This window comes from Myotis lucifugus, unplaced genomic scaffold (genome assembly GCF_000147115.1).
Source record: "Myotis lucifugus unplaced genomic scaffold, Myoluc2.0 scaffold_688, whole genome shotgun sequence".
NCBI lineage: Eukaryota > Metazoa > Chordata > Mammalia > Chiroptera > Vespertilionidae > Myotis > Myotis lucifugus.
In genome coordinates, this window is record NW_005871736.1 from 1,198 (window position 1) to 128,421 (window position 127,224).

At 38.0% G+C, this 127,224-nt stretch overlaps 1 protein-coding gene across 1 annotated transcript; it reads left to right on the forward strand.

Annotated features, from left to right (window-relative positions):
- Positions 1 to 15,030: 15,030 nt before the first annotated feature.
- LOC102417571 (thyrotropin-releasing hormone-degrading ectoenzyme-like) lies at positions 15,031 to 61,220 on the forward strand. Its single transcript, XM_023746519.1, has 7 exons — positions 15,031 to 15,199; positions 17,342 to 17,439; positions 17,901 to 18,008; positions 50,443 to 50,610; positions 51,149 to 51,289; positions 55,209 to 55,290; positions 60,193 to 61,220. Exons 1-7 carry the CDS (start codon positions 15,176 to 15,178, stop codon positions 60,334 to 60,336), a joined length of 765 nt encoding a protein of 254 aa, XP_023602287.1. The 5' UTR covers positions 15,031 to 15,175; the 3' UTR covers positions 60,337 to 61,220.
- The last annotated feature ends 66,004 nt before the right edge of the window (positions 61,221 to 127,224 follow it).

A 127,224-nucleotide genomic window follows, 5' to 3' on the forward strand; every position in this document is an offset into this window, starting at 1 on the left:
TGTTTGTTTTATTCTGCTTTGTTTTTTAAGGATATTCAGTTGAAGGAAATGAAATATATATATTTCCACTGTCCTGCTTTCTCAACATCAACTGCCAATAAAAAAAAAAAAGGAAAAGAAATATAAATAATGGCTGACACACACAATGAATTATGGACCCACATACAGAAGGATTCTGAAAATAGATGAAAGTATTTGCAAATCACCTATGGGGCCCAGAAATCTACAAAAATGGAAAACACAGCCATGAAGGGATAGCCTCATTTACAGTAATGAGATCTGGAGGCATGACGGGTTACATTGCTGAATCTTTCTCCACATGGAAGAGCTGAAAACAAATTGAGGCCTGAGTGAGAAGACATGCAAACTCCCAGTTTTCTTCAGAAAGCAGGGTAGAGAAATGGTAAGATGGGAAAGAAGTATATATAGCAATTGGCTTGGCAACCATTAATTGAGACAGCTGGAGAGAAACGATTAAATGCTAAATCACCTCAATGATAACTTGCCGTATACAAGGTTGAACTATGAATCACACTGCTCTCCAGCATATCCTGAAATGGGACTACGGAGCAGAAATATGCTCCTAAACAGATGGAACTACAGATTTGTTTAGAGCCAAGTCTGAAATAAAAATCCTAAATATAAACTTATACTATTCTAACTTATTCACCATGATTGCTCTTTAGCACAACCTATCAGCAGCTACCTGTGCTAGATAGGACTACTCCCTTTAAATCTGAGTGATATTTAAACATAAACCCTCCCAAAAGCTGTAGAACTTTGGGAAGATACCATAAGGAAGATAATTAAGAATCATAATAACAACAGAGGAACAATAACATCAAACAAAAAATTTTAAATACACTCATCTATGTGATTTCAAGGAATTAAAACAAAGAAATGTGGTTTCTTTTAAGGCAAGAATTTAAAGAAAGCATGCAAAAGAGTAAAAAAAATAAGGCAATGAAAAGAATAAAATAAGCCCTAGCCAGTTTGACTCAGTGGATAGAGCGTTGGTTTATGGACCCAAGGGTCCTGGATTCAATTCTGATCAGGAGCACATAACAGGGTTGTGGGCTCGATCCCCAGTAGGAGGCGTGCAGGAGGCAGCCAATCAATGATTCCCTCTCATCATTGAATTTTCTATCTCTCCCTTTCCCTTCCTCTCTGAAAGCAATAAAAAATATTTTTAAAAAAGAATAAAGTGATCTGACAGTACAAGAAATAAAGCAAGTCTTATTAGAAGCAATAAAAACTCCATAGACATAGGGAAAGACAGAGTTAGGGACATAGAGAATAGCTTGAGATAGTTGAAACAAGTGAAATGGAAAAAACAACAACAATGAAAATCATAATATAAAGGAGAGATTCAGTACGTTTGTGTGTGCATATACTTAATATTTGAAGAAAACAAATAAAAAATAAATTTAAAGACACAGGAGGAGTAAATTTTTTTTTTACAATGTTAACAAGAATATGGCTCAGATTCCTATAAACCAAAAATATTTCAGTAGATAGACAACAAAATCTTTATGTAATCAAGTTATACTTTGACTACAAAGGAGTAATGGTAAGTCTTGAATATACTTGCACATGGCATCAACAATAAAGGAAAAAGGAAATTAAGGTTATAAAATAGAAGGTAAATCTCTAGCCTCCCCCCCCAAAAAAATAGAAATAATTTAACAAATGAAAATTCAGAGAGGACAAAAGAATTGTTAGAAAGTATAAATTTGATGATGTCCTCCTCTTTTTTTTTTATCACGGACTCAATGAATAAAAATTTAACTATAAATAAATTCATAGGAAAAAATTCAGTTTGATTTAATGTAAATGAAGTCTTTTTGAAAGAAAAGAATATCAGTATAAGTTTTTAAAGAGTATTTTAATTACACGGAGTACCCTTAATTATCATTCATTTTTCTAAAACTATAAATTTTACAAAATATTTTATCATTTTATCTTTTTTGTATGTTTCTGCTTTTTACTTTTAAGCATGTGATTCTTGTGAAAATTACCATTATACTAATATTGTACATTAAATAATAATGATAATGACATTACATTTTCAGAAATTTCATCTCATAGAAGTGATTATCTTACTTGAGAGAAATTTCTAATTTTTACAATTTTATATCACTTTTGATTTCAATAATATTGTTTAGCTACATGTGGTCATTTTAGCTAAATAGAAAACATTTTCAACTAATGTTATTACTGTAAGAAAGCATATTTTAATTTTACACTTATATTTTGGATTAATATAAATATATATCCTTGTTCTGAATTAACTAGAACATTTTTTGTTATTTTATTTTTTTCATTGATGCTTTAACTTGTAAAAAAAATACTCCCTACAAGTGGTAATTGAGTAAATTTTCAGACAAAAAGAAATGACAACTATAGGACTGATATTAAAATTAATGGTGTCATTGTTAGAACACAGTAAATCTATATCATCAATGTCCTCTAATTGTTAATCGTTATTAAGGAGTTAGAAGATCATTAACATTACTTTTTCTAAGTTTTATTTGAACATCATCACCATTAAAGAAAATCAAGGAAAGGGTAAGGTCTTATATTTTTGAGCTGGGGATCCAGGATGAATTAAATATTTCTGTACAAATAGTACATCCTCAGAATTTTGTGACACTGGAAGTTGAAGCTAAAATTGAGAGATGTGAGAGCTAGGTAGCTATTAGTGGGAGCTACTTCCCTCCCCAACCTGTCCCGGAGGTTTTATAAATTATCTACAAGTTAGTGTCCCAAAGGACAGAAATTATCTGCTATTTAAATACATAATCTTAAGCTGATATTAAAAGGGCTTCAATGTATTTTTATTCCAAGAATTTTGAAGTTTTTCTTAACTAAATCCAAAACTCTTTGCAGGTACAAATTATCGAATATGTTGATAGCATCATTTTGATGTCACTATTTATATTCTTTTTTTAAAAAAATATATGTTATTGATTTTTTACAGAGAAGAAGGGAGAGGGATAGAGAGTTAGAAACATCGATGGGAGAGAAACATCGATCAGCTGCCTCCTGCACACTCCCCATTAACCAAGGTACATGCCCTTGACCGGAATCAAACCTGGGACCCTTGAGTCTGAAGGCTGACACTCTATCCACTGAGCCAAACCACTTAGGGCGATATTCTTTGTGGCTCAGCAAATTTGTCTAGCTTTGTCCTTTATGTCATCAGTTAGCACCCTTATGAGGGAGAACAAAGTATCAAAAGCCTAACTAATAAGCCTGTTTCCCTAAAGGTGATTTCAAGTGGTCACAGCTACCTTGTTCAAATACTAATTTTTGTTCTATGCAATGGATTATATAGCTGAAGTCCTTTTTCTATCTCACTGGTAATAAAAAGTATTTTTACCTTCCACATTTTATCTGCAATGGCATTGAGTGGCTTTTAACTTTAATTTAGAATAGAATATAATACTCTGAGAGGCAGGAAAATACCACATTAAATCATAAAGAAGTAGATTAGATATTTCATTTCTCCACAAGTAAAGATGAATATTTTACTAAGATTAGAGAAGGAGAAAATGCATGACTCACACAGAGGTGTGCCTCTCTTTCCCTTTTCTAGCATCCATTCACTGTTGTTGCTTGAAAATGTTTTCTGGACATGCTAATAGCGACTATGATGGAATTCAAGAGAAATGTAGATGATGGTTATCATTCCTCTAGGAAAAGGACTTTTTTCCCCCTTCGATACAATAGAAAATGTGTAAAACCAAACAAAATGCTTATCACGTGTTGTACAATCTACATAAGACAGATGATGGCATATTTCTCTAACTGATGGCCGACTGCATCACCTCATTTTCATTGTTTTCAGTGTTGACCAACATGCTGCCAGCCTGGCTTTTCTCTTCTGATTTAAGCACATGACTCGGAATGACTTTGGAGGGTTGTGATACTCGCCGATTTATGGGGCATTTGTGTGTGGGATTCTCATCACTGTATAGCCACCCTGTCGTTTTTGTGACAGAGCCTGTTTGACTGGTTTTGGATTTATGATGGAAATAATTCAGAACAGAGTAATAATTTTCCCTTGGCAATTACACTACCATTTGGTACTTTGTCCCTAAGGGAAAAATGAATGTGCTGGGATCTATCCATGAGCTTAGTAGCTCAGTGTAAGGAACAAATCAAGGTCAGAATACAAATGCGGAGCATGTGGTTGCTGAATTCTACTTCTGGTTCTTCAGCCTTCAGAAACTCCGCATTTGTGTGGCTCCTTACAGTGTATCAGATGCCTTCTGTTTCTTGTCTCTTGACGCTCACAGTGACCCTGGCAGGTAAATACCATTTCTTCCATTTTATAAAGAAACAGATACAGGAAATGTTGTTATGCAGCAAATATTTTAAAGCACATACAGTATGAAGGCTTTATGAGGCACACTGGGAATACACAGATAAATAAGCAGTCCCTGCTTTGGTTTTTAAACTATTTATTATGAAAATTTCAAATACATAAAAAAATTGACAGAACTGTGTAATGAAGCCCCTGTATCCATTGCTAGGCGTCAACAATTATTAACTCGTGGTCAGTCTTGTTTCATCCATGTCCCTGTCCAATCAGATCATTTCATAAAAATAATTTTCACTGTCTATCTCTAAAATTGAAGACAGTATTAAACATGATGACCTAGAATTAACATTTCTTCAATCATATCAAATATCCAGGAAGTATTCAATTTCCACTTACTCCTAAATGCCATATGTTTAAAACAGTTTTGTGATTGGGGATCCGAATGATATTATTGCTCTGTGACTGGTTGACATGTCTTTTCAATCTCTTCTAATCTATTGATTTTCCCCTTCACCTTTAAAAAATTTACTTTCCAAATGATTTGGTGAAGAATGAGGTTGTTTGTCCTAATGATTCCCCACAGTCTGGATTTTGCTGGCTACATCCCCACTCCACACTTTTCTATGTTTCTCTGCTCTCTCTATCACCTGCAAATTGGTAATCATAGCTAGAGGCTTGAGCCATTACAAGTTTAAATTTTTAGCACGTTTACTCTATAGGAACACATAACATAAATAGCTGTCTCTGTTTATATTTGCAGCTATTGCTGTTCAATGTCTAAACCTAGTCATTCACTAGAGGTTGCAAAATGGTGATTCCTTTTCCGTTTGTAAGAGGACTAGCTGTGTAAAGAGAAACTTGTTCTCATTTGCTATCTGGTGACCCAGTGATACAGTTTTTTAGGAAAGGCAGGATAAATACTTGATTGTTTCCTGGAATTTTTCAGTTTCAAAAGTAATGAACCAGTTCTCCGGCGTGTTTCATAGCAGCCAATTATTTTGTTTTATTCTGTTTTTATTTAAGTATCATTTTGACTTATGGATTTAATTACATTGGACAAGTTTAAATTCATTGCAGTTATTCTTATTGATACTCAAAATACTCTAACTGGCCGGAGCTTCTTCCAGTTGGCCGTGGAGCCCAGAATAAATGGGATGCTGTCACTCTGGTTTTGTTAGATTCCCTTTCTCACTCCTGGAAGCTCTTCTGAAACGTTTCCCACTGGGTCTTCATTGTCTTTTGCGTGGCGAGATTACACTCTCAAATGTGTTTGTTTGTGTTTCAAAATTGCATCCACTTTTTGGACTCTATCTTCCTGTTATCACTAACTTTTGTATTAGCCTAAATTTTAGACGTGAGGTGTACATTTACAAAATTACATGGGAAATGATAATGGCCACATATATGCAGCAATACCGCTGTGGATAAACGAGAGGTGGGATTGACTTGGTTATGGAATTTCTTGTTGAGATTTTTCATTGAGGTAGACTGTGCACCAGGCAATTTCCCCCATGCTCCCTATGCCATTATTTGAGTGCTTCATCCGTTCCTTCTCAGGCTGAGTATAGGACCCCCCAAACCACTCTCGATAACCTTCATTCTTCCCTCTACTATAAGACGTTGAGATAGAGAATATCTTCTGTTTGAAGCAATTCCTCTTATTTAAATTAAAGATCATAACTTAATATGCTTACCTCTCACTTTCTTTTTTAGATCACATAATAGTACTCTATCTACTGTTCTTTCCTGTGTTGACAGTATTTCTAAAAGTAATGTGTTGCTGTAATGCATGTTCTCCATGGTAGGTATATGGCTGCTAACTGGAATCAGTATCTCCAGGTGAGAGTCTGGGCTGAGGCTATTCCTTGACTTATGGAAATTAAACCAGATATTGAAGGAACCCAGGGGGTGGGGGAGTGCTGGAGAAAGTGGTTTTGGTATAAGTGGCCCCAAATGACCCAAATCTAGAAGCTGTATCTACAGTGAGTACACTAAGCCCCCATTTCAAAGTCACAGCCATGGACCAAAACACGTTCTTCCTCTCCATATGTTCTATTATACTGTTTCCCTCATAAAGCCTCTATAGAGTACTCCCACTTGATATACCCCTTACTTCTCTCACTGTTTTTGCTTTTACTGGAAGATGGCAGAGGGAATGCAAAACTGCTTGCCAGGCTCTTTTGGAAGTGATAAGATTATCACGGGCTTGGTGCAGGAGGACTGGCTTGGATTTCCAGCACCAACCTTATTTGCTGTATGACCCTGGAGAGGTCAGTAGACTTTGTGAGCCTCAGGTTTTATCTGTGAAGTGAGGATAGTAATATTGCTAACTTGAGAAGATTGTCATAAAGATTTAATAACATAATTGCCTGTATAGAACTTGGCACAGGGACAGGCTCGCAGGGAGTGCTAAACCAGTGTTGGCCACCACAGTGACTACCTGTTTTCCATGTCTGGGACCCCTTGCTGATTGACAAAGCCTAAAAACGTGACCTCAGATTTGCCAAGAACCACCATATGTTATGACCTTTAGCATGATATTCTAATTTGGGCATTCCATCCAAAGAAAATCATTCAGAAAATGTAAAGCACTGTGCACAGAGATGCCCATCGCTTTGCTACTTATCATGTGAAAAGTATATACACCCCAAAGCAAAATGCTCAACAGTAGTGAACTGCATTTCTCTTCCCAACAGGATGTTGTCATAACTCATCCAAAGGTAATTATGAGGAATTCCTAAAACATGAAAAATTATTATATGTTAAATATAAAACCTCATGTATAGTATAACAAAATCTATATAAAATGCAAAACTTTAGCATAAATATTAGACAAAAGAAGATATACCAAGTTATTTTTAAGTGGTTTCATTTGAGTGATTTTTTTTGAGTTTTCTATTATTCACACATTTTTCTAAAAAGCAGCCAGATAGGATGTTAGAAGCTGCACTGATTTATAGATCTTTAGATTAATGATTTGATATCCTGATGTCAGTGAACTCAAACTCTGCAAAGTACTGCTGGAATTTCTTATTCTTTTACTCCCTTGTGTTCTGTAGAGCACTGGAAAATGTCATGGCCCAGTATGCAGAATTCCACAACAATTTTAAGCATTGTATTTTCCATGGAAATCATAAGCTATGTGGATAATTTTCCTGGTGGCCTTTCACGCTATTGTCTGTATATCAATTCTGGAATAACTCTGCTAATTTACCTTAAGTCAGTGGTTCTCAACCTGTGGGTCACGACCCCTTTGGGGGTTGAACGACCCTTTCACAGGGGTCGCCTAAGACCATCGGAAAACACATATATAATTACATATTGTTTTTGTGATTAATCACTATGCTTTAATTATGTTCAATTTGTAACAATGAAATTGGGGGTCACCACAACATGAGGAACTGTATTAAAGGGTTGTGGCATTAGGAAGCCTGAGAACCACTGCTAAGTGGAATATACAGCTTCCTATATAGAAAGTATATAAAAATATGTTCATTGCTTAAGCTATTTCTCAGTGACCTCCCCATATAATCTGACACTATTTGTTAGCAATTGAGCAATAATAAATAATCTGTGGATAAGCTTTTGAAGTATATATATTTTTAAATAAATATATTTTTTTATTTCAGAGAAGAAGGGGGGAAAGAGAGATAGAAACATCAATAATGAGAGAGAATCACTTGGCTGTGATTGAGCCCACCACCCCGGCATGTGCCCTGACTGGGAATCAAACCGTGGCCTCTTGGTTCATAGGTCGACGCTCAACCACTAAGCACACTCATCAAGCTAGAATACTTTTGAATACTTGCATAACAAACTTTTTTTAAGCAAATCTTATTTATAGCCTCTTAAAAATAATTATGTCTTTTATTCATGTCATCCGTTTCACTCACTAGGTATATATTTTCCTCATAAGCCTAGTGCGTATAGTGAGAGAGGGTCACCTAGGAAATCATATTTCAATTTATTTTCATCTTGGAAGACCATGTTGCATATTTGAGGTTTCTCTCTACTGAAGCCAGAGTCACCCTTTAAGAGCATAGATCACATCATCATTTTTCAGCTTAAAAACTTGCAGTGGCTTCTATCACCCATAGAAAAATAATCTGAAGCCCTTGCTATTTAAGGTCGTGCATGATCTAGCACCACCAACCTCTTCTCCCCTAGCTCACTTTACTCCAACCACAAAGGCTTCTTTCTATTATTCTTTCAACATCTCAAGTTTGTTCCTGTCTCAGGACCATTGAACTCCCTGTTTCCTCAGTCAGTCAGAACTCCCCTCCCACCTGTCATTTTACTCCACTCAACCTGTCATCTTACTCCATGCAGGTATCTGCATGAAGGCCTTTCCTAAGCACCTTTTTCTCAACCATTCCCCTAAAGTTCTCCCTTCCCTACTACTGCTTACTTTCCCTTCATAGCACCTGGGGTTACATTATGTATTTACTTGTGTATTAGTAGATTTAATGTGATGAATGTTATGATAGTGACATGTGAACAGATGTGAAGGGAAGGGAGAAAGAAAGCATTTAACCCAAGTTCGTTGTGGCATTTGGGGGGAAGCCTTATGTGGTGGAACCAGGGGGAGCTTTCTGTCAGTTACAGCTTTCAATTTCAGTTCTGTCACTTATTAGTCAAATGAACTTGGCAAAGTGCTCAGCTTCTCTAAACTTTAGCTTTTTTATCTTAAGAAAAATGGACACAATAATACTGACCTTGAAGTTACTAAACTGTAACAAACAACATCTATATATGTAAAAGCCTAAGCAACTGAACAACCTTTGACCGTTCGACCAGTAACTATGACACGCACTGACCACCAGGGGGCAGATGCTCAGTGCACAGGCATGGAAACATGGAACAGACTGATGAATCTCAGAGGGAAGGGGGAGAGGAAGGGCAGGAAGAAATTAACCAAAGATCTTATATGCATACTAGAGGCCGAGTGCACGAATCCATCGGCCTGGCCTGCGGGGATCGGGCCGAAGCTAGCAGTCCAACATCCCCCGAGGGGTCCCAGATTGTGAGAGGGTGCAGGCCAGGCCGAGGGACTCTTCCGGTACGCAAATCCATGCACCAGGCCTCTAGTCTTTCTATAACACCATAGCATATTGTATATGGTAAATCCTCATATAAAATAGTTGATAATGCCCTGACTGGTTTGGCTCAGTGGATAGAGCGTCGGCCTGCGGACTGAAGGGTCCCGGGTTCGATTCCGGTCAGGGGCATGTACCTTGGTTGCGGGCACATCCCCAGTAGGGGGTGTGCAGGAGGCAGCTGATCGGTGTTTCTCTGTCATCGATGTTTCTAACTCTCTATCCCTTTCCCTTCCTCTCTGTAAAAAATCAATAAAAATATATTTTTTAAAAAAATAGTTGATAATAATGAAGTTGATAGTTTTCTAAAAAAATAATTAGTTCACTTTGGCTATAAAGCTAATGACTTTTTTCTTTTTGGGCAAATAGCTAACATCTATTAACTCTTCCAATTAGTGGCCAAAGATTGATTCTGCTTCTTAACATTATTGCTTGCCCAAGGACTCTGTGTTTCAATGGGGGCTGATTTCCTAGGAAATTGTGCTTGGAAATAAAGAAGCAAGTGGAGAGGAAAGGTGGTTATGGTGGTGATAGTGGGACTATACAAGAACAAAAGTTATTTCTGAATGTTTTATTATTAATTATTAAATGTCGACTGAAAAGGGGAACTTAGAGATTGTGTAATTCACCCCTGTCAATTTACTGACTAGGGAAAAGAGATTTTCAAGTCCTCCATCAATTTATTTAGATGCATGGTATAAAATAACACTGGTGCTTCTGGGAGAGTAGGAAAGTACTTTGTTAATTAAGCAAAAGAACAGAAATGTTTATATAATGCCTCTGTTTCCTCATTGGCCAGAAAGTTATTTTGTTTTGGTATAGCCTAGCTTATTCAAAACTATTGGCTAGATAGCAATGGCCTTCTCATCTTTTATCATGTGTATCATTAATAAACAAGATTTGCAAAAATACTACAAATATCACTCTCACAGAGTTTTTACATTCTGCTGGTGTCTTTTAACCTTAGAAAATTGTGGTTATGTTTACGTTTCAGTATACTTGTAAAGTGCTCCTGTTTTCAAGGACTATTACATTATTGCCATAATTTAATTTAGTTCAAGAACTATTTATTGATTACTAGATTCTGTATTAGGCTATGTGGATGAAAAGATGGGTAAAGCATGCTTTATTTCCTTAAAGTCCAGGGAGTGAGAAAGATTATATTGTAGTGAATTATAATTATTATAATGATCATTATTATGAGTACAGATGTTTTTAACATGTTATGTGAGCCCAGAAAATAGACACCCAAGTCAGTATTGGGAGAAGGCTTCCTGGAAGAGAAGGAGAAGGAGGAGGAGGGCTGTGAGAACTGTATATGTGCAACTTTTCATGATTCCAGTTTTATGGGGCTACAAATAAGGAACTTCCTCTTCATCCCTGCAGACATCAGTTCACGAATGCTTGAATCACATCTTTGTTTTCTCTAGGAATTGGCAAACGGACAGTTGGTTGACAAAGATATGTCCCCTATGTATTTCCCTTTTTATTCTCTGGTACTCAAAGGGCTAGTGGAGTTTCCCATCTCCACCAAGGTGTCTTTGCACAAAGATCACACAAAAGTCTTTTAACAGTGAATAACAAAAAAATAATACAATAGTACACTTTTTAATTAAGCATTTCAGCAATTGCTTGAAAAACCTCTGCCCTAAGCAACAGTTATGGTGTCTTCTGCAGATATTGGGAAATATGTAGTAGGCTGTTTATTGGTTTTAAATGAATATTCAATGAATGAAGACTAGAGTATGATGTTTGGAAGAGTCTGCGGATTGTGCTTTTTATTTTTTCCCAAGTTTCAAGCACTCAGAAACCAACTACTTTTAAAGAAAACAGCCAAGCAGGTTGCTGTTTTACAAGCTACCCATCTCAGTAGATTCAAGAGTTAACATTAACAGGAATTCAGAAGGTTTTAAAAAGTAGTTTTTATCTTAGCTGAAAACAAATCAGTTAATATCAGTGCACTGAAACATCAGTTAATATAGTAGGGTTTTAATTTCCTTCTTATAAAAAGTAATCTCTTGTATGCCTAGAGATATATTTCATTGCAAGCTCCTATAAATTGGAGATGGAGGAAGGGAGGGTATGTGTGTGTTTGGTGGGGGTCGAGGGATGGAAAAAGGAACTCTATAACTGCATAAAGACAATCTTTTATTTAAATATCCTCATAACTCTCTTATCCATTGTCTTTTCTTTGATTCCTAAATCAGTTCTTATGCCAACAGGAAAAAATATAGATATTATCTATAACTTTTTCCTAAAATATTAATAAAACACATTTGGTTATACATGGTATATTCTTTAAATTTGCTATTTTTCTTCCCTTTTTTTTAGTGCCATTTCCCTGTGATGATGCAAATTTAGGGAAACTACATTTCAGTGTGAGGACCCTAAGTGTATTTCCGACTGAGCTGATTACTTTGAGCTAATGTAGTGTTCCATTCACTGGATTCCACACACTTCCCCTATATTGATTGCATTATCAGTAGTAGTAATCCCAGATATCATTACTAGCCAATTACACAAATGCATATATAATAACTTATTCACCAAGATTATCTAAGTCTTAATTTTGTAATGAACCTAGTCATCCTCTTGTCCAATTGAGTGTAGCTATATATTTTGATCTAGTAAGCTAAATGCAAATATATTGAATAATTGTAGTAGGTAATTACCTATAGATGTTTGTAACAGCACAAAATGAAGGCAATTTGAGTGTAATTTGTTTCTTATTCTATCTGAAGACTGCATTAGAGAAGGTTAACTGCTGTGAAAAATAGACCCAGACTTGTATTAAGATCAAACACAATAGAAATGTATTTCCTGGTCACCTAATGGAATTTGGTGTGAGAACTGGTACTTGGGCCTGCAGTTATCCTAGGTGGGTGTGTGGCATATTCAATGTAAGACTTTCAAGCCCACCTGGAAGATTCATTTCATGGAAAAAGAACATGGAGGAGCGAATGAGAGATGCCTATGAACTAATCCTGGCAGTGAAGAACCTTCATATTCTATTGGCTAAGGTCACATGACATTTAACAACCTAGGGAATGGGGATGCTCTATCCTAGGAAGCAAAGGAGAGCACGGATTTTGGTGAGCAGTTAGCAGTTTTTGCCATAAGGAATCAAAACAGAACTTGCTCCCGATCTCTATCTAATGAATACTTTACATGCCTTGCCATTATTTGGAATTCCTATCAAGCTTTCTTTACTTTTATTTTTTTACACCATGTCAGTGTCTTATAAAAACTAGATCCACGCCCTCTTAGACTTGTACATATTAAACAATTAAAGAATGAAAAATATAAAAATTACAAAGTACTTTTTCAATATTTTAAACAAATAAATTATGCCCATGTTACTGTAATTATTTCTCAGCAGGTTAAATTTTAGATAAGTAGATTTGAATAAAAGGTTTTTGAGCTAAAACAAAATGCCTCTCAGTTCAACCCTCTTATTTCGCAGATAAGGAATGTGAAGCTGGAAGAGATGAATTTATTTGCTTAATTGTGCAGGAAGTGTTAGTTGTTTCAGGCTCTTTCTCAAGGAGAGTCTCCTTCTGTAACATTTGTTGTCGTGGTTTCTATTTGTAGACATATTGCCCACAAATCACACATCATTGAATAATGTCCATCCATTTATAGAAATGAAGTCAAACACAACAAATTGTAACTGATGTAACCTAGTATGTTTAAATCCTGAGAAAAATAGACCCAGGCAACATTCCAGATTTTTTAAATTTATTTGAAGATGCATAATAATTAGTTACTTAACTAAATTTTCTTTTTTAATAAAGTAATTTTCTGACTTATTTTTAAAAAAGAATAATGACTTCTAGATAAATCTTCATTTCTAAAGTTATATTGTCCATGGCATGTGGATTATAAAATTTTAGAGGAGGCAAATTTCTGATTGCTATGCTATTTAATATTTAGAATGAAAAGTTAAGGGGAAACAAACTACAAAATCTGAAATATTAAAACCTATGTTTCTTTTAAGGAAAAGAAGCAAATAATTATTTTTTATTAAACAACTGTATTGCTTTTTCAGTGGATGAGAACCCCTTAAAAGTAAAATTTAACAGTATTATTGAAATGCTACACTAGCAAAAAAGATAGTTTCTTATTTAACTGTTGCCATAGCCTAATTTCATTGAAGATGTATAAAATGGAAACTGTGTAAGAAAAGTGGCACAAGTCTAGATGTACTCCAGATCATACAAACTTGAGAAAATTTTGAAATGATGTGGAATTTTGGAGTTATTCTCACCATTCTTATTGACATCAGACATTAACTGGGGTTGATATTACTAGTATACCATGAACGAACCCAAATCATGAGTGACACACTTTTTTTTAATTCAAAGAAAACTGAAGCACAATCTTGAGAATTGGTTTTTATTAGAAACATTCTAAACAGTGCTTCATGTTAATATTCATCTGGAGAGTAATTTTTGCTTTTCATATTGAGTAGGGATTACATAATCTGGCAAATTTATCTTAAGTGAAGATAAGCAAAGGCTTTGCTCCTTCCCTGTCCACCTCCTACCAAACGCACATAAAAAGGTCCATCTAATCTTGTGATGCTACAAAAGAGCCATAGTGTGAAAGGTAGGTAAAGGCGATACCTGGGTATTGGTTACTTTCATATTTACCTGTTGCCTGTGCTAAAAGTCTGCATTCAGTTGATTATTAATGTAAAAAAAAACACAGCAAAATATACAGTGTCACTATATGTATGCATCAGGGACATCAAGGATAAGGCCATCTTTTAATGCACTGTGGATTGTCATTTATATTGCTTTGATTTGCAAGGATTTTATATGTACTCTACTAGGGAGTAGAGATATATGCTGCTTTTGGCTCCTTTTTTGGATAAACTCTCTTTAAAAGCAGACAACAAGTATTCAGATAATTTAAAAAAGCTTCAGTTTCATATTTTCCAAGGTATCTAACATTAGTTCACAAGATGACATGACATTTATTTTGAAAGAAAAGTAATAAATGATGAGTCTATTTTCTTAATAGTTTTGTAATTTGGAGCCTATTAAAATCTAACTGCTTTTCATAGGTGCTGTGGAAAGCATTTTTTAAAAAATAACTGGCAGTTTTGAAAAATGCTTATATGGTAAAGTAACACAGATATAGTCAGAACCCCAAGCTGCTACTTTAATTTTGATGATCATTTTGAATGCAATCTATATTAAATATTACACAGAGCTACATGAAACGTAAAGAGAACGCCAGAGGAATGGAAATTTTATTTCCGCAATCAATTATTTTCCATGACTTGTGACCTCTGAAGAGTTTCTCTAAAGAAATACACCTAGAGTTGATTTTTATTCAAATTTCGCAATCCTTTCTTTCTAAAACCATGCATGTTGGTGTTTATATGTTCACATAAATCTTTAACTGTCCCACTCTGTACATATTTAGGGGCATTGGCATCCTAAGTAGAACTATATTTATGTAAAAAGTGAGTAATTTTGTTTTAAAACACTGAGTATGTCTTCTTTATACCATGATGAATCTTGCGTTCTGCCTTTTATTTGCATAAGTAAAATCTTCATTTTTGCATCATCGTGTACCTCTTTTGCATATAATTAACATTGACGTTTTCTGACTATGCAGAGCGGGCTATTTGCCTCAGAGCATTCCCCTGGAGATTATCAGATACCTGTCTGAGGAGAAGGATTTCCTTCCTTGGCACGCTGCCAGCCGGGCTCTTTATCCTCTCGATAAATTACTGGACCGCATGGAGAAATACAATGTCTTCAATGTTAGAAGATATATTTTCTTCTTTCTATTTTCAGATGATAAAGTATTTTCTCATTATCTACTCTAGCCAACTGACCCTGAGTGATTTTGATTCCTTCTAATTCATATCATTTTTACCCTGATTTTCTGTGCAACAGTGATGACAATTACTTGAAGAAGTTTGATACAAGCTACTTTTTGTTCTGGCCTAAAAGTATCAATGAAGCTTACATGCCTCAGAATTTAAGAACAAATATACATGGCAAATTCTTAAAGTTCAAACTTACTTTCCAAGAGTTAAAGGGTTCTATGTTCACAAAGGACTTAACCTAGGTAGAAGGATTGCACAGATCTTAACAGAGTATAGACAGTTTCAGTAGAGGCTCTCAGTCATTATTTTTATCCGAGAGGGCATAGTGAATTCAATTCACTTCCTTAATTAACAAGGATAAGATCAACATTGAGGCAAAAACCCTTTCATAATTGGGTCCAAGGGGACACAAGAAAGCAAACAACAGATAATCCAAATAGACATGAAGACATGACAAACATTTCAAAATGTTACCTGACCAGATTTCCTAAATTGCAAGCCTGGTAAACCGAAATTGCACTGCTGATACCATCTAATCTAATGTAATAATCATTTTGAATAAGATTAAGTAGTGCTAATGAGCTTTTGATTCCTAAATGTCTTATCACCAGTGAGACTTTTGCAGATGAGAATATACCTCTGTGCTTTTTATCACCTTTGAGCACTATTTATTTGCATTTAGTTATTTTAAGAGTCTTCCTTATGTTTTACAAAATTATTCTATTTCTTATTCTATTTCTGTTAATTAACCTACACATTTGGAATTACCATGACCATAGCTATAAAAATCTATTTATTAGAACCATCTAAATTGTCTGATGTCTATCAGAATTGTTTCTTTTTATCTTATCCTAAACCTACATGAAAACACCTCTGTTTTAAATTATTTTTAAACTAGAGGCCTGATGCACAGAATTTGTGCACTTGGCGGGGGACTCAGCCAGGCCTGCACCCTCTCTCAGTCTGGGAGCCCTCAGGAGATGTTTGACTGAAGGCTTAGGTCCTTAGCTCTGCCACAGAAGTGGGAGAGGCTCCCGCGACCGCCCTGCACTCACCAGCCGTGAGCCCTGCTTCTGTCTGAGCAGCGCTCCCCCTGTGGGAGCACACTGACCACCAGGGGGCAGCTCCTGTGTTGAGCATCTGCCCCTTGGTGGTCAGTGCAGGTCATAGCAACTGGTCATTCCACCATTTGGTCAATTTGCATATTAGCCTTTTTTATTATATAGGATGGGAATAATTCTGGCTTGACTGTTAGTTTTGTCCAAACCCTTAAAACAGTCATACAAAGAAATGTGTCACTACAGTTATGGCATAATTTTTCTGTGCTGGAGAAAGACTTATTAAACTTCCCTTTTCTCAACACAGAAACACTACAATATTAAACTTTTGTAAAAGTAAAATACATTTTAATATATATTTGTACTTTTGTATATCACATCAGACACCTCAATTTCAGTAAAAGTTAAGAACTGCTTTTACTGTAATTTTAGTGCTTTCATTCCTTGATGAAATTCAGGACTACATTAAAGTGAGGAGAGCATACCTTACATTGCTATTAATATTTAAATATATTATGAGCTGAATGAGTTATTGACTTTGAAATACCGTGTCATTTTACTAAAGATTGTTCTGTGCATGTCAGATTCAACAATGGTAGGCTATTGGCTGGGTCTACATAAAAGCTTACATTAAATATGCTCTATTAATATAAAATGCATAAATATTAGGTACTCATTTTAATAAACTATATCCACATACATTTGTATATAAGTATGCATGACTATCATTATTTCTATTTCTTTGTTTTGCTATAAAAATTGACATAAAAATAATAGTGCAAATCATTCAATAAGAAGTAAATAGTGGACTTCTACCATAGCAGTTGTATTTTATTCTTATTATCCATATTTGAAATACTAAGTTGAATAAAATTATAATAGATTATTACCATGCCTAAATTTTACATGTATTTCAAAGTATTTAGAAAATATTTTAATTTCAGTATATATTTTAGTTGAAATCATGGAGAGGTTTGAAACTGACATTATCTTTATTTCCTCTATCCCTGTTTAGGAATATATTTTAAAGCAAGTTGCGACAACATACATCAAGCTTGGATGGCCAAAAAACAGTTTTAATGGATCTCTTGTTCAAGCGTCCTACCAACATGAGTACTGTTTTATTTTATTACTTGCTTCTTTTCCGCTGACTGAACTGTACAATAACATACTACTAGTACCATTGTCACTTTAGCAGCTTGAAAAGATCTTGCTCTCATTTTTCATTTTTTATTTCCCTTTCCTGGGAAGTCTGCTGGTGGGGAATATAGTTACCACCTCCTGGTACTGAGATCATAGGCCTTTCCTTGCTATGTTTTAATTTAAAATCTGCTTTTTTTTTGTGAGGTTGAGTTCTGAGTCCACGCCTCTCAGTGTAGACCTGTTTCCAGAGCAGATTTTAATATGATTAACTTCTACTTTGCCCAACTCACTCAGGAAATCAGGATTTCCGTATCTGAAAACTACTTGTCTGCTAATTATTCACTTATCTACTATAGTGTAATGTAACAAGTTACTCTTTCTCCTCATATATTAACACTACTTTCATTTTTTTTTCTTTAATGATATATAAGAGAACTCCGTCGGGAAGTTATAATGCTGGCCTGCAGCTTTGGCAACAAGCATTGTCACCAACAGGCATCGACACTTATTTCAGATTGGATTTCCAGCAACAGGAACAGGTAAATGCAACCAAATCCTGAAATTTCGATATAACCTAATAATGCTTTCAGATTCTCAGTGGATGCATTCCACTTTATCTCCTGGAGAAAATCAGGACAAGAAAAAAAGACACTGCAAAACTTGGTTTCAGGTCCACAGCTTACTAGGCAACAGCAGGAAACCCACAATGCATTTATCTTTGCAAGGTTTGATTGAGTTTTGAAATAACTCTAGAAAATCAGACCCTTATTCATCATCTATAGGTGTCAATTTATTTTGAATTTTGATGGCGTAGCTATCTCATGAGGACAAAATAATTAAATGTAGGCCAAACTCTAAGGTTGTTTATAAAGGTTGTGGTATTTATTCATTAAACAACTGCAAGCATATGATATAAGAGAGCATAGTGTTAATATTAAAAACTAAACACAAAAAGGTTATAAAAAAGATCTTTACTCTTTCAGTGACCCTTGACAAAGACCTTAAACTTATATCTTATCTTGGAATTTCACAGTCAGTATTTTAATAAATTATGGAGCTTAAAATTATTTAATATAATTACTTTCAATAAGAATATTACACTAAATGTCACTCATTAATGTTAATGCAAAGAATATTCAACATAAAAAAATAGAGGTCAATGATCTTCTTATTGCAGTTTTTTAAACCTTCTTAGGTGGCTTTATATTTCCAAAGATCATTATTTTTTATTGCTTTTTGCATTTTGGGTAATTTATAATCAGTCCTCTCCAGCCTTTGGCCACTGCATTAAGGTGAGTCTGATCAGAAGGCTGAGGAACTAGGGGATAATTTGTTCAGATGATTCTATTCTACATGCCACAATAAACTGGCCCCTGATCTGAGTGGCTGGGGTGACCACATGGGCAATGGATTTGTTCTAGATGAGCATAGAGAACCACAGAGAGTATAATGTACTTATGAAACAAATTGGTATTGGCCTTGTTGAGATTCATTTAGATTTATTTGTCATATCTGACTCCAGGTCAAAAGATAGTTATCCTGCTTTAAAACTCTGAGGGAAACCTTTTACTGAATTACTTAGTAATCTGTCATAATATTTCACCTTCTCTAGCATTTTCCTGTTTGCCCTTTAAGTTAATCATTTCTGGTCTTATACTGAGCCAAGAAGGAAAATATTTTATCATTATTATCTCCCAATTGATCCATCAAATACTTGAAGACAGTGATTAAATCTGTCATTAGTCTTCTCTAGAACTAAAGCATCTTCATCATTCAACTTTACTAATGATTATCTTTTTTGCTAAGTCTTCTGAAAACTATTATTCAGACTTAAAATGTTATAAAAACTTTATTCCTATTTTTACCACCTCCTTTAATTCCACCACATTGACGTAAGCTATGAAAACATAAGTATTTATTCAAAATGAAATCATACAAAATTTTATTAAGATACATAATCATGTGTGCATATGAGAAAAAAGGTGAAATGTATTATTTAAAAATTGTGGTTTCTCTTCCTCTGTTTTTTGTTTGATTATTTTTTGTTTGTTTATTTTCTTTTTTGCTATTAACACATACATGCCTTTTCTTAGAGCTGATGTTTTTTAACACTTTAATGAATTTACCCTTAACATATATTCTTACCATTTATTAAAATTGGATTCGTACCATTGCATTACCATAATTTCTCTAGAGTATTCAAGCCCGATATCTCTTCCTACATTTAAACATATAACTTTAGGAAAATGCTATTTTTTAAATAATACACCTAACACAATTTTATTGAGTGATTCTCAATATCAGCTGGTAGCTGGAAAGCAGAGAAGAAGCAGAGCTCAAATAGCGGTACTTTGAAGCAAGAACAGGGTTAAAACACAAGGAAGGGAGGGATGGCGACCTTGGAGGAGTGAATCTGCCTCATGAAGGATGGGTAGGACTGTTACATGGACAAGGTCAGACTGAAGGCAGGGGTAGGTGTGTCTGATGAGTATGTAGAGTGCAGAGATGGGCATTCCCAGATGAAGGCAGGCACGCAGATTGATGTTTTCTTTGATTGTTGTCATTCTATGACTTTCAAGTTGGAAGAACCCATCATTCCCATAATCCCTTATCAATGAAAGCTCATGAAGAAGGTGTCAGCTCATTTTGGTTTTGATAACTCTGCCATTTCTTCATGATAAAACAATTAAAATTAGGCCTAATACTTTAAGGTGCTTTTGTTATTTTCATCATCATTTTTATACTTTCCTGCCTTGTGTTCCTTCGTAACAGGGCAAGTAAACATGCTAAGTGAAACTAGCTCTGTGTTGACTAACATTTGCTCAACCAACCATATGACATGCCCCAGCACATACAAGTGACCTCCTGTGCGAGGGTACATGATACTCACTGAGCAACCTATGTGTGAAGATCAGAGGTTTAATTTGTATTTTTAGGATGACACCTTAATAATAAAACAATAATGCAGTCCTGTAGTTGGTGCTGAGTTTAACTTTTTTCTTTTCTGAGATTAACTTTCTTATACTGAGTCAATAAAGGGGACTGCAAGTTTTCTTCTTAAATGAGCCTGGAACAACAGACCAGTCAATTTTGTCTGTTTGCTTGTTTTTATTTAAGTGGAACCTTAAAAATAATCTTTAAAAAACCTCCAAGGTACTGTAATAGTATACTTATAAAATATTTTGGGAGATGCTCTGGATTTATGTTAATAAATCTAAAAGAAAGCGGGGCATGGAAGTAACAGAGATTACAACTATTTGGGGTGTTGTGCTGCTATATAGCCTAATCTTATACACTGGGGAGATAGGTTACATCAGTGACATTGGGTTCAGAAAAATGAAATGGATGTGAAAGTTGATGCAGAGCAAGACAACAGAACCAAAAAGTGTGATAAAAAGCTAGAGATGGTAGCAGCAGAGAGAAAAAAAAAATTCAAGAATTACAGTGGGTGATGAATTGAATGAGTAAACGTTCTGATCCCTGTTAAAATATTCAAATGCCACAGTGCTTTGAATTGTAATGGTGATGTCATGCATAAAAACATATTGAGCTACATTCAGGTCTTGTTAGGCTGTGAATTGGGGACGAAGTTCAGCAGACACCACATTTCAGAAAAGAGACAAATTGCTGAGCATTCGGTAGAGAACAATGCAAGAGATAAAAAGATCTTGACAACACAGATACAAAGGGAGGTTGGAGACTTGAAAATTTCACTCTAAAAAAAAGACATAGAAAGATGTTAGCCTTTTTGTCTGGATAAAAAGCATAAGAAAGGGGACAGCTAGTGGTTTCTTTCACTGGTTGGTGCAAATAAACAAGAAATAATTGGCCTGAGCTTCACTGAGTAATATATAGGGAATCTATCAGTATTGCTGGTGAATTGTCATTTGAAAACCTCTGTATCAAAACACTGTTGAGCCTGGCCTGTGTGGCTCAGTGATTGAGCATCGACCCATGAACCAGGAGGTCACAGTTAGATTCTGGGTCAGGGCATATGCCCAGGTTTCTGGCTTAATCCCCAGTAGGGGTGTGCAGGAGGCAGCCAATCAATGATTCTCTCTCTCATCATTGAAGTTTCTATCTTTCCCTTATTCTCTGAAATCAATAAAAACATAAACAAACAACCAAAAAAACTGTTGAGATTTACAGTTAAGGATACAGAGATCACAATATAGCAATGTGAAGTTTTCTTTGAATAAAAATTTAACCTGAAATTAAATGTGTCCACAATAACACAGTCCATTAATTTTGTAGTAATGTATTATTTTTCAAATAATGTTAAAATGTACAATTTAAAGCTTTAAGCCAATACAGATGAAGATTTAAAGTATTTAATTAAAAATACACTTAATAGATAGATATCTACTCCCTAACATATAAATTGGTAGCTGTATCATCACTGTACTTAAAAAAAAATAACGTGAAACAACAGAATACCTTGTACATTCTGGGTCATGCAAAATGTTTATTGAATTGAAACAAATTAGAAATTTTTGTTGAATTTGGAAAAATCAAGTCCATTTCATGATAAAAATTATAAGAAGAGGAGCATCTCTGGAGTTTTAAAGCATACATAATACATAAACCTCACTACTCATGCAATTAACTATAATGTTACTAATATTAGTAGTAGCCCAGTGCATGAAATTTGTGCACATTAAAAGGGAATTAATTGCCCTAACCGGTTTGGCTCAGTGGATAGAGCGTCGGCCTGCGGACTGAAAGGTCTCAGGTTCGATTCCGGTCAAGGGCATGTACCTGGGTTGCGGGCACATCCCCAGTGGGGAGTGTGCAGGAGGCAGCTGATCGATGTTTCTCTCTCATCGATGTTTCTAACTCTCTATCTCTCTCCCTTCCTCTCTGTAAAAAATCAATAAAATATATTTAAAAAAAAATATATATATATTTTTTTAAAAAGGGAATTAATTAGCAGAGATATTTTAATATTGCTATTTGCCCTTTATCTATAATAGAAGTGTGAGAGATGAAAGGAAATTAGTAAAATATATATGAAAATAATATATAAATTTATTAATAAATAAACAGTAACAAAAGGATATAACAATAACAGAGGCATGATATAAAAACAACAAAAACATGATATGAAAACAACAAAAACATGATATAAAAGCAACAGTGATGCAAACAATGACTGATAAAGTGATTAAACTTATTCTAATATCTCCCTGTACACCACATTAAGAGTGAAAACACTTTCAGAGTGCTTGACTAATTTCCCTTGTGAAGAAGTACTTAGAACTTTAACTGTAACATCACATGCTCTTCAAATTCGAGAGAAAGCAACATATAACTGACCATGTGCAAAAACGGGTTCAGGTAGGAACATGCCTACTCTCTCTAGAGTTTGTCCTTGTGATTTATCAATAGTCATCACAAATGCTGGCATCACGGGAAACCGTCGTCGAATCAATTTAAATGGGGGGCCAGAGTCAGATGGGGACAAATTAATTCTTGGAATCAGAACAGTCTCTCCCTCTGCAGATCCTGTTAATACTTCAGCTTCGATAATGATAGGTCGTAATATTTTGATAATAAATCTGGTACCATTACAAAGACCCCATTTACTATTGAGATTCCTGAATAGCATGATGATTGCACCCACTTTCAATTTTAATTTATGACACAGCATTCCCGAAGGAGTAATGCTATTCAGAAATACGATGGGGAAATTTTCCTTTGTTTCTTTGTTATGGGGTGGGGCCACAACATTAGTAACAAAGAAACAGAATTAAAACTTTATTGTGGGGAGCCGCTACAGTGTTTTGCACAGGTTCAAGCCTTGGACTGATGAGCGGGCACAGTCCTCTCATTGCCACATGCAAGTCCCAGCTTGGAGGGCAGAGCCCTCCCAGCACAATTATAGCCAACAGCTGTAGTTGTAAGCTTGAACCTATGGTCCGAACACGTGGCCCACGTGCCTGAATGATGTGGGCTTGATAGAGTTCAGGTGCATGTAGTTGAGTAGGATTGAAACCCAGGAGAATGTTTGTAAACATCTTGGTCACGCCCTTACTTTGCCTCATAGCATCTACTATAAACTAAAGGCATGGCTGTGGGTATGGTCACTGTCTCTCAGAGAAGCAGCATCCCACTGAGACCCGGCTTTCATTCTCTTGTCTGTCTTTTCTAAGCCTTTCAGTCGCCCCACTCAGGTTCACCCCTGGCCGTGCTGGCATGGCACACTTTAGAAAGATCTGCCTCCAGGCTCCCAGGGCGGGTTCCTGCCTCAAACTCTGCCCTTACAGGAAACAGCTCCAGGAAACAGCTTGGGGAGGGTGCAGCCATTGCCAAGACAACCCCTGTAGGACTGACTTCCTTCTGCTTGGTTGCTGTTCCTTTCTCTGTATGTGACGAATACCACCCATGGTTTTTATATAAGTAGATTGTCTTTAACAATGATAATCACAATGAAAACTACATTTACTTTGTTGAGTATTTATTACATTTTAGACATTGGGCTAAAGTGCTTTCTGAGTATGAGCTCTTCGTTTTTATTTTCATTTTTACAGAAGACAAATCCCAAACTCACACAGTTATATGACAAGATTATATAACATTAGGTGGTGGACCTGGGCTTCCCCCCTCAGCCTGCCTGCTCTCTCACCCTTACTGCAAGTGATTTTGTGGTGGTGTGTCAAATTACCATATATCAGTAATATATGTTTACTCCAAAAATGACAAAACAATAAAGACAGCCAACAGATCTCAGGTACTCTCTGTGCTGAGTATAAGCAGTAATTTTATGCAGGTTGTGCTACATGGCATAAGTCTCTGGTACTTAATTCTGATCCTGCATGAAAATCATTGAAGGGTTTCTAGCCCCCACCTCCAGAATCCTGATTCAGTCAGTGGACTGGAGCCCAATAATTTATATTTACAACAAGTTCCCTGGTGTTGCTGCTGCTGATGATCTGGGACCACAGTTTGGGTACAGTGTGGGGAAAGGTTACTGTCTTCAGAATCAGAGACACCAGTGATCAAATTGCACATGTTATACTAAATGACCTTAGGAAAATCACTGGGTTTTATCATCTGAAAAATGGCGACAATTGTTACTAACTACACAAGTCATGAGAGATATATAAAGGAATGCCAAATGGTATCTGGGTCTTATAAAAAATCATAAAACATTAATCATCTTTGGAATTACCTTGTAACTTTTTGACCACTCCTCCATCATGGGCAATGTGCCTTTTAAATGAGGAAATGAGGAACAGTAGAGAATAGAACATTATAGAACATTTATAAAGTGCCTTCAAAATTGGACCACTTTCTGTGAGTTGAGCATATAAGAATGTAACATATAACATCCTATCTAATAATAGAGAAACATGGTAATTAACCGTAACTTCGCTACCCTTCCCATTGGCTAATCAGCGAGATATGCAAATTAACTGCTAGCCAAGATGGTGGCCGGCAGCCAGGCAACTGAAGTGAACATGAGGCTTGCTTGCTGTAGTGACAGAGGAAGCCAACGTTCCCTGCTTGCCTCAGCCCAGCTCTGAGCCTGCTCTCTAAGAAACAATGTTGCAAATATAGAAGCTAAATGAAACCCAGAAACCTGCTTTCAGTCAGCCGGGATCTCAGAGCTGGAGTCGCAACAAAGTTTCAAATACAGAAGGTAAACAAAGCCCAGAAACCTGCTTTCAGCAGCTGAGGTCTCAGAGTTGGAGCCGAGCCTTAGAGCTAAAGCCGGTTCTCAGCTCCAGTGACAGCCATAGAAGGTAAATAAATCCCAGAATAAAAAAAAAAAGAACAAAAGGAGAGGTTGGGAGCTTCAGTCACCCGCCAGCCTGAAAATGGCCCTCAGCCCCTCACCTAGACTGGCCAGGCACTCCAGTGGGGACTGCCACCCTGAAGGGGGTGTGACCAGCTGCAAACAGCCATCATCCCCTCATCCAGGCTGGCCAGGCACCCCAATGGGGACCCACACCCTGAAGGGGGTGTGACCAGCTGCAAACAGCCATCATCCCCTCACCCAGGCTGGCCAGGCAACCAAACGAGACCCCCACCCTGATCCAGGACACCCTTCAGGGCAAACCAGCCAGCCCCCACCCATGCACCAGGCCTCTATCCTATATAGTAAAAGGGTAATATGCCTCCCAAACCTGGGATCAGCGGAGCCACGAGGCCTCCCAAACCTGGGATCAGCAGAGCCGCGAGGCCTCCTGGCCCCTGGAGCAGCGTGACAAGGGGCAGCGCCCAAACCCCCTGATCGCCCTGCAGCTCTGCGCCCAAACCCCCTGATCGCCCTGCAGCTCTGTGTGTGACAGGGGGCAGGGCTACACCCTCCCTATCCACCCTGCTCTGTTCGTGCTCTGTGCTTGATAGGGGGGAGGTCCCCAACCCCCTGATCGGCCCTGCTCTGTGGGTGACAGGGTGTGGCGCCCCAACCCCCTAATCTGCCCTGCTCTGTGTGTGACAGGGGGTGGTGCCCCAACTCTCCTATCGACCCTACTCTGTGCATGACAGGGGGGAGCTCCCCAACGCCCTGATTGGCCCTGCTCTGTGTGTGACAGGGTACGGAGCCCCAACCCCCTGATTGGCCCTGCTCTGTGCATGACGGGGTGGTGCCGCAACCTCCCCATTGACCCTGCCTTGAGTGTGACAGGGGGGCAGCGCCCCAACCCCCCAATCGGCCCTTCCCTGAGTGTGACTGGGGGTGGCATTGCAACCTCCTGATCCGCCCTGTTCTGTGCATGACAGGGGGCGGCGCCCAACTCCTCAATCGGCCCTGCTCTGAGCCTGACCAGGGGCTGCACCTAGGGATTGGGCCTGCCCTCTGCCACCCGGGAGCGGGCCTAAGCCAGCAGGTCATTATCTCCCGAGGGGTCCCAGACTGTGAGAGGGCACAAGTGGGGCTGAGGGACACCCCCCTGCCAGTGCACAAATTTTTGTGCACCGGGCCTCTAGTAAAAGATAAAAGAAAATATCATGATAGAGATTCTTAATTAGAAGTATGGGGACATTTGCCCTTTCTTCCTCCCTTGCTTTAAGAAATACTGCCTTTTATGGCTTCGATATAAATATTACTTTTTCTTTCCTCCCCTTAACAGCTGATATTTATGGCACAAATCCCTCCACCAGCCATCATACGTCATTTTATCTCACAGGGTACAGACCTCCAGCTAAGCTCCTTTCCTTGGTTTCTGCTCTCTGTCCATTAACGTTTGCTTTTCTTATGTGAGAACATAAACATGGAAGCAGGAAGGGCTCTTTCCATCATGGTCCAGAATCCTCATGTTTTCTTCCCCTAAAACATAGATCCTAACTTATTGTCCGTGTTTCTGAGTTATTGTGGTCCTCTGTTCTTTATATCACTTTTTGTATTCTTCTTACTGTATGTTAGCCTACTACAAATCAATCATGTAAATAATAACTTAAAGTTATACCAGCCAGACCTGGCATTTTAGGGCTCAGTTACCAGCATCGGTGTTTTCCAGACAAGTGAACACAGCGGAAAGGACAGGGCTGTCTAAACCCCAGTGAGCCAGGGTGAGGAATGAGCTTTGCTCCAGGTTTGTCATTAGACAGCTATGACTTTAGACAACACAGTCAGCTTCTCCAAATCTCGGCCTTGTTTCTAAAGCAGGGGTGTGACCTCCAAATATTCGGTACTTGCATGAGCTCTCACAGTCCAAAAGTTCATACTCACTGTGCATGAACATAAATCATACCATTTTCTGACATCTTGTCCACTTTGGGTTCTTTTTTTTATTATATAAAGGGTATATGTTTATTTTTATTATATGTTTAAAGGGTATACATATCGAGCAGCTATGATGTGTCAAACACTGTGCTAGACACTTGGAGGGCAACATTCCTTCGTTCAATGCCAGCCCCTGTTACTGGCTTGGCATTGAGAATAGGTGGTTCATGTTCTTATGTTATTGGTGGGGAGAGGTCCTCACCTCCACTGGTCGTTAGTGGGAGTGGGCTTCTTGAGATATCCCAAGAAAATGAATTTTCTAAGACCCTCATGGGAGGATGAGATATTGTAGAAAGTTTTATTTCCATGGAATCAAACCCCTGTGTTCCCAAGGTCCCATTTCCCTCAGTCCTGTCATAGAAGAAGCCCCATTTTGCTTTCAGCAGAGCTAAACCCAAAGCCAGTGGTCAGAGTTTTGGCTACACATCGGAGCAGTGTCCAGTACAGCATCAGGCTAGCTTACTTTGTGTTTCCTGCTGCAGTCCATTAGTCCATTGCGTGTGGGGTCTGCATGGCCGTGGGCCATACGGGCAAATGCAAGGAAGCAGGAACAAGAGAGCCACGAGCCTAGAAAGAGAGCTCCTTTGTTTGGGCCCTGCCCATTCTGGCCAGTGATCTCTGTTCCCAGGTTTGACTGACAGCCACCTTCCCTACTCACCGCAATCCATTATGCATGGGTTCATCTCCCTTTTGTTGGACCCCTTAAGCCATCGTGGTTCCTAGGGAGTGTGAAATTGCAGGTTCCTGGTGAAGCTGCCCAAATGGCATGCCTATAATCTGACCCCCCTTTGGCTCCTGTCCTATTATTAGTAACCAGCTAATTACAATGGTGTCCCTTACAAACCCTAAAGATGAAGTGGCAGGGGCAGGACAAAATGTTGGAGGGAAGCAGAAGGTGCTCAGAATAAAAATAAACACACAAAACTAAAAATGAAACTCAGATCTGAGGAACTGTCATGTGGAAATTGGACAAGATCAGGGAAGACTTCTAGCCTTTAGAGCTGGTGGTGGAAATGAGAAGACATGGACATATCTGAGCACGATTGAGGAAGGAAGAGTGATAGTAGATAATGATTATTTTAATATAAAGGATAAGAGAAAGGTATCAATGACAATTCACTAGAATAATTCAAAAGGCCTCAAATTTTTATGCATGTGAATTTCTTTTAAAAAAATATTTTATTGATTTTTTTACAGAGAGGATGGGAGAGGGATAGAGAGTTAGAAACATCAATGAGAGAGAAACATCGATCAGCTGCCTCCTGCACACCCCCTACTGGGGATGTGCCCGCAACCAAGGTACATGCCCTTGACCGGAATCAAACTTGGGACCCTTCAGTCTGCAGGCCGACGCTCTATCCATTGAGCCAAACCGGTTAGGGTTGAATTTCTTAAAATAACATTTTAGAGTCTAATTCTAAAACTCTCCATAACACCTAAAGATAATTGTAAGGATTTAACTTCTAGCATATTGTAGACATTTTTTCAATAAAATTATTTCAAGATCTCTAAATGTATCTAATGGAATCAAAACACCATATCTATTTTATACCCACCCTTAGTCATTTAAAATAGTCACAAATTTTATAGTTTTCTTTTGTCTTTCATCAAATTGTATTCTAATATAATACATTTTGCTTGAAAATATCTTTTGGATAACCATATCATACTTCTCTCTAATATAAAACACACACAGCATATTACAGACAGACGAACAACTTTTTCATGTCATTATAAAATCTTGTTAAATTATTTTCTTAATTAGGTTTTCATTACAATTGTTATTAGTATATTATTGATAAACATAAATACATTGCAAACTTTGAATATCTAATTTTTTGTTTGATTTACCTTCATCCCATTAATAATCTTGTTTTTTGAAATAAATTACATTGCAAACTTTGATAAATAATTTTCAAGTATAAAAATTATTAAGTACAAAAGTGAAAGTTGGGATTGGCCTTTTCCCTATTGGCTTATATATTCACAAATAAATATTACTCACTGCTAGAATGAGAAAAGTTTCAACATCAATTCCATTCATATTTTTATGCTAAAGTACTGAGAAATCTTGTACATAAAAATAAATAATTTAGAATAGAAGGCATTTTGTTATAGCAATGTAACATAATTCTTCAAAATCTTTCCAAGTTTTGTGTCAGATATCACACAGTAATCTATCACTAAAATTTTTAAATTATCACCTGACAACTTAGCTTTTATGGGAGCAATGAAGTTTTACAAGTTGATAGCTTATTTTTCCAGAGATCAATACCAATATTTAAAATTTTCTCTTTATTTGGTACTGCAGAGTAATGGACCCTCAGAATATATAAGCTAAGCAAATGAGAAATACGCCTTCTCATGGAAAGTGAGAGAAAGTGGGAGAAGGGTTTTTATGAAAAGAGAATTATCCATATAGATTTAGAATGTGGAACTTGATTGCCATAACACTATCCATATATTTAGGTACTCCTTGAAAAGTCTTCCCTTACACCTCAAGAAACAATTGCCTCTTTTTGAAGACCATTGCACCAGGAATGGAAAAGCAGCAGGTAGATGAGATTGCCTAGAAAACAAATATAACATAAGGAGAGGATTCAAGGTTAAGAACTGAAATATCACACCCTTGAGTAGCTGGGTATAATCCAGACGTGAGCATGACACTTGAAGATTAATATTTACAGTGTATTTCAAAAGTTGTTTATTTCCTCTACCAATTATCATATATTTTGTCATTTATCATTAATTCTTTCTACTATAAATGCAAAGAATTTTATCTGTTTATGTAATGACATAGATATGGATGTGTAAAATTAGTAGGTATTCTAAATTTATGTCTAGAATTTATTTTTTACAGATGTCCCCAGGAAACACCATTTTTAATATTACTTTAACTCATTTCCCATTAAAAGTACAACCGCTTGCATTTTATGTTGCATTATAAAACAGGCAGTTTATAACTTAGTTTCAAAATAGTTCTCATAATTTTCTTACATGTATTAAACTATTTTACTCAAACCATTATTTTACTATGTTCATCAATACTGCCTTTACAAGTCATGTATCTCTTTACCTCCTACCAACACTTGGCATAAAAACTGTTTTGTTCCCTATCAGAATATCAAAAAAGATTTAATTATTAATTTTCTAAGAGTTTAGGAAGGATGCTATAAAGGGTATTTATATTCTCAATGGATAATGTTAAATAGCTTAAACCTGATTAACCTGTATTTTTAGTAGCTCACATTTTTACATGCTGTATCACATAAGGTAATGCAGCATCCTGCACAGTGATTTGTTTGTCTAGTTCTTTATTTCACACTGTGCACAGTTGAAACGTTGTTAATAGAGAACTTCATGAACCACCCTGTGTGTGAATTCCATTATAAATGTTCTTATAACAGAACATTTGAGGTGAGAGGAGAAAATATAGTGAATAACCTACTTGAAGGTACATAGTCTTATTTATTTATATCATATGCTGATCTATATTATAAAAGGCCTGTGGCCGTAACACTGTAACGACCAAATGACAGATCACCAGGAGGTGCATGAAGCACCTCTTAGTCCCTCCACCCAGCCCCTGAGCTGCTAGCTATGAGGGGGTGTGGCGGCGAGGCAGGACTGGAGACTGTTGAGCGGTGGTGGCCGGGGGAGGGGGAGCCTCCTGGAGCAGTGGTGGGGTGGGGTGAGCCTCATGGAGTAGTGGCAGGTTGGGGGGAGCCTCATGGAGCAGTGGCGGGGTGAGGTGAGCCTTATGGAGTAGTGGCAGGTTGCGGGCAGCGGGCGCGAGCATCGCAGAACATCCCGGGGCGGGGAGCTTCAGGTAGTGTCACAGGGTGGCAGAGGCCATGCGAGAGAGGCCAGGCTAGGCCTAGGGACCCTACTTGCACATGAGTTTTTCACTGGGCCTCTAGTAGTATGTAATAAGGATTGTCACCTTCTTTCTGTCAGCTCTCTGTCCTAGGAATTTTATATTTCAACTAGAGGCCCAGTGCATGGATTTGTGCACTGGTGGGGTCCCTCGGCATAGCCTGTGGGGATCGGGCCAAAACCAGCAGCCCAACACCACCTGCCACTCCTGCCTGCCGCTCCTGCTCATCCTGGCCCTGCTGCACCTGCTGCCTCTGTCACTCGGTAGGCTCGCTGCCCCTCCGCTGTGGTCTCTGGGATGCGGGGGCCAGCCATGAGCCCTGCGCCTGGTTACTGTTGATCAATTGAGTGGCGCTCCCACTGTGGGAGCGCACTGACTACCAGGGGGCAGCTCCTGCATTAAGCGTCTGCCCCCTGGTGGTCAGTGCGTGTCATAGCGACTGGTCGACTGGTTGTTTGGTCATTCAGTCATTCGATCGTTCAGTCACTTAGGCTTTTATACTTATAGCCGGTCACCTTGTTATGAATTATTGCCTGCATAACCCCAGCCTACAGACTTAGAAATTGTTCACGAGCATCTTTAAAGCAGAAAGTGGTATGGGGACTTCCGGAATGACTCACAATTACCACCAAAGATGTCATCACCATTGACATTTTATTACACTTTATCCTCTTGTTCTTTAAAGCTAAAGAATAAAATTTGTTAAGGTACTGCATTTCTCATCGTGATGGAAGCCACATCACAGGGCCTGGCTCCCCAGTTCACATTTGGACATCTGGTTTTTAAATTTTAGCTCTGTTTCTAAAATAAATTAGTGTTGCTCATTTTCCATAGTAACAAGTCTACTTGATTTACTTAAGTAGTATTCATTCAGATTCTTACAGTACTTGATTTGGGTAGCAAATATATTTTGTTTCTGCCACATGCCTGACAAACTAAAAGGCACCAAGTGGCAATCCAATCCTAAGAAAAAAGAAATAGTTTTTGCCTTCCTGAAGCTTACAGTCCAGTGGTAGACGGAGGCTGATCAGATGAAATACTGTAAGATGTTAACTGCATTGGGACCCAGAGGGAGATTTATGTGAAAAGGACAATTTGACCTGGCAGTGAGATTGACATTCTTGCAGAGTGACAACTGACCTGCAGTCTACAGGAAAGTTACATGTTCACTAGGCAAAGAGGGAAAGGAGATATTAAACAGAAGGAACAGTGTGTTCCTCCCCATCATTTCTTCATATTAAAGTCTTGTTACTTCCAAAGAGTTTAGCTGATTGGGCAGAATCTGCAGTTAACCAAGAACATCTTTTAGAAATTTTGTAAATGTTTTTATTTAATCAGTTTGTTTTGCTTTTCTTTGCTGAGTAGAGCAAAAATCCCAGTTAACTGATTATGCTCCTTCATCAAAGTTTTAGGGGGTCTCTCTTCTGAGATAGAAATGTGGTACCAACAGAAGTGTTTGTGAAAGCTATATAAAAGAAAAATAATATATTAAATGCAATAAGTGTTCTTGCTATTTGAATTAATCTTACTGTGAATTTCTTTGTTAAACTGGAATTTTTTTTTCATAACCAGTAATGACTACCTGATAATATTTGTATAAGTAGAGGTCACAGGTTGCATAAAGTTCTCTATTAACAATGTCTCAACTGTGCACAGTGTGCCAAAAGTAGGTTTACAGATGTTCATATGGAAAATCTATAATAATAAAAGCATACTATGCTAATTAGACCGGACAGCTGAACGACCTTCTGGATGTCATTCCAGACACCCTTCTGGATGAAGATGCCACAGTAGGGGGCGAGGCAAAGATGGTTAGGAGAAATCAGGCAGGCAGGCAGAGTGGTTAAGGGTGATCAGGCAGGCAGGCAGGTGAGCAGTTAGGAGCCAGAGGTCCCGGTTTGCAAGAGGGTGCAGGCCGGGCTGAGGGACACCCCCCCCCCCCCCGTGCACAAATTTCGTGCACTGGGCCTCTAGTAATACAATAATTAATGAGATTACTTGCAAGAATATAGTCAATAATATTGTAATAACTATGTGTGTTGCCAGGTGGTTACTAAAATCATTGGTAAATTTATAATTATCTGACCACTATGTTGTATACCTGCAATAAATATAAAATAAAAAATAAAAAATACTACTTAGGTAATGTCTACACCTGCATATAGAAGAGGACTTTATTATCTCTCTTTTCCCAAAACCTCTCTGGAATCACTCTGAAAGCACTACTTTTCCTTGCATTTGGAGAATTCAATACATGCTAACTCAGTTCAGTCCATTATGGGATAAATATTTGACTGAATGTCCTACTTGAGAGACTAACTAACCTGGATGCATTTTTAATTCACTTTTGGTCTAGCAGGGATTTTAATTGCTTCAAGAGCTAATATAACTCCAATTAGTGCATATTTCTATTCATTTTCTTATAGTCAGATATAGTGTATAATATAAATGCATTAATAACTTTACATTCTAATTTAAAATGCAGAAATAATTATACACTTATTTTCCTTTTCCCAACACTTTTGGCTTTTTCCTGACATTTTACTTTAAAAAAATTATATTACTAGTCATGTATAAAGGCAAATAGTCAATAGTATTTTCTCAAGGTGTTTTAATTTTTATAGAAGGATGCTTTTGAAGGTGACTTGATTTAATTTAAAATTTTCCCCTTTTCACTAAAATTGGCTTTTCTCCCATTTCTGCCAATAGTAATTCTACCATGCTAGTATTATTTGCCTAATGTTACACCAATTTGAGGCTTAACACTATTAAATATTTGTATCATCTATCAAAAAATATGCCCATTAATTGTAGAATAGTTCTATTTTAACCACTGGACTCTTTATCACAGTACAAGAGCTAAGTGAATATAGGTTTACATGGGCAAAGCAGGGAGCAATGCTGATAACTTACAGTAGTAATCATTATTATTCATTAAGCCAGAGCTGAAGCACCAACAAAAATATTTGCAACTTCCAAAACATTTTTATTTACTCACAGATAGTAGATTATACTGATGGATTCAGATCGATGGAGTATAAGGTATATTGCAACTACTACCAACCACTATAAAGAAGAAATTCCCTCCACATTTTCTCAAAATAACATAACCATTGCTCTTAGCGCTGAGATTTGTTCAGACACATCAACATTTCCTTTTTATTTATTTTTCCTCCTATGATTAAGACTTAGGACTGATTCCTTAGATATAATCTCTGTCTCAAAAAGAAAGTGAAAATAATCCATTACTCTTCTTTCTAATGATAGTCTGATAATATTTACTTAACATTGCAATAATGTTGACGAAAAATGTCCCATAAGCATCAAATATTGTTGAGTGATAGACACAGGGTGAGCCAAAAGTAGGTTTACAGTTGTTTGTATGGAAAATAATACAATTATTAATAATTGTAATAATCCTATCTAATAAAAAACAAAAAGGGTAATTAACCATACCTCCACTATGCTTCCCATTGGCTAATCAGCGAGATATGCAAATTAACTGCCAAAAAATATGGCGGCTGGCAGCCACACAGCTGAAGGGAGCAGGAGGCTTGCTTGCTCCAGTGATGGAGGAAGTCAAGGTTCCCCGCCTGCCACAGCCCGGCTCTGAGCTCTGAAAGCAACAATGTTTCAATTATAGAAGCTAAACAAACCCCAGATATCTGCTTTCAGCCAGCTGCGGCCTCAGAGCTGGGAGCACCAGTGACGGCAACAAAGTTTCAATTATAGAAGGTAAATAAATCCCAGAATAAAAAAAAAAAAGCAAAAAAGGAGAGGCTGGGAGCTTCAGTCGCCAGCCAGCCTGAAAACGGCCCTCAGCCCCTCATCCAGACTGGCCAGACACCCCAGTGGGGACCCCCACCCTGAAGGGGGTGTGGCCAGCCTGAAAACAGCCATTAGCCCCTCATCCAGGCTGGCCAGGCACCCCAGTGGGGACCCCCACCCTAAAGGGGGTGTGACCAGCTGCAAACAACCATCAGCCCCTCACCCAGGCTGGCCAGGCACCCAAGCGGGACCCCCACCCTGATCCGGGACACCTTTCAGGGAAAACCAACCGGCCCCCACCCGTGCACCAGGCCTCTATCCTATATAGTAAAAGGGTATTATGCAAACTGACCCTAACAGCAGAACGACTGGGAATGACTGGTCACTATGACACACACTGACCACCAGGGAGCAGATGCTCAATGCAGGAGCTGCCCTCTGGTGGTCAGTGCGCTCCTTCATGGGGAAGCTCTGCTCAGCCACAAGCCAGGATGATGGCTGCCAGTACAATGGTGGTGGTGGGAGCCTCTCCTGCCTCCTCAGCAGCGCTAAGGATGTCCGACTGCAGCTTAGGTCTGCTCCCTGCTGGCAAGTGGACATCCCCCAAGGGCTGCTGGGCTTCCAGAGGGATGTCTGATTGCCAGCTTAGGCCCAATCCCCCAGGGAGCAGGACTAAGCCAGCAGGTGGTCATCCCCTGAGGGGTCCCAGACTGCGAGAGGGCACAGGCCGGGCTGAGGGGACCCCCCCCCCCCCGAGTGCACAAATTTTTGTGCACCAGGCCTCTAGTACAATAATAAACTGTTTTGCATACTCACAACTGCAAACCTACTTTTGCCAACCCCTGTGTATATATATTTAGATATATTAAAACTAGAGACCCGGTGCACAAAATTCGTGCATGGGGGTGGGGCCCTCAGCCAAGCCTGCGCCCTTTCACAGTCCAGGAGCCCACAGGGGATGTCTGATTGTGGCCACGGAGGTGGGCCACTGCACTTGCCCCCTGGTAGTTAGTGCGCATCATAGAGACCTGGTCATTCTCCAGTTCTATAGATTTGCATATTACCCTTTTATTATATAGGATAACTGAAAGTGAGAAAGAACTGATGATTTGTAATTTCTTGGCAATAACAGTATTTGTTTTTCTCAGTTATATCATCTCTCAATGCAAAATATGCCTTTTAAAGCTTATGTTGTAACTTTTATCCACTCTTGCCATTCCCCTTTTCATCAGGACTCAGATTGGTTTTATTTTATTTTTAATTTCCCTTCTATAACAGGGATAGATTCTTCAGCCCTATTTTTAATTATCAAATTAAACTATATCTATCCTTCTTCTTGAAATATAAATAGAGTTTCACTTCTTTTGCACAGGGGAGGAGGCAGTCAAAATATGTTTTAGTGAAACCATAGAAACATTGAGGATTTGATATGAATAAGAATACTTCTCTATTTTTGAAAGGCACAGTATTTTCTTGTGTAGTGAACCTATCAGTTAAAACTATGAAAACCTGCAGAAATGCATGTAGATTAATAAATAGACACAGAAACATACACACAAACACCAGCACACACCAAAAGAGTAAAACTTTGGCCAAAATAAAATCTATTTTTAGATTACTAAAATCTAAATAAAAAATCACATAAATTGTGAACCCAGGCTGGAGGTTCAGCCTCATTAACCTCAGTAATCATTTTATTAATTTTCACTGAATTTATTGGGGTGACCTTGGTTAGTAAGATTATAGAGGTTTCAGGTGTACAATTCTATAAAACATTATCTGTATATTGTATTATATGTTCACCACCCCCAAAGTTCAGTTTCCTTCCATCACCATTTATCTACCCTGTACCCTCCTCTACCCTTCCCCTCTGGTAAACACCACACTGTTGTTGGTGTCGATAAGGTTGTTGTTGTTTTTCACCCCTGCCCTGCCCCTCCCCCCGAACTCCCTTCCTTCTAACAGCTATCAGTCTGCTTTCTATATCTGTGAGTCTGTTTATATTTTGTTCATTAGATTCCATATATTTCACTTAGCATAATAGTCTGCAGGTCCATCCATGCTGTTGCAAAATGTAAGATTTCCTTTCTTTTTCTTTACATCTGAGTAGTATTCCACTGTTTAAATGTACCACGACTTTTTTTTTTTTAATCCACTCATCTACTGATGGGCTCATGGGCTGCTTCTAAATCTTGGCTATGGTAAATAATGCTGCAGTGATTATAGGGGTGCATATATTCTTTTGAATCAGTGTTTCAGGTTTCTTCAGATATATTCCCAGAAGTGGAAACACTGGGTCAAATGGCAGTCCCATTTTTAATTTTTTAAGGAAACTCCATACTGTTCTCCACAGTGGCTGCACCAGTCTGCATTCCCATCAGCAGTGCACCAGGATTCCTTTTCCTCCACATCCTCACCAACACTTATTTTTGTTGTTGTTGCTTTATTAATGATAGCCATTCTGACAGGTGTGAGGTAATATCTCATTGTGGTTTTAATTTGCTTTTCTCTGATGATTAGTGATGTTGAGCAGTTTTTCCTATGTCTATTGGCCATCTATATGTCCTTTTTGGAGAAGTATCTATTCAAGTCCTTTGCCAATTTTTTAATTGGATTGTTTGTCTTCCTGATGTTGAGTTGCATAAGTTCTTAGTATATTTTGGAAACTACCCTTTTATCAGATGCATCATTGGTGAGTATGTTCTCCCACTCAGTGGATTATCTTTTCATTTTGTTGATGGTTTCCTTTGCTGTGCAAAAACTTTTTAGTTTGATGTAGTCCCATTTGTTTATTTTTATTTTTTGCTTTTTTTACCCGAGGAGACATATAAAAAAAAACTATTGCTACTAGACATGTCTAAGATTTTACTGCCTGTGTTTTCTTCTAGAATTTTTATGGTTTATAATCTTTCATTTAAGTCTTTAATCCATTTTGAGTTTATTCTTGGGTGTGGTGTAATAATATGGCCTAATTTCATTTTTTTGCATGTACCTGTCCAATTTTCCCAACACTATTTATTACATAGAATATCTACCCCATTGTATGTTCTTATCTCCTTTGTCAAATATGAATTGATTATAAAGATGTGGATTTATTTTGGGGCTCTCTATTCTGTTCCATTGATCTATATGTCTGTTTTTATGCCAGTATCATACTGTTTTGATTACTATGGCCTTGCAGTATTGTTTGATATCAGGTAGTGTGATTCCTCCAACTTTGTTTCTTCTCAAGATTGCTGTGGCTATTTGGGATCTTTTGTGATTCCATATAAAATTTTGGAATATTTGTTCTAGTTCTGTGAAATATACCATTAATATTTTGATAGGAATCACACTGAATCTATAGATTGCTTTGGGTAGTATGTACTTAAATGTAGTATGTATTTAAATGATGTTAAATCTTCATACCAAGAGTCATGGTAAATCCTTCCACATATTTTTATCTTCTTCACTTTCTTTCTGCAGTGTCTTATAATTTTCTAAATACAGGTCTTCTACATCCTTGGTTAAATTTATTCCAAGTTATTTTTGATGCAATTATAAGTGGGATTTTTTTAGGTTTTCTGGTAGTTCATTATTGTTGCATAAAAGTGTAACTAATTTCTGGATATTATTTTGTATCTTTATTGAATTCATTTATTAGTTTTGGTAGTTTTTGGTGGAATCTTTAGGGTTCTTTATATATGGTATCATGTCATCAGCAAATAATGACAGTTTTACTTCTTCCTTTCCAATTTGGGTGCCTTTTATTTCTTCTTCTTGTCTGATTGCTGTAGCTAGTACTCCCAGTACTATGTTGAGTAAGAGTTGTGAAAGCAAACATCCCTGTGTTGTTCCTGTTCCTAAGGGAAACACTTTTAGTTTTTCCCCATTGAGTATGATGTTGGTTGTAGGTTTGTCATATATAGCCTTTGTTATCTTGAGATATGCTCCCTGTATTCACACTTTGCTGAGAGTTTTTATCATAAGTGGATGCTGGATTCTACCAAAAACTTATTCTGCTTCTATTGATATGATTGTGTGATTTTTATCCTTCATTTTGTTTATGTGATGTATCATGTTTATTGATTTGCAGATATTGTACCAACCTTGCATCCCTGGAATAAATCCCACTTGACCATGGTGTATGATCATTTTATTGTATGGCTGGATCCAGTTTGCTAATATTTTGTTGAGGATTTTAGCAACTATGTTTATCAGGGTTATTAGCCTATAATTTTCTTTCTTTACTAGTGTCTTTAGAATTAGGTTTTGGAATTGGGATAATGCTGGCCTCATAAAATGAGCTTTGGAGTCTTCCCTCCTCTTAATTTTTCTGGAATAGTTTGAGAAGGATAGGTTCTTTGAATCTTTGGTAAAATTTATCAGAGAAGCCATCTAGTCCAGAACGTTTGTTCATTGGGAGGTTTTTTTTTTTCTGCTTCTATTTATTACTTGTAATATAATCAGATTTTCTGACTCTTCATGATTTAGTTTGGAAGATTGTATGTTTCTAGAATTTATCAATTTTGTCTAGATTGTCCAATTTGTTGACATAGAGTGGTTTATATTTTCATACAATTTCTTGTATTTCTGTGAAGTCAGTTGTTACTTCTCTGTCATTTCTGATTTTATTTATTTGGGTCCTTTCTCTTTTTTTTGGTTGAATCTGGTTAAAGGTTGATCAATCTTGTTTATCTCTTCAAAGAATCAACTTTTGATTTCATTGATCTTTTGTATTATTTTTTCTTAGACTCTATTTTGTTTATTTTTGCTCTGATCTTTATTTTCTTTCCTGTATTCACTTTGGGATTTGTTGTTCTTTTTCTAATTCCTATATGTGTAAAGTTCAGTTGTTTATTTGAGATTATTCTTGTTTCTTGAGATAGGAAACTCAGTAATCTTGACAATGCCTTAGAAATTAAGTTAAACCACATTCTCACAGACCCTCACATTTATAGATGTAGTATTTTGATAGATACAATAAACCAATGTAATTTTAAACCTTTCTATAAGAAATAGAAAAGATAATGACTGTTGCTATACATTATCCTGGGCAATAATAGTTATTTTGTTATGGTGGAGCCCAATGTCATCCATTGGAGTTTTTGTGAACATTCAGGGCTGGGCTATGATTTGAATGAGAACAATGCTTCTGGGTTTGCTATTGTAACTCATGTGTCATTCCCATTATTCTCTTTCTTCTTAAATGTTAAAGTACTGATTCCTCATCATTGTTATTCACACACACACACACACACACACACAAATGCACACACACACGTAGTCTTTATATCCCAGCAGGCACTTAGATTTACAGTGCTCTGACCATAGCTGAGTGATGAAGAAATTTAAATATTCATTGATAAGGATTCGTTAAGCCATGGGTAATAGGCAATGATTTATTTAATTTTTTAACACAATCATTTATAAATAGGGCAATTTATCAGCTATTTCACAACCTCTACTACAACTGTATACATATTTAATTTTAAATTAATTATGCTCTTAGAGCTATTTATACTTAATACCCTGCTGTTCACTATTTTAGAGTGAGTCATCATAGATATATAATTAGTTTACTTTTGTGCTAAAGCAGTTAGATTTTTTTTAGAGCTCTTTGAGGTATAATTGATTCTGTATATCATAAGGGTTCTGTGTTTTGAAATCCTATCTAATAAAAGGGTAATATGCAAATTGATCATCACTCTGTCAAAAGATGGTGGCACCAATAGCCACAAGATGGTGGTGCCCAGTCCTTTCAGCCCCGCTGGAGTCCCCCAGTCACAGGGGCAGCCGCTGAGAGCAGGCAGCATGAGTGGCCTGGTGAAATTCTTGCTATGTCGCTGTGGTGACAAGGCAAACGTTCCACCCCGGCCACAGAGGGCCTCTGGGCAGGCCAGGTGCGGAATGCTTTCATTGTTGCAGGCTGGGCTGAGGGACCTACCCCCCCTCTGTGCACGAATTTCATGCACCAGGCCTCTAGTGTTAAGTAGCAATGTTCTTCTAGGCTTTTCAGTTGAATGTGTTTAAAATCCGTCCAAAAATATTTTCAGGTAAGTCAATTCACAAACTCTCCTCTCACTGTTTGCTTTTTCCCCCTTTGCCTTTTTTGTGAGTCTTTGTCATGCCTTCCTGTCATTTTGGCTTCTCTGTACATTTTTCACTTGTGTTTTTTGTGTTCTTTCTGTGTTTCTACCCTTTCTTTTATTTTTGTTGATTTTTTTAAAGAGGGAAGAAGGGAGGGAGGGGAGGGAGGGAGGGAAGGAGCGAGAGAGAGAGAGAGAGAGAGAGAGAGAGAGAGAGAGAGAGAGAGAGAGAGAGAAAGAGGAGATAGATACTTCAATCAGTTGCCTCCCATAAGCATCCTGACTGGGAAATGAACCTGCAACCCAGGTATGTGCCCCAACCAGAAATCGAACTCATGAGCTTTTGATGCATGGGTCAATGCTCCAACCAACAGAGCCATCTGCCAGGGCTCCACCTTTTCTTTGATGTCTCCTTCTTTTTGTCTTCTACTTTTTTAGGTTGTCTGGATTAATTGGTTTTCTATCTTTTTTGTGCTTTAGCAATTATATTTTATAAAGTGGTTTGATAGCCCAGACTCTCAGCCCTCACCATAACTTTCCCTTCCCACCCAGTAGAAATAATACTTTATACATGGAACTTATAAATTATATAAAATATAATTTCATGTAATTTTAGCTTATGTAAAGTGAATGTCCCACTTAAAGGACATTTATTTTAATTATAAAAGCCATTTTAAAGTACTGCAGCTATTTTAAAATATCCACTTTTGATATATTTGGGACATTAAGAGTTAAAATGACTCCCTCTTCCCAGCAGTCCTTTTTTCTTTCATTTAGAGAGAGCAGCATATGCCTCTTTACAAATATGCAAAACTACAATATAAAGAAGTATTGAGCATCATTTCAAAAGAGTAGTTTTAAACATAGTTGGTCTATTCTCCACCAGGTTTCTGCAACTCTGTTTTATGAGCACCAAAGGGCCATGCAGACAGGTTCTTGAACTGCCTTTTCCTTGAAAACTGCCTTTTCCTTTGGTGCTCATAAAATATGTTTAAGCTTTGATGGGATTGAGTAGCTACTGTATGGACCCTGGTGAGAGGACTCCCTGGAAACAGAGCAGCCCTGGCTGCTTCATGTCAGGACCTGGCTCACAGCATCACTGCCCAGTGTTCGTTCCCCTGCTCACTGACTGTACCTTTCACATGGAATTCTGTACTTCCTTTGCCAGGGGCCTTGGAGAGATACCAAATAAACTGATGATCAAAAATAGACCAGAGTCATAGAAGCATGAACAGACTGTTGAACCTTAGGGGAAGGCAGGGGAGGGTGGACGGGGGAAGATATCAACCAATGAACTTGTATGCACATACGCATAACCTGTGGATATGGACAATGGAGTGGTGAGGGCCTGTAAAGGGGGGAGGAGTACAGGAAAGGGCTGGAAGAGGTTAATGGGGGAAAAAGGAGGACCTATGTAATACTTTCAACAATAAAAATTTAAAAAAGGAACAATATTTCTTCTGGTTTCCAGGGTTTGTATACTGATTCAGTGGCATATTTCATTGACAAATATAGCAGTAAAGTTAGGTATAAGTTTACTGGTAAAGAGTATTTTATTGTAATGCCTTAAACTTGAGATGTATTGTCAGTCATGATTTTTGTAATTGCTCATTCACTTTTAGTGAGGTTGTTTAAAAGCTTTATTTTTGGTTTGCTTTTAGTCCAGGACTCATTTAGGAAAGATAGGAGTATCTGTTGCCATCACATCTGAATAATAATAGGAATTAAAATAAAGAGAAGTAGGAATGTCATTACCACATATTGAGGCAATCTTTTATGTCCCTTGCACTTGGCTGTGAACAGCATTTTGGTAAATCCCATACTGAGCTGTTGATGTGAACCAGGCACTGTGCCAAGCCCTGAATAAACATTATCTCATCTCATCATTGTAATAACTTGTAAGGAATTATTATCTCATTTTCCAGATGAGGAAACTGACACTTAGGTACAAAATGTCACATATTCCTTCTAAATAACTTGAAGTTTTATTCTAGATGGTTTGTTTGGCAGCAGTCAAGGGACTAAAGAATGGAGATAGACTAAGAGATGGGGGTAGGAGACATTAAAACAGAGTCAACATTTATAAATGCAGTTTATTTTTTAGTCTGATATTTATTTAATTCTCACTATGTTTCCATTGATTGTGAAAGGGAAAGGAGAGAGAGAGAGAGAGAGAGAGAGAGAGAGAGAGAGAGATTGATTCATCGGTTGCTTCCCACATATGCGCTCTGAGAATTGAAGTGGCAACCTAGGTATGTGCCCTTATTAGGAATCAAACCCACAGCCTTTTTGGTGTACAGGATGATGCTCCAACCAACTGGGCCACTCAGCTGGGCTAGCCACGGGTTGTCTGCCTTGGAAGAAGTTAATATTAGTATTTATAAGGCAAGACAAGATTTGCAGTGTCGGGGAAGAAGCCTCAACCAAAGCTGTCTTTTAATTTCTAGTTAGATTAATGAATTAATGGATTAATTAACTGCAAATTAATTAAAATTAATTAAATGGTAGGCCGTACTTATATCAATAGGATGAATAGTGCCCCTGAAAAAGAGGTGCTCTTAGAGAAGCTAGTGATTTGAGAAAATTTTCTCATTGTCTTTGAAAATAATTAAAACCACATTTCAATGTTAATGCAATTGCTAATAAAAAGAATCTTGTACTATCAGAGCAGGGAGGGACCATAGAACTCATGTACTTTAGCCTTGCCCAATTAGGATGAAAAATTAAGCCCAAAGCAATAACCTTGACTTACCCAGTCCTCCAGGCAGTTACTAGTCAAAATTTATATTTTAAAATAGTGTGATTTTTTTCTTTGACAAATAATAGTTTCCTATGGGAGATATTTTAACTATCATCAGAGTTACTTCTATATCTTATTCAATAGCATTTTTCTATGTCAAAATGTATTTTATTTTAATAGTAACAGAATCTTACCTTTATGAATGGAATTATACATTTACTTATCTTTTTTCCAAAGTAATTATAAAAGTTATTAAATTATTAAATTTGAGATATATGAGTTAAAAAAACAAAGACTAATTATCCACAATCCGCAGAGCCAGAGGCAAATGCTGTGAATGTTACCTTGTTTGCCTTCTTTCCTCCTAACATACACATTATGTTTTTTTAAATATAACACAATTATATTATATTGTCTTTAATAATATATTTTATTATATTAAATAATATGTTATCACATCATTAAATATTCATCTATGTTGTCATCCTTAGTTGCTATTATTATGTTAACTTAAAACAGTCCCTTATTATTTTAGATGAATCCTGATTGTTTTACCTGAAAAAAACAATGCAGTAACAAAAACTTTCATAGCAAAATCTTTGGAAATTTTTCTTATTATTTACCTCAATTTATCAATCTACTTCACAATTTTCTATTTAATAACTAAAGTATGAGTTTACTCTGAGTTAAAATATGAGTTTCATTTCACCAGCATTCTTTAACTCAGTAAAGTTTTTTTCCTAAAAGATGCATGCCTTTACTTTTGTACCTACTTATTTTATTTTTAACTTCTACCCCAAATATTTAGCTTTTAGGCATTTGCTTTTGTCAATGTAAAACAGGTTAAACATGTTAATGAAATACAAAAATAACTTATTTTACAATGATATACTGAACTTGTATGCTTTAAAACTTGTTCATACAAGTGAACTCTGTCATGATCCTATTTAAATAGAGAATGGAATTTAAAATATAGTAGTTACACTAATTAGCTAATAATTTCTGCAATGATAGTACCCTACAAACATTAAGGCACTTCCTTTTGTCTAAAGATGACCCCATTTATCTCCTATGAAGGTAGCTAGAATAGACTCTGCTTGTGTATATGATGTATGCTATGCCTAGAGAAAAACAGGCACATCTTTCCTTCCCAGGTGATAAAATTCCATTAAAGGATTTACTTTTGAGGCGGCAGTTAAATAGAAACGACCATGGGGATATTCACATTTCACAAACAATTTCCGTGCTCACAAGAAGGGGCCCTCTCTCCCTGCAATCCTGACATCAGAAATCTCACAGGACTCATTTGTACCGTTCATAACTATGGGTTCTGTGGGTTTATCAGCTCATGCTTTACAAACAAATGAGGTTTTTCATTTGTTCCTAATGACTTTGGTTTATACAATGAGATCTTAAACTGTCCCCAGAGCAATTATTTTGCTAAAATGTTATTAGAACATCTTTACAAATTTAGCAGCAAAGGGGGGTTTCATTAACAATGAAAATCATTGGGAACCAAGGGCCCTTGGCAAATGCAGTGCCCCCAAATCTTGTTTTATTTTCCATGATAAGTACAATAACCTTGTAAACCATACATTTATTCTTTATCTGGTGGGTGGTGAGGAAGGAGAGGAGTTGGTGCGGTGGGGAAAGGGGAAGGAAAATCAGAGCAGTGTTCTCCCGCCAATCAGCTCTGTTCTTGCTCTTCTCGGGAGCTTTATGAGCCTAAAGCAATATGAATCTTCTAGCATCTGCTAATAGAGCCATTTCTTTCCTGAGAGTTTGGGGATTTGTAGCTGAGACTGAGGTCTGTTTTTCAACGGACCGTCAACAAACAGGCTTTAGATTATACATGTAAACATATGTGTCCCATTTTCATAGTAATCAAATTTGATACACCTGCTATGCACAGAGGAACAGCTGCTGACAAGCCTGAAACTTGACCTGCCGTTTCTTGCAGATCACATCCAAATTATGCAGTCTTTCTCTTGCTTGGTTTTCAAAGGCCTCCTTGTGAGGTTCTTTCAGGGTGCTCACTCAGTCATTTAGTTCACTTAATAATTGTGAGCTTAATGTTTGCTTGTTTATATATGTCATAAATATAACAAAAAAAAAACCAAAACAAAAAGAGTTGTTAAAAAAAACAACAACACTAAGCTCACAATTATGGTGATATCTTGGTTTTCTGATAACAGGCCTCAGATAACAGAACAGGGAACTTTTATGGGATATCTTTAAAAAGCCATCCCACTGTAATTCACCAGACAGTCACAAGCGGTAATCAAAGTGCCCAAATGCCTTTAAGTGTTCTGAGATGGACCCGGGAATGTCATGGAACACGTTCAGAGTTAGCAGAACATTCACTGAGTTTTCGGTTAGGATCGGAACAAAGAATGAATCAGTGGCTTTCGGATTTGAACTCATTTGGAACACTTGATTGCTGGGTTCCCTTTCCATATTTATTTCCCTGCTTTGTGTATGACCAGCTTGTCATGCAGCAGCTCCTTCAATACACAGCTTGCCTATATCCTTTTAGTCATCCCGAGGTGGCATTTTAACGAGGATCACTTCCATGAACAGAGTAGGTACTTATTGTTGAATAAAACAGTCTTGCCAACATTGAATATGTCTCCAAGATGACTAACTAAGCTGTGTATAAAAATAAGAATTTAAAAAGAGGTTAGAGGTGATATCTGTGGCCAGCTCAGCATGAAGAGAAGTATGGATTGGATGACTGGTATTACCCTGCAGCGTTGTGTGGGCCTAGGAGTTGGTGTTAGTACTTTTATAAAGGATGTACTATTTTTTTTAATTAAAAATGTTTTCTTGCTTTATTTTTTATCAGATAGTGTTTTATTAAGCAACACATATCAGAATTCAGTGATAGTAATTTAAATATTGCTACTAATAGAAATCAATAAATCTTATTTTCATTATTGGCCATCTCTAAGCAGATGTAAAGAAGAATGACTTTCATGTACAGATCATTCTGCTTCTCAACTTACTAGATAGTTGCTATCATGAAAAATACCCCCTCTCAAAGCAGGTTCCCTCTCCTGCTAAAGGAAATTTATAATAGAGACCTCATGATGTTATTATATAGACTAAATAAAATAAGATGTGTAACCTGAGACATAGTATTGCACAGAGATTTATTTTCTACCTCTGATGCTCTTTTAGCCAGTGTGCAGGGCTTGGAATGGCCAATCCATCTATACTAATAAAAGGGTAATATGCTAATTAGACCAGGTCAACCAGACATCTTCTGGTCATCCGGTCCTTCTTCCAAACAAAGCCACAGTGGCGTGGGCTGAGGCAGAGTTGGCTAGGGGCGATCAGGCTGGCAGGGGAGGGCAGTTAGGGGCAATCAGGCCAGCAGGGGAGGGCAGTAAGGGGAAATAAGACTGGCAGGCAGGCAGGTAAGCAATTAGGAGCCAGCGGTCCCGGATTATGAGAGGGATGTCTGACTGCCGGTTTAGGCCCGATCCTGCAGGGACATCTGGCAGTCAGACGTCCCCTGAGGGGTGCTAGATAGGAGAGGGTGCAGGCCAGGAAAAGGGACCCCCACCTCCATGCATGAATTTTGTGCACCAGGCCTCTAGTTTACTTATATGCATCTTACACAGTTCAGCAGCAGCCAATAGCAAGTACTGAATAACAACAATATGGACTGTTGCTAGTAACTATAGTGTATGGCATTCAAGTTCTTTCTAAGGAACATAGTTTAATGTTCATTTTTTCTTTTTGCCTTTTTTATATTTCTGTCTGACTTTTCTACTTGAAACCATTGAAATTGAATACTGGTTTCATAGGCAGTAACCCACCTAATTCAGTGGGCTTTGTTCCTGTACTCTCTTTGGTATATTAACCAGCTTAATGAATTTCTGTTAGAAAGTAAACTGTTATCATTAGGTCAAAATTAAGAAAATATGCAAAGATTAATGAGTTGATGATCACAGTAGACATTTTATCATTATTTCTTGCAAATATTTGTATTGATCTCTTGGCCAAAGTCATGAAAATAATACAGTGTTGTGCTCTGTAGCCTATAATTTTTTGAAGAACCAATTCATCTTTCCTGGCTGTTGATTTAGAGAAATACTAGATGTTTTAGCTTTCTTATTACAGTTAGTAAATATGCAGACATCTTTGTAATTTTTTGTTGTATTTACCAGGATTGACACGTTTCTTCAAAAGGTGGTGGCAATGTTTTCCTTAGGGTAGTGGTTCTCAACCTTCCTAATGCTGTGACCCTTTAATACAGTTCCCCATGTTGTGGTGACCCCAACCATACAATTATTTTTGTTGCTAGTTCATAACTGTAATTTTGCTACTGTTATGAATCATAATGTAAATATCTGATATGCAGGATGTATTTTCATTGTTACAAATTGAAAATAATTAAAGCATAGTGATTAATCACAAAAACAATATGTGATTATATATGTGTTTTCCGATGGTCTTAAGCGACCCCTGTGAAAGGGTCGTTCGACTCCCAAAGGGGTCACGACCCACAAGTTGAGAACCGCTGCCTTAGGGCTTTCAGGCATGCTGTGTGGCAGGCAGGTCATATACAGACCTGGGAGAATAAGGTTTCACTACCATTGGGAAGACTATTGTTGGTATTTTCTTCAAGGGAGTCCAGGGTTAAGAGGAAAAACAGGAGGAAATGTGAAGCTGTTTGCTGGTTTCTTCGAAAGTCTGTATTCCTTTTGTTTTGTTTTATTAAAAGAAAACAAATTAATAAAACAAACAAACAGAAAAAATGGCCTTGTTTAGCAAAATTAAAGTAACTTTTCTCCAAATACTTTACTTGCAGGAAGAGATGGAATAATACAGTTTTAGCTATTTCTGGGAACCATGAATTTTATATGATACTAGAGGCCCAGTGTACAAAATTCTTACACTCGGGGGAGTGTTCCCTCAGCCCAGCCTGCGTCCTCTCACAGTCCAGGAGCCCTCGGGGGATGTCCTACTGATGGCTTAGGCCCGCTCCTCGCATGGGCCTAAGCCATCAGTCGGACATCCTTGTGCTTCCGTGGAGGCAGGAGAGGCTCCTGCCACCACCACTACGCTCTCCAGCTGTGGGCCAGATTCAGGGCTTCTGGCTGAGTGGTGCTCCCCTGTGGGAGTGCACTGACCACCAAGGGGCAGCTCCTGCATTGAGCATGTGGCCCCTGCTGGTCAGTTCACATCATACAACTTGTCGTTCTGCCATTCAGTCAATTTGCATATTACCTTTTATTATACAGGATTTCTAACAACTCTGCACATCTGGTATCCTAATACATAATCTTCAATATCCTGAATGTAGCCCTACTTAGCTTCTTAACAGAACAAGATCATCTTACTTAGTCATAAGGACACTTTTTCCTTTTTTTCCAAATACTCTTTTAATTATATCAGTATTTTAACCATCAAAGTTATAAATCTTTAGAAGGGATTGTTCGCTTTGTTATCTAGAGAAAGCACATTATTATTAGCTATATTTAAATCATAAATAAAAAGTGTAATAACAAATTACTGAATATTACACAAAGCAGTAATACATTTTAACTTTTTTAAATATTGAAGCGTTCATTTAGAGGACTGAGTTTTTTAAATAGAGGGTATATATTGGATCTTGAAAGAACAATATTTAGTAAAAAATTGCTGTGGCAAAGTACACATGATAATTTACACCTTATAAATAGCCAGGATTTGAATGTTAACTGAAGCTATTATGTCAGGGTTGGAGGTGATGTTTCAGCCACATGCCCTTCCCTGGGATACTAGCTACCTGATCTGATTCTCTAGCCTCCCATTGATTCTCTGCTCCCTCCTCCTCCCATGATCCTGCCAATAAATTTCTTTCACCAGAAAATAAATAAATAAATAAACAAACAAATAAATAACAAAGATTGATTAAATCTATAGTTTCCCACTGTAACATTTTCTTTTGGAGTCAAAGTCAAAATGTTGTGTATTTTTATAGTTACCTATATAAATATAGGCAAGTAAACTTTTTACTGTCTCAATATTTGAAACATATATTTTGTTTATTATGCATGTTAATAATCTTCTAGGTTCTAAAATTTGGAGAGCTATTTGAGAAAAATGATATTTAAAAAGTTATATAAACATTTAGGACAAAATGTTTCTGTTTAATCCAAATTAGTCAGTCTTTTCAACCAGTGCTTTTGTAACATTCTTACATCTACCAATTATGAAGGCAAAAATCTTTGCTTGGTAAGTCTATTAATGTTGGTGAAAATATAAAACACCCTATTTTGGGGAGGTTTGTTTAGATATAGTTTTAAGGGTGGAAAGAAAAATTTCATTCAAAACTACATTTAAAGAAAATACATTATTATTATTTTTTAATTTCTTTATTGATTAAGGTATTACATATGTGTCCTTATCCCCCCATTTCTCCCCTAAACCCCCCACTCATGCCCTCACCCCCCTGTTGTCTGTGTCCATTGGTTAGGCCTATATGCATGCATACAAGTCCTTTGGTTGATCTCTACCCCTTACCCCCACCCTCCCCTACCTTCCCTCTGAGGTTTGATGGTCTGATCTATGCTTCTCTGTCTCTGGATCTGTTCTTTGTTCACCAAAAATACATTATTTTTAAAATTCAGTCACCAATATTTTTGAATATTGTTATGGTATGGTATTATTCTCTTTTAGGTAAAATCTGATTAACAAAATCACCTTTTTAAACTTCCTGTAGTAAAGCGGCATCTGTCTTTATTTTCAATACTATCAAGCTTTTAATTAACAGAATCCACATGGGTTGCTTCCTTAGAATACCACTAAACGTCAGAGACATCGTCTACTGTACAGGAGTTTCACTGCTAGATGAGGATGTCTGGGAATTCATATGGATGAAATTCCACTCCACCACAGCAGTTTCCGAGAAGAAAATATTATTAGAAGCCTTAACTTGCAGTGATGACAGGAATTTATTAAATAGGTAGGTCAATTAATGGTCAAATGTATTTGTGTAATGAAAGTATTCTTTGTTAATCAAACCGTTCTGAAGTTGTTATTCTTTCCTGGAGTATATGCTAATCATTCTAAGTCTATATTCCTAAAATTAAGGAAAACTGATTTGTTAAGATAACTAAAGCTAGTTGACTTGAAAGATATACCTTTGTTTCTAACTGATCTTTTAAAAGTTATATTTTACATATATATGTAGGATAATATGTCAATATTAAAGGAAATGTTTACTATAAAATTTTTTAAAGGTAAGTTTGCATCATCAAACCAGAATTATGATTTCCCCACCCACAAGATTTTTAAAAATTTAATCTATTAACATATATGAGTTTGATCTTCCTTCATTTTTAGAACCAGAAAATTATTCTATTGTTAAATTTGTATTAGTAAAGTTTACCCTGGACTGTTCTCTTGAAGAATATGATAAATTATACCATATAATTCTTGTAATTTTATAAAAATGTTTAAGTTGTGGGACTAAAACTTAGCCCACAATTCTATCTTTAAAGGCTTCTGAATCTGTCACTGAATTCTGAGGTGGTGCTGGATCAAGATGCAATTGATGTCATAATCCATGTAGCTCGAAATCCACATGGCCGGGACCTTGCCTGGAAGTTTTTCAGAGATAAGTGGAAGATATTGAATACCAGGTAGATATTGAGTTTAATCATTCATAATTGAGTGAGTTAATAAGAGGTAACATATGAGGGAGAAAAGCACAACTTTTTGTGTTAGAATAAAAGTCCGGATAATAGAATTAGATTTTTAAAAAGTCTATCAAGATGGGTCTTGCCATGCCTATGAAACTCAAAATTATTTTAACATTATATAACATTATTCATTTATTAAATATTGATCACTATAATTATATGTGTAAATGTAGAGAGTAAAAAGTTTTAGCAGTGCAATTTTCCTTGGCAATCTATCAAACTGTCTCAAGTTGAAGAAATTGTTATCATAAAACCCTTATATCCTGAATATGTTATAAAAATGATTTAAAAATTAGGTATAATTGTATTATGGCAAGAAAACTTTACTTCTGTATAGTTGTTTTAAATTTCCTTTAAATAAAAATATCACAAAACACCTGAAATAAAACCATGGAACATTTGAATCATTGTATAATCCTAGTTGCAGTATAATTCATTCCTGAGACATCTTGTTTCATGGTGAGAATTCTTCAGCCTCACTTTTAGAAAATATTTCTGATATATTTAAATATATTGTAATAAATGTTAATTTATTACTATTATAATCTCTATGGTATTTTAAAATTAAATTTATTATAGAGCATGTGAATGTTGCATGTTCTCAAACTTAAATGTCCCCAGACCATGTGCAGACCTACTGTTCTATATCTTAAAAAAAGGTATATAAACTTTACTTTTAAAAAGTACACCTTTATCAGTATAAAGAGTTCAATCTGAATGAGTGTATCATATTAAAACACATTTCTATCTATAGATATTTTGTTGTCAGAAAGCAGTGATATTCCTAGAAAGCACATTGGGTTTTTGCATTTTCAGCTCAAAAATTAGAATGATTGGAAGATTAAAACTTGCTTTGCTGTTATGCACGTAACATAGTGAATAGTCACACAGAAGGTTAAATTAATAGTAGATGCAAGCATTTTATAAAGAGTGTTAAATATCCACCAATACAGAGTCTCTTTAGAGGGTGCTTTTGTAGATCAGAGTTCACTGTAATGAATACATAGTTTAGTTCATACCAAAAATATGTCTATTTTATCTCAGAGAGTCCATAATCTCTAATCAAAAGGTAGAAAGGTTAAAGTTATAGCATATGCACAGATACAGCAGTGTCTATCTTGACAAATAAGATTGTCATAATCTGCTGCCACATCTCTGTCAGCATTTGAATATTTGAGTTCATGAGGGTGCCTTCCCAAGTTCTCCTTACTTCTTGACTTGCAGATCCTCCCCGGTTTTAGTTGCCATCTATTCTCATGGTTTCAATCACTCAAATCTGTATCTCTAACTCAGACATTTCAACTAAGCGGTACCTTGTAATTGACAATGGCCTATTGGGATCCCCTACGGGGATGTACTTGCAAAGCTCAATCCATCATTTATCTCTCCCTTTTCTCAGCCAACAGTATGCTATTCACCAATTACTCAACCCAGATACCTGAAAATCTACATATGACTCCCCCTTTCCCTTGTCATATAGAACAATTAGTCTTGAGGCCTAGTCAATTCAACAATTCCTAAATGTTTCCTGAATTACCACTCTCTTTCCTGTTACCACTGCCCTAGTACAGGTAATTATTTCTTATCAGTACTCTTAACAATAGCCCTATGTTTCCCTGCCTCTATAATTATCTCCAGCACTGTGGTGTGTAGGCGCTCCCCCCCCCTCCCCGCCCCCAACACACACTGGCCTTTTCCACTTGTCCCAAGAATCACTCCAAAAAACAAAGTACTATTTCCCTGATGTAAAACCTTCAATGGTTCTGTGCTCCACTGAGAATCAAAGATCCCTTATAAGTCCTCTGACTAACCTTGTGGCCTCATGTTCTGCTGTTCCCAGGCTCACAATTTATAGGCTCTTAATACCAAATGCTTGTAGTTGTCTTCACACATCATGTTGTTTCACACATCCTTGCATTTGTTTATATTGGTCCTCTGTCTAAATTACTTTCTTCCTTGATCTTGGGAACTATTCCATACTCAATCTATATGCCATCATCTCCCCAAATCCTATCTCAAGATCCCACAGCAAAAGAGACCTTCTCTAAACAAGGTGCATATTTTTCTTATCACCACAATAAATGGAAATTATCTATTTACAATACTAGATATTATAATACCTTCAAGGAAAGGATTGTGCCTTATTCATCTTTACACGACTATAAGCAAAGTATAAGCAAAACACTCTTAGAAAAAGAATTATTTTTATTCCTGCACAGGCCATTTCTTTAACCACATAATGATTACTAACAATTACTTATATTATTATTGAATGCCTATTTATTTTATTTAGCTTTTTCCCATGAAATAGTTCAATGTTAGAATTATAACAAATTCTGACAGTCATCAGTCTAGTCCCCTCATTTTACATATGAGAAAGCTGAGACTTCAAAAACTGAATTATTTAAAGTCCCACAAGTAAGAGCAGCATTAGACAACCTCTGGTAACAGTGGCCTGGCATTTGCTTCCTAAAACTCAGACTGTTATTTTTGGTGTACGTTTCTTAGTTCTGAGCATGATAGCCTCTGATAAGTATCCTTAGCATAGAATAGACAAATCAATAAATGAAAACTCTTGCCTTGAGTCCTGAGTCGAGTAATTATGTGTGTGGTAGAAGTATTATGCAATTCCAATGAACAACTTGATATTGTATTTTAATGGCCACATGAAAAAATGCTAATTTTTTAAAAACATTTTTGAGAAATTTGACTCAGTTTCTAACTATGAAAAATGCTAATGTCCGTTTTGACTGACCAGACTAAAGAATCTGTGTGACATACTGATAATGCCCAAATTTGTCTTGCAATCATGTTTCCCTAGTTGGGATTATTTTTCATAGTGAGCTAGATTATGTTAAAGTTGAAAGTTTTAAAATAGTTTTTTTCCTCAGGCCTTGGATTGGGAATGTCATAGTAGTTCTTGCATCTAATTTTAGAAGGCTCCTTTTTAAAAAATTAATACTACTCAGACTTTTCTTAAAAGTTGTGAGCCAAATCAGGTGGCATTTGCTGGTATCCTATAATCATAGCTCTTTGCACCTCCCAACTTCCTATAGAAATGACCTTGAATGCTCAGAGATATTGATAGCATCAAGACACCACTGGTCAAATGGAACCCATGAGAAGGGTTCTAAGAAATCTTTATAGTCATATTTCTTTTTTAAAATTTTTTATTTTTCAATTATAGTTGACATACAATATTATTAGTTTCAGGTGTACACCCCAGTGATTAAACATTATATAACTTACTAAGTGATTATCCTAATAAATCTCCTACTCTTCCAACTACACCATGCAGTTATTGGAATATTATTGACTATATTCCCAATGCAGTATTTTACATCCCCAAGACTATTCTGTAATTACCAATTTGTACTTCTTAATCATTTCACCTTTTTCATCTATCCTCCCAACCTCCCTCCAATCTGTATCTATGAATCTCGTTTCTGTTCTATTTGTTCATTTATTTTATTTTTTGGATTCAATTGTTGGTAAATATGTATTTATTGCCATTTTATTATTCATATTTTTATCTTTTTTTCTTCTTCTTCATAAAGAAGACCCTTTAACATTTCATATAACAATGTTTTGGTGGTAATAAATTCCTTTAGCTTTTTCTTGTCTGGGAAGCTCTTTTTATATGTTCTTTGATTACGATATGTCTTGGTGTGGGACTTTTTCAGTTCATCTTGTTTGGGACTGTCTGTACTTTGTCAACACGTATATCTATCTTCATCACAAGGTTAGAGGAAGTTGCTATCATTATTTTTTCAAATAAGTTTTGAGAGAGCTAGAAATATAATAGTATTTCTTAAATTACTGCCTTTATTAACATTAAGACTTCTTTTTATCTTTTGAGGTATGGAGAGGCATTATTTATGAATTCCAAACTTATCAGTGGAGTTACAGAATTTCTTAATACTGAAGGTGAACTCAAAGAGGTAAACCTTTTATGATTTCTAATGCTTTTCTTTTATAAACATATGAAATTATACATTTACTTCAACAATTTGTTTACAACAGAATCATATTCATTCCTTTAAGACACACACACTCACCCACGCTAAAGACTACTCAATTCATTATTTGAAAATATATTTTTGACATATTAAACATGAAATGCCTTTGAGAAATGTTTGAATGGAATGAGTCTTCAACTTGGGGATTCCAAATCCACTCCAGGCATATTTGATCCAATCAGCTGCTCATCATCTGATTGTGTGAACCCAGTTTAGGATCCTCAAAACAACAAGACTGTCACAATGATTCAGTATTTGGATACAGAAGACCAAAGTTGAAGTTGAGGTATAGAACTTGAGTCTCACTGCTTTGTGCTCAGGTCTAATACAGAGAATGGGTAACTGGATGTGATGATAATGCTTCATGCTATTCAGTCTGTAATTATTTAAGGACTAGTGTCCAGTTTGTGGAGTATCAAACATATCCTTTTTTCTCTGGAAACCAACTAGTGTTTTGACCATTTAAATCTCTAATAGAAAGGAGTGTGAAATGGGGAGGGGTAACTTGGTAGGAGGAAGGAGCAAAGTATAGATATACTTAATTGATTAAAATGAGTGGAGCTTCAAACACCTCGTTTTTTGTATGCTGCTCTCTTCCACGATAAAACATAGCTGAGAGTTATCACTGAGAATCATGGTTTCCTCAGTTTCCACTGATGGATGCCTGATGCTGTGACCCAGAGCTAATCATGTTGAGCAGCAATCCCTCAGAAGCATCACATCAACCCTGGCACCACCCTTAACATCTTCTGATATTGCCCAATTTTGTGTGATCATCTACCGTGAACTAACTTGGATTCTTTCACACCATGAACTGAGCTCAGTTTCTGATTATAATGATTTGAACTTCAATTTTTATCCCTGCTATTTGTATTTCCAATCCTAAAGGATTTGGTTTTGAAACCCCCAGCATATGTTTCACTATATTTTTTTAGTAAAAGAAGCTAAATGGGAAGGATATTTTTCATATCCGTACAAAGCAGAAATAAGAGCAATTAAATTAATTACTGCTTCCAATTTTCTCTGTATTTAAATGAAGTACTTTTAATTCTATGATTTCATATTCAATAACCTGGGAGTGAAAGACTCATTTAATCACATTCTGCAGCCATGGAAGTGAATGCTGAAGCGAAGGATCCCCGTCCTTGCCCCTCATTGCTGCCTTCCTTCTCCTGGCCTCTCTCCTGTCTTTCCCCCATTTGACTCCTATCTTCCCTGTCTCTCTCCTATTCTCCCTCCTCTATTTCTATCCTCTACTTCTGTCTATATTTCGTATTTTTTTCTTAGATAATACCAGGCCACAGGAACAAAGTCTTTTAAATGAACATTTAACTAATTTTATCATATACTGACCATTTGGTTTTAGGTATTTCACTTATGTACTTAATTTCTTACCCTTGACTTAATTGCATTTGAAATGTTCCAAGATGCCCCTGTAATGAAAGGCACAGTTTCAAAACTGAAACTAAATTGTGACTTTTAGTCCATTATCTGCAAAGCAGTTCACTTCACAAGAGAGTCTCTCCGTGGCACAAGTCACGAATCCCTTCACGGCATAACTGCTTGCTCTGGTTTTCTGGTTTAACAGCTGTGGCCTGAGGTGTTTCCATGCTTTCATTATCTAATGGTCCATAGGATTGGGGACCACTGTCGCTAGGCGGAATGGGGGTTTAATTTGTATTGCTGATAACCCCTTCCATAAATATAAAGGGGCTGAGGAAATTCCAGCCTCATTCGCCTGTAACCAACGAGCCTCATAAGCAGAAAAGCCAATGTGCTCCCTCTGGGTATGGCACATTCTTATTTCAACAGTTTATAGATCAAAAGGGAATCGGCGACTTTATGAATTCTGAAAACTCATTTAAGATTTTCATGATCCCCATCAGCTTTAGGGGCATTAAGTAGAGATACTTATATTGTTACATGGTCCCATCCTAAAAACTGCATTCTAGAACCGGAAATGCAATTTCCTTTGATTTCATGGCTCTAGCAATTTGAACAGTATTTCTCCAGGAGAGAGTGCATTATTTCTTTAATTTTAAACTAATGGAAGTACAAGCACATGGAACCTCGGAGACCCTTGCCATTTTTCCATACCCATATCCTTTAAGCATTCCTCTCTAGCACTCATATGCCTGCCTCTTGAACCTAACGTACAACACTGTTGTGAATGAATATAGATCCCATGCATCTCAGACATCCCATTTACAGTTTTAATGTTGAAAACATAAATCTCATAATAGGGCGATGATCTGATTCATTTATATATATTCTGCAATTTACTGTACAAATAATTTACTTTGTGATATTTGGTGTCCAGGACACCCTAAAATAAGAGTTTTAAAAAATGCTAAAAATGTTTTTAATAGAGAAATTGACAACCATGTCTAGAAATTTTATGCTCTGAAGAACAGAGAGAACAAACAACTCTGACATCTTACTAAATGTTATTGTATAAAAAATGTCTAAATGCAACCTTTTCATATAAAACCATAAGAAGGCATAGATATTTAGGAAACAATATAATAAAAACAAATAGCAGCAGAAATCCTACCAAAGGGCTGCAGAAATCAGCAAACTAGAATGTCAACTGCCTCCTACTACCCCATGGCCTCTAAAGTGAGTCACCTCAGGCTCTCTGAGCTCGCCAGGGTGGTATTTAGTGTAATTAAATAGTGATTTAGAAAATGACTCCCAAGAGACCTATAATTTCATTTTCAACTGAGCATTCTCTTGCAGGATAATCTGACCTGCTATTCTGTCAATAACACATTCATATGCAACCTATTGTTTGCCTTTGAGGAGGATTTAAGAGATTTACTAGTACTCCATGTGTGCAGGCTGGCTTGCTATCTCATTAAGAAGGCCATGGTGCCCTAGCTGGTTTGACTCAGCGGATAGAGTGTCCGCCTGCAGACTGGAGGGTCCCAAGTTCAATTCTGGCCAAGGGCACATGCCCGGGTTGCGGGTTTCATCCCCAGTAGGGGGCATACAGGAGGCAGCCGATCAGTGATTCTCTCCCATCATTGATGTTTCTATCTCTCTCTCCCTCTCCCCTCCTCTCTGAAATCAATAAAAATATATATTTTTTTTAAAAAAGAAGCCCATAGCTATGCTCCATGGAATCAAAGTTGCCAAAGGGTCATTATCACTATTTGGCATGTTCAGTGACTACCCAGGAAAATATGTAATAAAGCATATAATGAATAGATTTAATTTTTTCCTGAGTGGTATATTATGTAAATAATGCCACTGTACTGTACATATATAATTTACAAATGTACAATGTAGTGTGCATGTTTTGTAATAAATTGAAACAGTAAATTCAAAACATAGATCCCCATGTATTACTTGTTGCTTTAGAGATATAGACTGAACATAACTATATAAATAAAAATGAATTATTGGATTAATCAACTAAAATTTAAGAAATTTATTCTAGTGATTCCATTAGACTTCCTTTCTACATATGTGTACATGTTCCAGGTATATGCGTGTGGCACAGTTTCTGAGCCATTGGGAGCTATTCAATCAATCCCAGTCTTTCTTCTCCTTTCCTTAGTATGTGTAAATTTGGTCAAATGTCAAACCAATTTTAAAGATAGTGCCGATAAATATTTGTTATACATTGGATATTTTACATGTTTGTTATAAAAGCATACTGATTTTGAATTCTTGTAAAGGATATTGCTCTGAGATACAGTTATTTGTTGCTAATGCGGTGATGCAGGGGGGTGTGTAGAAAAGTAGAGGATAAACTGAGAAAACCCATCAGTATTATGTAATCAAAGTAACACTACCATAAACAAAACGAACTACCCAGAGCTGATTTTTAGATTAATTCAAAAGGTATAATTAACTCCATTTTAAATGCCTCCTCCCCCTATTTCTCCATCCTTGGGCCATTCCTGATGCAAAATACATTTCCCTCCTGGCATATCCTCCATGTGGTGCCCACCGTGTGATGAATCACACCTCACACTAATTACACCACATAATGTTTCTCTGTTGCAAGTTGATTTTTCACATTTGTCTATTAGCATCACGATCCTTGGTTGGTTGCCAATTTCTAAAGGCATACCAAACAGAAAGAAAAACTGCTAGCATTGAATCTTGAAATAAAATCCTTGAGCATTTCCAGAATATGCACACTCGATAGAGAAAATCTCATATCCATAAAAATTATGACAAAACATTTAAAAACCACAAGATTTTAATTTAGTGCTCCAATTCTCTGCCTCAATGAGACCACATTCCTCCTTCAGTCTTTCTAAATCTAGTTACTCAGGTGATTGCAATGCCATTTAATCACCCAGTTTTCATACCATCAGTATTTTTTCCCCACTACTCAATACCTTTGGTAATTCCCTTGCCATCAAAGATAGTGTCAAGCCCTCAGACTCCTTATTTGGAGAAAATTAAGGAGAATTTTCTCTCTACAAACAAAAAGTAAACTTTAATGCTTATATTCAGTTTTTAAGGCTATTTTGTCTATTGGATATGCTTCGTAATTAGAACTTGTTTTTGCCACAATCCTATCAGCCTATTATGAAAAGATAAATTAAATATGTCTGTTTTAATATTTACTTATGAAGCAAGAGTTGATTTTATGGCTACTTAAACTGTAATGTCCACTACTCATTTTCCTCTCAATTCTAAAATAATTAACACCTAGTGGACCCAGTCATATTACATTTCAATACTAAGCTCTCTCCACATATTAAGTATACCTTCTGTAGTCAGTGTGGCCCATTGTTTAAAATGGACTCTTGTTTATATATGTTGGACATGCATAATTACCATTTGAAAAATCTTTATTTCTAGCTAAAGAACTTCATGAAGAACTATGATGGAGTAGCCGCTGCCTCTTTCTCAAGAGCATTGGAAACCGTCGAAGCCAATGTGCGCTGGAAAATGCTTTACCAAGATGAGCTTTTCCAATGGTTAGGAAAAGCTGTGAGGCACTAATTCAACTTAACATTTCTACGAGAAGGCCTGCTTTATGCAGAATGAGGAGAATGGCCAGACTTTCAGTGTTAACGTGTGGGAGGATTTTTTTTTAATTGTTGGTCATGGGGGATTTTTTTTGTTTTATCTCATTCATCCTGCTTTGTTTCCTTATTGGGTGTTCTTCTTTAAAGAAATTCTTGCAAGTGAAACTAGCCATGATTGCTTCAGCTGTACATTCCTTGCTCTACAGGACCAAATATGATAGTGGTGCATGTTGATGTTGCAGTCAGTTTGAAAAAACACATTCAGAATACTTTGTGCATGGTTGTTGGTCCTACCTGTGTTCCAGCATGCTTATTTAAAATGTCCAATGCTGTCTACTCCAATGTTACATCCAGGATGGGCATTATACAAAAGCACAAAGATTATCTATGACAATCAGTGTTGCAATGAAAGGAAAAAAAAAGGAAATTGTAGTCTTAGTCTTGGGCATTGTAAGAGGTAAAATAGCCCTTTAAGTGATTAAGATCACTTATTTCAGCACTTGAATTGTCCTGCAATGATTATTGTGTTGTTAACCCATTTTTTTAAAGGTGTTAAAAAAATAAGGCATATAGATAGTGTATGCATATGTCAATGTACATAGGGAAACCCCATATGTATATAGTATGTTGTACACTGTACTTCTTCAAAGAATCTCTTCAGATCAAAGAAAATGTAACTCTTTTTATAAACTTCTGCAAACTTTGAAAAGGCTGAAAATAATTTATCTCAACACTATCCTTCTTGACAATTTCCTGACTAAGTTTCTCAACTGTTATGAATTTGTTTCGTCTACTTCCTTAACAGTGGTCTATTCTACCATATAAAAAATGAACTCAAGCAAAATTCATGTATAAACTAAACACTTTTTTAATTCTTCTAAGTGGCAGCCTTGCATTCTAAATATAAATCCTGTCATCATTTTGATCAAACTTCCTATTGCATAAAAACTTGTGCATACTTAACAATTATTAATGCTGCAAAAATATTTATTTTTTTCTTCTTGTTTGCATATCCATCTCATGTTGGGTGGTCCAGAGAGTTAAAAACTCTGTGTGTGTGTTGGTTTTGTGTCTGTGAATCTAATCCCCCATTAAGCATCCATACCTCAAGTGGGCCTATTAGCCTTTAATGACCCTCGATGCCAGTTGTGCCATCTGTACATTAAAGTTAAGTCCAAAAGTTACTTTTCTCGAGCAAAACTTTTTTTTTTTTGCATTGACAACACTTTTCTTTTTGTTGTGTAACACAAATGATTTTAAATGGTATTCTCACACCGTAGGCCAGCTTTCCAAACATTGCTTAGATGCTCCAATTTGGCATATTTTAAAAAATTATCATTATAAAATACCAGTACAACTCTGTACATAAGCCACATGTTTGTGGACCAATTTCTATTTTCCTGAGGTTTTTCATTCCTCCAAATCTTATTTCAAATCATTGAAAGGAAATATTCTACCTTTAATAGTCAGTGGACACTGGCAATAAAACAGCAACACCACAATAAAAAAATGGGTATTTTAGAAACTAGAGCCATATATTTATTATAGGTTTATAGGTCCTAATCCATAGGATGAGTGTCATCTAAAATTAAATTTTATATTTTAGCAGTTAATATCTATTACTTATTCCTAAACTTTTCAGCATTTCTTTCAATTAAAACATGAATTTTGAATACTCTATGTGGTGTTACTAAGACAAAGTACTAATTAGGGTAAAATTTAAGAGCCATACACCTAGCAGAAGTGGTGAAATTTAATTAGTGCTCATCACATATGTGAACTCTTTAAGGGGCACGTTCTGAAACATAACAATAATAAATGTCACACTGGTGTGCAGGTCCAAAACATGTACTATATCACCATTGAATTAATGTAACAGAGAAGACAAAAAAATAGAGGTGGATATCTTGTTTTGTGTCGTGAACTACTGAAAATTCTTAGTAGTTGTGACATACTTTTGAGTGAAATCACCATCTTCTGCATTTGAGTTAGAAGGGCTTTTATAGTTCTTTTTCCTCCCCACTGTTAATAATCTTAATCTTCTTGCAGTATTTTAGTGGCCTTGAACAACTGGGTTAGCTACAATGTCAAATCCTAAGTGTATAATTATGTGCAATGTTCAATACCTCATATAATACTTGTTCCACAGTATAAGTGGTATCAATGGCATTGAGATGGAATTTTTGTTCTACATATTTTTCAATGATTATCCTTTCAAATGTTGAAGATTATATCAGGCTTTAACATTTTTTTAGTTGTTGAAATAAGTGATATTTTCAAAATAATAAAATAACCAATGATATCTCTTGGAATATTATGTAAACTGTAGTTATAAAATTCTATTTTCTACATAGAGTTTTTATCTTTTTTCTCTTCTATGTCTGTTTTACAACTCATATGTATGCATGAAATAACAAATTGTCTTTACTGGCACAGTATATGTATAATGGCAAAACTTGGTTTCAGTTAGAAAGCTCTAAATTATTTACCATACTGAGTATTAAATATCTCTAGGTAACTTGTAAATAAAAAATTTTCCCCATTTTGACACATTTTCCCTTAAAAGTTTCTAATAATCTTTGAAAATTTAAAAATATATATATATAAGCACAACATCTAAAGCTCATATCTACATGCAAAGTTTATTCTTGAGTTTCAATAACATGGCTTTTAGTTGGAGCTTAAAGTCGCTTTGGTGTATATTATTTCCTGGATAATTGTAGGACCAGAATTTTGGTGGTAATGCATTTTATAAATATTGTAATATCTTGGAAGGTTATTAAGATTATATAATATATTTGTAAATTACATTTTTTTCAAAGAACTTTAACACATGCCATTTATTTGACTGCTTTCAAAAATATAATAAATTATATTAGCCCTGGTTGTCTGATGAGAAACTGAGGCACAGAGTAGCAATGTGAACTATTTAAAATTACATAGTTGTTACTCTGGGAACAGATAAAATAACCTAAGACTTTCAATACAGCCTTTCTACAACTAAATAGAAAGACATGTTTGAAATATTTCTATCCACTGCATTAGTTGAAGATTTTCCAAATGCTGGCAGCAGCGTCAAAATATCTGATTAAATAGATCTACAATAATTATGTTATTTATGTTAATTTTAAAGTCTGTGTTTCTGCTTTGCTTGATGTCAAACAACTGGATGAAATATTAATCAACATTGACTTTGGTCAACATAAGTAGCCAAATATTGGGACAATTTATATAGTTTATTGAGTATAGTTGTTTTTTTTTTAATCTTTTGGTGAACATTGTTTAAATGACCTTAAAATACTGATAATTTGATTTATTTTTCACACAAATATCTCTAATAAACTCTTATCTGTAGTAATAAATGATCAGACAATTGATAAAATGGTGTCCATCTAAATCAGTGAAGATAATATTCAGTAAAATGTTTATAAATCTATGCAGACTAAGTTGTAAAAAAAAACAAACTTTGTGCAGCTTATAGTACTGGATTTGATTCAATAAAGGGATTTATAAAGAAGTTTAAAATAATATGTTTAATTAAAATCTGCTGGCTATTAAATATTTAAGGCATGTTTTTCTATGTAGTGGGAAACCTAAAATAGCCCAATTATTTTTCTCAGTATATCATGTCAAAGAAGTAGTAACAATTTACATAATGAGAAATTCAGATTTCCACACCTGTATTTTTTTTGTATTCCAGATTGTAACTGAATTATTATCATTTAACACTGCTAATTATGTAATGACAGAATTCAATTTAATTAAACAAATATGTGTTGACCACCTTTTATTTTACAAAGCACTATGTGAGAGGTAAGGAAGGAAAAGATGAGTAAGACCTGAAGAAATTCATATCACAATGAATAAACAAATACAGGGTGTCCCAAAAACATGTACACATACTTTAACCGCTGATAGCTCAAATTCATATTTTTTTTTTCCTTTTCAGCCAGACTAAGTTTTAAACAAAGAAAATTCATCCTAAAATGCTACTGGAAGTTTGAAAATGCAGTAGAAGTACAAACACTGCCTTTTTAATTATTCAAAGTGTGCATCCATTTTTGGGGGACTCAGGGTGTGCAATATACATACCTCCCACAAAACGTATACACACTTTTACAGCTGATAACTCAATCTTCACTCCTTTTCATGTTTAACTGATTTGATATAATACGTGACGGGAGACTAAGCTTTGAACAAAGAAAATTTACCCACTAGATTTTTGTATGGGGTTACATAAAAAAATAAAGTTTACAGTACAAAACAGGCAATAGTTGATTAATTGAGGGCACACAAATACTGAACAAAATAATTCTTGATGTTTGTGATTCCATTGTTTTGAATTATCAGCAGTGCTTGGACCAGAACCATCATCAGTTTGAAAAAAAGCATTGACAGCCCAGCCAGTGTGGCTCAGAGATTGAGTATCGACCTGTGAACCAGGAGGTCATGGTTCAATTTCCTGATTCTGGTAGGGGCACATGCCTGGGTTGTGGGCTTGATCCCCAGTGGGGAGTGTGCAGAAAGCAGCTGATTAATGATTCTCTCTCATCATTGATGTTTCTATGTCTCTCTCCCTCTCCCTTCCTCTCTGAAAAACAATTATATATCTATATATCTATAGGGCTTTCTCTATATATAAAAAGATGTTGACAAAAAATTATTCATTTCTGTAGATTCTTTTACAATTTGACAGTTAACCATATGTTAATAAACACTGACTTTATAATAATGCAAAGTGTGTATACATTTTTTGGGACACCCAATTTAAGGAAATAATGAACCATTTAGAATGAGTGCAACATGAAAAATAATTACAGGCTATAGAAGAGGAAATAATTTTTAGGTGTGAATAATTCTCATTGTTTTATTTCAAACATTTAGTTGTATTTCACAGAAATATGTAACATTTAGAAAGTATAGAAACCTACTCAGTTTAAATTTCATAATTGGAATATAAATTGGAATAGAATTTAACTTTAAGAAAAGCTGTTTGAGCAATTTATTAATATCAGTAAGTTGCAGGAAGAATGTTTAACATATTTATGTAAAAGTAGTTCATGTTTTCTAAAATGGTTTTAGCATATTACTTTTATAGTTATAATGTGTTAATTTTAAGTTAATTATATATATTTTAAAGCAGGTTCAACAATTTTTGTTCTAGGAAATAATGTATTTGTGAAAATTGGTATATGTGAACTTTCAAATACAGACATGTTCTTATAAAATACTCTTAAATTTCAAATTTTAATATAACCTTTAGTTTGATTGCTTTGATTGAATTAGAAAGTTTATTATTAAAATACTAGAGGCCCGATGCATGAAATTCATGCAAGAGTAGGCCTTCCTTTCCCAGCTGCCAGCACCAGCTTTCTTCTGGCACCGGGGACCCCGTCTTCCCTTGCAGCCCCTGCTTCGTCTGGAAGGTCATCTGGAAGGATGTCCAGTGTAATTAGCATATTATGCTTTTACTAGAGGCCCAGTGCACGAATTCGTGCATGGGTGGGGTCCCTCTGGGTGGCCTGCAGGGATCGGGCTGAAACCTGCAGTCCAATGCCGCTTGCAGTGCCTACCTGCCACTCCCACTCATCCCGGCCCCACTGTGCCTGCCGCAGGCTTGCACCTAATCAGTCCTGATTGGGAGAGGCTCGCGCTGCTGCAGCAGCACTTGCCAGCCATGAGCCCTGTGTCTGGTGCCCTCCCAAGGGGAGTGGCCTGCAGGATCAGGCTAAAACTGGGTCTCCGACATCCCCCAAGGGGTCCCGGATTGCGATAAGGCACAGGCCAGGCTGAGGAACCCCACCGGTGCATGATCAAGGGAGGGACCATGGGAGAGCTCCAGGACATGTCTGGCCCATCTCGCTCAGTCCCAATCAGCTGACCCCAGCAGCAAGCTAACCTACTGGTCAGAGCATCTGCCCCTGGTGGTCAGTGCACATCATAGTGACTGGTTGACCAGTTGACTGTCTTCCCCCTGGTGGTTGGTGCACGTCATAGCGAGTGGTTGAGCAGCTTTAACATTATCATTAGCATACTATGCTTTGGTTGTTCGGTTGTTCTGCCATTCAGTCTATTTGCATATTACCATTTTATTACATAGGATTATTATAGATTTTGTTTAATGTGATTTATATTCAGGAAAAATCTAACAAAGAATACACTAGTAGCTATTATTTTCTATTTTATTTTATGAAATTTTATCTCAAAGTTTAGAAAAGGAATTTTAAAAATGTATGAAATATTAAAAATATTTAATATTGGGTAGTTAAATTTTATAATTTTAACTATACTGCATATGAGTAACTACATGTATCTTATTTTTAAAATAAGTAATTCACAAATGGCACTAATAGTAGTAGGCAGTATGATTTTATCTAGATTTTGAAAACATTGAATTTTAAGGGATTTAATTTTGAATATTTCATACTTTAAGGATAGCACATTGAAGATGTTTATCTTTTGGACATTCCCATTTTATGCACTAGTCCACTAAGAAGAAAAATTGACCAATCATTTATTTTGATCTGAATTAAAAATGTTTGTGTTAAATTTATTGATGTTAAATTTCTTGTGTTAAATTTATTGATGTTAAATGAGTTAAAATATAGGAAAGAACAAAAATCAGAGAGTCTACTAAATGCCAAGCACTTTTTAGATATCACCATTTTAAGTAAATCTAATAAAATATTATCAGTTTTATTTTACCATTGAGGAGAGTAGGCTAAGAGTTGTGATCAGTTTATTTAACTAGTGGTAGGTATTAGCTGGGATTCCAGACCCATACCCCCAAGCCTCATATGACTCAGATTAGTTATTAATCTGCCTCCAACATGCATGGAAACATAACACTTTTCTATACAGACCAGTCTCTCTAGGTCAGGTTTGAATAGATACTTAGCTCACCTTTTCATTGTCATTGGCATATTTGAGAGAAGTGCTAATTATGCATTCTGGTTTGCCACTCATTTCTTAGCAAGGTTACTTCATATAACTTATAAAAGTTTCTACCAGGAGGTTTTACATTAGCGTGTGTAGTGGGTTTTAAGCTACAACACCTAATTAACAGATTTTCCAGCCAACAAGTCATGAGAAATAAATAAAACGACAAGCTGGATTGCAAAGCTCTTCACCAGTGGACCAAAAGATAAGGTGAAGTCCCTGTTCTGCACATGGAGGAGACCTATTAGTCTAGCGAGAATTCTGCTTAGCGATGAGGTCAGGGGAGTATTTCTCTCTTTCTGCGTAGAACTATGGGTGAACTGCAGCTGCTCAAATTACTTGAGGTTACATTTCTATTGAGCCGCTGTGCATACGTGTACAGTTTAAGATAACTGCTTTGACCTGGCTCTGCACAGGTCGACTTGCTTCTAATCGCACACATTTTTATTATGTCGTGTAGGTAAATGAAAGAGTGAATTGTGTTATAGAAGATATTACGGTGGAATTAAGAACATATGCCTTGAATGTGCAGTGCACTAATATTCCATGTTAATTATTCTGTCACTATTCTTTTAACCTCTACTAAGTTCACAATATTATACTTGTTTTGTACATTATTGGGTTCCCAGCTTCTCTTAGAACCTACTGGGTTAGAACATTTATTATTAACTTTTAGTTATTCCATTTTATTTAAAATAAGTTTGTTATCTGCCACTTCTCAAGTGTGAAACATTTTGCAAATGAATTCCTCCTCAAATGTTCTACCTTTTAAAATACTATATAATAGTGATCTCACATTATCTTTTAAAATGCTGCTTGTACAGTGCCCTATATGAATACACCTGGCATTTTTCTTTGCTGTCTTTTAGTCCCTTTACGTTTTGGTAGTCATTGAAAACAAATTATGACTATAAAACGGAAACACATTAGGACTATGAAGCTCATGCACTGTGCAGTTACTTGAAGCAAAAAGACAAGTTCTGCCTTTGAGCTTTCCCAGTTGGCTTTCTGGACACTGAATTCATCAGCTAACCTTTTAAAAATATTATGTGGTTTATTTCTAATGAACTTGAATTTATTCAGCAACAACGTTTATTTTCCTAAAGCCATCCCCAAATGAACAGACATTTAAAATAGGACAAATGGAAGCAATTATTCCTTTCTAATACTTTAAGATTTAGAAATAAAAATGTAACTTTTTAAAGTAAACACAAGTTACTAAAGCATCTACCAAATAAATGACTTTGTGTTCATTTAGCAGATGTTTTCTATTGTACACCTTTAAAATTATTTAGTAAAGATTGAATTAGCATGTATACAACATGAAATTTTTATTCCATTATAACCACGCACTAACAAAATGGTTTTTTCTAAAGGAGAAAATTTGTCTTCTGTGTTTTAAGCAGAACAAATTTGAATTTTGCCTCTGATAATAAAACTTTGTACAGTAATGAATCATTCATCATTGTCTTAATTTTCTGACATGTGCAGCTAAGGCCAAGATAAATAGTACCTTCTGCTTTTTTTTATTATGCTTTTGTGTTCACTTGAGAATGAAACCATTTTTAAACATTCTGAGTATGCACACCATAGAGTTCCATTAAAAGAGAAAAAAATACCCCACTTTCTTTTCTGACATAGACTTTTTTTAAAAAATATATTTCATTGATTTTTTACAGAGAAGAAGGGAGACGGGTAGAGAGCCAGAAACATCAGTGAGAGAGATTAATCAGCTGCCTCCTGCACGCCCCCCAGTGGGGATATGCCCGCAACCAAGGTACATGCCCTTGACGGGAATTGAACCTGGGATCCCCCAGTCCGCAGGCCGACGCTCTATCCACTGAGCCAACCCAATTCGGCTCTGACATAGACTTTTATAAAATTATACACATGCTGAAGCTAGATAAAAGAAGTGTGTGTTTTTGCTATATTGTAGAAAGATAAATAAATACCAATTCAGTATCCTTTCTAATAATATATCTTTAGAATAAATGAAATGATCTGCACTTTGGTAAAAGTGATTTCACTTGAAATGCATTTCAGATTGCTTTTTAATAGGTTTTTGGCACTCGATAGACTGTCGGGATCCCTGAATTTCAAGAATGCTTTTCAATAACAACAAGCCTATAAAATATACATAATCAGGGCTCATAACTAGTACTCAAAATATATTTTTTTAATTTCTCCATGTTTTTTTTTCTAAGGATTGTTTGGAGCATAAGAACTTGACTCTGCGTAGACACCTATTTGAGCCCTACCCGTAGCACTTTATACAGTGGTAGGAAATCCCCTGCCATGAGCATGAGATAAATAATGGAAGGCCTTCCAAGCAAGAATCCAGAATACTCCCATGAGTATTAGAGCCAGTTTCTACATGTACATGTACATGTATATACACATATACACAGATCCTGAAGCCAAATAGATGTATACCTATCTGGAGATGTATATGTTTATATCTCTATACATATATACCTCATATCCTATCTAATAATAGACAAACATTGTAATTGACCATACCTTTGCTACGCCTCCCATTGGCTAATCAGTGCTATATGCAAATTAACCACCAACAAAGATGGCGGTTAATTTGCATACATAGGCTCCAAGCCAAGAGCAAAGTCGGATGGCTCCCGGCAGTGAAGCCTAAGGGAAGCCCTGTGTGTTTATGTCTCCCGTCAGGCCCCAGCAGCCCCAAGCTCCGCCACCTCGGTGCTGGGGCTGCTGGGGGATGAATTGGAGACATGCAGGGGAGCCTGGCACCCAGCAGCCCCAAGCCACTCCAGCGGGCCTATCGCGCACCCGGCTGGGAGCCGCCGGGCCGAGAAGCGAGGCACAACCCACCCACTCCTGCAGGCCGATTGTGGCAGTGTGGACTGGATTGGGCCAGGCCAGGCCGCGGGGGGCAAGGAGGAAGGCATGACCTGCCCACTCCAGCAGGGGGATTCAGCCTCGCCTCTCTGCCGCCACTGCCTTCGCAGCTGCAGTGTTCAGACCCAGGCCCCCAGCCTGCGCTGGGCTCTGCTCAAGGAGGGGCTGGGGGCCTGGGGTTTACTAAACTTTACTGGAGCTGCTCCCCACACCCCAGCCCCTGCCCCAGAACCACACTGCCCGCAGCAAGGCACCCTGGCAGCGTCCTGACAGGTGGGCGGTGGGAGAGCCGAGTAGAGGGGGGGCTGCTGGGAGCCACGGAAGGGCGGGGCCACGGGGGTCTGAGGAGAGAGCCCTGAAGGTAGAGGAACCTTTGGCAAAGCAGCCGCCAGGAGCCGTGGCCATGGGTTCTGCAGGCCTGCTGACAGGCCTCTGCCTGATGGGCAGATCCTGGGCAAGAGCCACGGTTTCAGCGAAGCAGCTGGCCAGGAGGTGGGCGGCCCAAGGGGCGCAGAGCGGCACAAGGTGGGGAGCACTGGAGGTGGCTCAGGCCTGGGCAGGGTGCTGGCGGGCGGGGATCTGCCTCGCCCGCAGAGAACAAGGTTCTGTAGTGGCCCCAATAGGCAGGAAACAAGAGGCGATGACTGCAGGCATGGAAGGATGCCCAGGCAGAGGGGCGCAGACTCGCAGCCCTGAGGCGGGGGCGGAGGGGTGGCGCCACCTCAGTGGAGGAGCGCCACACTGCTGGGTACCCCACTGCGGCGGTTTGGTGAAGCTACTGGCACTGACTGAGACTTGCAGCAGCCTGCACACTTGAGAGGCCAGGACTCCTGCTCCTGCCTTGGCCCAAAAACAAGCCTGCGCCCACCCAGCCCCCAGTTCTCGCCCGCCCTGCCTCCAGTTCTCACCCTGCCCCATAGGGGTGCACACTTGCATGGTGAGTGCAAGCCTACCACCTGCTTCCCAGAAGGGGGGGCAGTAAAGAAAGGGGGTGGGGCAGAGGAGAGGAAAGAATGTGGAGCATCCATGATGAAAAGGTGCTTGAGAATGAGGCTTGGAAGCCTCACAGGGAAGTTTGTTCTGTTTGCCCTGCGCCTGTCCCTTAGGAAAGACAGAGAGCCGGCTGTGAGGGCTCCCTGCGAGAGGAATCCAGTTCCATAGCCAACTGGAATTGGCCTCAGTTTCCTGGTCTGTAAAATGGATTAAGCGTGTCCCAGTGCCTTCACTGAGCTTTGAGGGCCAATTGAGATACTTTATAAAGAAAATGAGGGAAGACATGAGAAAGAAAAGGAAGGGCGGGCAACACAAAAGAAAGATTGGAAGGAACCTGTAAACCTATTGTCACTTAAATAGGGAATAGAGTCAATAATGTTGTAATGACGGTATGAAGCCAGGTGGGTACTGGAAATATCAGGGAACACTTTGTAAAGTATATGATTGCCTAACCACTATTCTGTAACTAATAGAAAACCTGAAACTAATACAAAATAATATTGAATGTAAATAAATGAAAATAGGAGTGAAATTTTTCTAAATTTCAAAGTTTAAATAAAGGCTGTAAAGGAATGAAGGGGGAGAATAAAAATAGTGTTTTTCATTTTACCACTTTATTGTCTTTTCAGTACATGAAAAAGACAATTGTCTTTATATGGTGCTTTTATGCTTTTCTAAGTCATTATCTCATTTGATGTTCAGGGCAACTTAAAGACAAGATAATTATTCCCTCCACTATTCAAAGAAAGGAAATCTTGGTGCCTGGCCCCAATGATTCAATCGTCAAGCCCTTATTGTAAAGCAGGGTTAGTGAAATTTTCTGTGAAGGGTCATATCTATACTAATAAAAGCCTTGGGGGTGATCTGGCCAGCAGGGGAGGGCAGTTGAGGATGATCAGGCCGGCAGGGGAGTAGTTAGGCATCAATCAGGCCAGCAGGGGAGCTGTTAGGGGGCAATCAGGCTGGCAGGCTGAAGCAGTTAAGGGCAATCAGGCAGGCATGCAGGCGAGCGGTTAGGAGACAGCGGTCCAGGATTGTGAGAGGGATGTCCAACTGCCGGTTTAGGCCCGATCCCAGCAGTCGGACATCCTGGGATCAGGCCTGCCGGACATCTGGGTTCAGGCCTGTCAGAAATACTGGGATCAGGCCTGTTAGACATCCTGGGATCGGGCCTAAACCAGCAGTCGACATCCCCAAAGGGTCCGAGATTGGAGAGGGTGCAGGCTGGGCTGAGGGACACCCCCCTCCCATGCACAAATTTCATGTACCGGGCCACTAGTCTATATGTATATGTATTATTTATCTCATTGTCCAAATGATAATTGTGCTGCAGAACAATCACATAAGTCAGAAAATGGCCATTGCAACTTATAAATTGGAGCGGTAGAGCATGGGTCCCATCTTTACCTGGAGAGCATGTCAACTGGATCATTCAATTATACAGACATGGTTGCAGGAATTCTCTTGAAGAATCACGAAGGAGCTTCTTAAGAAGCCATTCTGCCTGGCCCCCAACACTAGAGATTGTCTTAGTAGGTGCTGGGTGGGATGTGGTCATATGCATTTTGAACAAGGATTTGGTGATCCAGGGGAAATGATCTGTCTAGGACACACTTTCAGGAACATTGGCTCTAGGCAGCTGTTCTCTGCCTGAGTTTACATTAGAATCCCCGGGGTAGCTTTGAAAGCATACTGATGTCTAGGCCACACTGCAATCTAATTAAAGACGAAATTCTGGCATGGGGCATCAGTATTTTTGAAAATCCCTAAATGATTCAAATATGCAGTGAAGGTTAAGACCCCTGGACAAGATGTGCCAAAATGAGCATTAAATAATTAAGTGCCAAAAGTGCCTATTTTTCAGAAATCTAAGTTCTTATTACTTTTTCTATTCTTCACCAAATACAGAAGTGAAAATGTGTCCTCTATTAGCTAAATAGTAAAAGTGAACAAGAAGATTCAACAGCAGTCATTATGCTCTAACATGTCACTGCCACTGTGCAGACAGCTGAGTGGTTCTGAGCCATCCTCAGAGATGTCAAATTTCTCCTGTGTTCTGACACTGATGTTCTCCTGTCACCAACTTTATCTTACACCTTTCCTCTACAGTATAAATGAGTATGATTATATCCATATTTATTATTATCAACAATAACAATTTTTCAACTTTTGTTTTGAAGTACAAGAGGGCCTCACTTATATAAAGTAATTGCTCTTTTGCTCTGAGGAATGGAACAATTTTTTTCTGCTACTCATTTTGCAAGTGCCTGAAATTGGAGATCAGGCCTGAGGCATGGATTAAAATTGTTACGCCAGGGAGGGAAACACACTATAAGCTATTATTATAAAGTATTATCATCTGAAACATTTTTCTTTTTTTCTTGTTATTTTTTAGTTTCTTTTTCTCTCCTCCCTTCTCATTCTCTCTCGTTGTGACCTGCCAGCAGAATACTGGGCCTCTTTCAGCAATAGACACTATATTTTCATTTGGCATTGCAAAAAGAATAGCAAAAGTTTTGAGCAGTTTCTGTTTCAGTGTGCATAACAGAAAGTGACATGTGTTCTTGGGATTGTCAAACAAGGCCCAAAGGGCACCTGGGTACACTGAAATTGCTGGATGTATTCTTGAATCTTTGTGCACATTCATCATTTCTTTAGTTCTTGGCCTCCCTTGGGTCGTTAAAATTTGCTTCCCTTTCCTAAAATCTCTAGCTAATTAGAAATTTTAGAATACAAACGAATTCTTTTTCTCCTCACTAAAAAGGGGGCTTGAGACATTGTCACCTCTGGAATATTTTAGCAAGCTGGTAAAGGATAATCATTTAATTAAGAGAACTCTTGAGCCATATAAGATAAAAAACACCCTAATCTTCTCTATCCTACATTTGCTATTTTTTCACTCTTCATCTTTTACCCTCTATGTTATTGTCTTCATATGATTTAATATTGAACCTATTTTCCTGCAGAGAGGACATTTTGCTGTTAAGTAAGACCTTTCAAGGTAGTAGCTTTTTTTTTATTCAAGGTAGTAGCTTTTTAATACATGATCAGACTTTGTACAATGACTAACTTCACTGAGGCAATGGTGACAAATCCAGGTCTACCTCAGAGCTCCAACAACTGCCTGCTGGGTAAAAGTAAATGAGGAGACTTCTTAATGACCAAAGATGGATGGAGAAGTCCTAAAGGTAAACCTAATAGGAATAGCTGCAATGCAACTTTGCTAGGTAGACATACACCAAAATTTGGCATAAGAAAGGGATTGCAAAGTAAGCTGGCCTTATGTAAAATGGTGGTGGACTTCAGGAAACAGAGAATATGCAAAGGTGCAACAGGTGTCTAAAGCGCTGCAGACAGTGTAAGTACATCAGGGATATATAATACAAACAAGTTATTTTGGTAGTAGAAGCCCAATATTTTCCAGTGATGTTGGAGTGAAAATAATTGAGCTAAATGAATGGAATGTTTCATATAATAAAGACAATTTGATAAATAAATATTAATCTTAATCCTGTTCAAACTGCCTATGAAGAACAAGAACTGGCCAGCTTAGATATTTTTGAGAGAGAGAGAGTTGGGTGGAGAAGGAAGATGAAGAGAGTTGAAAATAGATGATAGAACATTACCAAATGTATTTCCCCCATGGGAAACAAATGAAATTATAACCCCACATTATACATTAAAATCATTTGTCAATCTTTTTGACTCACTTTTTAGTTTTGAAAATTCTCATCTTGTTGCATATGAGAAAATCCCTGGTGATTTAGAAGAGAGGTTTAGACTGAAATGTGATACTATTACTTTTAGCTCAATAGCAAGTGACATGAGTTTCCAGAACTGTCAAATAAAATTCAGAAGATATCTGGGTGCATAGAAACTAGGTGCTCTCTGGAGTGTAAAAAAAATACCAGAACCTAACTTTGAATAAATGTAACTGGAAAAAATCAAGTTGCTGTTTCTGGTTAGTGACATAACATAGAAATTCTAATGTTGGAGGTGATATATAAGCATCTGCTTGTTTTGTAATAAATTCATTTTAAAATAAGGGCCTCCAGAGAGTCCTCCAGCTCTGCAGTCAGTGCAGTGCTTCTCCACCAGGTCTGAGATCTGAGCCTCAGCCAACCTGGTCACAGCAGGTCCAAGGAGCAGCAGCTGTGTGAACAGCCCACTTCCCCATCCGAGGAGCAGCAACCACGTGAGCAGTCCGACCTGTCCGAGGAGCAGCAGCTGCTCGAGCAGTCTACCTACGTCTGAGGAGCGGCAGCCCTGCGCAGTCCGCCCCCATCCGAGGAGCAGCAGCTGTGCACAGCCCACACCCTGCACTAGTCCGAGGAGCAGCAGCTGCACAAGCATCTTGCCCTCGTCCAAGCAGCAGCAGCCTCACGAGCAGCCTGCCCAATCTGAGGAACAGCAGCTGTGTGAGCAGCCCGCCCCCCATCCGAGGAGCAGCAGTTCTGCGAGCAGCCCGTCCCCATTCGAGGAGCAGCAGCAGCCCACCCTGGTCCGAGGAGCAGCAGCCACACGAGCAGACTGCTCATGTCTGAGGAGCGGCAGCCCTGCACAGCACGCACCAGTCAGAGGAGCAGAGCCACACACAGCCTGCACCTGTCCGACGAGCAGCAGCCAGGTGAGTGGCCCATCCCCGTCTGAGGAGGAGCAGCCACGCGTGCAGCTCACTCCCGTCCAAAGAGCAGCAGCCACGCAAGCAGCCCACCCCAGTCTGAGGAGCAGCAGACTTTCAATCAACCTGTCCAAGTCCAAAGAGCAGTAGCCCCACAAGCAGCCCACCACATCAGAGGAACAACAGCAGCATGCAGCCAGCCCCCATTCAAGGAATAGCAGCCACGTGAGCAGTCCGCCCCAGTTCAAGGAGTAGCAGCTGAGTGTGTAGCCTGCCCCCATCCAAGGAACAGCAGCCTTGTGATCAGCATACCCTCTGTCTGAGGAACAGCAGCTGTGTGTGAAGCCTTCCCCCACCAGCCAGAGGAGCCACCACAGCTGTGAACAGCACCCACCAGAGGAGCTGCTGCCAACTGAGGAGCAGCTGCTACCACAACCACCCGAGGAGCAACCACAGCCCGAGGAGCCACTGCCACCCAAGGAGCAGCCCCTGAATCACTCAACATCTAGATATGTCAGTGAGATCATACATGGGTAGACAAAGAAACCGCAAAGGAAAGAAAAGGAGGACTTGCCAGAAAAGCAGCTAAGTGAAACAGAGGCATGCAACATGACAGAAAAAGAATTCAGATTAAGGGTTCTAGAATGCATAAACCGGATGGATGAAAAAATCAACAACTTATGTAAGAATCAAAAAGAGGGGGTTAAGAGATCAACTGAAGGGCTTGTATGCATGCATATGAGCATAACCAATGGACATAAGACACTGGGGGGGTAGGGGAAGCCAGGGTATTGTCAAGGGCGGGGGGGGGCGGGGAAAGGACACATACGTAATACCCTTTGTAATGCTTTAAGCAATAAAAAATAAATAAAGTCTACATCTAGAGAAAAAAAAGAGAAATGGATGAAAAAATCAATAACTTATGTAAGAACCAAGAAGAAATGAAGAGTGATATAGCTGCAATAAAAAACACCACTGGAAGTTTCAACAGTAGACTAGGAGAAGTGGAGGACCGAATTAGCGAATTAGAAGACAGGGAAGCAAAACACATGCAAACTGAACTGCAATTGGAGAAAAAAAATTAAAAGACAGGAGGAGAGCCTAAGGGAGCTATGGGACAACATGAAACAAAACAACATACAAATAATAGGGGTGCCAGAACAACAGAAAGAGGAACAAGGGTTAGAAAACCTATTGGAAGAAATAATATCAGAAAACTTCCCTGAGGTGGGGAAGAAAAAAGTCACACAAGCACAGAGAGTCCCAAACAAGGTGAACCTGAAAAGACCCACACCAAGACACATCATAATTACCATGGCAAATGTTCAGGACAAAGAGAGAATCTTAAAGGCTGCAAGAGAGAGATGGAAAGTTACATACAAGGGATCTTCCATTAGATTATCAAATGACTTCTCAACAGAAACACATCAGGCCAGAAAAGAATGGATGGAAATTTACAAAGTGATGCAAAGCAAAGGACTGAATCCAAGAATACTCTATCCAGCAAGGCTATCATTCAAAATTGAAAGGGAAATAAGAAGCTTCACAGACAAAAAAGGCTAAGGGAGTTTATCACCACCAAGCCAGCAATGCAAGAAATGCTAAAGGGGCTGGTGTAAAAAGAAGAAATAAAAAGCTAAGAAAGAAAACAGGCACAAAAATTAGAAATGGCTACAAACAAGTACCTTTCAGTAATAACTTTAAACGTAAATGGACTAAATGCTCCAATCAAAAGACATCGAGTGGCTGAATAGATTAAAAAAAACATGACCCATATATTTGCTGTCTACAAGAGACCCACCTCAGAAGAAGGGACTCACACAGACTGAAATTGAAGGGATGGAAAAATACCTTTCAGGCAAATGGAAATGAAAAAAAGCTGGGGTAGCAATACTTACATTGGACAAAATAGACCTCAAAGTGAAGGCCATAACAAGAGATAAGGAAGGCCACTTCATAATACTAAAGGGATCAATACAACAAGAGGACATAACCCTGATAAACATATATGCACCCAATGCAGGAGCACCCAAATACATAAAAAAAAAAACAACTCCTGGAAGATATCAAGGGAGAGATTGACAACAGTACAATCATAGTAGGGGACTTTAATACACCACTGACATCACTGGATAAATCCTCTAGATATAAAATCGGCAAAGAAACAGCAATCCTAAATGACTCACTAGATCAGATGGACTTAATTGACATCTTCAGAACATTTAACCCCAAAGCCACGGAATATATGTTCCTGTCAAGTGCTCATGGGACATTTTCAAAAATAGACCACATATTGGGTCACAAAAAAAGTCTCCCCAAATTCCAGAAGATTGAAATCATACCAAGCACCTTCTCAGACCACAATGGCATAATATTAGAAATAAACTACAATAAAAACAAACCAAAATACTCAAACACTTGGGAGCTGAATAACATGTATAACATGTTATTAAATATTGATTGGGTTACCAATGAGATCAAAGAAGAAATTAAAACATCCTGGAAATTAATGAGAATGAAAACACAACAATGCAAAACCTATGGGACACAATGAAAGCAGTCCTGAGAGGGAAGTTTATAGCTCTACAGGCCTACCTCAAAAAACAAGAAAAAATGGTAGTAAATCATCTAATTCTACATCTCAAAGAATTAGAAAGAGAGCAACAAGAAAAACCCAGAGTGAGCAGAAGGAAGGAGATAATAAAGATTAGAGCAGAAATAAATGACATACAGACCAAAAAAAACAATACATAAAATCAATGAAACCAAGAGCTGGGTCTTTGAAAGGATAAACAAGATTGATGAACTTCTAGCCAGGCTCACCAAGAAGCAAAGAGAGAGGACCCAAATAAACAAAATCAGAAATGATAGAGGTGAAATCACAACAGACCCCACAGAAATACAAATGATTGTTAAAAAATACTATGGAAAACTCTACTCCAACAAACTAGACAACCTGGAGGAAATGGACATATTCCTAGAAAAATACAACATTCCAAAACTCAATCAGAAAGAATCTAAAAACCTCAATAGGCCAATAACTATGGAAGAAATTGAAGCAGTCATCAAAAAGCTTCCAGCAAACAAAAGCCCAGGACCAGACAGCTTCACAGGGGAGTTTTACCAAACATTCAAGGAAGAACTAAAACCTATCCTCCTCAGACTACTACAAAAAATTCAAGAGGAAGGAACACTTCCAAGCTCATTCTATGAAGCCAACATCACCCTAATACCAAAACCAGGTAAAGACAACGCAATGAAAGAGAATTTTAGGCCAATATCCCTCATGAACATAGATGCCAAAATCCTCAACAAAATCTTAGAAAATCGGATCCAGCAGTACATCAGAAAGATCATACACCATGACCAAGTAGGATTTATCCCAGGGATGCAAGGATGTTACAATATCCGCAAATCAATAAACATGATACATCACATAAACAAATTGAAAGAAAAAAAAAACAACATAGTCATATCAATTCATGCAGAAAAAGCATTTGACAAAATCCAACACCCATTTTTTATAAAAACTCTCAGCAAGGTGGGAATAGAAGGATCATACCTTAACATAATAAAAGCCATATATGACGAACCCACAGCCAACATCATACTCAATGGACAAAAACTAACACCATTTCCCCTAAGAACAGTAACAAGACAGGGATGCCAACTCTCACCACTCCTGTTCAACATAGTCCTGGAAGTATTAGCCATTGCAATTAGACAAGAAGATGAAATAAAAGGCATTCAAATTCGAAAAGAAGAAGTAAAACTGTCCTTATTTGCAGATGACATGATATTATACATACAAAACCCTAAAGATTCCATCAAAAAACTATTAGACTTAATAAATGAATTTGGAAATGTAGCAGGATACAAAATTAATGCCAAAAAATCTATGGCATTTCTATACACTAATAGTGAACTTACAGAAAGAGAGACTAAAAAAACAATCCCATTTACCATTGCACCAAAAAAAATTAAGATACCTAGGAATAAACTTAACTAAAGAGGTAAAAGACCTCTACTCAGAAAACTACAGGACGTTGAAAAAAGAGATAGAGGAAGACATAAACAGATGGAAGAACATACCATGTTCTTGGATTGGTAGAATCAACATAATTAAAATGTCCATACTACCCAAAGCTATCTATAAATACAACGCACTTCCCATTAAAATACCAACGGCATATTTCACAGACCTAGAACGAACTCTCCAAAAATTCATCTGGAATAAAAAAAGACCCCGAATAGCTGCAGCAATCCTGAGAAAGAAGAACAAAGTAGGAGGGATATAAATACCAGATATCAAGCTGTATTACAAAGCCACTGTTCTCAAAACTGCCTGGTACTGGCACAAGAACAGACATATAGATCAATGGAATAAAATAGAGAGCCCAGAAATCGACCCAAACCAATATGCTCAATTAATATTTGACAAAGGAGGCAAGAACATACAATAGAGTCAAGAGAGTTTCTCCAATAAATGGTGTTGGGAAAATTGGACAGATACATGCAACAAAATGAAACTAGACCACCAACTTACACCATACACAAAAATAAACTCAAAATGGATAAAAGACTTAAATGTTCAACGGGAAAACATAAAAATACTAGAAGAATCCAAAGGCAACAAAATCTCAGACATATGCCGAATCAATTTCTTCACTGATACAGCTCCTAGGACATTGGAAACTAAAGAGAAAATAAACAAATGGGACTACATCAAAATAAAAAGCTTCTGCACAGCAAAAGAAACCATCAACAAAACAACAAGAAAGCCCACTGCATGGGAGAACATATTTGCCAATGTTATCACCGATAAGGGTTTAATCTCCAACATTTATAGGGAACTCATACTACTTAACAAAAGGAAGATAAACAATCCAATAAAAATATGGGCAAAGGACCTAAATAGACACTTTTCAAAAGAGGACATTCAGAAAGCCAAGAGACATATGAAAACATGCTCAAAGTCACTAATCATCCGAGAAATGCAAATCAAAACAACAATGAGGTACCATCTCACACCTGTCAGAATGGCTATCATCAACAAATCAACAAATGACAAGTGCTGAAGAGGATGTGGAGAAAAAGGAACACTCATGCACTGCTGGTGGGAATGCAGTCTTCCACTATGGAAGACAGTATGGAGTTTCCTCAAAAAACTAAAAATGGAACTCCCATTTGACCCCGTGATCCCACTTCTAGGAATATATCCCAAGAAAACAGAAACACCAATCAGAAAGGATATATGCACCCCTATGTTCATAGCAGCACAATTCACCATAGCTAAGATCTGGAAACAGCCTAAGTGCCCATCAGTAGATAAATGGATTAGAAAACTGTGGTGCATCTACACAATGGAATACTTTGCTGCTGTAAAAAAGAAGGAATTCTTACCATTTGCAACAGCATCGACGGAACTGGAGAGCATTATGCTAAGTGAAACAAGCCAGTCAATGAAGGAAAAATACCACATCATCTCACTCATTTATGGATAATAAAGACCATTATAAACTTATGAACAAAAATAGATACAGAGGCAGAGCAACCTCGAACAGACTGTCAAACTATAGCGGGAAGGCTGGGGAGGGTTGGGGGGTGGGAGGCGGGGTAAGAGATCAATTGAAGGACTTGTATGCATGCATATAAGCATAACCAATGGACATAAGACACTGGCGGGTAGGGGAGGCCAGGGGATTGTCAAGGGCGGGAAAAAAAAAGGAGACATATGTAATACTCTTTGTAATACTTTAAGCAATAAAACAATTTTTAAAAAAGTAAAAAAATAAGATGGTAACAGAACCCTAAACTTCCATGTTTCTAACAACTCCACTTTATGTACAGCAGAAACGTTGAAATAAAATGGCAGCTACCAAGATATCATATAGCCAAGAAATATTTTTACTCTAATATCTAGCTCAAACTCTGTAAAGAGGAGTTGGATTGATCTTGTTCTCTCTCAATGTTTTCAAACACACCTGAATAAAATAAATTGGAGATATTATAATTTTTCCATTTCTTGACAGCACCTTCAGATATAATAAATTCTCAATTGCATTTACTTGATTGAGAACAACCTAGGAGCCAGTATAGAAATCAATGGCTTTCCAGTGTTTGCAAAAACATCACAAGGCGAGGAGTGTCTGGGGGATTTAGAGGCATAGCTAGAATAAAAAGTGTTGATCATTTTAAAGTATTGCAAAGCTAAAGCTTTAAAACTCACTTTATTCCTTTAATTTGTTCAAAAATATCACTTTAGAGTAACACTTGTTATCGACTTTGACCTGCTTGGTGGAAAAAGTAGAAGAGGAGGATAATAAGACGCTATTTCATGGCATATCCATAACAATAATTCATTTATAGTATGAAACCTTTGCCAATGATAAATGCATGTTACTGTGGTGCAATTATGAATGTACCTTGGCTTTTCAACAATAAAGCTGCCAAAAGTTTGTAAAATGCACAAGGGGGAAAGGAGAGATTTTAGTCGAAGAACTGAACTAACCAAGAACTATAATTTTTAAAAAATAAGTATCTACATTGTTTCTTTAAAGAGATTTTTGTCTACTGCTAATGGAGAGTCTGTGATAGCAAAGCACACTTCTGATTTACCTGGTAATAGTCTCTGAACTTTACATACACTTGACATTACATGCATACTGCCTTTTCAAATTATCTTAATAAAAATACATTCACATTATTACCTTATTACCACAAAACATAAATCCAAGAAAATTATCCCATTTATAGTTTTAAGATTCCTTGAAAGGCCACAGATTGGACTGGGGAAATTGCGATAGTCTCTGGTACCTTGATATTTTAATATGAAATGGATATGACATGGAATTATATGATATGCTGGCTCTCATGCCACTACTATGCTTCATAATCTTACTTAATATTAAAGCTATAAGCTACAATCACTATTTGTAAATGGTAATTTTTTAAAATCCTCACCCTGAGGGTATATAGGTGTTTTGTTTTGTTTTTGTTTGTTTTTGGTTTTGTTTTGTTTTTTGAGAGAGAGGGGGGGGAGGGAAAGGGGGAGAGAGAGAGAGAGAGAAAGAGAGGGAGAGAGAGAGAGAGAGAGAGAGAGAGAGAGAGAGAGAGAGAGAGAGAAGCATCGATCTGTAGCTTCCCTGCCCTTTCTTCCCCATGTGCCCTGACCTGGAATTGAACCAGGACCTCGTTTAGCTATTTTGTGCTCAAACCTCTATTATAAGCTGTGTTGACATTAAAGTAATATAAAGAATAGGTTTTTGCCTGGAAGAAAATTTTGCATTTGGACAAATGACAATAATGGATCTTCAGGGTTTCTCCTTCCCATCCTTTTAATGTGCCCAAGTTACAGAAACCTCTGACTGGCTTTAAGTTAACTCTGTCTGATCTGTCTGATGACATAAACTATTTCTCTTTTAAGAACTATTTTTCATAAGTAATAATTATCATGGGAAGAAACAAAGATATAAAACAAATGTGGGCAATAAAGTATATAGCAGGAAAATAAACAAATGTATGTATAATCTTTCAAAATTCCATTTCATGATTTTTTAAATTATTTATATAATTTAATCAAATTGATTAAAATTATATTTTTCTTTCAGAGTGCCCACTAATAAGGCCTTTGCTTTGGACGTTACATAAAAGCTCTTTAAGAAACAAATTGGAATAAATGCTCTAAATGCATTTCTTCTATAGCTCAACTTGAGATTTTTTTTTTAGGAAGGTGTTGACTATATAAGAATAATCCTACCTCTGTGAATCTGTTTAGCATTACCTACATTTGTCTTGCCTTTAGCCAATTTTTCCAAGCTTTGCATACAGTTCAAACTTCCTACAGCCAATTTCAATTATGTGTAATGATTCCCTTTGGTCTGTTGAAAACAGTCCTTTGCCCTAATATTGAAGTTTTTTTCAAAATTTGGCTTTGACATACTATTTATTCCTCCCTTCTCATTTATTGCTATATATGTTTTTGCCATAGTGCCCTTACTTGATTCTTTTGCAAACATTTTGGGTGATTGAAAATTCTCATCTGCGGAAGGCTACATATGTACTACTTACCAATCACAGTGTTTTCCTTGAGTCCTAGCCCATACCTCTGCTTCTTTAGTCATATGCCAACACAGATAAGGAGTGCTAGGTCCCTATTCTGTAGGAGGAGGTCATGGAGAGGACATGATTGCGTTGACCTACAAGCTGGACCAGGCAATTGAGGGCTCCTCATTCTCTCTCGTCTTTGGAATGTACACCCTGCCCACCAACTCACAGTAGAAGCTGTTCCAAGGATGCAACCTGGAGAGAATAAGGTGGTTTGGGGACCATCTAGACAGAATGCAGGATGAAACCCAGGCAAGGTCTCTCTATAAACTTTTAAGATTCTGGTGGGCAGGGATCTACTTGTCTACTGGTTGCACAAGACAAACTTTGTAAGTTCCCTTGCTTATTCTGCAGTAGTCTGCCTTTCTTCCCTCTCTCCCTACCCTCCATGTAGGAAGGTCAGTTTCAGATATCACAGGGGCAGCCCCCCCGACCCCTCCCAGTTTTGGAACTAACAGTTTCTGCAGTAAAACGTTGTATGGGGGCAGATAATATGTAAAGTAGGGATGTGACTGAGAGTAAGAGTATGGAAATCTGCGCTTATGACCAAAGATACAGGCATAGGAAATTCCCAATCACCTCCAGGTGGACACAGGAGAAAGACAGTGGCCTTTCCACGCCCTTCCCACCATAAAAATCATTGGCACATGCTTATCCGTACTGCCCATTGATTGTAGGGATACGTTGAGCCAGCCTGGCACCAGAAAATAGGGCAATTCCCCAGAACAGCCCACAAACAACCAGCATCTGCATGTTGTTTCAGAAACAAACAGTTCATCATTTTGCTGACTATCCCCCCACCCCCATCCCTCCTCCCCTTGTGAGTTTCCTGTGATGTCTTGTTTTCAGGAGTTCTGGAGTTGTATTTTTTCTTTTTTTCTTTCTTTTAATCCTCACCAGAGGATATGTTCTCACTGATTTTAGAGAGGAAGGGAGAGAGAGAGAAACATCGACGTGAGGAGAAACATTGATTTCTGGTCACTCTCTCACCCCCATCCCTAGGTGCCCAGTCTGGGAATGGAACCTGCAAGCTGGGTATGTACCCTGACCGGGAATCGAACCTAACACCTTTTGGAATACAGGATGACAATCTAACCAACTGAACCACCTGGCTATGGCTGTAGCTGTTTAAATGAGCTTATGTGCCAATATGAGTACTTCTTATTGATACTTTATATACCCTTCATCTACTAAGGGGCAATCTAGGGATATGATTGGGGTGGTGATGTTAAATCTATTTTATTGCTACACTCCAAGACTCTATATTCTAGAACAACTCATCAGAAACCCCTGTTATTTTAATAGGCTAATTGGGGTGGGAGAAGGGATTCCAAAGCCCCTCCCCCCCAGAGATCAGATAATACATCAAACCTTCTTATTGACTTATTTATTCATCTGAATCCTCTCTCCTTTTATCACTGCTTTCTCAATGCTATTTATCTTTTAAGGCTCTAACCATGTGTTTATAAAACAGTGCTTGGGCCATTTCTCTCTCCATCACCTGGAGTGCTGGTGAGATACTATAAATCACAATCTCCAGGGATGGTCCAGAAATATAAACTTTAATGAGATCCCAAGGCATCTTTTATGCATGCAGAAGTTTGAGAAACACTGTTTTATTCAAATGCCATGAGGTCTTTCTCGATCCCCTAGAAAACCAATGCACTTTCTCTGTCTGGAATTTATTTTAAAATTTTGCGTTTATACCCTTCCCATAGTATTTATAGTATTCTCTCTTATATTATAATTTGTCATGACATAATGATCTGTGCACTTGTTTTATTCCCTCTGTAATAGTAGAAGCTCCTTGCAGGCTAGGCCTGTGTATCTCCGGAGCATCTGGCATAGAACTTTGCTTCTAGCAGGTGCTCAATTCTCATCTCTAAGAATGCATGAAATGTTACCTCCAGGCCTCTCCCTCTGCTTCTGTCAGTGCACTGTGAACAAAAGCTACAGTATAACTCCAAAATGCTTGTACCTTATTAAAATAAATGAACTGCTTAGGAAACCTCTTGCTTGAACTAAGCTTAGTTCACGAATTCGGTCCCAGATAAATAGTTGACTCAGGCTTTTTTGTTCTCTGTAAATCTCCTTATCAGCAGAAGGTTCATTTTTGAAACCCAGGGCTCAATATAGTGAAAAGTAGTCACTTGAATCAAGAACAAATGAACGACTCATGGCTCAGATCATAAAAATAACCTGTATGTCTGTCACTGGTGAATCATTTCTGATGTCCTCAGTACAGTTTGAATTTTCAAAGGTTAACTTTGGATGTGCTTTTATTTTAGAGTGCATATGTTTACTTAGAATCTGTCAAGCTACAAAAAGGGTCATTTTCTTAAAATACCACCATTTAATTTCTACAAAAGCCAAGTAAATGAAGAAAGCATAGTCAAATCAAAGATTGGAGGCATGGATTGAACATCAACTGTTTAGCTGTAATTATATGAAGACGCTCTGTGGTATTGGGTTTTCCTGAAATCGGTATATAACCTAGCCATTTCAAACAAGCGTTGTTAGAGATTGAAGTGACCTGAATGATTTGTTTTGCTTTATAATATTGAACAAACAAAATGCTTTTTCTTATCTTTCACAAACCAGGCAAAATCCATTAACACTCATATGCAAAATAGAATTGAACTACTGACTTTTTAAAAAAAAATTAAATAACTAACCTTATTGTGGTAATTATTTTACAATACATACTTGTATCAATCAACATATTGTGCACCTTAAACTTAAGCATTGTTATATGTCAATTACATCTCAAAGCTGAGGGAAATTAAGTGTATGGGAAGGGGATGAATTTCTTCTCTAGGCTTATTTTAAATATTTTAGGGAGCTTTAGTTAGCATTCAATACTGCACTTAAATACTGCATTAAATAAATGTTAGTGCAATGATATTAATAAATTACACTAGAGTTGTTATCCAAATAACATTCATCATGAAAAGGATATCACAAATATTTTTACAAAAGTGGATAGATACACTTGCAAATTTTATATAAACAAGTACACATTTTGGAATATAAAGACTCCCACAGTCAGGCATCCTCTGAAAAGTTCCAAGAAGCTGACTCTATCGTGTCAGTTCAGTTGGTTACTTCCGCCATCCCAAAGCTCCCTATCCAACCGTTACTGGATTTTTGCATCACCCAAGCCTAAACCCGATTGAATCCCTATGGAACTTTTCTAAGTGTATTTCTTGCTTCCTGTCTTCTTCCTGCCTTTTCTCCAACTCTACGTTTCTATCCACACACCTCTGCTAAAATGACTCTTTCCAAAGATTGTTTTCATCAAGTCACTCCTCTACTTGAGAATTAGTGATTTCCCATAGCTTGCTATATAAAATCCTAACTTGCCTTGTGAGAACATCTTTCACCAACTGGGCTTTCCCTTCATCTAACCAAGCAATTCTTCATCACTCTCAGAAATATGTGCACCTTATGTAACCTGCTTGGCATTTTTAGGAAAATTCTAAAGTATTTTTGAAGAAGATTACTGGATGTCTTTTTAATGGACTGCTGGATGTTATCTAGGGTACTCTTCAGCAATTATCTTATCTGATGGGGTGTGTGCTTTTGATTATTCTTGGTTGGTGTATTTTGCATCTTTATAGAGATAAAGATTAACATCTAGAGGACTGATGACAAGGCATCAATTATGTTTTTAAGCCATAGCAATGAAAGAAAATTCCTGTCATGGCAGTTTGAAGAAAAATTGAACTAAAGAAGATTAACTCTGCTGTGGTTTTTTTCCCCATCTTACTAGCACCCTCATTAATTAATGAGCTAAATAAAATTGTTGATTTGCGTTCATTTTATGTTTTATGAAAGTCATGCTTTTACCTTTTTGAAAATTGTGAGTTAACAAGGAATAATATACATAAATCACTATTGCCTTCTTTGCCTTGTAAATCCCCACATGATGCCCTCCCTTCTCTTCCAGGACATTTCTATACTCTCTTTGAAACTCAATTCACATCCATCCTGTTCCACAAACTTTATCAATGGGTATGTTGCTAAAAGATAATTAGTGAGGAATCCAGTAAGATGTTCCAAGCTGTTCAAAGAAACTCAAAGAACTACACACATATAAGGCCATCAGGAATGCTAATATAAATTTTCTTGGGAAAACTGTCCAATTGGTCAATATTAACAGGACAACAATTAACCGAATATCCACCAAACACAACTTGAATTTCTATGGACAATTCTTACTATTGGATATTATATAATTTGTTGGACAGTGTTCTAATCAGAGGAGACAAAGAGTAAACAAATTTTACTTCCTTCTTGGAGCTTCAGTTATAGTGAGGTGTGTGAGGGGAGTGGAGTCAGATATTAAACAAATAAATATATAATATGGCCTTTAGAGACATGTGCTACCTGTGAAGAAATAAAAACCAGGAATGTGATGCTAAGTAATGTAGATTAAAGGAGTAATATTTCTGTGGACTTATCAGGAAAGGTTTCTCTGCTAAAGTGATATTTCAAAAGAAATCTGAAGGAAAAAGGTAGCAAATCATGAGGGTATGGGAGTTGAGGGGAGAGAGATTCCATAAACAGGAACACTGAGTGCAAAGGAGCAGCAGAACAGAGAGGGGGCCTGATGCAGCTAGAATGGCATGAGCCTGAGGAGAGGTGTTCTGAGAAATGGCCCTGGGTAGATGTATCTCAGGGAGATGTGGGGAGATCAAGATTAAATTTTTTGTCCTTTTTCAGGACTTTGATTTTTTTTCCTAAAGAAATGGAGCATCAGTGGAGGGTTTGATCTTATAAGTGAAACATTCTGGCTGTGATGAGGGGCATAGTCTAAAAGAGTCAAGGGTAAACAGAAGAACAGGTGGGAAATGTTATGAGTTGAATTGTGTTTCCCCCCAAGGTAGTTTTGCTGAAGTCCTAACTACCTGATACCTCTGAATATGACCTAATTTGAAAATAGAGTCTTTGCAGATGTAATCAAGTTCAGATGAGGTTATACTGGATTAGATCAATCTCTGTTCCAGTGACTGATCCTATATAATAAAAGCCTAATATGTAAATTGACTGAATGGTGGAATGACCGGTTGCTATAATGCGCACTGACCACCAGGGGGCAGATGCTCAAAACAGGAGCTGCCCCCAGCCCATAGGCCCCAGGCTAGCCAAGGAGGCAACGAGTGGTAGTGGTGGGGGTCAGGGCCGGCGAGCGGATTGTGCTGGGCAGGCCAAGGTGGGTGCCAGCGGGGGCCCCCCGATCACCCCACTGGTCACACCATACATCAGCCCTGATCACTTGCCAGGCCTAGGGATCCTACCCATGCATGAATTTCGTGCACCAGGCCTCTAGTGTTCTTATAAGAAGAGGTAAATTTGGACACACATGGAGAGAAGGCCATGCAAAGATACTGACAATGTTATGTTGCTGCAATTCAAGAAATGCCAAAGGATTGCCAGTAACCCCCAGAAGCAAGGAACTGGTAAGAATCTAGGTCTTCTCCCAGAGCCTTCAGATGGAGGAGGGTGACACTTTTATTTTGGAGTTTTAGCCTCATAACACAAGAGAATACATTTTTGTTGTTTAAACCACCCAGTTTGTGGCACTTTTAAAAATGTAAGCCCTAGGAAATAGGAGGCTATTCAAATGATTCATGTAAGAGATGATTGATACTAGTAGAGTTCATGAAAGGTACTGGGTACTTTAAAAAGGTAAAATCAACAGGACTTGCTGATTCATCTGTGATTCAATAGAGAAGAGTTAGAAGTAATTCATGAACAAATGCAACTTATTATTCCTAAGATTTGAACACAGAAAAAATTGGTAGCCTTATTTCTGAACTACAATGACAGATATCACAGATGTTTTCTTTTTCTTTTCCTTTTTTTTTTCCTGCAAATTTGCAATGGAGAGCAAGCCTAGAAGTGTAAATTATAATGGGAGCTGTCCATTATTGATCTAATTCTACGCATGAGGATCTTAGAATACATTGTGTTATTTAATCCTCTCAAGACTCCTGCAAGGTAGATATTATTACTATCATTTTACAAGTACAAACCTTTCACCCAGAGATATTTTGTATGCACTCAAAAAAGTATTAAAGGAAAGATTGAAACCCAGATTTTCCTGATGTCAGCACGAACTTTCTATCAGGAAATGAACAATACTTTAGGAAATAATGTTTCTGAGAAATTTGGATGCTACATAAAATACTTTCTTTCATTTGTTGCTCAGGTTTAAGATGCTTTTAATATACTCTTAGAATGCATGGAATATTTCTACCCTTGTTGTTTCTGTATCTTTATGGGACCTGATTTGCTGCTTGGTATGCATAGACACTCAAGGAATACCCACTGGATTTAAATGGATTTATTAACTGACCCTTGGTATTGAACACTGAGATTTCTGTGATTCTATATGGTGTCATCTGCTTATACATACTTAGTATAACACACATACTTAATAGTTCTTTACACTTGTATCATACTTTATAACATATCAAAAACTTTCACACTGGTCCCAATAATACTGACAAAGTAAAGAGTGGTTCTTATTATCTATTGCTGCATACCAAATCACCCTAAAACTTAGTGGTTTAAAACAACCTAATTATTTTTAGTGATCTCTGGTGATTCCGAGAGTGAACTGGGTGTAGGTGATTCTCGTTCAAGGTCTCTCATACAATTGTGGTCATACAGCGGCTGTGTCCAGAGTCAACTAAAATGTGTTCTCATTTATATGTTTGAGGTTGTCATTGGCTGGAGTCCTACCTGGGCTGTTGGCCTGAACATCTACACATAGCCTTTCCTTGGCTTCCTCACACATGGGGGCTGAGCTCTAAGAGAGAACATCCAAAGAGACAAAAAATAGATGCTGACAGTTTCTTAAGGACGAGGCCTGGGAACTGGCACAGTGTTGCCTCTATTGAATTCTGTTGGTCAGTTGCAGGGGAACACATAGACCTCACCTCTCAACGGAAGAACTGTCAAAGAATTTTAGGATTCCATTGAAAATTGCCACAGGAGAAAAACATAATTGTTTGTGTTCTATACTGAAGTTAAAAGTTCAGAAATTTGGAGTCTTGCTTAAATCACAGAACTAATTATTGCTGCAGTTTAGATTCAAACCAGATTTTTCTTACTTTGTTGTACTTTCTGTCATTAGAAAACAGTGGAAGCCCTTGCCGGGCAGCTCCGTTGGTTAGAATGTCCCAATACAGTAAGGCCACAGGTTTGATCACAGGTCAGGGCACATATAAGAATCAACCAGAATGCATAATAATAGAACAACATATTGATGTTTCTAACTCTCTTTCTTCCTTCCAATCGCTCTCTCTAAAATCAATTAAACAATTTAAATTGGAAAAGCAGTGGAGTGGAGTGTTTGAGAACTGGGTATCTGCAGTCATATCATCTGAGTTTTAGTTCTACTTTCCAGCTCTGTGACCTTGAGAGAGTAACTCTGCCTCAAATGCCTTAGCTTCTTCATCTGTGAAATGAGTTAATAATAGTATCTAACATAGGGAATCTGGAGGATTAACTGAACTAAGACACATAAAAACTCACAACAATGACTGGCATGTAGTAAGCAATCAATAAAAGTTAGCCATTATTATACTTTTCACATCTGGCTGGCAGTATTAATGAAGGAATTTGGTAATTCAGTTGTTTAGGTTTAGCATGCATGAGTGGAATTTAAGTGGCAAATGACAGGAGTGCACAGGCTTAAAATGTGATCTAATGGGTGCTCTGCCAAGTGATTAGTTACCTTTTTTTCTGTGCTTTCATTGCATTGAATAAATACCTTAATCATTATACTTTTCGCACTGCATAGATATGATCAGTTTATCCATTTGTCTCCCTATTAGAATGTCAACTTATGGAGGTCAACACTATTCTTATTCACCTGTGATTCTTCGTGTCTTGCACAGAATTTGGTATATAGTAGAAGTGCAATACTTTGGTCAAATAGATGCGTAACAGATTAACACAGTGACCTGAAAAAAAATAAAGTAAGAAAAGAGCATTGTTTTTTTTTAAGTTTTTTTCTTTGTAAACTTTTGGGCTTATCATATTCTGAAAATTTCAGGAAGAAGTTGAGGGAGGGAAGTACAGACTGAGATAATAACCAAACACCCAATTACTTCAGCATTCCTTCATTTATTCATTCATTCAATCATTCTCCAAAGAGATTAGGTTTTTCTGTATCTCCTTACAAAAGTATTAATTTTATATTATTTTTATTTTAGAAATCATTTAATATGTATTATGCAGTCCAGTCCTTCTGGTTTTGATAGGACTCAGCAATATATTTATACTTAAGAAAAATGCCTTACCTTTTGAATTAATTATTAGACTTGGTAAATGTTAGAAGCTACAGTCATGTTTAAATACACTGAGAGAACTAAAGAACTCCTCTGCTCTAAGTGTTTAGTGGTTTAAATATATTTTAAAATTTTATTTTATTTTAATTTATAATGACCTTTATCTTTCCCATGATGTTGGTAATCCCTTGAGAAATAGCAGAATGATTTGAAATTCTAATCCCTGGAGTCATTATGTGAAAAAAAAATTATAATAAGGCTCTAAAATCCTCCAGATTGGCAATTGAATGAATGAGATTTTGATGCAAAGATAAGTCTGTTGACACATTTCAATGTTGCCCTCCTAGGAATGTGTGAGAGAGTCCTGCATTGTTGCATATTACATGAGGTGGCCATTAAACGTGGATTATTTTTCAAAGGAGAGGCAGATATTAATGAGTAAAATCATAGTGAGGCATTAAGTGAGTCTGATGAGAGTGCTCTCATAAAGAGCCAGCAAAAATTTCATGAAAAGAGAATAATTGCCATGTGATTATTGAATAATAAATTTAAGGAGAAGGGCTTTATCCTAAAACAGTGATCATTGTGAAATTTTTTCATAATATTTTAAGCAATTTTTGACAATTTGGTCTGGGATGTAAACACTGAAAATGTTTGCGTGGGTATTTTTAAAATATGTTTTGAGTTTCTGTGAACTTTTCTGTCTGTAGTCAGCAACTTGTAGATCATAACTAGGGGAAAAAATTAAAATATCTTTACTTATGGCTCTTTTATGCTGTCTCCTTTCCATCCCATCCGCGTAGAAAATACAGGCAAAGCTTGATGCTAAAGAAAGGCTCTTGCATTTGTTCAGTGTAGATTGTTTTCTTTTGGGAGTAAATACTTGGTTCTCTAGGGGGTTAAAATATTTCATAAGAAAAATTACTCAACCAGTCACTTAGTTAATGTTATTAGAAGGAGGGCACTGGCCAGCTGTTCCCCTCGGAGAGCAGAATTGGAAGAAATAGACTTACATAGGAAATGGAAACTTATAAGGAAAGGAACTTTCCTGATGATAAGGTTGATAGAAGCCTAAGGCATTCAAAATTTCTGCCTGGAGTAAATCTAACCCAGTGGATGAGAGCTGGGCTACAACCTGAGATTTATTCCTGGGTCTGCACCTTCCCTGCCAAATCTGTGTCCTTAGACAACTTGAACTTTCCTGGCCTCTGTTTAATCCACTGTATCGAGAGGGAATAATAATACTTAACTCCTAGAGCTACAGTGTAGATTTTGAAGTAATTGATATAAAATACTTGGCACATAATTAACAGTCAATAAATGGTAGCTGTGATTATTATTACCACCACTGAGTGGGTGCTTGTGATCTCACATCAGTTCCAGGTAATTTCAGCTGCAGTGATTTGTCCAGTCTTCATCGGCAGGAGAGAAAGCGTGGCAAATAATGTGCTTGTGGTTCTTAGCCCTAACCAGTTTGTCTCAGTGGATAGAGTGTCGGCCTGCAGACTGAAGGGTCCCAGGTTCGATTCCGGTCAAGGTCAAGGGCATGTACCTCAGTTGCGGGCACATCCCCAGTGGGGAGTGTGCAGGAGGCAGCTGAATCGATGTTCTCTTTCATCGATGTTTCTAACTCTCTATCCCTCTCCCTTCCTCTCTGTAAAAAATCAATAAAATATATTTTAAAAAAATCAAAACAACAAAACTGATCATGTTATTTCCCTTTTAAATATAGGAGAGAGAGAATTCTCAATATTTCCTGCAGGAGGAAACCCATTTTTTATAATGACATCTCATAATGTGCTGCTGTCCATATCCTCACCACTCTAATTGACAATAGTAATATGCTAATTTTATGCTTGTAAGCTTAGACTGGGTTAAGTGAGACTTTATTTTTTTATTTTAAATATATTTTATTGATTTCAGAGAGGAAGGGAGAGGGAGAGAGAGATAGAAACATCAATGATGAGAGAGAATCATTAATCAGCTGCCTCCTGCATGCCCCATACTGGGGATCGAGCCTGAAACCTGGGCATGTGCCCTTGAACGGAATCGAACCTGGGACGTTTCAGTTCACAGGCCAACTCTCTATCCACTGAGCAATCAGGCTAGGGCTTAAGTGAGACTTTAGAGAAGCACAGGACAAAATTTCTTTTAGGCTATATTTACCTAAAAGCATACTTAAATAGTTCCAATTATTATATTTGGCATGTACACCTAAACCTTGACCATATTTTCCTCAGTTTGGGCTTTTTGCAAGCACTTTTTCATGGCAATATATGGATGTTTAAGAGAAAGTATTGTTGCTTTTAAAAGTATATTAATTATGATTTTTTAGAAGAATAATAAAGAACACCAATTCACACTTTTTGGGGGCTTATATTGAGATTAGAAATAGTTTTATAGTTTAGGCTTTGCTCATCATTTTTCTGCAATTAGAACAAACACACAAATTATATCAATATACATTGTGTGTAGAACTCAGAGATACATACTTTGAAATCAATGAAAGCAATATGTATTTCCAAGGCATGGAAAAATAAAAGCCTAAATTAAATTAATCTATGAAAGGATCTAAAGACTTCCCCTGGCTTTTCCTAAAAAATGAAAACAGCTGTGGGTTTTTTGTTGTTGTTTTTTTATCACAGATATATTCTTCCCTAAACTGGGCAATCAGTACTTTTTCAGAGATATTAAGGAAAGAGGAAAACTTTCTATTCTTTGGGCAGAAATTGGTCTTTATTTGTCCCTATTTTCTTCTGTGAGGGCATCTCTAGCTTTTCTACCAGAAAAATTAAATGATGTGTGTTTTATTTGTTTTTCATTTTTTAAAATTGATTTTTTTTTAGAGAGAGAGAGAGAGAGAAAGAGAAACACCAATGAAAAAGAGACATTTGAATAGGCCACCTCTCGTATGCGCCCCGACTGGTAATCAAATCTGTGACCTGCCAGTGCACAGGACAAAACTTCAACCAACTCAGCCACACTGGCCATGGCTGAAGGGGGCTTAAGACTGTCCTTGTCGACAATATTTAACCAATTAAGAAGTATTTACAATGTGCTTTGTACTGTGATAAGTACTCAAGAGACTAATGCAAAAGGAAAAGACATCCTTGTCAATGTCACACTTACTAAGATATTTTTGGAAGGGAAGATTTATTCATAAGAAGTAACTTCTAAGCAACTTTCTTATCACTATTTTATTCCATTCCTTCATTCATTCCTTTACCAAAAATTTATTGGAACATACTCTATGCTAGAAATGTGATAGGTTTAGGAGTCACAGTAAAGAAAACAAGCGATTCCTTCCCTTGAAGATAATGTGGTAAAGATTCTGAAGAGTTATATTCAAAGAATAATGAGCACATGAAGGAAATAATGCCAATTCTCAAGTAGTTTTTTGTTGTTGTTAATCCTCACACAAGGATATTTTTTCCATTGATTTTTAGAAAGAGTGGAAAGGAGGGAGAGAGAGAAAAACATGGATGTGAGAGACATAAATCAATTGGTTGCCTTCCCCACTTGCCCTGACCTGGGCAAGGGATGGAACCTGCAACCCAGATACGTGCCCTTGACCATGAATTAAACCTGCAACCCTCTGGTGCGCCAGTTGATGCTCTAACCACTGAGCATACAGGCCAGGGTGTGTCAAACAATTCTTAATCTAGGTCATTAAAAAACAACTAACTCTTAAAAGTTATCTTTGAATTCACCAGACAGATTATGGTCAACCATGGAGTAAGATGGTGGAGTTAAGCTCACTATTACCTGGGGTAGAGTGAATGGACAAGCATGGGAGTATGAAACACGGTACTGTATCTGATAAATGACAAGTCATTCAATTCAGCAGGGACAAAGGAACCAAACAAGTGGTAGAAGAAGGATTTACCTTGACAGAAAGACAGTGGCTAAATTATGAAGGATCTTACATCTACTAAAGAGTTACTATTTATCTTATAGGAAATGGTAAGTAACTGAAGAACTTTATATATGGACTAGACTCAGTGCATGAATTCGTGCATGGGTGGGCATCAGCAGACTGCCCTGATGGGGGCCCATTGGGCGGGGCCGGCCGTGGGGTCTAATGCTGGAAGCTATAGCTTTCCCCCAACTGGATCTAATTATACCTTAAGGATATCCAAAAGAAAACCCACAACAGAACTTTTTTGCATTTCACATGCCATGAGATGAAGTTGTTTATGTGTTGTTTGAATATGTATATCAAGATGGATGATGGCCCACTAATGATTTTTGCATTCATTCTTTCTGGGGCTCTGCCCTCAGTTTCCCAATATGATCTTCATGTCTGTTTGTTTAAAAGTTTTTCTGTTTTGAATGTGCCTACCCTTCACTGTTGCTACTGGTAGCCTGCCAGTCCTCTTCACAGCCCCTTTTAAAGAGAGATTGAAAGCTCACCCAACCTGCAAGGCACCGCAATTTCACAAAATCCCCACCCAGCCTCTCTACATTCCTCTGCAAATGGCTGACATCCCATTAATGCTTAGGTTGCCTTTTTGGCTAATTTGGAAGGTCCCCTGAGGCTGTGGGCCATGGAGGGAGAATTCCATACCTTGGCTGCAGTATTAGCAGAGCCCTCTGGAGGCTTTGGTTGGGGACAGAAGGAATTGATAATTATTTTCTTGTGCTTTCACTAAATGTACATGTACCAGGGAGCCAGGCAGTGATTTAGGAGTGTTGGGGGCCGCTTAGGGGTGGGGCCAGCCCAGGTGAGGAACTGGGGGAAGTTTGCCAGCCGGCCCACCCCAGATTGGAGTGGGAGGGCCCACTCGGGGGCGGGGTCAGCTGGGGTGAGGGGCCACAGTTGTCTGGTCATTCTTGTTGTTCCACTACTCAGTTGCTGGGCTTTTATTATATAGGACTAGAGGCCTGGTGCATGAAATTTGTGCACGGGGGTGTTCCCCTTAGCCCAGCCTGCACCCTCTCCAATCTGGGACCCCTCGGGGGATGTCCAACTGCCGGTTTAGGCCTGATCCCTAAACTGGCAGTTGGACATCCCTCTCAAAATCCTGGACCGCTGGCTCCTAACTGATCACCTGCCTGCCTGCCTGATTGCCCTTCACTGCCCTCCATGCTGGCCTGGTCACCCCTAACTGCCCCCTTGCCAGCCTGATCACCCCTAACTGCCTCTGCCTGCCAGCCTGATCGTCCCCAACTGCCTCCCCTGCCGGCCTGGTTGCCCCACACAGCCTGCTGCTCGGTCGTTTGGTCACCCCTCACTAACCCCCCTGCCAGCCTGGTAGCCCCACGCAGCCTGTTTGGTCATTCATTCGGTTGTGATGGTCACTTAGGCTTTTATATAGATAGATTATTATGGCCATATTTTATATATGAGTTTCATAAAAATAATGCTAGTGGTAATATGAAAGATAGACAAGAAAGAGGGAGGGAGGACGCTCTGACATCAGTTCATAAATAACCTATTGCATTCATGCAGGGCAGAGTTGTTGACTTTTTGAATGGGACCACCGAAGTGTTGGTGAAGCAGAGGAAATGCCGCTGAGAAGTATAAGAGGTTAGAAATTCCAAAATGTAGACACCATGAAATGTGATGGCTACAGGGCATAGAAGAGTTGTCATCATAAATTGGTTGCCTGAGAAACTGGATGTTCTCTATCAATAAGCCAAACCTAGTCTGGTGAAATAGTACAGAGATGGCCAGAAATAAATGCTAAGGATACTAATAAACCATATGTGGATCTCAAGTACCCCATAGAGTGAATGTATTCATTTCAGATGAAGATTCTGGTTTTGGAAGACCTGAAGTCTTTTTTCACTTTGGTGGATCTTCTTTAAAAAAAATGATTACATGACAGTAAAAGAAAAGATGATGAAAGCAAAAATAAACAAATGGCTCTACAGCAAACAAATAAGCTTCTGGACAGCAAAGGAAACCATTAACAAAATGAAAAGGTAACCTGTGGGGTAGGAGAGGGTTTGCAAACCATATGTCCAATAAGGGGTTTATATCCAGAATATATACTGAATTCATGAAAGTTAATACCAAAAATAAATAAATAACCCAATTTAAAATGGGCAAAAGGCCTGAAAAGACATTTTTTCAAAAAAACACAAACAAAAACAAATGGCCAACAGGTACTCCATAGCACTAATCATCAGGGAAATGCACATCAAAACCACTGAGAGATATTACCCTACATTTTTTAAGGATGATTATTATAAAAAAGGCAACAGATAAATGCTGATGAGTGTGTGAAGACAACACATACATTGTTGTTGGAGTGTAAACTAGTACAGCCACTATGGAAAACAGTATGCAGATTTATCAAGAAATTAAAAATAGAACTAACATATAATCTGACTATCCCACTTCTGGGTACACAAAAGAAACAAAACCATTATCTCAAAGAGGTACCTGCACTCCCATTTTACTGCATGCAGCCTATTCACGACAGGCAAGGTCCAATGGCAGATGAACAGATAAAGAAAATGTGAGATTTATACCTCTATATCTATCTATTTACACAGACATCTATATAATGGAATGTGGCTTACTATTAAAAATAATAAAATTCAACCATTTGTGAAAGTCTGTATGGAACTTTCGGGCAGTCAGATGAAACTGAATGCACAGCCCCCTTGTAGCTTCTGCCAGTTTTATGCACCATACGAGTAAAAGAGCTGCACATGGTGATCTCATCTAGGTGAATGTTGTCACAAATAGCAACATAGTTCTTATTTTAGGCAAGTGCCTAATACTACCTTTGGCCCTTTTGTCCCATTTTCTTTTTCTTATACTCACTTCCTAGCTCTAGGCTCCTATTTCTTAAAAAAAAAAATATATATATATATATATATATACTAGAGGCCTGATGCATGAAATTCATGCAAGGGGGCTAGGCGCTCGCAGTCCCAGCTTCATCTGGAAGGTCATCAGGAAAGACGTCTGGTCTAATTAGCATATTATGCTTTTATTAGTATAGATAAATAATAATTAAATAATAATAATTATTATTATAATATATATAATTAATTTCAGAGTTGGAGAGAGAGAGAGAAAGAGAGAGAGAGAGAGAGAGAGAGAGAGAGAGAGAAAGAGAGACACCAATGATGAGAGAGAATTATTGACTGGCTGCCTTCTACATGCCCCACACTGGGGATTGAGCCTGAGCCTGAAACCTGGGCATGTGCCTTGACCAGGAATAGAACCATGACCTTCTGGTTCATAGGTCAACAGTCAACCACTGAGCCATGCTGGCTGGGCAAGGCTCCTGTTTCTTTATACCTCCACTCTGACATTGGCTTCTGACAGTATGGCTCTCTGTATCACCTCTTGCCATTTTGATTTCATACAAGCTTGCTAAGGGTTTTAAATTTTTTGGCTGGCTGTTTTCACTTCTTTAGACTCCATGCCCCTGATATCTAAGAGTGAAGTTGTCAACTCTAGTCTTGGCCCAATTGACACAGCAGCAAGCCTATTCTATTGCCTGAGGAGAAGAATGGGAATTCAGCCAACAGCAATGCTTTCAAGTGACTTAAATAAATATCGCAAAGAGCAGCTTGGAATTTGTCCATGTGATCAGAAGCACCAGGCAAAGGTAGTCAGTAAGATATTCTAAACAGCCACAGGGACCTAATTACAAAATCTATACGGCAAATTTGATAACTTTTGGAGAAAAAATGCATTGAGCCAGCTAAAAGAGTCATAAAAATGTTCATTGTGTGAAAATGGAAATTTTACCTTATGTTCAAAAAATAACTCATGAATGCATATTTACTACAAGTGGCCATTATTTCTCTTTGATTGTACAAAGTAACTGCAGGTGAGCAGACTTTCAGGACATCTGCCAGGCTTAAATAATTACATTCATTAAGATACTCTGGAGAAGAAATTATTATTTAAAAACTTCCTCTCAATATTTACCACCAGGGGGGCTATTATTTTGAAAGGTATTGTGGTGAAAAAGAATGAAAGACTTTGGACAAAGGTTCAGACTTACCTCTTCAAACTCTGACCAAAGCTGGTAGAGCCCCCTTAAATCATGCAAACACATTTTCTGAAACATTGCTGTCTCCAGAAATTCTTCTCATACTATCCATCACTGTCATGATATTTTCATCAGCTGCTTCTAATGATTTTGTTGCTGCTTTGACTTGAAATTTTAAGGAGATGGATGAATTGGTAAATGGATGAATGACTGCATGCTAACGTGGAGCTGTCTTGTTCTGAGTGGATGGAAGTCAGTCAGATAGCACTGATGGGGAATGTGAGGAAGGAGAGTGCTCATCTATGCCCAGATTAATAAAACTCTGCAGTGTTGTAACTCAATGATTCCACCAACTGACAGGAGACAGAGAGCTGCCGTGAATGCCGAGGAATTTTAAAACAGTTCACAGCTTAAGATATATGACTAAAATATATAGTTAAGAGTACTTGACATTTTGGCCCATTTATTTTTCCTGTAAATATATCTTGAAATTTTATGTAAACAAAAGTCATAAACTGAAGTGGTAAAAGTAAATCAGAAAAATTGAAATCTTTCTTCTAATCCAAACTTAACTTCTAATAATTTCAGTCTTTGATGATAACCCTTGTGAATATCTTGTATGTATCTTTCTAAATACTTTGTAAGCACAGACAAGCATATTCTGTTTCTTTTGTGGTTATATTCTTCCTTAGCTTCACTTAGTGGTATTGTATGAAATACTAAGTCAAATACTTTCTTTTATCAGTTAATAACATATTTTAGAAATTCTTTTATATCAGCCAATCAAAACATACTTCATTCTTTATGTTTTCCAAATGTAATTTTATTATATTCAAAGTAATAGTAAAAATTAAATTTTACTCCTGCCCTCATATCGATAAGGAGCTATTTTAAAAACTTTTTTGGTTGCTTTAAAGTCCTTTGGAGTTGCTTCAAGCCATTAAATTATATAAGTAACTTCTCTTACCCTTAGACAATCACTATTGACTACCTTTCACAAAACATGAGTATTGGGCTTATTTACATTAATTCACTCCTCTCTCTCTCTCTCTCTCTTTTTTTTACTGCATACAGGAAATACATATTATTTTTTCAACTTTACTGAGACATAATTGACATACAACATTGTATAACTTCAAAGTGTATGACATGTCCGTTTGCTATGCTTATATACTGCAATATGATTACCACCGTAGTGTTACTAACTCTTCTCTCACATCACATAATTAACATTTCTTTTTTCTTAAGTACCTTAAAGATCAACTCTCTTAACAATTTTCCATTATACAATGCAGTAGTTTTAACTGTAATCACAATGCTGTGCATTAAATCCAGAACTTACCTTCTAACTGGAAGTTTGTACCCCTTGATCAACATCTGCCCAATTGATCACTCCCCAGTTCCTGGTAACCATCATTCGACTCTCAATTTGTATGGGTTTTGTTTTTATAGATTTCATACATAAGTGATATCATACAGTATTTATCTTTTTCTGTTTGGCTTATCTCACTTAACCTAATGGCCTAAGGTCATTTTTGTTTTCTCAAGAGCAGGATGTCCTTCTTCCTCGTGACTAAATAATATCTTGCTGTATTTATACTTCACATTTTCTTTATTCATTCTTCTATCAATGGACACTTATGTTGTTTACATATCTTGGTTGCTGTGAATAATGCTGGGAACATGAGAATGTAGATATCTTTTTGCTATCCTGTTTTCATTTCCTTTGAATTTATACCCAGATGTGAGGTTGTGAAGGAAAAAAAAAATCAACAAAATGAAAACTTGTGGAATGGGAGAAAATATTTTTAAATCATATATTGGACAAGTGGTTACTATCCAAAATATATAAAGAACTCCTAAAACATCAATAACAAAAAATAACCTGACTTAAAAAGTAAGCAGAGTACTGAATAGACTTTAAAAAACAACAACAAATGGCAAACAGGTACATGAAAAGGGGCTCAACATCCCTAATCATCAGGGAAAGAAAATCAAAACCAGAATGAGATATCACCTCATCCCTGTTAGAATGGCTATCATCAAAAAGATAAGAAATAACAAGTGCTGCTGAGGATATGGAAAAAGGAAAACTTATGCATTCCCACTCTTGGTGGGAATGTAAATTGGTACAACCACTATGGAAAAACAGTATGGAGGTTCCTCGAAAATTTAACAATGGAACTACCATATAATCCTTCCCTTTTTTTTCTAGGTGCTGATAGTTATATTGATTATCTTTATAATTTTAAACAGTATATTTATAACTATTTCTTGTTTTCATAAACTTTACTTAGTGTCCAGAATTCCCTCTAGTGCTCTTACTTTATGAGACAGAAACCACTCCACAGTCCATTTTCTTTTTTTCATGGTTAAAACTTTTGTTGTAATGTGGCTTCTCGTAAAAATAATAGTAAGATAGCTTTGTTGCTAAGTGTGATCATGTGATAAATATCTTGCTGTTACATGAGTAGAAATGATGACTGTTCACTTCAATATACTTGCTTAAGAGGAAATCTCTGTCTTTTGTTCTCTTCCCCTTTTCCTGGTTGAAAGGTAATTTTCAGTGTGGCCTTGGAAGCCATATTGAATATTGCAGAACTGCAACAGCCTTGGCCTTGAAAAGAATAGCCACTTATTGGCCAGCAACTTTGTGTGCTATCTGAGAGGAAATAAGTTTCTATCTCTTTTGAACATTTGGGAGTATCTGTGTTAGAGTATCTTAGCTTTTCACTTCAAGAAATAAAACCTATCTTTCCTCTGCCCATTGTTATCTCACTTTCCATCAGCTATACAGTATGTAATGCATGTAATTGATGTCCTGTCCATATCCCCTTGGCACTCACTGTGTCAGTACATACCACAGTGCCCTATTGCAAGTTCCTGCCACTGTCTCCGGGTTTCCCTGACTTTACATTCAGTGCTTCTGGAAGTACCAGGGAATTAACACCACAAGAGCAATCTTTGGCCAAAGATGGATTGGGGTTTGGCAATAAATACTTTAGCTTTCCTGACCCTTAGGAAGGATATTTTTCAGTCATGTTTTACATTGTCTCTAAGAATTTCCCAGGAAGATTATACTTTAGTTGCCCACACCAGTAACTTGCTTGATAACTCACTCTTTATTTGATTTCCTTTTCTTATTTGTCTTACTTCTTCTAAACTGCTTGTCCTCAAATCCTTTTCTCAAGGTATGTTTGTTGAGAAACTCAACTTAAGATAGTAGCAAAGTTATCCCTTTGATGTCAGATTCTGGAATTTGAGAGCTTACCAGTCAGATGCTAATAAGAACTCCATCATGAATCTTCTCTAAATTCACAGTTATTGTGTTACTAGAGGCCTGGTGCACGAAAATTTGTGCACTCGGGGGGAGGGGGTCCCTCAGCCCCGCCTGTGCCCTCTCGCAGTCTGGGACCCCTCGGGGGTGACCACTTGCTGGCTTAGGCCTGCTCCCTGGGGGATTGGGCCTAAGATGGCAATCAGACATCCCTCTGGCAGCCCAGCAGCCCTCAGGGGATGTCCACTTGCCAGCGGGGAGCAGACCTAAGCTGTAGTCAGACATCCTTAGCGCTGCTGAGGAGGCAGGAGAGGCTCCCACCACCACTGCTGTACTAGCAGCCATCAGCCTGGCTTGTGGCTGAGCAGAGCTCCCCCTGTGAGAGCCCACTGACCACCAGAGGGCAGCTCCTGCATTGAGCATCTGCCCCCTGGTGGTCAGTGTGTGTCATAGTGACCAGTCATTCCCAGTCTTTCTGCTGTTAGGGTCAGTTTTCATATTACCCTTTTACTATATAGGACAGAGGCCTGGTGCACGGGTGGGGCTGGCTGGTTTGCCCTGAAGCATGTACCGGATCAGGGTGGGGGTCCCGCTTGGGTGCCTGGCCAGTCTGGATGAGGGGCTGATGGCTGTTTGCAGCAGGTGACACCCCCTTTAGGGTGGGGGTCCCCACTGGGGTGCCTGGCCAGTCTGGGTGAGGGGCTGAGGGCCGTTTTCAGGCTGGCGGGCAACTGAAGCTCCCAGCCTCTCCTTTTTTTCTTTTTTCTTTTTATTCTGGGATTTATTTACCTTCGATAGCTGTCACTGGAGCTGAGAGCCAGCTCCAGCTCTGAGGCCCGGCTCCAGCTCTGAGGCCGTGGCTGGCTGAAAGCAGGTATCTGGGTTTGTTTAGCTTCTATAATTGAAACATTGTTGCTTCTGGAGCTCAGAGCTGGGCCGCGGCAGGCAGGGAACCTTGGCTTCCTCCATCACTGGAGCAAGCAAGCCTCAGGTTCGCTTCAGCTGCGTGGCTGCTGTCCGCCACCTTGTTGGCAGTTCATTTGCATATCCTGATGATTAGCCAATGGGAAGCATAGTGGAGGTATGGTTAATTACCATGTTTGTTTATTATTATATAGGATTCCTTAGGGCTAGTTAATGGAGGAGAAAAACACCTGAGCCTGGATCATAGATGGTTTGCTTGATATATTGGTACAGACAGCAGGACTACTGCCACATCACTTCCACAAAGAGGTAACTCTGAAATTGAATGGTGAGGGAAACCCTCCTAGTGGACAGACCTGTCTTCAGTATACCTTATCATAAACTTTATAACTTTATGGAAAGAAGAAGGAGGAGGAGGAGAAAGAGAAGGAAGAGAAGGAGGAGGAGGAGGAGGAGGAGGAGGGATTTGAGATAAGCAAACTTCTGGGAAGTGGTGCATAGCTTAGTAATTGATGGACATATACCTTGGTATGCATACGTCACAATGACTAAATCTCTTAACTTTGATAAATTGTGATGAGATATAGGTGAAAGGGCATGCACTGGCCTATGTTATACCTTTAGCCCCTGAGAGACCTGAGGTAAGTAATTATTATATGGAATTGATTTACTATTGTTAACTGCCATAGAAATCCTGAAAGAAGAATCTGAAAGGCTTAGGTCAGCTACTAATTAATGAAAGGGTTGTGTAAAAGCTAGAAGGTGTCCAAAGCAATAAAAAGGAGACTCTTAAATCTTGTAGCTAAGAAAATAAGATCTGCTGAAACTCAGGTCCAATGCCTGATTTTAAATGTGGCACCATTGCACAGGAGGTTGAATTTATAGCCCTCTTACATCAAAGTCAAGACCCTGAGAGGAAAGGAGCAGGACCCTTAGAGCTAATGAAGGTATTTGGGTAAATGGACTTGAGAAGCTTGAATTCCCATACTTTCCTGGATGTTCTAGGTCACTAGTAATTTTCCCCCACCACCCTTTCCAGGAGAGAAGCCTCTCATTGTTTGCGTGCTTGCCGTCCTCAGAATCTTCCCTGCCTCCCCTCTGCCCGCTTAGACCAATAAATAGGGTCATTTCAGGTTGGCCAAATGGTGTACCTGAACAAGAGGAAAGGAATTGTTTACCTAAAGAGCAGTATGATTTGGTTAAATTACACTACCAAGAATCAAAATAACATGCTTCAGAGTGAATCTTGAAATGCTACATCAGAGGGTGGGGGGAGGATGGTTCATAAGACCAGATAGTGAGCCTTAGACAGTTTGGCTCAATGGATAGAATGTCGGCCTGCAGAATGAAGGCTCCCAAGTTCAATTCTGGTCAAGAGCACATACCTGGGTTGCAGGTTCCTCCCAGGCCTGAGCCCTGGTGGGGCTCATGCAGGAGGCAACCAATCAATGTGTTCCTCTCACATCGATGTTTCTGTCAGTCTTTCCCTCTCTCTTCCACTCTCCCTAAAAATTAGTGGAAAAATATTCTCAGGTGAGGATTACCACCACCACCACCAACAACAACAACAACAAAAGACTAGATAGTGGATACTATTGATATGGAGGTAGTCTCTGGTCACTCAGGACTTAAAAGTATGGAACTAGTCCTATAATTTTATTAGGATGCCTATTGAAACTTAAAATAATAGCCTAAACTAAATAAACCCGCTAGAACTGCCTTAGCAGGGTATTGCACAAAGAATTAAAGACTCAGAGATTTGAGCATGTTAGAGTAAATGTATTATATAAGTCTGCAAATAATACAATCTGGATAGGTTTCTTATAAGGTCCCAGAGAATACTCCTTTTACAAACGTGATAAGAAATTCTCTATGAAGGAGAGCACCAGCATTTATAAGAACCATAGTGGTGACACTCTCTGTAGGCTTTCACTGATGATAGAAGATGCTGTATAGAACTTGTTTCCCTGGGGTCAATATAGATAATAAAATCATGGCATATTTGATGTCAGGTGGCGGCACTTAACCATTGGCAGCAAAGAAGATGTAATTATTGTGATGGGTGGCAAGGTCAGAATGGCATGCAAAGGTCTACTTTCGAGGGCCCACTTTAGTTGATAGACGATGACTCTTCTATGTATGAGATAGATGGGAAGCCAGTAAGAAAATTACTTGACCTGTATCAAGGTCGGCAAACTACAGCTTGTGGGTCAAAGCCAGTCATTTGCCTATGGAACATAGCCACATCCACTTGTTTACCTATTATTTATGGCTGTTTAATGTTATGGAGGCAAAGCTTAGTATATGCAGCAGAGACTGTATGACCTAAAAAACATGAAGTATTTACTATATGGACCTTTACAGAAAAAAGTTGATGACCTGTGACCTATACACTCAAAGAAGATCAAGAACATGTGAGTAAGAGATTGATGCCATCCTGTGTGGTGGGAAATTCCAGTCCTTGTTTCCAGAACTTAGTCAGTTTTCAGACTCAGGGTTATTGACTGAAGGAGAGGAAGAACCTTACAGAAGGAATAGACGTAGAAGGTACATTCAATAGCCATTCGCTATTCCTTTTCCTTTAATTGAATAGCATACACAGGGGAATAGGGAAATACCCAGATCTTTGGAAAGCACTCAGATACAGATTCTGAGCTGACACTTACACCAGAAACCCCAAACTTCAACTGCCACTGTGTGGACAAGGATACAAAGAGTCCAGATGATAAATGAAGTTCTAGTCCATGTCCAGTTCACTGACTGCAGTGTAGTTATTTCTCTGGTTCCTGAGGGCATATGCATGCTCATGTTGGATAAACTTGTTAGATGGTGGACACTTCACATTGGTTCCTTGTCCAGAATCCCTTGTCACCTATCATTGTTGTAACAACTCTAGATTTACAAGTACATCTTCCTTGAGGATTCCTTCAGACCAGCTGATGGTGATGCCAATCATATAGGCCTGGATTATGGGTGGATTGCTCGATGTGTTAGTGTAAGAAAGGACTGCTGCCACATTATTATTTACTTGGGATGGCCTTGAAAGACAGGAGTGAGTGACATTCTTCTAGTGGGCAAAACTTCATTCAGGACACCTTGTCATCAACTTTATGTGAAGAAAGAAGTTGTTTTGTGAATGATCCCAGGTCCTGCGTGGTTCAGGGTTTGGGATCTGGAGAAGGAGCCGCACACAAATGAAAGAGACGAGACAAGAAATAATAATATGGAAATATTGGGTGCCAGGCAGGCAAGCACAATGCAAGAGAAAGGCCTTCCACTGGTGCACAGGCCTCGCCAACCTTTTATTCAATTTTGGATACACATCTAGCTCTTAGGCAGGTAATCTCGGTAATAGACACACTATCTTAAAGGTCAGTAAATATTAGAAAGATTTACTCTGAGACTATTTGGTCAGGAAATAGCTTGAGCCCCCATTGTCTGGACTAAACAATCGGTGCATAGCTCTGGCCCTTGCCATGGGTTCAAGGTTCACTAGTGTTCCAGGATCCTTGTTTACACTTCTCTAATAGTGAAGACAATGGGTGGCTTCCAGCATTGTTTGAGATACACAAACTACTGGGAAGTGGTAAATAGTTTGCCAAGTTGTTCAAGGATCTGGAAAGTGTACGAGCAGAAGATTGGAAACAAGAAGATATGAGGAACAGGTATACAGATGGATACATTATGTATGTATGTATACATGTATGCATGTATGTATTTTCTAAGTACATCTCATGTCATCTGAGAACAAGGTCAGTCTTATGCATTTTTAATCCTATTCCTCTTATTATTTTCTTTCCTGTCTTATTGTACTGGCTAGGACTTCTAGAATAATGTTGAATAGAAGTGGTGACAGCTTATGCAGGCAACCTAATCTCAGTCTGGATATCTGACAAAAAGCTTCAGTATTTTGCCATATTTGAAATATGCTTTTTTTTGTAGATGCCCTTTTTCATTTAAAGAAGTTTTTTCTATTCTTAGATTGCTAAGTATTTTTATCATTAATAAGAATTTAATTTTATCAAATGTTTTACGACAGTGTTATATTTTTCTTTATTATGTGAATCTAGTGAATTATATTATTTACTATTTTAATGTCAAGGCAATCTTATATTCTGAGAAAATAATCTAAATTGTTTTTATATAACATATTATTTAATATATAGTGACATTTGATTTGCTAATATTGTATTTAGAGTTTTTTTCCTTTTGATAAAGAGATTGGCCTGTAACATTCCTCTTTGTGATATCTTTGTTAAGTTCTAATAACAAGATTTTTCTGCCCTTATCAAACATATTGTAAAGTGTAAGTTCTTCTTCCACCCCCATTTTCTCATCTCTGATAAACTTTATAAAAGATTTGTTTTATTTATTCTTTAAGCCCAAAATATCTACAAGAATTATCTGTTATAGCCATCTAGGCCTGGATTATTTTGTGAAAGGAATTTTGAAATTATAAGTTCTATTGCTTCAATTTCAATTAATTATATTTTTATAAGAATCTATCAATTTCATACAAACGTTTAAATAAGAATATAAACATTGGATAAGACGGAACACAGAAAAAAGAGTAAATTGTTCAGCAATGATTGATCTGCTTCTAGTTATGCTATGTGGAGGCACAGCTGGAATTATCCAGTGTGCATTATGATGAAAAGGTCTGGAGTTCATATTGGTATGAAGACTTTTATAAGTCATTTTAATAATTATAGAATCTATAACGATATTTTTATAAATTCCTAGTTCAATTTTCTTTTGCTTTTTAAATTGAATTTTTCAAGTTTTTAAAAAAATATTTTTATGGATTTCAGAGAGGAAGGAAGTGGGAGAAATAAAAACATCAATTATGAGAGAGAATCATTGATTGGCTGCCTCCTGCACACCCCACACTGGGGACTGAGCCTGCAACCCATAACCTGAGCATGTTCCCTGACTAGGAGTTGAACTGTGACCTCCTGGTTCATGGGATGATGCTCAACCACTGAGCTAAGCCAGCTGGGTCAATTGTGTAAATTTTAATAAAAATTTTAGTCTTCAATGTACCAACCTGTTTATGTACATTATTTTTGCTTTTATCTCTACTAGTAACTTATTTTCCATTCTGTGTTTTTAATTTGATTTTTTTTCTAACTGTTGAAAAAAAATACTTAGATCATTGTTTTGAATTCTTTAATTTTTTAAAAAAATTTTCGATTACAGTTGACATCCAATATTATATTAATTTCAGGTGTATAGCACAGTGGTTAAACATTTATGCAACTTACAAAGTAATCCTCCCAATAAGTCTTATACTCATCTGACAGCATACATAGTTATTACAATATTATTGATTATATTCCCTATGCTGTACTTTATATTCCCATGACTATTTTTTAACTGTTAATTTGTACTTCTTAATCCCGTCATCATTTCACCCAGCCTCCCAAACCCCCTTCCATCTCACAACCATTAGTTTGTTTTCTATATCTATGAGTCTGTTTCTATTTTTTTTTTGTTATTTTTTTTAGATTCTACATACAAGGTGTCCCAAAATTCACACAAGAAGTAATTTTGATAGAAAACACAGGTTTATAATTAAAAATTGTAAATTTTTTATTGATGGGCAGGGAAAAAGGAGACATATGTAATACTCTTTGTAATACTTTAAGCAATAAAACAATTTTTAAAAATTTTTTTATTGATTCATAAAGTATACAGTATAGGGTTATGTATGAAATAGCATATCGGGTAAATGGCCTCCACGACTTTGCTGGCACATACGCACTCTCTTGTTGAAATTTTCCATGACCGTTTTTGCATAAATGTGGCTGAACTTCGTTAATACAGCGCTCAATTTCCTCCTTCAAGGCGTGGGTGGTCGTGGGCTTGTTGGCATAAACCTTAGACTTCAAAAAAGCCCAAAGAAAAACGTCCAACAGTGTTAAATCACATGATCTGGGCGGCCAATTCTGATCACCAAAACGGGAAATTACACGACCAGGAAATGACTCATGCAGTAATTGAATTGTTTCTCAGTCTGTATGGCATGTGGCACTATCTTGTTGAAACCACATGTCGTCCTCATCCATATCTTGCAATTTAGGCACAAAAAAACTGGATTATCATGTCGTGATAGCGAACACCATTAACTGTTATTGCCTGAGCAGCCACATTTCGGTCATGGAAAATTTCAACAAAAGAGTGCACATGTGCCAGCAAAGCTGTGGAGGCCATTTACCCAATATGCTATTCCATACATAACCTTATACTGTATACTTTATGAATCAATAAAAAATTTACAATATTTAATTATAAACCTGTGTTTTCTATCAAAATTACTTCTTGCGTGAATTTTGGGACACCCTTTATATATGAAATCATAGGGTATTTGTCTTTATCTGTCTGACTTATTTTGTTTAGTATAATATCCTCTAGGTCTAACCATGTTATTGCAAATGTTAAGATTTTATTCTTTTTTATAGCCAAGTTATGTGTGTGTGTGTATATATATATATATATATCACAGCTTTTTTATCCACTGGTCTATTGATGGATACTTAGGTTGCTTCGATATCTTGGCATTGTAAATAATAAACATAAGGATGCATATATCTTTTTGAATTAGGTTTAGGATTTCTTTGGGTAAATTGTGTTGTTTTGAGCCCTTCTTTTCTCATATAAATTGAATTTTTGAAGGTAAGAACAAGAAGCTATAAAAATATAAAATAGTGGTTCTCTACAAAGGCAATCCCCTCCACTCTACCACCACCACCACACAGGGCATTTGTCAGTGTCTGGAGAAATTTTTGGTTGACACAACTGGGGATAGGAATGGTATTAGTATCAAGTATGTAGGGGTGGGGATATTGGTCAACACCCTACACTATTAAAAACAAACAGCCCTAACTGGTTTGGCTCAGTGGATAGAGCTTGGGCCTGCAGACTGAAGGGTCCCAGGTTCGATTCCGGTCAAGGGCATGTACCTTGGTTGCGGGCACATCCCTAGTAGTGGGTGTGCAGGAGGCAGCTGATTGATGTTTCTCTCTCATCAATGTTTCTAACTCTCTATCCCTCTCCTTTCCTCTCTGTAAAATATCAATAAAAATATATTTTAAAAACAACAACAACAAAAAACAAACAAACAAACAAACAGACAGCTTCCCATAATAAAGAATTATCTTTGTCAAAGCTGATAAAGCCTGGTCTAGGCCTAAACTGTGTAAGTATATAAGAGGTGTGTGTGTGTGTATGTATGAGTGTGTGTGTGTGGTGTGATGTGTGTGTGTGTATGTGTGTGTCTGTGTGTGTGTGCACGGGCGCACATGTGCGTGGGCTCATGTGAGTATAAATGTATGTTGAGAATAGTGAATTGTGGAAACTTCCCAATTGAGTATGAAGGAATAAGTAGGGGGTAAGTAAATGAATCAAGTGAGAAGACAGAAGAAAAAGTATTTTTGTGGACAGCATGTTACAAGATAAGATAGACTAGCATGTTGTGCTTGAGGAACTATATAGTTTAATCGATTTTTATAAGAGTGGGTGGGATATTGGGATGAAGATCGACACTGACAAGATGTTAGCTGGGGTCAGATTATGAAAGCTCTTCAATTCAGTGCCTGAGAACATGGCAGGAGATACAAAGTCCAGGTTGACTATGTGAAGGGTTGTAAGCAGGACAGTGACATGATGAGAAGTGACTTTTAAAATTATTTCTGTAACTAAAGGGCAGAGACTGTATTGGAGGAGAGCAAGATCAGAATCAAAGAAAAGAGGCTATTGAAGTAAAATGGGTTAAAGAAGATAAGAGAGGTGGTAAAGAAGAAGGGAATTGAGACTTTTGCACATATTACAATTTTAGGATTAATATGAATTCATTTCTTTTAGTTATGGTGAATGTTGAAATAAAGGGGGAGTTCAGAACAACTTTCAGATTTTGTACTAGAAAACTACATAGTCATGATAGTGGACAAGACACAAAATGCAAATAAAGAATAAAATATTCAACAATGTGATTGATCTGCTCCCAGTTTTGTTGATGTGGAGGTTCAGCTGAAATTATCCAGTTTACAGTAAGTCTAAAAGGTCTACAATTTATCAGAGAGGTCAGGGCTGGAAATATGATTTTTGAAATGGTAATTAAGAGTGGATAAGATCACAAAAATTACATAGACAAGTTGAGATATATATTTTGTTGATCAGCAACACTTAGAGCACTGGCAAAGAAAGAGGGGGAGTCCTGAAGGAGAGGTCAAGCCGTAAGAAGAAAACCAGAGAAGAATGTGGACACGGAACTCAAAGGAGGAGAACTGCAAAGAGACGTTCACTGGTCAATATTATCAAATGCTTCAGAGAAGTTAAATTAATAGAACTGTCAAATATGTAGCACCTAGAAGTTCTGGGAGAACAATTTCTTTGGTGGTGGGGTCAAAGCGGAAGGTGAGAAATTGTCTTAGGTGTGCTAACACTGCTCTACAGGAAAGGTGAAGGGTAATGGCTCCCTGAAGAATGTGGGCGTCAACCAAAGGAGATGAAAATTGAATAGGAACAATTGCAGATCTTTCCCAAATATATTAGTTTTTTTTAAATAACAAAACAATGTTCAGACAAAATGTGACCTCCTGTCAAGATCTAAGAGGAAAATATCTCATTTACTTAACTTTTTAATTTACATTTTTAAATTGTGTATAAAAGTTGGCCTTTGGGTTGTATTTCCTCTTGGACTTTTTCAGAGGAATGTGCTTGGAAATAGATGCTACTGATTTAAATGCTACATTCATTCCTACATCCTCTCAGAGATATCCATTATTTTTAATCCACTACACACTGGAAAGGGAGTGAAAAGGTGTAATGTCAATTTACATCTTTTCATACAGCTTTTTAAAAAATTTTACAAAGACTGGTTCAATAATGCCTAATTGCAATATCTCACACCAGAATTCAAAAGTTCAACTGTATGTTTTGTTTTGCTTTTTCCTTTGACCTCATAAGAGTAAGTACAAGCATGAAGAAAATGCAAGGGGCCAGTTTATCATCAATATGGATTTAGCACAAAATCATCTACTGGTTTGGTAAAACAAAAGTAGGAAAATGCAGTCTTCCCTCAATTAGCCATGTGCAGCTTGCTTGTTTTGAGGATTATTGTCACGAATGTTCATTTGCACCAGCTAACATCTGTGTGCTCCTGTCTTCCTTCATTGTTGGAATGTGCTGCTGGGGAAAAAAAAATCATTACAATATTAGTATAAGAAATTTAATTAGCAAGATCAATCAGTTCAGCATATATATTCTAAAGGCAGTTATAAGTATATTTTGCATTATTGATAGAATGTTCTCCTTCTGGGTGTATGTCCTATATATTTAATATATATGGTGCCAGCAACTTTTACCAGGAAATATAACTACTGGGAGAGATCCTGGGCTGTGAAATTAGGCCATTATTTGATTTGTCTGGATTGTGTGACTTGGGGAATGTGACTTAACCTATCTCCATCTCATTACTCCCAGTTGCAAAATTGAGACCATGTATACATTTTCAGGGATAGGGGGATTGTGAACCAAAAACAAGACAAGTGCTTATTATAGTGCCTAGAACTTAATAGGGTAACAATAAATTAAATTTCATCTGCCACTCTCTTTCCTAATCTTACAGTATGTCCACTTTCTCCACAAAGAGGCTAGAAACACAGCTTCAAAAATCTAGTGAATTAGGCTCCAGAACCACAGGAGTTTTTTTTTGTTTTGTTTTGTTTTAAATTCTGCCTATTCTGTATTCTGAGCCTTTTCTTTATCCCTTGGTGTTTAATTCTTGTTCTGTTGCCTTGGTTCCTGCTTTCTCCCTCACTACCTAGTTTCATGAAATTGATGCTTCAGTTTTAATATCAGTTTGGTTTAACTTCTGCTTTATTCCTAGTTGTCATTATTTAGGTTGGCTTTAGTTCATGCTGTGACCCTCATACCAGCATTATCATCACTGCCAGATTTGGGTCCAAGAACCCAAGCTTTAGGCTAGCACCATATCTCATTTTTCCAGGAGAGGAGTTTGAGTAAGTGTGTTCTTTCTTTTGTTCCAGGTTCCAATATGAGAAAGATATTTTTTTTTGACATTTGAATCACCTTTTATTTTCTATTACAATTGACATACGATATTATATTAGCTTGAGGTGTACAACCCAGTAATTAGATATTATATAACTTACTGTGATCATCCCAATAAATTTCATACCCATCTGAAACCATACATAGTAATTAGAATACTAGAGACCCAGTGCACGAATTCATGCACCAGTGGGGTCCCTCAGCCTAGCCTGCAGGATCAGGCTGAAACCAGCTCTCCAACATCCCCCAAGGGGTCCGGATTGTAAGAGGGCACAGGCCAGGCCAAGAGACCCCAACTGTGCACCATCAGGGCCGGGGAGGGATCTGGGAGGTTGGCCAGTTGAGGAGGGACCATGGGAGGGCTCCAGGGTGTGTCCAGCCTGTCTCGCTCAGACATGACCGGCTGGACCCCAGCAGTATGCTAACCTACCGTTCAGAGCATCTGCCCCCTGGTGGTCAGTGCATGTTATAGCAACGGGTCGACCGATTGACTGTCTGCCCCCTCGTGGTCAGTGCACATCATAGAGAGCATTTGAGCAGTCTTAACATATCATTAGCATATTACACTTTGATTGGTTGAGCAGCTGACTGGTCAACCAGACACTTAGCATATTAGACTTTTGTTATATGGATTATTAACTATATTCCCTATGCTGTACTTTACATTTCATGACTGTTCTGTACTTTATATTCCATGACTGTTCTGTACTCATTACCTTATTCACCCATCCCCCAACCCTCCTCCCATCTGGCAACTGTGAAAATCTTCTCTGTATCTATGTATCTGTTCTGCTTCTTCACTTATTTCATTTTTTAGAATTAGTTGTTGATATATATATAATTAGAGGCTCAGTGCACAAAATTCATGCACTGGGGGGGGTGTCCCTCAGCCCAGCTTGCACCCTCTCGCAGTCTGTGACCCTTCGCTCCTTTACTGCCCGCCTGCTTGCTGTTCCTTACTGCTCGGCTCACTGCTCCTTAGTGTTGCCACAGAGGCAAGAGAGGCTCCCGCCACCACTGCTGCACTCGCCAACCATGAGCCTGGCTTCTGGTTGAACGGCACTCCCTCTGCTCAATGCAAGAGCTGCCCCCTGGTGGTCAGTGCGCATCATAGCGACTGGTTGTTCTGCTGGTTGGTCGATTTGCATATTAGGCTTTTATTATATAGGATATATATATATCCTAGAGCCCAGTGCACGAAGTTCATGCACTCAGAGGGGGGGGTGCCCCAGCCTGGCCTATGCCCTCTCACAGTGCTAGAGCCCCGCAATTGATTGCCCCAAAGAAGTAGGCCTGAGCCAGGGAACCTGCCTCTGCACCACGCAGAGCCGCGGGACCCCCAGGCCTCACCTCTCAGAGCCACGGGCCCCGCCTCCATGCCATGCACGCAGTGTCAAGCCCCTGCCCACCCATGCGTGCACACAGCCCCACCCATCCATGTGCACCTGCTGCGCACGCAGCCTTCTGGTGATGGATTGTTAAGGTGTGAGGGCATCACGCGTGAGGGTGTGACGACCACATAGGCTTTTATTAATATATATATATATTTTTACTTCTATTTTATTGTTCATATTTTTTTATTTCTTCTTCTTAAAGAAGACCCTTTAATATTTCATGTAATACTGGTTTGATGGTGATGAGCTCCTTTAGCTTTTTCTAGTATGGGAAGCTTGCTATATGGCAGTGATGGCGAACCTATGACATGCGTGTCAGAGGTGACACGCAAACTCATTTTTTTGGTTGATTTTTCTTTGTTAAATGGCATTTAAATATATAAAATAAATATCAAAAATATACATCTTTGTTTTACTATGGTTGCAAATATCAAAAAATTTCTATATGTGACACTGCACCAGAGTTAAGTTAGGGTTTTTCAAAATGCTGACACGCAGAGCTCAAAAGGTTTGCCATCACTGCTATATGGTCTTTGATTCTAAATGAAAGCTTTGCTGGGTAGAATAATCTTGGTTATAGGTCCTGGCTTTTCTTCACTTTGAATATTTCTTGCCATACCCTTCTGTCCTGCAATGTTTCTGTTGAGAAATCAGCTGACAGCCTCAGTTGGGAGCTCCCTTGTAGATAACTAAATTGTCTTTCTCTTGCTGCTCTTAAAATTCTCTCTTTGTCTTTAATCTTTTGCATTTTAATTATAATGTATCTTGGCGTGGGCCTGTTTGGGTTCATCTTGTTTAGTACTCTCTGCACTTCCTGGACTTGTATGTCTCTTTCCTTCACCAGGTAATAGAAGTTTTCTGTCATTTTTTAAAACAGGTTTTCAATTTCTTGTTTTCTCTCTTCTCCTCCCAGCACCTCCATGATGCAAATATTGACATGCTTGAAGTTGTCTCAGAGGCTCCTTATATTATTTTTCTTTTAAATTTTTTTTATTTTGCTGTTCTGAGTGGGTGCTTTTTGCTTCTTTATCCTACTAATCCCTGATTTCATTCTCTGCTTCATCTACTCCACTGTTTATTCCCTGTAATGTATTCTTCATTTCATTTAATATATTCTTCATGTCTGATTGGTTGTTTTTTATGTTTTCTAGTCCTCTTTTTATGTTTCCTCTCTTTGTTGAAGTTCTCAATGAGATCATTGAGCATCCTTATAAACAGTGATTTGAACTCTGCATCTAATAAGTTGCTTAGCTCCATTTTGTTTAGATCTTTTTTCTGGAGTTTTGTTTTGTTCTTTCATTTGTGACATATTTCTTTGTCATTTTGGCAGCCTCCCTGTGTTGGTTTTTATGTATTAGGTAGAGCTGCTATGTCTCCCATGCTTGGTAGAGTGGCCTAATGTAGTAAATGTTCTGTTGGGTCCAATTTCACCATCTCCCTGATAACCTAAACTGGGCACTCCAGGTAAGACCCCTTGTAGGCTCTTTGTATCCTCCTTTTGTAGTTGAGCCTTGATGCTGTTGGCGCACCAATGGGAGGGATTTACCACCATGTTGATTAACTACAAGGACTGGCTGACCACCAACCAGCAGTGCAGGGATCCACTCCATGGAGCAGGAGTTACTTCAGCAGGGTTCTGGGGCCCGCTGAGTCCATCCCTTTAATGGGTCACTTGTGAAGGTATTTGGGTGGTATTTTAATGTTGTCTTTGGAGTGGATTGGCTCTGGGGCCTCCAGGGAAGTGCAGACCAAGATCAGCCACTGCCTGTGTTCTATCTGCAGCCACCTGGCATGAGCCACAGAGCAATTTGCAGATAGCTGCTACCTGTGCTGGGCTTGGAGGTGCCCAGGCAAGGCCATGCTGTTAATCAAATGGCTGCTCCTAGTACTGAGCCTGGGGCAAGAGGTATAGGGCATGCTAAAGCCAGTTGCTACTTGTTTGAGAGATTTTAGGAAAATCTGAAGCATGAGATAGGGCAAGCCATTTGTATGGAAAAGCCATTGGGTGGGCCTGCAAGTTGGGTGGGGTGGAGTATCAAGTATAACAGTGTGAACCAGGTTGATGGAGACTCAAATATGGTGCCCATCTATTGGCATTTTAGGGTGGTCTCAGAAAAGGAACAATGACCTCTGCCAGCACTTTTGTCTTACAGAAAGCTGTCCCCACAGCTGTCAACCTGATGCCAGACAATTCTGTTCCTCCCCATATATCCCTGGTGCCTTTCAAACTACTACCCCAGTGCTGGAGCTCAGAGGGAGTGCGTAAGAGTAAGTCTGCGCTTGGGCCTTTTAGGAGGAACTGCCAGGGACTCCAGCAGCCTCAGCCTCCCTCAGCCTCAACACCTGCTTGTTTTACAACCAGAAGTTATGGGGACTCTTTTTCCTGGCACTGGGATGGGGGCCTGGTGTGGGGTTGGGGTCCCTTGTTCCTTTGGGGAGACCTCCGCAGCTTAGATACCCCTCCTGATTTTTATCCGCCACACGTGGGTGTGGGACCAGCCTGTTTTGCTCTCTGCCTCTCCTACCATTCAGGTAGATTGCAGGTGGTTCTGAATGATGTTTTTTTTTTTGTAGTTTGGTTGTAATTTTGATGTCTCAGTGAGATGTTTTAATGCAACTTTCACCTATAAGAAGGGAGTCTCATTGTATTGACTTGTTTAGTATGTGAGTTTTTAGAAATATTGTACCTACTCATTATGCAACTCTTAGATCACCACCTCCATTGCCATTAGTTGTGCTTCTGTATTATTCATAATATTATGAGGGGTGCTGATTAATAGGAGAAACTTTGAGGAGGACATATTCATTTTGCCTTCCCAATAAATATTTATTGTGCAATTTATATTATGCCAAGGGCACTGGATAGTAGTTTATTGGTTCTTAACTCCACAGTTGCTCATCTCTTCTCTCCTCTATATTACTAAAACCAGAATATTACAGATGGCATTTACCAGACTTCCTCACCAGCCAAGGTTTTCTTAAGCTTTGCCAATGAATGCACTGACCAGAAAGTAAATGGCAGAAGGGATAGAGATGACATTTTGCGTCTGACTCCAGCAGGAGCATACTCCATCATATTTGAAGAATTAAAAAAGTTCAATGTCACTCAAGCAGAGAATGAATGAGGAGGAAGAGGTATAAAGTCAGGCAGTTAAGCAGAAACCAAATCATGTATGCAGGTTGATGGGGGTGTTGATAATAGCTTTCCTATCAAAGTGTGTTAGGAAGCCATTAGAAGGTTTGGAACACAGGACTATGGTGGTTTTTTTGTTTGTTTATTTGTTTTGCATTAAGGGAGCAATAGCCGCTTTGTTAAAAAATAACCTGTGCGGCCGGGCTGGTGTGGCTAAGTCAGTGGTCGGCAAACTGCGGCTCATGAGCCACATGCGGCTCTTTGGCCCCTTGAGTGTGGTTCTTCCTAAGCCTTAGGAGTACCCTAATTAAGTTAATAACAATGTACCTACCTATATAGTTTAAGTTTTAAAAAATTTGGCTCTCAAAAGAAATGTCAATCGTTGTACTGTTGATATTTGGCTCTGTTGACTAATGAGTTTGCCAACCAGTGGGCTAAGTGGTTGAACATTGAACCATGAATGAGGAGGTCACTGTTCCATTCCTGGTCAGGGCATTTGCCCAGGTTGAGGGCTTGATCCTCAGTAGGGGGAGTGCAGGAGGCAGCTGATCAATGATTCTCTCATCATTGATGTTTCTATCTCTCTCTCCCTCTCCCTTTCTCTCTGAAATAAATAAAAATATATATTTTAAAAATGAGGCTTTCCCACTCTCTCATTTTGCTGAATGTCATGCACTCTCTGTTATTATTTGTAGACACCACACATGTTCTTGGCTCAGGCCTTTCCATGTCCTAATCTCTGTCTAAAATTTTCCCCTAGTATAGCTACATGGCTGAGTGAGATCTTCCCTGCCACTTTTTCTAAATATTAACAGCCACCTGCCCTCTTGTACTTTCACTCTCTAGTCTATCTTCTATCATTTCTGTTGATATAACTCTTGATAAATTATGTCTTTATGTATTATCTTCTCCCCCATGTGAATTCCATTAAGTCAGAAATTAACCTTTGTTACTCCTACATCCCTCGTGCCTACCACAGTCCTTGATAGCTTTGAGGTAGATGCTAATATTACTCATTTATTGATTAGGCTCAGAAAAGTTAAGGGCTGTGTTCAGTTTATAAGTGGTGAAGCTACTAGAACTTAAGTCCAGAAAGTTTGAGTCCAAAGCCCATGCTTACTTTAAGTATATTGAATATTTAGACACTTCCACCCTTTTATTTAGCTCTCTGAATCTGACGATTGCATTTTTAATAATTTGTGTTACCCTTTATATCTCTGTATGACATTTATTTTGGCCTGATTTTATTTATACAAAAGCACTCACAGTGGCAAGAGGCACAATGAAATGGTCTCCTGTCCCAAGAGGACATTTCTATCATCCCTGAGCATTATTTCACTATCTACAGGGAAAGCTTTGCTATCAACACCAATAATTAAGATTGGAAACTATCCAATGGATCACAGGGCAGATGTCTTTATCAATCTGGTTTCATAAAAATGTGGAGTAATTAGGTCATTGGAAACAACTGTGATGCATTGTTGCCAGAGAATCAAATCCCTCCTTTGCTAATGGGAATGGGGTGGAGGTGCTTGGCGTACCAATGAAATAAGAATTTTCAGAAGCCCCCATGGGAGAATGAAGTGTGGTAAAAGGCTTTATTTGCGCGGAGTTACATTCCTCAGGTTCTAAAGTCCCCTGGTCCTTCAACCAGTCCTGAAAGAGGTTCAGGTGGGGTTCCAGCAGAGCCCGAAGGAAGACCGGTGTCCAGAGCCTCTGTTCCATGCTGCAGCTGGGTCCAGTTCAGCATCCATTAGTCCTTTGTGTGGAGCCCACAGGGCCGTGAGCCACGTGGGTGAAGGGGGCATATACCCCTGCCACAGGAGTCACAGGAGGGCAGGCAAGAAGGAGGTCCTCAAACTACGGCCCGAGGGCCACATGCAAATACAAATATTGTATTTGTTCCCGTTTTGCTTTTTTACTTCAAAATAAGATATGTGCAGTGTGCATAGGAATTTGTTCATAGTTTTTTTTGTTTGTTTGTTTTTAAATATATTTTTATTGATTTTTTACAGAGAGGAAGGGAGAGAGATAGAGAGTCAGAAACATCGATGAGAGAGAAACATCGATCAGCTGCCTCCTGCACATCTCCTACTGGGGATGTGCCCGCAACCCAGGTACATGCCCCTGACCGGAATCGAACCCGGGACCCTTCAGTCCGCAGGCCGACGCTCTATCCACTGAGCCAAACCAGTTTCGGCCATAGTTTTTTTTTTTTAAACTATAGTCCAGCCCTCCAACGGTCTGAGGGACAGTGAACTGGCCCCCTGTTTAAAAAGTTTGAGGACCCCTGGTAGAGGTTTAATATTCAGGTTTCACGTGCTTGCAGTGGCCACAGCCATCCCAGCCACTAATTTGTTCCCAGGTGTGACTGGTGACATGGCACCTCCTCAGGTCACTCAGACCGTCCTGGGCATGTGTCTAATCTGCCTTTGTCTAATCCAGTGGTTCTCAACCTTGGCTGTACATTAGAATCACCTGGGAATCTTTTTAAAATATTAATTTCTGGGCCTCATCCTCCGGAAATTCTGTGTCTTTTTATGGGGTGGGGCCACAACATTAGTAACAAAGAAACAGAATTTCCGGAGGATGAGGCCCAGAAATCAGGATTTGAAAAAGATTACCAGGTGATTCTAATGTTCAGCCAAGGTTGAGAGCCACTGGTCTAATCCCTTCCTTCATCAATCAGTGAGGAATAGGCTTAGAGAGTGTTAAATTAGCAAAGCCATATAAACGGCATGCCTATATTATCGAGCCCTCCCTTTTACTCCTTTCCTGCTATAACCAGGTTATTATAATGGATTCAGTAGCATTTGAGACTTCAAGAGAAATAAATAGAATTAAATGAATAAAAACTAGGGAAGCTATAAGCCTAATTCACACTCTATGAAGATGCTAAGAGAACAGAAAGGCTCACAAGAAGGACTGGAAATAGACACAATTATTTCTTTAATTTTAGCTGTAGATTTTTTTAACCATATTTATCTTGGAAGGCAAGCACTTATCAGATACTTTGCCACTTAATAGTTTTTATGTGCATCAGCTTTTTTGGAGAGTTGGAAGGTTGAGAAAATGCCAATATAATGTACTTTGATAAAAAAGAAGTAAACACCATCTTTTCACATATGTACACAAATAGCGAAGTAAGCATATCCAAGTCACTATATTTCCAAGAATCAATATTGTTCCAGAGAAATATCACTTAAATTTTATGTCCCAGTTTATGCAACTAAAACTAAGCTGTATTTGAATTGCACATTTAGAAAATTCTCAGTCACTTTTTCTGTGGCAATAGAATAAACTAAAAGTTTATTTCATTGGATTTTATATAAATGTCATGAGTTGATAACAAGATCAGTACAGAGTGAATCAACATGAATAAAAAATTTTTATAACTCTCACTGCCAACTGTCCCTGCTGTCCTGCATTTTAACAAGTAATATTTTCAAAATGCCTTCTACTTTTTAAAAGTAAACCATCACTATCATTTTAATGTATGCTTTCAACTATAACAAACCTTTGAAAAATTGCTTGGATAGCCAAACGGAAATAGAAGGGAACATACCTTTTGTAATATATTTATCATATTCTTTCCATTAGCAATTCGTATGCCTTAGATTATAAAGCAAAGGGGAAAAATCAGTCATAAAATAAACTCAGTATACATAGTAGAGGGAAAATATTTCAAATAGATTTGTCAGAAATGCATTCAAAATATACTATCGCCATTAAAACCGAGACAAAATTATTTTTTAAATGATATTTATTTCCACTAGTTGACGTATTTTTAATTTATTCATTGTAACAAGTACTCAAATCCGGAGCTATCACTGAAAAAAATTCCATCTATTTATTTACAAAAAAATTTCTGAGGATGAAAGGTTGATGTTTACCTATGTGCATGCATATAGAAAGATGCAGAGATTAGTTAGTCTTGACTACTGTTAAACCATTCACTGTGTTATGATGCTGCAATATCATTTAAAGAATTATCTCCTTTGTAACAATATAATCACTCAGTTGGGGTACTGTGGTCAGCCAGGGGATAGAATATATCTGAATACTGGTACTTTTAAAAATATTTCCATATTTTTCATTGAAGTCTGCATCCATTAGAAGTTAACCAGAAAATACATACTACCTGCTGTTTAAGAAGCATAAATTGCCTTGACATGCTATTCAATGACAAATAGGTAAGGAAAAAAAAGATAAAATAGGCCAGTTACAAAAAGAAGATTAAATGAATACATAACATAAAGGAAATTCAAATCATCTGTGTAAAATGAATGTGAATATTCTTTTTACTATGGTTTACCAGTGGAGAATACTTTTTTTCATATTTAAATACAAATACTAGGCCAATCTAGAAAATTCTACAAGAGGAAAACTCTTTTACTTTTCCTAACATTATGATTTAAAAAAAAAAAGATTTTTACAAAATTGTTAAGTGTTTCTTGGCTAAGCAATACAAGTATAATTTACTTCTGACAAAGTGCAAATCCAAACAGTATTACTTAAACACATAAATTTCTTTTCAATTAATATTTTATAACTATTTTTTAAGGTTGTGTTAAAGAATAGCAGATTGAGTTAAAATTATATTTTTAATGAATTTAAATCCTTTTTCGTGAGTATTAATCAACTAAACAATATATTTCTTGCCCCCTAGAGAAACTCTTTTGGCTCTTACAGAGTAATTTAATCATAAATCAGTTTATATGCATTACAAAGTTTTCATAGCATTGTTTCCATTTGATCTATGAGCCACTGTAATTGGCTTCAAGCAAGAAAGCCTGGTAAGACACATTCTGGGTAAGTCATAAAAACAGGATGTGCCTCTGTTACTCAGAAAGAGAGTATGCTGGAAGGATTTTCTCAAGACAAGGTAGCGCTGGAAGCATGATTTCCTACATGAATCTATGAGTACATCAGGTTAAGTCTCCCCTTGTAGATTGGAGGGACAAGAACACCCAGCAGTTCAGGAAGGAATGGCTGGTCAAGGCCATGGGATTTCATGTTAGAACATTCTGAGTGTAAGTTCTGGGTTCACTTCTCACAAACTGTGTGATGATCTTCTAGCCTCCACACCTCAGTTTTTCCCCTCTATAAAATGGGTTTAAAATGGTGCTCAAGTCATAGAGGTGTTGACTGGGTTATAAGTGATAATATGTGTTAAGCAACTCTTATCATAGCTGGCACAGAGAAAAACATTGGATGTATACTTGTGGTGTTTGTTATAATTATACTAGAGGCCCGGTGCACAAAAATTTGCGCACTCAGGGGGGGAAGGGGGGGTCCCTCAGCCCGGCCTGTGCCCTCTCGCAGTCTGGGACCCTCGGGAGATAACGACCTGCTGGCTTAGGCCTGCTCCTGGGTGGCAGAGGGTAGGCCCAATCCCTAGGTGCAGCCCCTGGTCGGGCTCAGAGCAGGGCTGATTGGGGAGTTGGGGCGCCGCCCCTGTCATGCACAGAGCAGGGTGGATTGGGAGGTTGTGATGCCACCCTCAGTCACACTCAGGGTAGGGCTGATTGGGGGGTTGGGGTACCGCCCCCTATCACACTCAAGGCAGGGTCGATGGGGAAGTTGTGGCACCACCCCGTGACGCACAGAGCAGGGCCAATCAGGGGGGTTGGGGCTCTGTACCCTGCAGGGCCAATCAGGGGGTTGGGGTGCTGCCCTCTGTCATACACAGAGCAGGGCCCATCAGGGGGGTTGGGGCGCTGCACCCTGTCACACACAGAGCCGCTGGGCGATCAAGGGGTTTGGGCGCTGCCCCCTGTCACGCTGATCCGGTGTCAGGAGGCCTCGCAGCTCCGCTGATCCTGGTGCTTGGAGGCATATTACCCTTTTACTATATAGGATAGAGGCCTGGGGGCCGGCTGGTTTGCCCTGAAGGGTGTCCTGGATCAGGGGCCCCCACTGGGGTGCCTGGCCAGCCTGGATGAGGTGAGATGGCTGTTTGTAGCTGGTCACACACCCTTCAGGGTGGGGGTCCCCACTGGGGTGCCTGGCCAGTCTGGGTGAGGAGCTGAGGGCTGCTTTCAGGCTGGCGGGTGACTGAAGCTCCCAACCGCTCCTTTTTTTCTTTTTTTTTTTTTTTTTTATTCTGGGCCAGCTTTAGCTCTGGCTCTAGCTCTGAGGCTTCCACTGCTGAAAGCAAGTATCTGGGTTGTTTGCGTTCTATAATCGAAACAATGTATAACTCCAGCTCTGAGATCCCGGCCGGCTGAAAGCTGGTTTCTGGGGTTTTGTTTAGCTTCTATATTTGTTACAATGTTTCTTAGAGTTGCAGCTCAGAGGCCGGCAAGTCAGGCGGGGAATGTTGGAGTCTGCAGTCACTGGAGCAAGCAAGCCTCATGTTCGCTTCCAGCTGCCTGGCTGCCAGCCGCCATCTTGGCTGACAGTTAATTTGCATAAGGATATGCTGATTAGCCAATGGGAAGGGTAGAGGTCCTACGCTAATTACCATGTTTCTCTTTTATTAGTGTAGATCATCATCATTGAATGAAAAAGAGGCCAAGAAGTAAAGAATTTTTAAAGAATGAGATGTAGCAATGACAAAACAGAGCAGTTCAGAACACCAAGTTTGTGAGCTCTGTGCTCCAAGATGATTCTTTCATGCGGACCTCAGATGTGGTGCCAGAGCAGGACAGCTCCTTAAAGCACTGCTCCGGGCTAAAAATAAACCAGGAAGAACACACATAGCCCTAAACTGTCCTCCACACGATCCAGATAAAACTGATCGTTACAGACCAACCTCTTTGAGTCATGTAATGACAATTCTGTGTCAGAAACGCTGTATGATTTAGATACTGGCCAAAAATATGACATCATCAAAACACTGCACTAAATGGAAGGCATGGGACAGAATAATGCAGACATAGCAGCAGTTAATTTAGCTTCTAGCTCGGTGGCAATCTAGCCTACATTCTTCTACGTGCAGCTGTGCTAAAATATAGAGTAGCTCATCCAGTTTCTCCAAGAAGTAGAGCCATAAAGATCAACCATTAGTATGCTCAGAAATGTAACAAGTATTCAAGTCATCTGAGTGGACTGGAAAGTTTCAAAGAAGTAGGGTATCAGCTGTGAGATAGGTAGTAGCAGGTTGACTAAATTTTCTTTACTGGAGAGGCTGACTGGGGACACTACTGGGAGGCCGGTAGAGGAAAGTGCTGTAAAGGAGCCCCTTAATAAAAGCTCCTGACAATATGCTGGCTATTAAATCGTAGAGGCCAAAACAGCGGGGAGCACAGTGGTTTTTTTGAAATAGTGAATTAAATCATATCATTTTTCTGCTCAAAAGCTTTTAAAAGCTTCCTATTTCACTCCCAAATAAAATTCTACTTCATGCAATGGACCTGAATGGTCTTAAATAAACTAATCTGGCTCATCTTTCTGAGCTCACCTGTTATAGATGGTTTCATGGCTGGCTCCTTTTCAGTATTTGGCTCTCAGCTTGAATTCCACCGTTTTGAGACATTCTCTCCCTGACATTCACTCTTAATTTCTTTGATTGGCCAGTGGCCAGGCCCTACTGGTTGTTACATACTTGAATATCACACTATATTATACATTTCAAAAAATTACTTCAAGGCCTACTCAAGTAACAGGGATGTTGAATGGATTACATGAGAGAATATATGTTAAGCAACTATAACCATGCCTGGCATAGAGAAAAGAAATGGATGTATACTTGTAGTGGTTACTATTATAATATTGTGATCACATTATATTTTACTTATGTGATGATGTAGTCATCCTCATTATAAATAATGTCATCATCTTCCACATTTATCATCAACTGAGAACAGGCCAAAAAGGCAGCTGTTGACAAAACAGGGCAGTTCAGGAAACTAAGTGGGAAACTCTGGGCATGAAGCAGGTGTCTCTCTCATGCAGGCCTGTTAATTTCCTGGATAGTATTTTTCACTGTCAGAAATCATATTTGTTCCCCAGCTGGCATGGCTTAGTGGTTGTGCTTTGACCTAAGGACCAGGAGGTTATAGTTCGGTTCGAGGTCAGGGCATATGCCTGGGTTGCAGCTCAATCCCCAGTGTGGGCATGCAGGAGGCAGCCCATTAATGATTCTCTCTCATCATTGATGTTTCTATCTCTCTCTCTCCCTACCTCTCTGAAATCAATAAAAATATATTTTAAAAATCGTATTTGTTTACTTAATTTTCTTTTTTTTTCTATCTCTTCCCTCGCCCACAGGCACTTCCGAGTAAGAGGCAGGACTTTTTCTTGCACAATCTCCGCAACT

Excerpts from the sequence above, each read along its gene's own strand:
- LOC102417571 (XM_023746519.1), top strand. The coding sequence starts at position 15,176 with ATGGAGAAATACAATGTCTTCAAT. Across the intron at positions 15,200-17,341 it reads AGAAATACAATGTCTTCAAT|GAATATATTTTAAAGCAAGT; the intron begins GTTAGAAGATAT and ends ATCCCTGTTTAG. Across the intron at positions 18,009-50,442 it reads ATTTCCAGCAACAGGAACAG|AATACCACTAAACGTCAGAG; the intron begins GTAAATGCAACC and ends TTGCTTCCTTAG.